We start from the raw sequence: 142058 nt of genomic DNA, 5'->3' as shown, positions 1-142058 counted from the left end.
CACATGAGAGAGGGAGGCTGAGGTAATCTTATTATCACCAAAACATTGTAAAAACAGCAGAACATTGGAGAACTTTAATCCTTTTCTAAATTATGGACTGAGAACATTACAATCGTGCTGGGCACAAAGGCAGAGCTGTAACTTGACAGGCTTGTATAATTTACAGCCTCCATAGTAAAAGAGGTGTTTTTATTAAATGACTGCCTGAATTTCTACAGCCACTTCAGACTGATGATACTGGGGAGGCTTGCATTCTGCTGCCATCGTTCAAATCCCTCCCTTTCACCACAAGAATATGGCTGGGATTCCAGTTCAAACCCCATATCCAGTTATTTATCTATTACTGCTCGTCAATTCAGAGCTGAGGCTATTTGTGCTGGTACCTCACTTCACACACCTTAAATAGCTTTCGTTTCTCATTTTTAAAGCTTTCCTTTATCAAATAAGCATAAAACATTAACTAAACAATAGCCAAAATCCATTTATCACCAGGAAAATGCCCTTTGCATAGAAGGCCTGTGTTTTATGGTCATGTATTCAAATTTCTGTTTAAACTAAACTAAAATCTGACAAAGAACTGATGCTTTTTTGCTGACTGCAGTAAAGTACCTAACATTATTTTTCCCTTCTGTACTGTACAGAAAAGAAGGGCACTTGTACAGTGAAATACTTTTATCAGACTCCACTAAAGAATATTTTTGCACTGATAAAATAAGAGAAAGCAAATGGGGAAAGCTACTTCAATCTCAACATTGCAGTGCAGACTCTAGAAGGATGTTTACACTGCTGGAATGAAAACAATTCATAACCAAGCTTTTAACTTAAAATAAGTAATATAAATATTTATCAGAGTAGTGTTTTAAGGCCTGTATTACTAAACTATTTCTGTATTATATTGGGAATGACAGCTATTGTTAAAATTGAAATGCTTTCATAGCAGAAAATTAACTGAAATCCATTTAGCCAGCATGGAATTTTGCATTAGTATCCATTTACTGGGCTTAGAAAACTCAGGTCAGAATTTCAGACAGATAGACCTTATCCTGGGAATGTGTTTTGTCTTAGCTTGACCTCTTTTGTGGATCCCACTGATATTTAGTAGAGTGTCTACATCCTTCCCTCTTTTAAGGCAGGTCCTTGAGAATGAATTCTGGATATCATTCCACAGTACATAAGCAGCTGCTGAGCCTGGGAATGCCACCACTGACTCCAGTGCAAGCAGATACACAATTAAATTTCCCTAAATGCTCTTTCCTGGGGGAGAGGCACAGCCTTCAAACCCTTGCAATGCCAAGGCTTCATGGTCACCCTTGGATATCCACCCTCACTCTCAGGAAGCAGCACATGGCTTTCCTTAAGCACCTCTGACTGACATCCCTCAACATTCTTTAAAGTTAATTTTTTAATCTGCCTGCCTAGCACTCTGTTGAGGCAATATGAGCTGGACCAGAACAGGTCCAGCCCAAACTCACAAGTGAAAATGCATCTTTCAGGCCAGCAATTCACACAGACACTCTCTCCTCCCCTCCTACAGCTACCAACTTGACACACCTCCAACACACTGCTGAGCCCTGCTCAGAAAGCCAGTGGTGCTCCATGACTTGTTTGGAAGCATCAATTAATTCCCTTCCCACCTTCCCAGCTCTCTGAAGACAACCCCACGTGCCTTGCCTACAGTCACTGCTGCCATCTCCACATCCATGGCTGCTCCCACTGTGTCAACACCGTGGTCCAAAGAACCAATAAAGTTAGAAAAAAATTATAAAGGTCATCAAGTCCAAACAATAACCTGGAACCCACCATGTTCACTACTAAACCATGTCCCCGAGTGCCACATCCACACATTTTTGAACACTTCCAGGGACAGTGATCCCACCACTTCCCCAGGCAGCCTGTTCCAGTGCTTAACAACCCTTTCAGTAAAGAATTTTTTCCTAGTATTCAATCTAAACCTCCCCTGGTGCAACTTGGGGTCATTTATTCTTGTCCTGTCAGTGGTTGCCTGGGAGCAGAGCCTGACCCCCACCTGGCTGCACCCTCATGTCAGGGAGATGTGGAGAGCGACAAGGTCCCTGCTGAGCCCCCCAATCCAGCTCCCTCTCACAAGATTTGTGCTCCAGACCCTTCACCAGCTCTTTGCCCAGCTGAGAAACATTTAAGCCATGTCAGCCTTAATTCTGCTCCATTTGATTTGCAAACCTTTATTAAGTTGGTTTTCTTCCTCCAGTTCCACTACGTCTGCTGCAGGAGTAAATTGTACTCAGAAATGTTGTTTTGGAAACAGGTGATTGAGGAAGACACATGTAAGAGAAAAAAAGGGAGGCTTTGCCAGAAAAGGCACAGATCAGAATGAAGAACACACCTCCAAAGAGTTCCAGATCAATGCTTCTGCATCTACAGCACCAGCACACCAGCAAGAAATCACTGCTGTGAAACTCAAGATTTACCAGTTAAAAATGGGTACAGTTATGCCTATCCCAGTCAGAAATAGCTGTGTGCACTCACACAGTGTGTGTGATATACTCAGTAACTCAATAACATGAGGTTGGTGTTGCTCAGTTACACCATGGATAATGGCTAGAATTGGAAGGAAATCAAATTTCAGTTTTAAATCAGCTGTTAAACCATAAAAACTCACCATCCAGGATGATTGGATTATTACCTTTTACAATTGACTATGTATTTCTATATAGATGTGGTCCACACACACACACACACACACACACACAAAAAAAAAAAAAAAAAAAAAAAAAAAAAAAAAAAAAAAAAAAAATCCATGCGTTGATGCATGTATGAACTTCAACCCAGAAGGGGTGGAATTTCACACAGCATCTGATTTCAAAGATTTTCTGTAAGAGCCTTAAGAGAAGAAAGAAAAAAACCCCAAAAAATCCAAACTGCAAAACAAATGTCAAAGGGCATTAAAACTAAGCTTACATGAAATCTCATACCAATTGACCACCAAGATTAACCAAGGAATTTATGTCCCATTTTCATGACATCATTATAGCTTCAGAGTAATTTCAAGATGCTGCTTTCATGTACTTGAACAGAGGGAGCTGGATTTGCCCATAGAAAGGCACATTCCTGATTGCTTTCCCAGGTGGCAACTCAGATATTGTGTCCGGCATTTAACTGTGTTTCAACTTTCAGCAGACTTTTAAGACCCTTTCTGTATTTGAGAGCTCTGATGTTTAATAAAAGTTGATAATTTGGGTTCATTTACTGTTATTGTCACACCTGAGCATTTCATGATGGTTAATGAAGTACAAAAAAGAAGTAGAGAACTAGAAAAGTCAGGTTGGAAATTCTTTAAAATACATTTTTCAGAAAAAGGACTAAGAGCCCAAGGGAAGTCTGGACTTTGCCAACCTTTCAGAAGTCTGGCTAGGCATCCAGAGCTATTAATAAAAAAAAATCCACTATCTGTATGATTTTGGGAAGGGAAGAAGTCAACTGATTTTGTTGCTTTGTGTCTCGCCCATGAAAAATAAGAATTACAATCTTTGTCAATCAAATTTCATATTTTTAGTCCTCTTAATGTGTATGTTGCTCAGAATGAGGGTTTTTCTCTCTATCTCTAATAGTTATGAGTCTAGTAATAATTATTAATAATGAGAAGATTGTTCTGTAATCACCATGCCCTCAGTAGGAAGAATGAGTGAAAAATTAATCCAAGCTAGAAAGAAGACTGTTATCAGTGCAAGGAAAGATGGCAAAGCTGCAGTGAATGCTGTGGAGCCATTTCCTGCTCTTTGATATCCCAAAAGCTGGGGTTTATGTGGAGATAAGTAATTTTTGAGTCAACCACAACAAACTCTGCTGCACACCTTAGTTCTTTCTGGGTGAAATGTCTGTTAGACTCAAAGTGGACTCAACTGCACAGAATATCCTGAGCTGGAAGGGGCCCATGAGGATCATCAAGTCCAACTCCTGACTTCACACAGGGCAGCTTAAAAATTAACCTGTATATCAAAGAATGTCGTCCAAGTGCTCCTTCCACACCATCAGGCTTGGTGCCACTTCCCTGGGCACCTTGCACTGCCAGATCACCTTCCCAGGGAAGAATATTTCCCTGACAACCAGCCTGAACCTCCCTTGATGAAGCTTTAAGCCATTCCCTTGCACCAGAGAGAAAAGATCAGCACAGTCCTCTCCTCCCCTTGTCATGAAGAGGGGAAAGGATCAGGCTCATCTGAATTTGCAGCTCTTCAAAGACAGTTTAGATCTGTTATATGGAGGAAGATGTACACTGCTTAGTTTACATCTTAATACTGGATTTTACCAATTTTTCTGATTCAGACTTGTAGCTGCTGTCACAGTGCTTTTTACCATGTTTCTTGAGTCAGCCTATACAGAAACTGAGCAGGTTTGGGATTGCTTGTCATGCAGGTAACCTGACAGTGGGAAAAGTCATGTTTTAAAGAAAAAAATTAAGATATACTAGCTGGCCTACCCTCCCCTGTAAGATCTTTGTACTTTTACCATTCTTTCACTTCCCCCATCTCCACTATTAAGGTGGTAAAAGTAGAGATTGGGATAAAGCATTCATAGAAAGTATTTTCCAGTCAGATTTGATGTCTTAGGCTGGCACAGACATTGATGTAACACATTTCATGACCAATATCTCTAACCAGAGGAAGGAAATCCACATGTTCCTCCAAATCTTTCTGTTCCTTTCTGGAGCAGAAAGAAAAATTAAGCCCATCACACCAGGCCACTCCTGATCCCACTGCACCTGGGAGCTGTGGCCACCAAGTGCTCTAGCCAAGGCAGAGTGTCAAACGTTGAGTTTTTAATGACACCTACTGCACACAAAGAGCCATGGAAAATGTCCTGGGCTATCCAACACACACATAGACTGTGCACAAGTGCCTATTACCCCTGGGTGCTTGGAAAGGGCAGCAGGACACATCTCTCCTCACAGCTGTGGTGCAGTTTCAGTGCCACTCTCTCTGGCCCCATAGGCATTTTGCTGGGTGTAAAACACCAGCAGGGATGCATAGATTTATTTTTATTTTTAATGCTAGCAGTATGTTGCCTTCAGGAACCAAAGTGCAATAGAAAATTAATCCAGGTTTAAGCAGCAAAAAGGAATACAATGAAGATCAGACTGTGAATAATAGCCCTAAAAGGCAGAGGCAGTGCAGGATCTGCCCGAGCTTACCTGGGAGGTGTGGGCCACAATCTGTCCTTCCTCTCCTTTCAGATACAAGCTCAAGGCAAGCACCCATCAGCCAAATGCTTTGGGGTTTTCCACAGGCCACCAGGGCTGTTCAAAGGTTAACTGGGCTTATTAAAGGCTATAATTTCACAGCTCACATGCAGACGTGCTTTATTAACCTGTCTCAGGAAAGCCCCCAGGGCCAGCAGAGCTTGGAGGCAAGAAAAGGCCTCAGCCTACCTGCCCAGTTCTGTGTGCCTCAAGCTCTGGAGCTCAGCTGACCTCCCAAGCAAATAATCTGGAGGAGAGAGGACACACATAACCTAAACTGCTGCCAAAGTAGTGCATCTGCCACAACTGAACAGCTTCCTGCCACATCAGGCCTTAGTGCTGGCTCCCTTCCTGACACAGGAATTTCACCACTGGCACAAGAGAAGGGCATCTCATCAATACATACAAGTATCTCAAATATGGGTTATGAGATGGTGCCAGAATCTTTTCAGTGGTGCCCAGGGACAGGATGAGGAGCAATGGACATAAACTAAGCACAAGAAGTTCCACCTCAGTGTGAGGAAGAATTTCTGTACAGTGTGAGGGGCAGAGCCCTGGAACAGCTGCCCTGGGAGGGCCTGGAGTCTCCCTCTCTGGGGCCATTCCAAACCTGCTCCAGGTGTCTGTAGATAGAGCATAATGTCAGGCAGAATCATAAAGTTTCAGATCAATTGTTGTCTTGCTTTCTCTGAAATTCTTGCAGGTGCTGGTTGATCACTGTGAAGGAAAAAGAAAACCAACAAAGGTTAAAATACATTTACCTTAGTGATGGAAAGAACAGGGGAAAGTCATGCTGGAAATCCAGTGACTTATCCCTGGGGACTCTGCTTTGCTAATGCCCCAAACTGGAGATGAAGAAGAAAGCAGTTTAGACAACAGAGCTTTGGATCTTCAGCAGCAAACAAAGCTCTTCCTTGGGCAGAGAGCAAATGTTACCGATAGGTAAAGCTTTATAAAGGGAAGGCCTTGTCACATGGCTCTGGCCTGTTTCTTAGGCTATGTAGAAGGGAACTACGGGAGAGTGACACAGCTGGAAATGTGAGAGATGTGCTGCATGACTGCCACACATCCACATCATGTCCACGTCGTGGGGGATGGTGGTTGGTTGACTTGGGCTTGTTGTGCCTTGAAACTATGTAAACTGATAACCAGCTAACTGCTGAAAAAGGCCATGTTTTTGGCAATAAAGAGCTCCTTTGCACCTGCCTGGGGTCCCTGTGTCACCCATTACTGCAACAAGCAAACACAAAGCCTAAGCCCAGTCTATTCCCATTCTCTCCCGGAGAAACAACCAGGCAGCCTCTGGAAGACAAAAAAGCCCAAGACTCTTCAAAAGAGTGAAATGGATTTAGTCAGGTGGAACTGGGTCATGGAGGGATTGTTTTAGGTCTGTATCTAAATCTGATTGCACTGCACAAACATCTCAATTCCGTAAAAGTGTAGAAGAAGTGCAGTAAAAAATTTACAAATGTATCTTCTATAGAAACATATGAGTGTCCATGAGTTCTTAAGATTATAAAGTATATATCCCCAAAATGAGACCGAGACCTATAGCTCTATTTATAGCCCTGCAACAATGACTTTTCCCAGAAAACATCTATTGGTCTAGCAGCGTAATCCCCCAGGAAAGGCAAACTTAGGCTACAAGGTGTTGATTGTGTATCAGCTTTAACCTAGTAGCCAACAATGTATCTGTCCAAGTGCCGGTCTTTAGGGGCTGGTAACCAAAAAAAAAACATGGCATGTTTCATTTTCAGCTGGGTCAGTACCCATCAGCCCTTTTTAGAGCGGTGCCTGAATGCTGCTTTGTGGGAAGTGACAGTGAACGAGCTCACAAGCGTCTTTATCACTACAGGCCACACATCCCTGGTCTCCTGCCACCTTGCCTAAAGAGAAAACTCCACCACATGGCTGCGACTCCCAGTCTGAGAGAAATCCCAGCCTCAAGACTGTAACTCTGCTTCCCAGGAGGCAAATATGCTCCACAGTTTCACGTGAAGTTTCTGCCAGCCAAAGAATCTGGGGCCATCTCAAAATCACACTCACCTGAAACACATCACTGCTGGAAAGCCTGCTGCAAAGATTCAGAGAGTTTTGAAAATCTCAACAAGATTTATTCCCCCCACCCCACCCCAGAATAAAAGAAATATTTTGTGGTCATTGAATTGCTCTCAAGTATGCAATGCAAGTAGCTCTGTTGGAGTACCCACACACATGGAGAAAACTCATGGTACAAAATGCCAGATGTATGATCACACAGTTTTGGTTTTCATTGTTTTCTCTCTCAGATGGTTTTATATCACACCCCTGACCCCAATTTGAAAGGCAACAAAAATTTAGCTATTAAAAAAATAAATGTATTATTTTCAAACTCTCATTTTACTGCGTTTTTGTTGTGGTAACTCCTTCTTAAAGTTCATTCTCTCCCTTCATAAAATCTTTTCTGTTCCTCAGCACCTGCAGTACTACACAGTCACCCTTTTGATTCAAACACATGTATCTCCATTATGGGCTCACAAGGATGTCCTTCCTCCCACTGCAGTGACTCTTTTCCTAAAATGCTCTTTTAAGTGAGGGATAACTCAGAGCCTGGTCACTCCAACACATTTACTTCCAAAGAATTATGGAATAACTTGGGTTGGAAGAGACCTTAAAGATCATCCAGTGCCAACTACTTGCCACGGACAGGGACACCTGCCACTATCCCAGGTTGCTCAGAGCCCCATCCAACCTGGCCTTGGATGCTTTCAGGGATGGAGCAGCCACAGCTTCCCTGGGTAACTTGTGCCAGGGCCTCACCACCCTCACGGGGAACAATTTCTTCCTCATATCTTATCCAAATCTACTCTCCATGAGTGTGAAAATTCCTGTCACTGATATTCCTGATGAAGAGGTCCTTTCAGACAGCAGAAGGTTTCTATGAGGTCTCCACACAACCTTCTCTTCTCCAGGCTGAACTTTCTCAGCCTGTTTCTATAGGAGAAATGTTCCAGTCCCCTTATCAACTTTGTGGCCTCCTCTGGCCTGGCTCCAGCAGCTCCCTGTCCTTCCTGTGCTGGGCCCAGGGCTGGATGCAGCCCTGCAGGGGGGTCTCAGCGGAGCAGGGCAGAGGGGCAGAATCCCCCCTCCCCTGCTGCCCTGGGGCCTTGGATGAGATATCCAGGGTTTTCCAAGGTATTTTTAGGTGTAAGATTTTAAACAGCAGACTATCAGTCCATCCAACACTGATGGCTGAGTAATTTCAGACCATTAGTGAGACACACAAATGTCCAAGAAATCCGTGATTTTGTTTGCTTACCTCTGACTGCTGAAGAGTTGGTGCCTACTCCTTTCAAAGCCCCCTTTGGACCACGGACTAAGGATGACACCATGTGAAAGCACTCCCAGTCACAGCTCATTTGGCAGGGAACTGTTTCATCTGGTTATGCATCATGCAACACACCCTTCCCAGCATTCCTTCTTCCCAGGACAGCTCAGCATAACACGGGATGGCCCCCTCATGCCATAAGCCCAGCTTCTATCCAAAATACAGCATGGAAGCAAAAATGGTGCAGCATGATGGGGATGGTACATCTTTAGATACCTCCAGGGTAAGTGAATCATGAGGAACAGGCAGCAAGAGGCTCAGAAAACTGAGTTTTGCCAGATAAATTTGATTAATTTGCGGATGGATTACACAATCGGGGGTGAAGGGAATACAAGAGGCTACAATGTGCTTGAATTTTACCAAAATATTTGATTTTGTGTCCAGCAGAGAAATTAGTCCAAATTGGCTTGAGAAAAAAACAAACCAAAACAACTAACATGTGCACAGTAAACAGGCTGGAAGAGCAGAAACAAAGGGAATTGACAAAAAACAATGAATCATATTGGAAAGGCTTTGTTTGTTTCATTCCCAAGGTGTGAAAATCATCAGTGTTAGTTCCGGCGTTATTAAATTGCATTCAGGAATGGATGAATGATCTGTGCATGAATGAAAGTTACAGCTGATAATAAATTGGGAATTATTGCAAAGATAAGTAGTGGGAAAAAAAAAAAAAAAAAAAAAAAAAAAAAAAAAAAAAAGCAGAGGTATTTGGCTGTTTCCAGCAGGACCTGGAAAATAAAGGATGGAAGAAGAATCAGGTGGGGATCTGGGCTAGAGCAGCGAAAACTGAGGAGGACAACAGCCCAGAAGTGGTGAGTTAAAAGCAGAGCTCATCCCAGGGGTGCAATTCAGAAAAATCCCTGAGTAGGTGCTTAACTTCAGGCATATAAATTGCTGTTGAGTCACTGAGAATGAAACTAAGCCCGTTAAAAGTTGTGCTGAACTCAGACCAGATTGTTCAGCACCTTGGCTGAGCCCATCTATTCCCCACATCTCTCCACAAATTTCCCCCATGATGCATCCTGGATCTACTTTGGACTCATGGATGCTCCAAGGGCTCTTGAGGAAACATATCCAGCAGCTGTGTGTAGATTCCACTCACACAAAAGTATTTTGGAAACACAAATTCAGCTCAGCTTCAAACAGAAAGGACACAGAAAATTCCACACTTTTCCACAGATGAAAATTACATCAGTAATGGTAAAGCTTTTCAGAACAGTCCTGAGCATTTAGTTTCTGCTCAGATTTTCTTTGACAGATGGATCACCCAAACTGAATATATAGTCTCATTGTAAAAGTTTATTCAAAGAGAAAAATGGCACTATTTTATTTAAGAATGAAACTGTGCCTTTTCCTGAGTTTTCCTATACAGGATTTCAGAGAAACTGAAACCAGTTTACAAAAGAACTCAACATTTTAAAAGATTGCTATTTTCTAATGAAAACCGTCTGATCTGTCCTTCTCTCCTTGTATTCAACCTTTTATCTTTGTGATAACAAATACTGATATGATATTACTGATATGATTGTCTGCATGCCTGGTACAAGAAAGTCTCATTTTTATTCTTGCCAGCAATTCCCGTGCTACCTTGTGTGGGACTTTGATGATATTTGTGGGTCCTTTCTAGCTCAGAATATTCTGATACTCAGTGCATACTGCTCCTACTGCTCTCCAAGACACTTGCAAATAGCCTTTCCCTTTCCACCTCATCAGAAACTTCTCCTCCAGCTCTGCTTGGCAGTGAAAACTCTTTATTTGTCACCTTTTTCTGAATATTTCTGCTGGGTCAATCCTTTGTGGGAAAAAATAAACCAACAAAACACCACAAAACAACAAACATAACAAAACAAACAAACAAACAAAACCAACAAACCAGAAAGTTGGGAAGTTGTTGATGAAGAACCACTTTTAAGGAACAACTTTTTACAAAAGTAGAACTCCCTGTTAGTGCAGGAGCTGACCATCTCGGCAAAGTCCTTGATCTATCCACTTTCCCATGACACAGTTCTCTCATGCCTTACTAGGGGGATTTTCATGAAGGATTTTCTTATGGAGTGCTGAAAAATCTTCTGAGCTCTGATGGATTGTTGGAAATAAATGGTGGATGAAGCTATTTGAGCTCAGTACCTTTGCTTGGTCTGAGATTTGCAGAGGTCTTGCTTCGGGGACAAGGGTGATTCCTTCTAATCCCATGCTAGTTTTTAGAGCAAAAATTTTGGCTTCATTGTTTTGTTTTTATTGTTTACAAAGTTCTGTCCCCATTAATAAGTTTTTATAGATAGTAATAATTCCTCAATGCAAAATATTAAGCCACTGTGTGAGCAGTCCCTCCAAGACACATTGTTTTCTTTAAGTCTTTAGCGAAAAGCCTTTATTGCAGTTGGGTCTGATACTGTGTTCCTTCGCCTCAGCTCCTGGGTTTGCTCATATTACTGCCAGATTTCTTAATTCCCCCTTGTGCCAGCTGAGATGGTGCAGTATCTCTGGGCCAGTACCACGCTGCATCCTGTCAAAATGTGATGGGAGATGGCCCTGAAGTCTCCCTGACTTAAACTGCAGCTGTCATTTTCCATCAGTTCCCACTGCTGGAGCTTAGCTCCTGCTGGCACAGCACCCTAGGCACAGTTTAAGCCCTGCTTTTGCCTGCAGGTCTCCACTTTTCACACAACTGACACATTTTACTCTCTCCCCCCAAAAAAGCTTCCTGTTGTTCCTCTGACTTTTCTTCTCTGGCCCTGTTCCTTCTGTGCCTGAGGTCCCGTATGCTTCCTTCCCCTCACTCACACCCACCCCATCCATGCTTTCACTATAGTATTAAGCCATAATTAATAGAAAACAAAAATCTTCTAAGGAACTCCTTCCTCCATTCTCAGTGTCAGATGAAACATATTTCAATAAGGTAGGGTAAGCAATATGTTCCCAGCATGAGACCCCACTCTTGGGATGACATTTCATCCACACTGCCTGGAGAGCTCTGTCCCTATGGGGCTGGAAACCATAGCCCAGGCTCCCATTGTGTGCCTGGCCACACAGGCAGCAGGACAATGAGGGGCATCAGGTGGGGCTGCAGTGGAGGGCAGGGAGCCCAAGGAAGAGATGAGCTGGGACAATCCAGCATGCTGAGCAGCAATCACAGGACACCAGGAGCATTGCCACTGCCAAGTCTCTGGAGGGGCCAAGGGAGACAAGAGCAGCATGGAAAAGTTTGCAGGATGGTAAAGAGACTCAGCACCTTCCTGTGCAAAGATTAGTACAGGGAAATGTGCACATTTGTTGGAAAGTGCCAAAAGTGGACCAGTTGTATCCCAAATACCACTTATCCCTTCTCATTTCTTTTCCTCAACGCACTCAGTTACAGGTGCTGAGCTGACTGATGGGATTAAGACTGAATAATTTTTCCAGAGCAGAAACTGGCACTATGGCTTTGTTTCAGTTCATACGAGAACTAACTCACCCAGACTATTGCATTTCTACCATCTAACCACAGGATAAACCTTCCACAAATCTGACTCTTCTCCACAAGGCCATAGAGCCCACAGGCCTGCCCCAACAGAGCAGTGTGTCTGGGCAGGCTGACATTTACCCAGGGCAGGCCATGCTGTCTAAAGCTGTTAAAAATCATGTCATGCTTTCACTCTGCCCTTCTACCAGCTGTAAGAGGGAGAATGCCATGGAAGCCTTCACATATTTCACCACAGGTGTGTAACACAGTCTGCCCTCAGAGAAGTGGAGATGAGCCTGGGTCTCCTTGCTGGCACATGGACAGTTTACTCAGGTGTCTGACTGTGCCCAAACACAAATCAATGGCCCTAACTTTTAACCTTGCAGTGCTTCACCTAAGACAGATGAAGCAAAGTGGGAAAACAAATAGACATATCTGAGCCAGTTCAGCCTAAGGATGCACCTAACCCTGTATTTTGTCTCCAGCTATTCTCAGATTTCTTTTATTGCTTTATTTTTGTGTTCCAGTGTCAGGCCTGGGTTTGGTGCTTCCCCTGCCTCTCCCTGTGTTCACCCCAGAGCCCACCCCTGGCAGTGTCCCAAGCAGCTGTGACACAGGGAGGCTGAGCAGAGCTGGCCATAACCCTTCTATCCTTCCTTGTCCATCTGTCTATATTTGCCTCCCCCATCCTAAGCCCACACTCCACACACAAATGTCCATGCTGGCAGAGCCCCTTGGCAGAAGGGGCAAAGGGTGGCCAGCTCTGTGCCAAAGCCATTGTTGAACACCCTGCACTCTCCTTTCCCTCCTGAGAAAACCCTCTTGTACTTTGCTTGGGGTGAGCTGGCCAGAAAATTCCCTGTGATGCCCCTTCTCATTGCACCAGGATTTGTCTCTGTCCTTGTCCCACTATGTGCAAGAATGGACACTGGATGGTGGCAGCCAAATGGGTCAGTCACAGCTGATTTGCAAATGGGTTTTTTTTCATGTAAGTGGAACAATTCCTTGAAGAATGGAAAATGAAGCTAAGGACACAGGAAAAACAAATAAAGCTGCTGTCCCCAGGGTCCTCAGGCAGAACCCAAAGGAAATGTGAGAGAGCTGCAGGAATGGGACAAATGTACATTCAACTTCCCCACACATGCTCCCGTTCCCATCCCCTCGGGACACAATGGCAGCCACTGTGCCTGGCTGAGCCCAGCAGCTGAACAGCTGGCAAAAGGCAGAGTCCAGCCTCAGAGCAGGGCTGAGATGGTCATTCATCCAGAGAAGTCTATCTGCTTCCCTCGGAGGCACAGAGAAGATCTGGGATTTGCACGTGCCCCATCTAGAACTCCCGGGAAAGGCCAGATCCTCCCTGAAGCTCTGAAAACAGGGGCTCCCCTCAGAGGGCCATGTCCAAGTCAAATGGTAAATATAAAGGAAAGCATTAGGCTGGTAGATAGCACTTCCCTTTCTGTCACATGAAAGATGAGTCCATTAGGGAAAATCCTCTCTGGAGCCTGTAGGGGAAAGCTTGGAGGCTCACAGATAAAACAGCTTGAGTTATGTCTTCCTTGGCTTTCAGTGAGGACAAGTACAAGGATTTCCATTGTCCGCACCGTTAGCAACATTGCATCGTCCAAAAGACCTTGTTCATTTATCAGCTTCCTTTAAAATCTTTTGTTCACAAGCCTGCTTGTGTGTGAACACAGAAAAAAAAATACAGCTCTATCTAGTATCAGCCTGCAGCTGTTCACTGACAGAAGGATTCAAAAGCTACAGATATGAACATGGGAAAATCCACCCAAAGCAGAAGGAAGACACAGTAAGCAACAGCTGCATGACAAGAATATGCTGTTTCTGTAGTGTGAGGGGGGAAAAAATGCTACAGTTAATTACAGCAAGCATCAGAAAGTTGTCTGTAAACATTATAATTAGTATTCAGCTTGGAAGATAAACCAAATTACCTCTACTTCTAACTTTTGCTGGGCATCTGATGCTCTTCTAGACATATGCCCTGATTCCCAGCAGGGTTTGGAAATTCCAAGCCGACTTTGAAACATCCTATAAGTGCTGGAGTCAGCAGATTTCAATCTGTCCCTGACATTCACAGGAAAAAGGACAAGATGAAAAAAAACCCCCAAACCTCTGTCCCCCAAACTTGCTGAGTCCTCTCGAAACCCTACATATAATATTTTGATGATTCATAACAGGGTTGTGTGTGGGATATAGCAGATGGTTTTTATGCTGCTTTAAACCAAACAGATCCTAGGAACAGGAGTTTTTTAAGTGTGTTCTCAGGACATAGCTCCTCCCTTGAGTGCCTCCTTCCTGAGACCCCACAGCCAGAAACAGAGATTAGTAGCAGCTTTCACAGCTCTCCAGGAGTTCCAACTTATATTTCTGTTTGCATCCCACCCTTGCAGGCACTCTACTTTATAATTTGCCACCTCAGGGATAAATAACTATTAAAATACATAGCAAAGCGATTGTGTAATATTTGTAAAAATAATCACGCTTTACTTGAGATGTGCAAGAAAATCTATAGAGCCAAATAATGCAACAGCACAGCCTCTCTGCACTTCCCTCCTTCTGGTTCTTCATTGTCCTTTGTCAGCCCTTTCCTCCTCTTAGGAGGACCTTTTTTCACTCCCGGACAGGGTGTTGCCACATCAAATTGAAGCCCTTCTTCTTTAGCTCCCCTTCACAGGTACCCAACTCATTAAAAAGAGGTGTGTTCCCTTCTTGATTTTTTTACCTTTCCAGGCTTTCTTTGCAAATTACTTCTTAGTCCTGCTTCTAAGTAAGTGCTTGTCCCTCAATTCCCAGAGAATCTGCATAACCTGACCTTCTCCAGGATGGATCAATTCCTTTGTTATCTGAAGATAACAAGCCCATTCAGGTGCCAACAGTCTCTAATAGTCCATCTATTCATAGACAGAAAAACCACTTCCCCTCCCTTCTTTCCAGTGCAACATTTTCGATATAGGGCACAAGAGAAGGTGGTGCTAGGACACAAGTGTGGATACCATCTGTTAAACGAACCTCACTCTCTGATGAGGGAGGTGTTTCTGTCCAGGAACTGCTGGGACAGTGGAAAAGGACTGCCACTGCACGATGTGCCATGGTGCTTATGTAAGATGTTGCTCTACAGCACAGACCCTCAGATATTTGTAAAACAGAAATGGTGCTTTCCTGACCTGTGGGAAGCTTCTCTTCTGGGGATGGTGATTGGTATCAATGAGCATCATAAATAAAAAATTGAAACCCAAAAAAGGAACAGTTAATGTCTGGGCCTGAGAATCCACTCAGGCAAAAGGGCTCACAGCCCAGCCAGCAGACAGTACCTTGGGGAGAGCTGAAGAACAGGATGAGGAGCTAGTGACATCACTCCAGGAACCTGGTCCAGGTTATTGTAATATCAGGATGAGATGAAAGCCCAGCTGAGAGTTTCGACACAGAGATAAATGAGATAACAGCACAACAGAGTTTTGCTTGGGGTACAGATTTGCACCACGAGGGATGAAGAAGGACCAAGAATGGAGCCAAGGGAGGAGACAGTGGAGGAGATCTGGAGGTTTCAATGAAGGAGAGCAGTGTGGGACATGTATTAGTGATTTTTTTAGGTACTAAAGCAGTTTAGTTCCATTCGCCAATAAAAGCCACGCTACAGATCCTGCATGCTACACCCTGAACTATGTATATGGAGTTATGCCAGTGGCCAGCAAGCACTCACCACTGCTTCTTTCTGCTTTTCAGATACTCAGCAGACTTCAAGAGGATGGACAAGAATTACAGCCAGGCAAACTCTGACCAGGCACAAGGATTCTTAACAAAGAAAAGTAAGTAAAGTTCTTAATCCTTCTTAACAAATGTGTTTTACGAGGTTCTTCCACCTGATGCTGGTGCACCACTGGGGCATTACTGAGAAAGAGACTGTGGGATCTTCAGCCTTGGACATTTTGGCTGTACAAGGCCCTGAGCGACCCAATCCAGCTTGGGAGGTGGCCCTGCTGTGAGCAGTGAACTGGACTAGATGACTTCCAAACTAACTCTTTATAAGAGCAATGTTTCCCTCAGACCTGGTATATTTAGTTGCAGTAAAACATCTGGAAGGCAGCATAAGGTCGTGCATAGGAAGTTGTGTCTGCCTGTTAACTCCAGATTCAGAGAAAACAGCAGTGGAGCAAGAGAGTTTCTTAGCTGACAGTAAAAAGCCAAATGCTGCCAGGGTGAGGTAGCAGAGCTGCAGAGAGAGGACATTTCCTCGGACACTAGGAGGAGGTGCATTCTTTGAGAAATCGCTCACCATTGCCCAACTGCTGCTAAAGTGTTCTGCCCCTGAGGAGTGATGGAAGAGCTTTGGGAGCTCTCCAGGGACAGCAGCAGTGGATTTCACAGAGACCTGTGAGAATTTCTTTCTCTTTCATCAGGAAGGCAGCTATCACTTCAGCCTTCCTGTCTCTGCCCAAACGACCTTGTCACCCACATCAGGAGCTTTGCCCAGACCAAACAAGGACCTCCTCAGACTTTGGATGGAACTCAGACAAAGCAGACATGACTTTGACCATGCCTAGCAAGACACCTCAGCCAAAACCTGACTGTGTGTAAATGCTGGGAGCTGAGATCTGAAAAATCTGAGGGTTGAGCTTGGAACAAAGATGTCTATCACCCCCCTGCACAGAGGGACAGTCCCTGAGACCTGTTTGCCCATCACTCACCCAAATGCCAAGTAAAGCCTCACCACAGGCAGCAGTGCTGAGCAGAAGGATTTGGGGAAACCAGGGATGGTGAGGAGCTCATGGGTGATGGGGTTTTCTCACTGCCCACACTGTCTGCATTCTCAAAAAAGCCATTTATTCAAAAGCCATGTGGCATCTGGCCAGTGACTGAAGGCTCTGGCTGTTAAGTGCCACTGTGAAAAGGGGCAACACCTTTCAAAATGCTTCAATTTGACCACTATAAAATGCATAGTTTTGAAGCATACTGGTGCTGGAACACTCCATTATAGGACTAAAGTGCTGCATTCCCAAAAGAGAAGGAGAGAAAAAAGAAGCAAATGATAGCACTGTATTCAGGTGGTCATTAATATTATATGCAATGTAGTATTTTAGGCTATTAATATTTTAAAAGCAAGTAATTTTCCCAGGTGTAGGTGTAATCGACACAGAGCCAAGTAGTAAAATATCCTGACTGTTTATCCATGGGAATAGCTTTTAATTCAGCAGCTTTAGTGGAGGAAATTACAAGTAAAATAGTTTACCTCAGTAGAGAGAATTTATTTAGAGTTTTATTTTATGATACTATTGTTTTGGGGGTTTTATATGTTTGTTTCTTTGTCAGGCAATAAAAGTTTATTCTGTTTGTTTGTCTGATCATGTTAAGAAGATAAAAATCAACACATCTAGAGCTCCATTGTCCCTGGAATGCAAAGGGGACATCGAAAATACTGGTTGAGAGCCTTATATTTCTTTATGGACAATTTTTGATGGTTTCACAGGGGTAACAAGACAAGCTGTTCTTCCCTTTAAAAATCCACCTGTTTACAGAATATGCACACAATGAGAGATCCAGCTTATCCCCATCCCACAGTCATTCACGTGGCTTCCAACCCAAAATCCCACCCTGATGAAGCTCCGTATAAAATATCTCACTCTTGGCAGGCAATACATGCCTCATGTTTCAGCAAAATGTTCAGTGTGGGACCCTGTGTCAGGACAATTCTCTCACTGTGAATTAACAGAATCATTGCACATACCTTTCAAATACAGCTGCTCTCCTGGGAGTAAATACCGTGATTATTTAGCAGTTCACAGCACTGTTAAGACAACTAAGATATGCTCTTCCCAAATCACCATAAAAGGAGCAATTTCCTCTTAACATCTTCCTTTCCTATTCCTTGTTTTTATAAACTTGGGCATGCTACACATGTGTATGAAATGTAAAACATTTGTCTCAGTATAGACAGAAAGCAAATAAAATGGAATTGAAGCTCCACATTTGCTTTAGTAAGAGCAGAACCACCTGGCAGACCAAAGAGAAAAGACTGAGCATTGCTTTTGAAGGAAGGAAGGAAGCGATGTCACAGCAAGGTGCTCTGAAAATTGGAGATCAGCTGCAGGTTTGGGGACAGAAAGCATTTTATTGATAACTCTCAACAGTCTGAAAAGAAAAAAAAAACAAACTAGTGCAGTTAATGTTGAAGCCATTATTGAACTAAGGACTGATACAAACATGCCAGCAGGTAGGGAATGCAAGAGGTTAACAGCAAAGCCATTTTAAGCAGGAAAGGAAGCTGATTCATGGGCAGTGAGAAGAGAAAAAACAAGGGGGGAGGGGGATTGCCACCTCCAGATTCTATCATATCATTAATGATGAAGTAGATATCAGTGGTTCATACCTGTAATTCATCAGAATTGTGCTTGCTCTTTCAAATATCTGCACCAAAAGAGAAAAAAAAGCAACCAAAAACCCAAACCCAAGAAAAGAATGACGGCATTTCTGTATCGTTCTGCATGCCAGGGTAAAAAAAGTCACTTTCCATTGACTTCCTGGCGCGTGGGAGGCACCTGTTCCCTGTTCCTTGTCCGAGTAAACGAATGCAGCCTTATCACCCTGCTCCCCCAGGAGAGGAGCGCGGCGGCTGCAAAGGACACAGCACCCCTGCTAGATAAGGCAGTAATGTCAGCCTGGGAATTCTTTGGGCTAAATGTGATGAATTTATCAAGTCTTCCAGCATAAAACATCAATCCCAGATACATGACCATCCTTGTACCTTTTTTTTCACTCCTTTCCCATCTCACCTAATAAAGAAATCTGAGTGGAGTTGTGCACTCTTTGCACAAACACAGTTTCTAATTACTGCTCTGAAAAAGTCTGAACTAGGGAATGAGAAAGGTTAAAGAAGAAACTTTACACAAAACAGAAAGGAGCAATTAATTAAGAATATATTAACCAATCACACAGAATCCATTAGCTAATGCTGTTAACTACTGAGCCTGCATAAAGTCACCCTTTAAAGGTGAGAAGTTTTATTACAGTTTTACCTGCTCAGTACTTATGTTGTCTGATATGGTTTAATCATAAAGTTGCCACCATACAGTTATTTAGAGTTGAAAACTACCTGTATAATTAAAATACTCCTTGAAAATACATGGATGATACAAAGGAGACCTTGTGCTATTTGCATCCTTTCCCAGTCTTTCATCAAAAACCAGAGGAAATAAAAGATAATTTTTATCATGTTTTTCCTGTTGAATGCACAGCATGGAATTATGTAATTTACCTTTGAACAGTGAAAAAACCCAGATAAATAATAAAAAAACCAAACCAAAACAAAACCAACCCCAAAAACCCAAACCACCAAACTAGACTGCTTCCAGTGACTGAAGCTGGAATAATTTTATTTCAAATCTATTGCACTTTTTTTTTTTTTATTCATGATGTTTGTTTGCTTTTGGGGCTTTCCTCAGCTTGGACAGTGAAAACACATTCATCTGTTTCTTTTTTGGCTTCCAGTCGGTTTCACTTTCAGATTCTCATGTTTCACACTCCAGCCTTCAGGTTTCAAGCACTGCAAAGGAATACTTATTCCATTTAAACAAACAAAAACCCGCGGCCGCCGGGCACACTCACACCGTGTCTATTGCTCTGCAAAACTTAAGCCCATCCTGTCCCCTGAAGCATCTTCTTGATGGTTCCCTGAGATTTGCTGGGAAAAGAAATTAAATAAATAGGAATGATGACGAATTTAGGATTTATTTTAAAAAACTCAAGAGCTTTGCAGCGCTCTCCAACAGAGTCCAATAACATATCATTACATACTATCGATTACACGATAATCGCGCGTCGGGTTCGCGAAGAGGAGCCGTGACACTGGACTTGGTGCCTGCAGAAGTGTCCCAAAACCTAAATAATGCTGGCGGTGTTGCCACCCGGCGGCTGCGATGGGGTTGGGAGCAGCACAGCCCCCTTCCCTCGGGGCCGCAGGGCTGGCAAGAAGGAGCGGCTGTCCCGGGAGCTCCGCGGGAGCGCCCGCCCGGGGCTGCGCGCACATCCCCGCGATGTTTGATTTAATCATTTATGCTTTTAAATGGGTGAGGCAGCTCAGCAAAAGAAGGGGAGCGAGTGCGAAAAGGGTGGGTTTTGCTGTTGTACTCTTACACTATTTTTTTTGTTATTATTTTTTGCCCTTTTTGGGGGGGTAGGTTGTTTTTTGGTGTTTTTATTTTTGTTTTATTTTTGGTTGGGTTTTTTTTCCTTCTTTTTTTTTTCCGGAGGAAGGGTGGTATTTAACATATGGCACTCGGTAATCTCTACACGGAGGCTGTTAAAACATCTGCTGCCTCCAAACGCATGCGGCAGTGCCCGTGGGCACGGGGACAAGGCGAAGGGGCAGCTCGGGCGCGTCGCCTTCCGCGGCCGCGGGTCCCTGGCTCCCTGCCCGCCCGCCGCGCTTCTTCCCAGGGACGGTGTTTCCCCGCTGGAAACGGGCGCCGAGCAATTAAAGCCGTCGCACCGCGAGAAAGTGTTTTGGTTGGGATTTTGTTGTTGTTTGGGTTTGTTGTTTTGTTGGGGGGAGTTTGGTGGGGTTGTTTTTTTAAATTATTTTTATTTATTTATATATTTATTTATTTATTGTGATTTTTTTCGCGAAGTTGCTGCAGATCAGCGGCACCTCCGCGTGCAGAGCTGGCACGCTTCCATTTATTATTGATTTAGGGAGGGTTTTTTTCCCCGAACGGGACATCCCCACCACACGCCCGGCGCCGTGGCCCGCCCGCAGTGCCCTCGGCTGCTCTCCCGGCTGCCGCCCCATCGCGGGGCGCGGGGGGCCCCGCATCCCTTCCCCGCCGTGCCCCAGACATCACCCCACTTCGGAAAGTCGCTGCCGGACAATCGGGACACCCGTTGTCCTCCCCTCCGAAACCCGCATAAATCACAATTGCTGCATTGTAGGGCTACAAAGCCAGACGGGAGCGCTTATGAATTTAAGTTTGGAGAAGGAAAACGTGCGCTGACACAACACGCTCCCTGTTCGCAGGAGCAGCCAGGAAGGGGAAATGAACGGTGGAAGTTAAAGAGCCTTTCATTGCGGAGCGCGCCGCAGCGGGTCCCGCTCGCCGCCCTCGCCGTGCGCGGGGGCTGCCCCCTCCTCGCCGCCCCTCGAAGGCGAGCCTGGCCGGGCACAGCTCTGCCCGGGCCCCGGTAATCCGCGGCTCGGCGGCCGGGGCCACACACGATGCCCGGCAGCTCCCCACGCCCCGGCTGCGCCCGGAGGCTGCGCGCTCCGCGGACAGGACAGGACGAGGGGTGCGCGGGGATGAGTCTGTGGGGAAATGCCGTTCTCAGCCGTCCCCCGCTACCGGGGGATGGGGGCAGGCGACCCTCCCGCTGCCTTTTGCGGCCCAAGTAGCCCTTTGCTCCGACGGGCGGGTTCGCTGCGGGGCAGTATCCCAGCCAGCTTTTCCTGGGGTAGCCCGGCGGCTGGAGAGAGTCGGCAAGGCTGTTCCCACCCCTCCCATCCGCTCTGCTGCAGAAGGGCGAGCGCTGGCGTGGGAGGGGCCGCCGGTGCCCACTCGCGGGTAACGCCAGCCGCTGGCCCGCTTTGCCCCCGGTGCCGGCTGAGCCCGTGCGGCTGCCGGGACCGGCGGCGCGCTCAGGGGAGGGGGGCTCCCTCTCGCTCCATCCCTCCGCGGTGACTCTCAATGCCCGGGCATCATGCGCCCTTAAAATATAATCTGCCCGGTAACAATCAGCGCGCAGCGGCGAGAGCCCCAGAGCTATTGGCTATGCAAATAGCGGGAGGGGAAGCGGCGCCCCAAAGTCCCCGCTCGCACTTTTAAGGCGGTATTTCCGTGCCCGCCGCCCCCGGCCCACCCTCCGCGCCGGCCGCGGCCGGGGGCCTGAGGGGCGGCCGCTGCGGGGACCCCGCGCCCGCCCCGGTAGCGCCTTCCCCTTCGGGAGCCTCCGCTCTGCCGCAGCCTGCCGAGACTCCGCAAAGTTGTCACATTTCGCAGGCGGGGAGCGAGTGCCGGCGAAATGCGAGCGGGGTGGAAGTCACCCTGTGTGGGACATAACTCCTCTCACCTCCCCCCTCCTCCCCAGCCAACCTTTCTCTCCCTCCTCCCTCCCTCCCTCCCTCCTCCGCTGCATTTCCTAGAAAGTTGTATCATTGTGGCCATGCAGCGCTAAGACGGTTCGCCTGTTCGAAACACGAATGTGTGCCGGAGGAAGTAGCGTGGTGGTTGTGAGATTTCACCCCGAAGACGGCGCGGAACCCCCACCCCTCATGGTTTTTTGGGGGGGTTTGCTGTTAGCGGGGAGCTCTGTCCCCCTCCGGCTGCAGGTTTAAGGGGGGAGAACGAGACATGGATCTGGCACCCTGCTATGCCAGGGCATTTCATACTTCGCCCCCATCGTCTAGGTGGGTACCGAGGGGAGCCCACAGCTCCTTGCAGTAAGAAAAGGAGAGGGAAATTGATCGGGACGGGCTCCCTCAGAAGGCAAGTGTGGAGCGGTTTTAATTTGGTTGCTGGAAGGAAGCAAAAGAGAAGCTGTCATTTGTATCTGTGTGTCCCTATACGAGGGCCTCCTGGTTCCTTGTTAGCTTATAGAGAGGGGAAAAAAAAAAAAGCGTTTGATGTTACGTCTGACCAGCTGCTGTTCTCCATAATAACAAGAGAGAGAACTGCCTGCCCTGGCGAGTTGCGTCACTTCGCTTCAACTTTAGGCTAGAAATCAAGAGAGGGAGAGACAAGTTTCAAGAGAGACAGGAGCGAACTGGAAAGCCCTGCCGTCTTCCTCCCACCCACCTACCCCTCCTCCTTTACCCCTCTCCTTTCCCCACCCCCTTCCCCCCCTCAAAAAAAAAAAAAAAAAAAAAAAAAAAAAAAAAAAGGAAAAACCTTTCCCATCAGAGAAAGAGGGAGACCTCTTTGGAAACATGGAGCTGCTGTGCTGCGAGGTGGATCCCATGAGGAGAGCTCTGCCTGACCCGAACTTGCTCTACGATGACCGCGTTTTGCACAACTTACTAACCATAGAGGAAAGGTATCTGCCCCAATGCTCCTACTTCAAGTGCGTCCAGAAGGACATCCAGCCCTTCATGAGGAGGATGGTGGCCACTTGGATGCTGGAGGTTCGTACACCCCGGCCCCTCGGAGCGGGGGGAGGCAGAGCGGCCGCAGGCAGCACCCCGGCCCCTCTCCCCCTGCACCCCTCGCTCTTCTGATCACCGAGTGGCTTTTCTTGTCGGTCCCCTCTCCTCCTTGTCCCCCTCCGGAACTCAGCCGGTGCGGGAAGGGGCGCGGGGGACACCGACAGCCCGCGGGGGAAGTCGCCCCTTCCGGGGGGCTCCGGAGCGGGGTGCAGGAGAGGAAGCGCGGCGTGCTGGGGTGGGGGGGAGACTTGGAAAAGTCATTTGCAATTAAAAGCAAAGAAAATCCGCCTCCGGGAGCGCTTGTGATTGAGGCGTTCCTGGGAAAAGGAAGCGGCGCCTGGAGCAGGGCGAGGGTCGGGGGGTGCCCTGTGTGCCTCGCGTTCTGCCCGGCGAGGGTTCCGTGCCCACGTATGCAGTGGGGAGGACGTGCCTTTTTCTCGCCATGTTGCGCTGCATGCGGACTCTGCTCGCAGGCGCCGAGCCCGGCTGTCCCCGCTCCTTTCCGGGGGCTCGGGAGTGCCCCCCGCCCCCGCGGAACGGGACCCCCGGTGTGTCGGGGCCGTGGGGCGGGCGCTGAACCCCCCGTTCGCCCCGAGGCTTCAGGCGCAGCGGTAGCGGGCCCGGAGCCCCGCAGGCTCGCCTGCCTTGCGCTGGCCCCAGCAGCCATCCTTCGCCCCTTCGGATCTCCTTTGGGGGGGACATTTCCCGAGCCAAAGCCCGTGGGTTGGAAAGCCCAGACTCCGCGCTTGGTTTTCATGTGCGAATTGTGCTTTTTCTCCGCGGCTCCGATTTTTTGTAAATTTTTAAAAGAATTTTGCTGCTCGCTGCCTGCTAAAAAGATCCAGGCGGCTCGGGCTCTCTCTCCACCCCACCTCGCCCTCGCTATGTCTCCCGTCCTTCCCCCCCAACGCGGGATTGGGGGCGCAGGGCTGGGGGACATCCGGCGGGGGAATTTTTACAATTGTCGGAAACGATAGGGGATCGTCCCGGGATGCCACCAGCCCCAAAACCGGGACCGCCGGGGAAGTTTTGATATTTTTTATCGATTTTTTGAAAATATGACGAAATAAAAAAGAAAAATTGGGTCGCAAAAAAAAAAAAAAAAAAAAAAAAAAAAAAAAAAAAAAAAAAAGAAAAAGGTCTGAGGCTGCTCGCTTGCTGCTGGATGGGGCTTTTCGGCTCTCCCACACAGTGTCTTGAATTCATTTCTTACTGAATGAACTAAAGGAATGTGAAAGCCGATTGACAGCCTTCCCAGTCTCTCCACAGATCTCCCCCTCCCCCAAAATTTAGCTCCCCGGGAAACAAAAATAGCAGGAGCAAAAGCAAGGGAAGTAGTGGTCTGTTTGGTGAGTTCACTCATTTATTAATTTTTTCCTTCTTGTCTCTTTCTCGCTTCCCACCCCCGCTTGTCCCCCGACTCCCCCATCATTCCCTCCTCACTTGCAGGTCTGTGAAGAGCAGAAGTGCGAAGAAGAAGTTTTCCCTCTGGCCATGAATTACTTGGACAGATTCTTAGCTGTGGTGCCCACTCGGAAGTGCCATCTGCAGCTACTGGGGGCGGTGTGCATGTTCCTGGCCTCCAAGCTGAAAGAGACAATCCCCCTCACAGCCGAGAAGCTGTGCATATACACGGACAATTCCATCAAACCCCAAGAGCTGCTGGTAAGCAGCCCCATTCCTCCCTCCTCTCCGGCACAGCACCTTTCTCTCGCTGGCAGAGCACCAAGCACTTCGCCACCCAACCCTTTCCTTTTAGAAAAAACCCACGCTTTTCCCGCGTTTCTGAACGGCCCCAAAGCCTCGGGGTTCAACGCTGAGGGCGGGGGACACCCGCGGGAACATCCCTGTCCTCCGAAGCCGCCCGGCAGTGCCATGCGGCGCTCCCGCCGCTACACGCCTCGTGCGGGGGCACGGCGCTGCCGGGGGTTCCGGGGTTGGCGGTGCCGGGGGTGGGTCCGTCCCCGCCGTGTCCCCGCCGTGTCCCCACTGTTCCCACGGGGGACCTCGCCGGGCGCACGTGCGCGGGCGGGCGGCGCGGCGGCGGCGCCACCTGGCGGCAGACACGCGGCGGTGCGAGGCCGGGGCCGGGGCCGGGGGGCCCGGAATGCTCGAGGGAGGCCCGGGATGCTCGGCCCTGCCCGAGAGGCAGCGGCACTACTTGGTGCCCTGACAGTTCCACCTGAACACGAGGAAGAACTTCTTCGTTGCAATGACTGAGCACTGAACAGATTGTCCAAAGAGAGTGTGGAGTCTCCTCAGTGGGGATATTCCAGAATTTTCTGGACCCAGTCTTGTGCCCTGTGCTCTGAGATGCTCCATGCTGGAGCAGGGAGGTGGCATCACGTGCCCCACTGTGGTCCCTTCCAGCCTCACTCATCCTGTGTGATATGGCTCAGTTGAACCACCCCGTGTCTGCTGCTTCTCTCAGTTCAGACGTAGTGGAAGCAGAAGCAAATTGATAATTACTGAAGGAAATAAGTGACGTATACATCACAATGTGGAACACTGAACCTGCACTAGGGCCCCTTGGTGACATGGATGCTAGGTCAGAGACATGGCTGTAGCCATCTGAGTTGCAAGGAGAAATTTTCTTATGAATCACTGGGAATTCCCCCTGGGGAGAGGTTGGGGTTGGTAGCTCCTGCTTCCACAGAGTTAAAGAGCCATGCCCTCAAAGCCTGCCTGGCTGTCAGGCCCATGAGGTGTCCCGTTGGTGGCACAGATGGGCAGGGGAAGTGCCATGGTCCTTATGTGCAAATATGCAGAGTGATGTCCCTACCTTCTTGTGCCACATGGATTTAAGCATGTGTTTAAAGTGCTTCCTTGTATTTGGTCCTCTGGCTTGACTGTTCTCTCTCAAAACCTGTCACATCAGTAATGCTGGGAAAGAGTGGGCTGTAGTTCACATAATCACCATTATGTTCCAACATTTTACAGGTTTTCTTGAGAAATTAAAAAAACCCATCTGGTTTCTGTGGCCTTTTGCATATATATGAGACTTTTCAGGCCATGGAGGGCTCTGTCATAATCCAGCAGGAATGTCCGTAGGAAAGTAACTTGCTGTTAAAGTGGGCATCTATTCAGGGAAACGACTGCAGAAATGGCATTGTGGGGTCCATGTTTATGGTTTCTCAGCAACGCTGGTTGACGTCTCCGTGGCTGCAAAATTAAAGGACTTTTTTTTTTTTTTTTTTCTGACTTGCCAGCTCTGTGAGCTCAGCTGGGGCTCCCCACCATGCTGGGCTCCATCAGGCATCATCAGGACTCAGGAATCAGCACGTGGAATTTAGTTAATAGCTAATAGTTGATGGATGAGACAAATGCGAGTCGGAGGCCTGAGCTTTGCTCACTCTGTGGGGCACTGCAACGTGTTCAGAACTTGGTTTAAATGTTGAAACATGCAGGTCATGCACCCCATGGCTGGATCTAGCAGTTGGGTGCTGTTTGCACATGGAATCCCATTCTAGGGAATGGCCGGTAGTTACGTACACGCCCAAGTTTTCCTTTGATTGCAGTGGGAGTTTTGGGCGTGCAAAGAATCTGGGAATGGCTCCTACATGATTTACTGGCAGATAATTTACACAGGCTACTTCTTGGCTGTGTTGTGTGCATTTCCTTTCTGCAGAGCCTGTCTTGGAGTAGTTTAAGCACCATCAGATTTATCTGCAGGACCTTTGGAGTACAGTTTTGGGAGGGAATGCCATCAAGCCAACTTCCCCAGTTTTGAAAACAAGGAATGTATATCTAGGCTATTTTTGTGCATGGCTGTCCCTAGGGCTTTAAATGGCTATAAAGTAAGGACTAGTAATTTAAAATAAGTTATTAGGAAAGGACTACAGTGACCTTGGCAATATCTAATTGCAGGCTAAACGTTCTGGGTGGGCATTCAGCACTGGATAAAAAAAAAAAAATAAATTAAAACCTTGGCAGGAGCCGCCAGGTCTCATTATTTTCAGTAGAGCCTGACATTTCTGGTGTTAAAAAAAAAAAAAAAATAAAGTCAACAACTTCAAAGCATTAGAGGCGTATGGAAAAAAGGGTTTAGGCAAAACAAATTTAGCAGTGATAAAGTTATAATAAGAAATGAGCAGAGGTTTTTCACAGGCTTGCTTATGGCTTTTCTTCTGTTTTGCTCTCCCTGTCCCCCCTCTGCAGGAATGGGAGCTGGTGGTGCTGGGGAAGTTGAAGTGGAACCTTGCAGCTGTCACCCCATATGATTTCATTGAACACATCCTAAGGAAGGTGCCTCTCCCTAAAGACAAGTTGCTTTTGATCCGGAAGCATGCACAAACCTTCATCGCCCTTTGTGCCACAGGTAGGCTCAGCTGCTCTGCCTGTTGCTGCTCATAGTGTGGTCGGAAGGGCAGATTTGTTCCTGGTGGTGCTTCAGCCCCTCCATCCTTGCATGATGTGGGAAGAAGAGCTAAATCCCATGGGACTGTTTGCAAAGGGTGTTATGAATCAGGCCCCAAAGCTGTGCATTGGACAGAATTGCAGTAGTGACCCACAGTGCAGCTGATGTGTATGGTGCTTTTGCAGTGAAGCCTTGTAAGGCTGGATTAGACCATCCTGGGTTTTATTTTGTCCATTCACTGCTTCTTTTAGTGGCCATGGATCATTTGTAAGGATAGCTTAAAATGCAGAAGCTGTTATGGCAATTAGCCTAAAATGTATGGAGCTGCTGCATTGCATGAATATGTTTGTAAACTTTTCATTAACTGGACTCTGTCCAGATAAAAGGTAAATTGTGTGTTTTAGCATTTATGTGATACTACCACATTCCTTCCAGATAAAAGGTAAATTGTGTGTTTTAGCATTTATGTGATACTACCACATTCCTGAAGCACAGGGAATGCCAGTTTAAAAGATAATTTTTTTTTTTTCTAAAAACATTTGGATTCTTTCCTAGCTTCACCCCAAGAAAGCAGTGGAACTACTGTGTTTCATAGGGAACCATTGCACACTCATTTTGTCATATGGCTGAGCACAGCTTCTGAAGATTTAAATAAGAGTAATTGCCTTTGTGGAAGAGAGGTTTTTTAATTTTAACCTGTCTGCAAAACACTTTTTGGTTGTTTGTTATTTTGTTGTTTGGGTCTTTCTTTCCTCAGTTACTTTTACAAAATTAGCATACTCTGAATTTTCATCCAAAGAGTTAATGGTAAGACTACTTTTTAGAAGCTAGACCTGGACTAGATAAAGAGCATGCAGTGTTTTCCAGAGTCATTATCAAGAAATGGATGGCTTAGTGTTTGAATTCACCCGTTTGACATACCTGGTCCTTTGTGATAGGAACTGCTTTGCCTGTGTGTTTACAGAGTGGAAGGGAACACTGGGTGCAGCTTTTGGGTTTGAACGCCTGCTTCTTGGTATTTAAGACATAGTGACTGCTTTTACAATGTTGGCCAATTCTTCCTATCTCAATTGATCTGTTTTAGAAATTTGTATATGGGCTATGTTAGGGTAACTGACTTTTTTGTTGCCATGATGTTCAGACTTTCTCTTTTTTTCCCACTGCTGCATGAGCCTTTTTAGACCAAAGACCACAGGACTCAATAGAAATATTGCTCAAATACTGCAGGATCAATCTTGTGATTTCTTTGCCTTCTCCCCTTACTCAGGATGCATTCGCTGTTCTGCCTTGTGTGGTATGAGAAAGATGGTCTTTCCCATGGACATTTCCCTGGATCTTCACACCATCAGCAATCAAACTCCAAAAAGCTCCATGTTGCCTTCCAAACAAGACAATCTTCTCACTCTTTTGATGCTTTCACTTCCTACAGTAGTGTTTTGATTTGTTTTCTTTTTTGTCCAGTACAACATTTTCTTGAGAACCCTAGAATTTCATTATGATTTAACATCTCAGATTCTGATCTGAAACCCTTTGTCCTTAAAGTTTTCCATATAACCAAACCATTACAAGACTGTGGGCCATGAAAGAGTCTCCAAAGTCCATGGTTTCTTTCCACTCCATGAATTCTTTGTAGGTTAGCTCCATGCTATAGAAGTCTTTCTACTGAGATCCAGAGCAGTGTCCCCTTTCCAGCCCTCAGCCCCGTCATGCAGTTCCCTCATGTGTGTCCCCTATGTGATCTGCCTCTCATGTTATATGTCTCCACTGTACGAAATGAAGACCTTTGTGCAGAGTTCAAAGAGGCAGCAAGTCAAGAGTTTCTTCTCTTAAAAGTGAAAGACATAATTGCTGAGTACACACTTCTCAAAAGTGAGGGCACGGTGATGCTGGCTGGAGATATTTTTTTCTTCTCATCCCGTTGTCCACAGACCACTGTGTAGTTTTGAGGAGGGCCCACAACACTTGTTAATTGCAAAAGCAGAGATCTTACCCAGGCACTCAATACCACATTCCCACTTCACCTGTGAACTGCTACCTCAGTTTCCATTGTGGAAATATTGTTGTTACTACAGAATTTCCCTTTCACTGCCACTCTTGAAAGAAAAGCCCCTTCTCATCAGACTTCCTTCCAGATCCAGTTGTCATTTCCTTTTCTTGTCCTGTTTGTTGCAGAGCTCTCATCAGCTGCTCTGTTTCTTCTTTCTCTTTTTCCCTCAGAGCTGCTGCTCTCTGCCAGCCTGGGTTAAGCCTGGTGTTTCGTTTCCCCATTTGCCTCCTTTCAGCAACAGGACCTCCTCTGACATGTGGCTCTCTCTTTCCTTGCTCCCCATGTGTGTTTTTAGCCTGGGTTTGACTCTTTGCTATTCCTAGACCTGACCTGGCTGCCTGGCTAATAGCTCTGGTCTGGAGCACAGCAGTGAATCTCTTTCTGTTTCCTGATTCATCTCAGCACAGCTTTTTCTGCTTTCAAATACTTCTCTTCTTTAAAGTATCATGCAAATTTTTTGCATATTTTGAACTTTTCTCCTCTAGCCTTAGTTCTTCTTCAACTGCTCCATTTTAATTTCCCATAAAAAATGTTTTACCAGAAATTTCCAGGTGTTCCCTGCCTGTGTAGAGCTGGCTTTGATTTTAGTCCTGCAGCACTTAGTGTCAGCAAATGAGGAGGGAAGCAGCCATGAACAGTTACTGCGTGTTGTGCTGGATGTGTAGGATCACTGTGATACTAATCCCTGTTCTCCTTTCCATCTGAAGGTTCTCCAAAAGGAGGTGATGCTTTGTTCTTCTGCATATTCCTTTTAGTCATATGTGGTCACTTTGGCACTCTCTCTGTTTCTCTGCCTTTATTTTGAGCCCAGTTCCTGAATCAAGCTGTGTGGATATAAACCCATGGCCTCTCCCCAGTCCTTGCAGTGATTAATGATTCACATGAGCATGACTGGAACTGGAATGTCTCCCTCTTTGCCCTCAGTCCCATCGGAACATACGGCTGCTGAGCAGGACAGAAGGTTGTGTGTCCTCCTGAATAAAGAGTTTTCTCTTTCATTCTTTGCAATCACAAAGATTTTGGGAGTCGTCTTCTCCTTTAGGAGGGCATGGAAGGGTCATTTTCTTCCAGCTGCCTTGCTCACAGTACAGTAAGAGTGCATAGATGGATACTATGCACTGGCATAGCCTGGTCTGTCACCATGTCATTGTTTTCTCATCCCACTGGTGGCTCTCCGTGAGGGCCAAAATCTCCTTCAGCAGGCTTCTGAATTTTCAAGGCACCAAGAGGACGCATTTGGGGCCTTTAAGTGGCGCTTACAGCTTCTGTCTTATGAGGAGAGACTGAGGGAGCTGGGCTTGATTAGTCTGGAGAAGAGAAGACTGAGAGAGGATCTCATTAATGTGGATAAATATCTCAAAGAGGGTGTCAGAGGATGGTGCAAGGCTCTTTTCAGTGATGCCCAGCGACAGGATGAGGAGCAGTGGCCCTAAACTGAAATACAAGGTCTCACTTAAACATGAAGAAGAATTTCTCTACACTGAGGGTGGCAGAGCCCTGGAGCAGCTGCCTAGGAAGGGCCTGGAGCCTCTGTCTCTGGAGAGATTCCAAACCCACCTGGCCCCTTTCCTGTGTCACCTGCTCCGAGGGACCCTGCTTTGGCAGGAGTGTGGATTGGGTGAACTCCAGAGGTCCCTTCCAGCCCTAATGATTCTGGAATTCTTCAGCATGGGAGGTTCCTGTTTAGCTGTGAGCCTAATGGAGATCATCCTTATTTTACTGGCTGGAATTGTGTTGCTTTTCAACTCTGCCCATACCTCCCTCTCTTTACTGCTCTGCACCCTTTGTTCCTCTGTCTCTTTGCACAGCACTGCACAACTTGGAAATGTTCTCTCAGGGACTTGCCATTCGCCTGTGCTGAGCCAGGGAATCACTGCTAGAATGAGTGGGAGAGGGCAGTGGTTACAGAGGTGTGTGCAGAGCCTGCCACGCTGCTGCTGGAAAGAGAACTGTGCATTATTTCTTTACACTTCGGCATGCTCGTCATTTCTTCTTGCAGCCTGTTCAGAGTCAGAGATGTACAACTGCCTCCTTGTGTTACACTCTTCTCTCAGAGGCTGTACATGCCACAGTTTTGGTGCAGGATACCCTTTTAAATGTGAGAGTCTGTAAGGGAATGGTTTTTGAGGGAAGGCAGCCTGTGCATGACAGGCTTTCAGAAAGAGGAGCTATAATGGAGGCACTAATCTCTGTGAGGAGCTTCACAGGATTTTAGTTGAGTGGCAATCAAAACTTGGAAGCAAAAATCTTTGCAGATTTGCAGAGATAGAAGGCAACTTGCATAAAACCCTGGATTCAGTTCTTTGCATGGTCTTTTCTGTGCCTCAGCTGAGTCCTGTGGCAGGTGGGATGTGCCCATGGTAGATCCAGCATCTCAGGCCTCGGGGCGTATCAGCACAGAGGCCAAGAAGGAGTGGGAAAATGTCAGCTTTAAGTCAGTTTCATACTGTGTGCCAAACCTCTGCCCACTGTTTCTGGGACATTAATCATCTACACTTGAAAGCTGAGAAGGCTTTTTTGAACTTCTGGGCCAAATCCTGCATCCTTCTTCATACAGAAGTTCTGTGGAAGTCAATGGGAGTGTTGTCTGAGCAAAGACTGCAAGATGAGGTCTACAACCCTGGTAGTGATCTACAGGGTGACCACACAGAATAAGGCCTGTTTGCTCCTCAGCATTCCTGCTGGGCAATTCTACTCTGGATCCCCCTTTTCATCCAGTGTAAGTTACTGGAGCCTGGAAGTGTGATACAAGTTTTATTTGGGACCTGTTCTTTGCTGAGGGGAGAAATGAAGTCTGCAGAGGCTTCATTATGTAAATGTCTTAGGAAATAAAATGCATATTGCAAAGTGGAAGTGTTTGCAGGAACTTCTTGCATAGCAGAAGAAAGAATAATTTGCAGTAATTTATTGCTACACAAAAGGAGGCTCTTGCTTATTCCAGGGAGAGGCAGCTCTTATCAGTATATTGAGCTTTCCAGCCAGTGGAGCCACAAGAACCAACAAAGTGCCATCAGTAAGTAGTCAGAGCCTCGGGAATGTTTCATGACCAGTCAGGTCTGGCAAGAGGAGGTGGAAAGAAAAAAGAATAGAGAAATAGAAATAGAGAAAGAGAGAATGTGTTGATACAAGCTGGCATCACTCCGGAGCTGCCAGAGGAGTTGCCCTCCTTTCTACCCGCTGCAGGTCTGACATTTTGGTGGTTCAGGCACTATCATCCTAATCCTTGGTTAAGAAGGTGTAAAAATAAGTGCAAATAATAAGCAGTACAAAAAGTTGTTCAGAAATGTTATTTACCATTAGCTTATGAGCATATTGTTGTGAGTGCTCCTCTACCTTGCATAGGTTGTTCAGCATGTTTCCCTGTCTTTACCTCTCTTGGATGGTTGTGATGAAGCATTAAAATTTAGGATACTTCAGACCCACGTGTGTAAAGGCCCAATGCTGTTTGCTTTACTGTAACCCAGGAGCAGAATTAAATGTCTGCCCTCCCACCTACTCAAAGGATGGAAGCATGTTGCATCCTGGTTTACTTGAAAGTTTTGCGTTTGCTTTGAAGGGCTGAAGAGTCATCTCGTTTTGCCTTTAGAAGTAGAAATAGCTAATGTGAGGAAAATTTGAAGTGTCTTGGAGAAATACAAGAGCAAGAGAAAAAAAATGGCCAGATGCTACAACCAACTGTATTAGGAAAAAAAAGTGTACCACACTGACCCTGGAATTGCATTTGGATCAAAGCAGACAAGAATTAAATTCACTACTTCTACTGTTTATCTTAGACTTTTCTTTCATACTTGGATTGTTAAATATAGATCTATGCTTGTTTTCATAGTACAGGCATTGGCTGGGTGAAGTCTGAGGCTGGCTGCGACCATTATCTATATAATTTTAATGTATTAATACCTGTTTTCCTGATGGAGGTAACATACCTTTTTTTTCCTCCCTTTTTTCCCCCCACCATGGGAAAAATTTCCTCCCTTACAACAGCAGTTTCCAACTCTGTAAAGACAGCAGTTTCCAACTCTGTAAATAAATGTCTATCAAATTACAGAGATGAAAACTGGCTGCTGAAAAAAAGCCCAACCAGCAGCCAGATCAGTAATATTGGTTGTTTTAAGTAGGTAGAGTTCCCCCACCTGACTTTGACACACCGAGCACATTCAACCTGGGTATTTTTCAGTGCTCTTCTCCTTCTGATGGTTTTATTTCTTGGCTGCAAGTTAAGGCTTCCCCTTGCAGGACCTCTCTGGGTTCCTTCCTCCAGTTCCCTTCTGCTTTGGACTGACTGTCAGCCTTGCATTTTCCTGGCTTGAAGGTAGTGAAGACCACTGGATTGGGAGACAGCCAGCAAAACATCTCAGCCGCGGTGCTCGCAGCCCTGGAACTTCGGTGTGGATTATGTGTGCTCCACTGGCAGGAAAACCTCCTCGTGCCCTGCCTGTGTCAGCTCCAGGCTGAAAGTGGGGGACAGGTTCAGGGTACCCTGAATTTACTTGATGACTTGGGCTGGCTGGTCCACAGGTGGCTGTGTTTCAAAGGGCGCTGTTTCTTACATTGCCGTTTTTTATTTTCAGCACAGAAGTCAGTGGGTTTGTGCAGGGCTGGCCACTTATTTTTGAGGTCGTTTGGGAAATAGGTGATACTAAAATGGGGATGGGATGGTTTCTAGTGTTTATTGTCTGGGAATAGAAAGCAAAACAAATTTTGCTTTCTAACAACCCAGTGTCTTCTCTTAAAATGTTCAGGTGCTCAGATTCTCATACAGCATGTGCTGTGGCACTGCTTCTCTAACTTATAATGAGACTCTTTTGTACTTTTCCCATGGAATGGCATAATCACAGAATCAATTAGGTTGGAAAAGACCTCTGAGATCATTGAGGCCAACTATAAACCTATAAATCACAACAAAGTTAGAGTCAGAGCCATACTTTAGATGCAGGCTCTGGGTGCATGTTAACCAAGTTTGCACACAGAAGGATTTAGCCCACAACCTTGCTTCAGGTGTCCAGGGAGAGGTGCTTTTAATAAAATTCCAAGTGTCCAGTAAGAAGTGCTTTCTATAAAATTTCCTCTGTAGCTCAGGTTTAATTATCTCCTACAAAAATTTGCAGTAATTGCACATGTTTCAGCTCACATTTTTAGGTTGTCTCTCTGTGCCCCTCACCTTTCCTTTTTTTATTTTTTTTTTTCCTTTTAATCTCATGGCAAATTTTTCACCTAATTTGGAGAGGAGACAGTTTTACCTGGGTGAAAACTGAGTGAAGATGGCAAGGTTTGTCTTGTTGTCATGGTAGAAGCACAGATAGAGGTTTATAATTGAAAATAGCATGTAAAAAGCTTGTTCTGAATTTCTCAATGGAATCTAAGAGACCAGGGGGGGCGGTTTTGCATCCCCTCAGATACGGTACTTAATATTTATGCTTTCACTGCACCTTGAAAAACATTTCACGTAGTTATTGCTTTGCTTGAATATGGAAATATGTTAATTATGGCCTTTATTGCGCTGCCTGCTCTTTTCCTCAGCCTTTTCTATTCAACCCTCTAGGTGGCCCAGCACAATGTGGCTTCTTTTCTTTCAATGAGCGCTTTCCACACTAATAGGGTCCAGGGTGATGTGGAGAACCATGTGCACAAAATTGGTGCACCACCCCCTATTCCTTTGTGGGCATGTCAGGTTAAATTCATATCAGCAGGAGGGTCACTGCCATGATTTTCAATAGCTCGAGATGAGGTGATGACTTCAGACAATGGTGCCACACTCTCCAGTTGGAGACACTTGCCTCACCAGTTGCAGTAGTTAATTAATATGCTAAAAATAGAAGCCAGTGATACAAATCGCTGCCTGTTGTACAACAAAGACTAGGCATGTGTAGCTTTGATAGCCAAGTTTATGGTGCTTGTTATGGAGGGAAGTTAGTTTAGAGCTAGAGGCAATGTAAGACTTTCTGGATGCTGAGCTTTAGTCACTCTGGGCCTCTGGCCATTCGCTCGCTGTCTCATTTGCATTATGAATGACATTAAGGGAGCTAACAAGGTTATTGGGCATAGAAATGTTCGCATGTGACCCCACGTGGAAGCAGACCTACAGCAGTGCTAGCTGGCAGGGACACTGTGCCTCTTTATTCAGCTTCCTAGGAAGACAGTTTCTGGGAGTGGATCTAAAATCAGCCACGAGAACACCGGTGTTGGGATAACGTGGAGGTCGTGGTGCGAGGCAAGGAATTTCAGAGGGCAGGTGGAGCTCTGTCCTTCGCTCAGCCCCTTCTGCCTGGGCATGGGCCCTCCCTGCACCAGCTTTTTACTACATCCTGCCTGAAACTCAGAACAAGGAGGGGAAAATTATGGAAAGTCAATTGCTACCTGTAGTTGCCATGCATAAGTGAGAGACAGTTTGGTACACAAAGATAAACATGGGATAAGCTTCCCAACTTAGGGATGTGGTTATCCCTTAGGTGTGTTCGTATAAATCCACATGAAGTAAACATGAAAATGATTTCGATCATAGAATCATTAAGCCTGGAAAAGACCTCTAAGACTCCAACCCTAACCCGAGACTGCCATGTTCACCACTAAACCATAACTCCCAAACTGCATGTTTTTTGAACACTTCCAGGGAGGGTGACTCTGCCACTTCCTTGGGCAGCTGGTCCAATGCCTGATCATCCTGAAGAAATTCTTCCTAATATCCAATCTAGACCTCTCCCGATGCAACTTGAGGCTGTTTCATCTTGTCCTGTCCCTTGTTCTCTGGGAGCAGAGCCTGACCCACCCCTGGCTGCACCGTCCTGTCAGGAAGTTGTAGAGAGCAATAGGGCTCCACTGAGCATCTTTTCCTCCCTCAGCTCCTCCTCATCAGACTTGTGCTTCAGCTCATTGCCCAGCTCTGTTCCCTTCTCTGGACATGCTCCAGCCAGCCCCTCAATGTCCATCCTGCTATGCCAGGCCCAGAACTGGACACAGCACTTGGGGTGAGGCCTCAGCAGTGCCCACGACAGGGGGACAGTCGCTGCCCTGGACCTGCTGGCCACTCCCTTGCCGACCCAGGCCAGGAGCCATTGGCCTTCTTGCCCACCTGGACATGCACTATGGTGGGCATGCACTATGGACCTGCAGCCCCAGGCCCTTTCCTGCTGGGCTTTTCCCAGTCACCTTTCCCCAGCCTGGAACTGCTGGGTGTTGTTGTGACCCAAGGGCAGGACCTGGCACTTGGCCTTGTCATCTCTCTGGCCTGGGCCCATCAATCCAGCCTATCCAGATCCCTCTGCAGAGCCTTCCTGTCCTCAAGCAGATCAATACTCCCACCCAACTTGGTGTCGCCTGAAAACTGACTGAGGGTGCACTTGATGCCCTCATCCAGGTCATTTATCAGAGAGAACTGGCCCAACACTGAGGTTGGGGGACAGCACTGATGGCTGGCACAAAGTGCAATCCTGGAAGTGTAATTCCCATTCCCTTGCCATGTGCTGAGATCAGTATACTCAGGGCTGTGTCCTGCACTGAGAATTTGGGAGTGAAGGTTCTTCTTGTTGTCTCACTCGTTGGTGGAGGGCAATATGATTTCATTCCCAAGAATCAGCTTTCCTATGTACAGTGGGTTCTTCCTATTACAATAGTGCATAAATTATTATTTTTATAATAATGACAGTCCATATTCCTTACTTTAGCCAGTGGGAATCTGCCCTTCAGAAGTATCTTTCAGGGTGTGATGTCTGGTAGGAAGCAGCGTGCAGTGTTGGGTTTGCAGGTGGGAACCTCTGGGTGGCTTTGTGAGATGGAGAAATCTATGTCAGGGTTTCAACTCCTCCTTTTGTCTCCTCACTTCTAACACCCCCATTCTGGTCCATCTGGGTGAATGTTATGTCCCAAGTGCCATTCTTACTGGACTGCTTCAATCCCAGGGATATATTCCAGCCTGGAGAAGAACATGCTGTCTCCACAGCTATTGAAGTATGTGCCAGCTCTGAGTTTGGGAGGCTGAGAACAACTCATGTGTCTAAAACCAGAGTGGTTATGCAGGCAGCAGCAGAGTTACAGAATTTGTGAGCAGAGGGCACTTGGGATCTGCAGCTGGGCAGTTTTCTGTAATCTATTTCTATTGATGAAATGTATTGCTTGTAATTTATTTCTTATTATGTATGACTTTGGTTTACTCTTCCTTCTACTTGAGTTCCCTCAGCTGAAAACTGGTAGAGAAAGGTTTGCTAATACTGAAAATTGGTAGAGAAAGGTTTGTTAATGAGTTATTGTTGAATCAAAGAACTTGCAAATCAAGTTTCATTTTAGGAATATATCAAGATGTGGGAGATCTGGTATTTAGCAAGATAAACTAGTGCTGATAAACCAGTGTCTGTGGCAGCATCATAAACCATAAAATTGCCTTATAAAGATCACAGAACTTTATTGTAATTTCTCTTCTTATTTGACAGATGTGTGAGGGGAAGTTCTGAATTGTATTTTTAACTTATTTATTAAGAAGTAGTAGCAATAACAAATGTGATCTTTGTTCTTTGATTTCATAGCTATGGGCTGTAAGTGTTCTCACTTCCTAATTGCTAAGGTAGTAAAGATGAACCGTTAATTAAAATCTCTTTCCCGGACAGTTCTTTAAATGCTCAAATTAATTAACTCTTTAAAAATTGACGTGACTAAAAATCTCATTTTGGTCCTTTGTGATACCTTATTCCAGTTAGTTTTCTGGTTATACAGAGAGGTCTAATGTGACCAAGACCCAAATTTCTGACATAAATTACAGAAAGCCTCCTTCTCCTCTTTCCTTTTCTTTAAAACTAAGGAAAGACTATTAAAAATTGTCCAGGTTTACTTTATGCATCAGTGAGAATAAAAGACTGAACTGCATTTCCATTTTAATTTGCAGGTCTGTTCCCCTTCCTTTGACTGCTTGTGATGAGCAGTGTGACTAATGAGCTCCATGGGACCGAAAAGAGTGGCACTTTTCCCTTTCTTCTACTTTCCCGGGTTTTATTCTTGGGTGTGGTTTTTTTAATGTTGCTTGCCTCTGATGTTTTGCAGCTTTTCTGGTCTGGGCTTGGACTAAATCCCAGATCTGTTCTTGCAGATTTTAACTTTGCCATGTACCCACCATCAATGATAGCAACTGGAAGTGTGGGAGCAGCCATCTGTGGCCTTCAGCTCGATGATGGGGACAGCCTCACGGATCTCCTGGCCAAGATCACAAACACAGATGTGGTGAGTGTCCCACAGTCCTCTTCTCCTTTCCCAGGGCGTAGTGGAGAACTGGGGCTGATCCTGAAGCCTGAGTGGGGTGAAGAAGGGGGTGCTTCTGCAGGGAGTGAGTTGCAGGTGTGGACCCAGCACTTTAGTGTGAGTCTCCAAAGTGGTGGGGAGAGCCTGCTTTGCTTGCCCAAAATGGTGGTCCACTGGACTGAGCCTCCTCAGGAGCCTTGGGTGATGGGGTGAGCAGGCAGCATTCCCTGGGGCATAAAGGAAACCAGGAGGTATTGTGCTGCTGTTGGTCCTGTGCTTGAAACCTTTGAAACTGCTCTTCTGGTCCTCCTTCAGGTATTACCTAAAAATTCTTGGCTTGGAGGAAGTGAATAATGAGCTAATTTTGAGGCAGGATGTGAGACAGGCACAACTCAAGCTGTCCTTAGTGTGTGATAATTTATTGTTTTTAATTCACAGTACATATGTGGCATTATTACATCTGTGATAGCATTGTTAAATGAAGATTTGGGTTTGTGATTTGGTTAAAAAGGAGTAATTAGTCCAGTTTACTTGAAAGGGAAGAATTTTGATGTTTCTCATTTTTTCTTACAATCAAATTGATCCTAATTTTCAAATGCAATTCTGGGGTTTCCCATATATTTTAGTTCAAATTGGATTTGCACAGAAAAGGGAATATTTCCAATTGAGAGTGCATGAAGTCTAAACAATAGACTCACAGAATGGTCTGGGTTGGAAGGGACCTTAAAGATCATCACATTCCAACCCCTCTGCCACAGGCAGAGACATCTTCCACTACTCCAGGTTGCTCAGAGCCACATTCAGACTGGCTTTGGACACTACAAGGGACGGGGCAGCCAGAGCTTCTCTGGAAAACCTGTGCCAGGGGCTAACCACCCTCACAGGGAACAATTTCTTCCTCATATCCCATCTAAACCTCCTCTCTGTCAGTGTGAAGTCATTGCCCTTGTCCTGTCACTCCAGGCCCTTGTCCAGAGTCTCTCTCCATCTTTCCTGTGGGTTCACTTCAGGCACTGCAAGGCCACAATGTGGTCACCCCAAAGGCTTCTCTTCTCCAGGCTGAACAATTCCAATTCCCACAGCCTTTCCTCCCAGCAGAGCTGCTCCATCCCTCTGATGCCCTTGGTCCCTCTGAGAGGAGAGACACTTTGTGTGCCTGAGAGAATTGAGTGTAAGGCCTATAAGGTCTTTTTGGTGCATCTTGCAGTTTGGAAAACTTTAATCTACTGTGCTGATCTTTTCTATCCAGATGGTTTAAGTCTGAAAGCAAATACCTACAAAAACATCTCAGTAGTTCTTAAGTGGTCAGAAGATGGGGTTTTCATTTTGCAATGAAAATGCCTTCCCACCTTTTCTTTTAAATTTATCAGGGATTTTGTTGCCAAACAAAAAAGTGTGCTTTTTGCCATCCTGGTGAAAATCTTCCCAGATCTGACTGAGCCTACATTCCTTCAGAAGAAAAAAATAATGCTCTTCCCAAATAACAAAGAACTCCTAACATTTCATTGTTCGCATCTCGTCTCCAAGAGTCTTTCAGTATTGGATAGAGACCAGCTTCCTTCTCTTTGCTCCTGGTCTCAGCTAACAGCAGCACAGACTACAGAGGAGAGTCTCACTCATCCCCCAAATCAGAACAAATTTGAGATAAAAGGAGCTTCTGGATAATTTAATTGCTAAAAAATACAAGCTTTTGCAGAAATTAGAGGTGCTGTTACTTTTTTCAAGGTGTTTTCATTGTTGAGGCAGAGGTAACCTCAACTCCCTGCAAGCTTTGAAACCTCAGCCTAACCACAGGTTGCCAAAATTTTTGAGCTTGGGCAATATAGTGTATTTTTAATTAGCCTGCTGTTTCAATTTGGGAGAGATATTTTGCTAGGTATTTTCTCTGTGAGTTTTGCATTGGAAAAATACAAAAGGGCCCAGGACTGGAGGCTTTCATCCTGTATGATAAAGCTTGAGAGAAGAGCAACTGAAAATGAGGTCTCAGAGAAGCATGGGGCAGGCTTAGCAATAGGTAGTAATACCAGCCTCATGTGTAAAATGTATTGTTGTAAAAAATGTACTGTCTGGATTGTGTAAGAGTTGGCACAAGGCTGTTTTAATAAAGAGTAAAGACTATTGTAATACATTTTTCACTGGGACTTAATTAAAGTTGAATGAAGAGCTTCAGTTCTCTCACTTCCGAATTTCTGATGCCTGAGAGCTGTTCCTGCAGTGGCACAATTAATTTCTTGTCACTGTGTGAATGATTTTGTTTTCCAGTGGGGGCTTCCAGGGAGAGGAGAGAAAGGAGAATTCCTGGGCTTTAGGATCATCATGCAGGAGAAAAATGAGGAAGTCACAGAAATTAATAGCTCTGCAGAGCAAAACCTTCTGGCCCCCTGTGCCTCATGGTAGCCCCCAGGAACCATCAGGCAGCTGAGGAAGAGTCCTTCCCAGCCAGACGGTGCCAGGGCTTCTGCTTAATTTTTGTTTTGGAGTGTGTGATTGCTTAGCATGGAAACAGATGATAGGACTTTCCCACTGGCTTTTCAAAAAATGTCACTGTCTGAGGTGAAGCATGAAAAATCTCAGCTTCAAAGGTGCAAGTAGATGAAAAAAAAGAATAGTAATGAAACCCTGATGCAACTTAAGTACAGTGAGCTTTTCTGAACTTTCACTGTTTTATAATGATAATTTAAAGGTGCAGTCTATTTGCTGGGAAATAGCAGCATTAACCAGGAGGCTGAAGTCAATGGTGTTATTTTAGATTTACATTAGTGTAACTGAGATTGGAATTTGGCATTTACAACTCAATGTTGTTCCAATTCCAATTCCCTCAGCCTTTCCTCCCAGCAGAGCTGCTCCATCCCTCTGATGCCCTTGGTATTAATTAATTAATTAAGAATTAGGCCAAAAATATTTTATTAATAAACAACATGTAATTTAGAGCCCAGCTGTTGGTTAAGCAGACAACCGACACGAGTTTCTTTCAAAAACACATTGATGTTGGATATCCTTGTATGAATCTAGAGCAATGCCCCAGACTTGAGGTGGAGTTGTCCAAGGCATCCTGCCACTGTCATTTTAGGGATAACCAGTTATTTCTGGCAAATAGCTGCCCTGGGCTGTTTGGTGAGGGTCGAATCACAGGCTGGAGAAAGTGTGACAACAGGGCCAGGAAAACCCTGGGTTCATTACTCCTTCCACTGACCAAAATAAACAGCAGGGAGCTGCTCTTGGAGAAGCTCAGCAGCCTGAAGAGCAGTGAAAGTAGCTCTGCACGGTGCATCTGAACTGTCTTCTCTGATTGTTACTGTCCCTAAGAGCCACTAAGAGCTAATCCCACACAACTGAGGGAGACTATTCTTCCCCTCTACTCTGCTGTTTTGAGGCTCCACCTGGAATACTGCTTACATGTTCCTGGTGTCCCCAACATAAGGAACTGTTGGAGCAAGTTCAGAGCAGGCCACAGAATTGATAGAGGGAACTGGAGCAGCTCCCCTATGGAGACAGGATGGAAGAGTGGTGTGGGGGTGCTGGAATCGTTTTTAGGTTTTTAGTTGTAAGTTTGGTGTGGATTGGACTTTAACCCTAGCTAGGTAAAACTCCTGTCCTAGAATGGTTCTTATCAGAAGTTGATAAGAGTTTCCAAGACAACCTAATCCTCTGCCTGGAGTTTGGTCATCCCATTGTCTTTTCCCCCATCCCAATGTATATTCTTCCCCCTCCTGTCCATCAATCTACCAGGCCCGAGACCTTCTGAGAGGTGTCGGACAGTGGTTGGTGAATCCCCCAGAGACCCCACCCCAATTTACCTGATTTGTTGAAGTTTGTGTATTGCATTTGGCATTAGCCACCTTGCTTTGTTCTATTGGTTTGTAACTTGTGCCCACCCCTGAGACTTCTGGTGAACAAAAACTCCCTGCAGACCAGGCCCTGGGTCACTCTCCTGAGGCACAGGCCTGGGACCAGGGACTGCCCCTGTGATCCCCGAATAAAACCTTTCTTCCTGAGCCTTAAGAGTGTCCCCTCTTTCGAACCACGGCCGTGACAGCGAAGGTAAAGGTGCTGCGGAGCCAAGACCCACGCAAAGGTATTGTTGAGGCGTATCAGAGCTAGCAGGGTGGTCCAGCCGAACGCTGGGCTGGCCTGAGAGACAGATACGCGAAGCAACAGAGTTGGGGCTGTTCATCTTGGAAAAAAAAAGGTTGTGTGGATACCTCAGAGCATCTTCCAGCATATCCAAATGGGCTACAGGAAAGCTGGAGAGGGACTTCTCATTACAAACTAGTAGTAACGGGACAAGGGGGAATGGCTTCAAACTGAAAGGGAGTAGGTTTAGATTAGATATTAGGAAGAAATTAGGAATTAGAATTAGAATTAGAATTAGAATTAGAATTAGAATTAGAATTAGAATTAGAGAGGGTGGTGAGGCCCTGACACAGGTTTCCCAGAGAAACTAACTGTCCCATCGTTGGAAGTGCTCAAAGCCAGGTTGGATGAGATTCTGAGCAAGCTGATCTAGAGCAAGGTGTCCCTGCTCATGGCAGGAAGGTGGAACAAGATTACCTTTAAGGTCTGTTTGAACCCAAACTGTTCTGTGCCTCTGATTCTAAATTCACACAGCTCTTGCAGAATGGGGATTGCATTTTCCAGTCTGTCCTCCTGCCTGGGGATGGGAACATTTCCTTTGTGGTTGCTTGAAGAGGAGAGGCTGGTGAGCAAAGAGTTAACAGACCTACTGGCAGGAAGCTGCAGAGTTCCCTGTGCATCTCTTGGTGGGTCATTGCAAAGGAAAAATAAATAACTCAGGAAGTCAGGAATTCCCATAGCATCCCAGACCAGCACTCCAGTGTGAGCAGTATCCTGTCCCTGGTGGAGCCAGATGCTTTAGAGGAGGATACAAGCATCCCTGCTGTGCACAATTACGGGATGTGAGGAAGGATAGCTGAATGGGTGGGGCACATTTTAAGACCTTGCAATCAATATTCTGCTTTGCTTGAGACCTTCCTTGGGTAAATCTATTCCCTCACCTCCTGGAAGAGCAGTGATCTAGGTTGCATCTGGATGACACACAGAGTTGGTCTCCCCAGCATCAGCAACCAAGAAGAGGTTTTCAGGTAGAGCCAATGCCTGTATGTGGGCAGAAGTAATCTCTAAAAGTCTGTTCCAGGATGGTAACTGGTGTATATTGAGTGGTTTGGAAAATCTAAAGCATATTTAAGGGTCTGAAGTAGAAAAAAAGGAACCAAGCATTTTTTAAAAGCTTGTCGAAACAGCTGGCTGTGAGCCCTTAAAAATGTGGAGTGGGGCTGTTTTGAAGACTGGATCCATAATAAATGGCATTTAAAATATCTCCACTTATATGTGCCACATATGTCAGTGCTGGGATTTTTTTTTTTTTTTATTCCCAAGATCAGAGACATCCCTTCATAAAGATCTGCAGATTTCTGCACAGAAACGGAAGTGAAGGACCACTCATGCTCAAGAATTCAGAGCTGAAGTAAAAAAATCGTATCTTGAAATCTATCTTGAATGGATTGCATTTGAACATTGTCCTTACAGCACATACACCATTTATCCCCTCCTTTGTAGTGTCTAGGGCCTGTGGTTTTGGAAGCAAGAAACAGGACTTGCTGTATCTTATCCTGCCTTATTTGTTGCAGACCGCATTTTGTATGCAAGGAAACAACAGGCGAAATAGCCTCCCAGAGAAAGGAAGAATGAGATAGTTTCCTAAGTTGTCTTTGCCTGAGTTGGCAGCTGCTCCGTTTCATTCAGCTTTTTGTTCCCCAGTGAGTGCTGTGCGTGTGTAGCAACAATGGGGTGATGCAGTGACACCGCGGGCTCATGGCGGAGTTCCGTCGGGTCCATTGACAGGCGCGGCCGTGGCCGGCGCGCCCAGGGAGCCAGGCCCCCGAGGAACGGCTCCCATGGATCAGCCACTCCAGCAGGGAATCCCTGCTCAGCTCCTGCAGCTCTGTGGAATGCAGGGCAGGTCCTCCTAGCTTTTTGAAAATCCCCTTTTCCGCTAAACGCTCAGAGTGTTACAGCAGCATGAATACCACATCTTTTCACCTTTCCACCTTTTCACATCTTCAAAGCATCACCCGGTAGAGATTACCAGAAATCCCAAGTCACACCGAGCAAGGAGTGTCATGGCATCTGCCCCTGCATTGCCCTGCTGGTGTGTTGGTTTTACACTCTCTTTTCCCAGTTCTGAAAACATTGTTCTCTCCTGTTTGCAATGAGAAATACCCACAGCAGCAACAGGAAACCAGAAGACTGAGTGGTGAAGCAAACAGTGGAACTGAATCTAGAAAGGACACTGTTGAAACTGCTGAAAAGACAAAAAAAATGGCAGAGAAAAATGCCCTGTATTTCAGATTCTTAATGTTCATCTCCTTACTTATTGCATTATTGCAATAATGTGGCAACAGTAAGTGGAGAATCTCTGAACTTGAATTAGTTTTCTGCGGTTTTTTTGTTTTGTTTTGTGAATCAGATGTCCTTGTTAGTCCATGTGAAGTGTCCTTTGGAACAGCAGATCAGTATTTTTTATACTTCCAGATGGAAAAAGAGACATAGACACTTATCTGTGATTTATGCTCCTTGTTACAGTAGGAAAAACATACATTCAGGAGGGAGAATATTTCTGGTTTTTAACTGCATCTATTAGATGTGAGATCACTGTAAATACAGTAAATGGATAAGATATTCCCACAGCAGCTTTCCAGGCTCTTGCTTTGGAGGTCAGTGAGGTAAAGGCCAGCGCTCAGCACACAAAGGCCCCACTTTGGGAAGGAGTCCCTGTTTATGTCAACAATGAAGCATGTGCTTTGGAGAGGTCTGAATTGGGGCTTAAATGTGAACCAGTGGAGGAATCCAGCCGGCTTTTGTGTGTAGGAGTACAGATGACATGTTCCACACTGGAATTTATGTCAATCCCAACTCTTTAATGCATGTCTGATTGCTGCTTTCTTAGATTATCCAAGCAATGCATACATGACCAGTGAACAGTACTGTCATTTTGGGTATTTCCAGTATCCTTTGCATTTATTAAACCAGATCCTGCACCTAAAAAAAGCCGTTTTCTGATTTCCCTTTTGCAATTAGTTTTAAGAAAGAAGATGAGGCTGGGGGCCTTAACACTTATTTGTGAAGTAATTAATATGTATGTGGAAAACCAACCACCCTCTAATACAGAAAATACAGGAGGCTTTTTTAACATTCCCAGCTTTGGGATTTTGGGCAGTGCAAAGCAAGAGCCTGTTGGTTGAGTTGAGTTGGGTTGAGTGGGAGGCCTTCCCTCATAGCTTGCCAATGAACCATAAAAGCCAGCTTAAAAATGGAAGCTGGGGGGGCCAGTATAGGACATGCGTATACCACAGAAGTGTTGAAAAGTTCAAGAAAGTGAATTATGTGTAATATTCTGCAGGATCTTCCCTAGGGCTAGAGGATCTTCCCTAGTGCTTTCTTTCAAGATTGTCATGAATGGAAATTGAAATCTTCAATGATTATTGACTTGAATAAGTAGCTCATGACACAGAGCTGCTAATTCCTCCTTCCAGTTATTTTCACTGCCAGCATTTCCACCGTGGCCAGGAGGCTGCCCCTCATCAGACACAGGAAAGCTTTTCTTTTCCTTCAAATGCATTTCAAGTGTGCTAGTAAAATCATCTAGGGATGAAAGAGAATGAAAAAAAAAAAAAAAAAAAAAAAAGAAACCCCAAAGTTAATTGCCTTTTTAGTTCTGTACATTCTGAAGTAAAAATAAAACTATGGAATGGAAAGTACCGGAACTATTTTAATCATTAAAACTACTAGACCATATAAAAGAATGGGGAAGTTGATCCATGTGATACACACTTAAAAAAGTTTTTTTATAAAAACAACAAAGGCAAACCCTGCAGTATTCTGAAGGAATGGCCTAGTCCTTGTATTGCAAAGTCTGGGGTCATACTGCAGTGCTTTATAGTGTTCTTTCAAGGAAGATTTGTTGAAAATAATACAATTCATGGGTATTTTTCTTTGATACGTTCTTAAAACTTAATTCTCTGTTGTCAGAGCCATCTAGAGCTTGCAAAATGAAAGACCACCAGTAAAATATGTATACTTGCAGCAAATCCCCATGAAACTTTGAGGGGTTAAAAATACTGTGTCATGGGAAGGCCAAGCTGTTTGTCCTGATAGGTTTTTAGTAGTTTTTTGTGTGTCCCTTAACTTGGATTGACAGAAAGTTCAGTGATGTCCTCATCTATACAATAAAGCCACTTACCTTATCATACTGTGACAGCTGAGCTGATAAGATACTCTAAACTAGGGTTGTTTTTTTTTTCTTTCACCTGAGAGATTTAACATCCAAGGGGCTTTAGTGTGCAAATAGCAACACTTTTTTTGAAAACTTTCATGATGAATGCAGTGTGCTGGTCATTTTTACTGTAGGTTTCTTTGTTTTAAAGAATTCACTGGTTTTAAGTTCAAAACCTAAGTGTAGACAAGAGAAATAATACATGGTGGCCTGTGGATTCCCATGTGACAATTCCAGTTGACGCCACTTTATAGATTTTATGTACAAAATGAAGACGCCAGAAATTACCCATTTCTCTATAGAGTTACCTGGAAATTTCAGCCTCTTCATACCTGAAATGAAACATCATGCTGCCCATCAGAAGTTTGTATAGTGATGGTGTAAATGATCATAACGTGAGGGTGTTTAGGAGCAGACAAAGCTGACTCCAAATGCTCGAGCCTCATGTTCTACATATCACCACCCTTCCTTCCCCAAGCCTGCCTGCAAGGAAATTGCCTCATTAAGCTTTTCAGACTGAAGCTGCTTTAAAAAAATCTGGCTTGTTTTCAGAAGAACACCGTACTTTGAAACTGTGCTTTAGAAGAAGAGGTTCTTACACCCAAAAACCCCACATTACAAGTGTCATTTGTTACAAGAGTCTCCAAACTGGTGCCCCCACACTTAAAAATGCCTTGACCCACACAGTGATTTGTTGTCATTGCCCTCTTACACACAGGTGAATGCTTACAATGCACCTAAAGCCCTCCCTAGCTGATAATGGGGGCTTTTCTTTATCTGAGGACAGGATTTTGCAGCCAGGAGCTGCTGGCTGGTAGCCAAGAAAAATGGGTGTTCATTACCCACTGGAGCTAATTGTGCCGATCACAAATGTCAGTGTTGCCAGCATACAGATCCTCTTCACTGGATGTGTTTTTCGCAGTCAGGCTGAGATGGCAAATCAATCCTCCATGCATGAATATTTCACTCTCTCCCCAATAACCAGGTACTGTGTAGAAAAAGGAGTGTATTGGTCAGGACCCAGCTCCTCAGTGTTGCAGTCACATCCCATAGTGGGTTCACAGGTGCCTGTGGAATCCTATGGAGGTCAGTGTTCTGCTCTGTTTCTTCAGCTCCCCTGCCTGGCAGTGGAAATGGTGATGCTCGGTCTCACCCTGCCAGATGCTGTGGGGGCTCTGGTTAAAGCATTGTGCTGTTAAAAATCCTCCTACCAAACCCTGTGTTGCTCTATTCCCTGAGGGCTCCTGGAGAGAGAGACCCAGCTCTTAGACAGGCTGAGGCCACAGGAAGTTTACAGTATGAGTGCTTTTCCAAAGTGCCTTTTCCAGAAGGACTCCTCAGGGCTGCCTTTAGAAAATGCCATTTCTTGTTCCCCAGCACAGTGCCAGATTGATACTCCCAGTGCCAGCATACTGAACATGCTTAGCATTGTGTTCATAGAGTCATAAGCTTGGATTTTAAGTTTCTCCTGTAACTCAGGGTTTTGTCTCACTTTTTTTTCTGCTTAATTAAGCACATTATTTGGTCTTCCATTATATTATCAAGCGTGTGGAACATCCTGTAAATATTTTAGTAGTCATCTTCTTCATTGCTGTGTCTGGTTTAAATATGGTGAATCCTTCACATTTATTTCTGTATTTATACTTCATGTTTATTGTGGGATTCCTGATGGACAAGCTCCCATATTTATGTTGCTGTATTGTACCCTGCTGTTTCTCTGAAAATTCTGTAGTTTGTAATGCAGTAGTGTCTGGAAACTGGTTGTATGTTCAGAATATGGTTGGACATGGCACTCAGTGCTCTGGTTGTCAAGGTGGTGTTCGCTCAGAGGTTGGACTTGATGATCTCAGAGGCCTTTCAGTAATGCAGCTGCGTGTTTGGGTCTTGTGTGAATTTTCTCGTGTGTGAATTTCCACAGATAAACTGACCTTTTTGCCTCTGCCTGGGGGGCGCAAATGTGTGACAGATAAAACTCAGCCCCAGAGCACCATGCTTGTTCAGACACCTCAAAACTTCTCCAATTACCTATCAGTTTTCTTTATATAAAGTGCATCTGTCTGTGTGATCTTAGTACAGCACATGGGGGTTATTTCAGGATAAAATTGCAACTTTTTTTTTGTAGAGAAAACCAACTTAGTTGGCTTAACCCTGCATAGGAGAATGAAAAATTATTTCTCTGTAATACTTAGGTTCCTGCTCAAGAAGACCACATAAATCACATAATCATAAAGTCATGGAATGGCCTGGGTTGGAAGGGACATCAAAGTCTGTCCAGTGCCACCCCCTGCCATGAGCAGGGACACCTTCCACTATCCCAGCTTGCTCAGAGCCCCACCCAGCCTGGCCTTGGACACTGCCAGGGATGGGGCAGTCACAGATTCTCTGGGCAACCTGTTGATCAAAGACCAGTAAAATATTAAGATTTAGAGCCGAATCAATATAGCGTGAACAGTGTTTAACCCAGGGAGTTTGTGATTACCTCTCAGAATTCAAGGTTGATTCATGTCAGATGAGATACTTCTTGGAAATACCTCACTGATGCTCTTCCAACTTCTGCTAGCTCAGTAGGGAAAAAATAACCACCTTTATCTTTACTAATAGGTCAATCGGCTTTCTTTTCTCTAGGACTGCCTTAAAGCTTGTCAGGAACAGATCGAGGCGGTGCTTGTGAACAGCCTGCAGCAAGTCCGGCAGCAGCAGCAGCAGAGCAACCCCTCCAAGACAGTGGATGAACTGGACCAGGCCAGCACTCCCACAGATGTGAGAGACATCAACCTGTGAGGACATCGGCACACAAAGTCACGCTTGCTCTCCCAGACCCTTTATTTTTTGTTATTATTTTTAGAGTGAATTTTTTTAATCTGCTCCCACATAGAACATATTTAAAGCTCTTTTAGCTATAAAGAAAAACAAAAAAAAAAGTACAAAAAATGAATAATAAAAAAAAAAAGCATTTGGTGCCTGTGATAGTCTACAGAAGGGAATCCCACGATATATTTGGTAATTGCTATTTGATTATGTATCAGTGATATTAAATGCTTATAAAAGCATACAAAGTAGCTAGATCAATGTAAGCCTGCATTTGTGGGAACAAAGTAGAGTATACTTGTCTGTGTATTATGAACTAGTGCATACACCCCTTTTTTAGATTTAAGAAAGGAATTGTGTGTGCGATTTTATGGCTTGACTAGATTGCAAAGCAATAGAATAAGGGGTTTAGGGCAAAGTGGGAAAAGATCCCTGAAGCAATTGAACCATTTTAAATGCAGAAGAGATTTGCTGATCTGTCACCTCTGTTATTAGTCAGAAGTGTTTGTTGGATCTCTGTATGTTAGTTTTGTTTACTCTTGCTGTCTGTGGTAGCTGCTGCCTAAGAAAGAAGATGCTTTATTTTACCAGCCAGAAGAGCAGGTGTCTTTTGGGCTTTTTTTTAAAGTTGATTTAGGTTTTTTTTGTTGTTTTTTTTTTTCAACTTCCCCTCTGCCCCTCTCGACTTTTTATCTACTTTTCCTTGTGAAATGGTTCATTCTAAACACAGCAGCATCTTTGGCATCAGAGCGATTCAGTTTACCCAGCCGTGGGCCAAGCCAAAGTTCCCAAGTGTTCATGGTCAGTGGGGGGAATGCATGCATTAATCCCGACCTGTTGGCTGGGCAGACCACCTCCAACCTTTGGATTGCAAGATGTGGTGGATCATCTAGGAAAAGCATTATATTCCTTTACAGTCAAGCAAATGCTTCACGTCCATGTTAACTTCTGGCAGCTTCTTATCTTGGCCACAAAGACATTTAAATGATGCTCTGTCCATCTTCCCTTGTAATAGTCCCCTCACTGTGTTAAAGAAGATGACGTTTGGTTTGCTCCCTCGTCTCATTTTCCTCCCACTCACCCCTGCACACTTTTTCAGCATTTCATTAACTTTATTGATCCACAGTGAGCGTTTTTGTAAACCATTTCATTCGAAAAGCACTTTGAAAATTCTTCCTAAGGGATTAAATGAGATGGTTTATGACAGTTTTGCCGAGGGAAGAAAAACAAACAAACAAACAAAAGACAAACAAACAAAAAAAAAAAAAAGAGAAAAATAAAGAAAAGTAAAAAAATTAAGAAGTCACAAAAGCAAGGCTTTGTATAGCTTTTTATAGTCAATATTTTCCAGTATCTGGTGTACTCGCTTAGCTGCAGTGTTGCTGGAAATACCAACACCCGCTTCAGATGACATTCCTGTCATGACATTCCGGATAATAGCCTGACCATCTGTATTGTTCAGTGTCACAGAAGGACCTTAATACCACCCATGTGTTTATCTATGGACAAGGAAAGAAAACTGCTAGTGCAACAGCCATGGTGGTAAACATCGAGGTGCGTGACTTGGAGTTTTATTACAAAGGTGTATTCAGTGTACTTGAATTTATTTTCCTGCTCCACCTGTAATGAAGAGGCATTTAGATGGCAAAGGAGTTGGAGCAACTTTTGGGGTTTTTGTTTTGTTTGAGGTTTTTGTTTTGTTTTTGGTTTTGTTTTTTGGTGGGGTTTTTTGGGGGGTTTTTTGGTTTGTTTTTTTGGGGTTGGTTTGGGTTTTTTTTGTTTTGGGTTTTTTTTCTTTTTTTTGGTTGGGTTTGTTGTTTTGGTTTTTTGGGGGTTTTTTTGCACAATTGTATTAACAGTTTGCAGATATCCAGTATGAAGCTGTTGGTTGAAATGTTAATGTTTGCGTTTTTAACATGAAAATCCAGAAAGAACATGCTACTTCGAAGAATATTATATGTATGGACTCAGCCTATTTGGCTCAATGAGGGTAGAAAATGGAGTAAGATTCTAAGTTTTTGTTATTTTTTTGATTTTGGGGGGTTTTTTGGTTTCGGGGGTTTTTTTTGCGCTGCTAAGAAGCTATGATTTGTTTCATTCTTATTCACATTAACAGTACTTAGCTGTATTGTTTCACTGAGTGTGCTGCTATTTTATAAACATTTTTATAATATATTATTTTACTGCTTAAATTTCAAATCCTGAAGTAGATGGTTAAGTGGAGATATGACAAGTTCTTTGATTTACTGGAAATGCCCTGTACAGGTTTTTTCCCCCTAATAGTGTGTTCATGATTTTTTTAATTTTATTTTATTTTTTCCTTCTTACTTCTTTCTTTCTTTTTTTTTTATAATCTCCTTCCTTCCTGATCACATCCTGCAAAGATGGTATACTTACCTCAGGTTTGCTGGACAGGAAATGGTTCCCATTTTCACAATACCTCACACAGTGACAGTTTGGTTGCCCCAGGGCCTGCCGGGGAGAGGTTGCAAGCAACTGAGGCGGGGCACTGGCTCCTTTTTGGTCTCTGGTATTCTCTTCATAGTGGAAAAAATACATTGGCTCTCCACTGGTGAGCAGGTCTGTCCTCCCCAAAGCTGCTGCTGGGCACAGCCTTGGCCTCGCTTCCCGCTTCAATGTTCTTCATTGGGAGCACTCGGAATTCCGTGGCAGTGTCTCTGTCCTGGAGGAAAAAAGTAACTGATGTTGTTGAAGCCAGACTGCAGAGCCACATGCAGATCAGATCAGATCAGATCAGGCCAGATCATTCCTTGGCAGCCCTGCCCCATGGCTTCCTGGAGAGCTGTGCCTGAGGGTCCTGGTGGTGGGGTGACCTCTCTGAGTGCTGGCACTGTGTCCATCATGTTGGTGTGGTTTGCTCCGTGCCATAGGCCAGGTGTAGGCAGGATGTGTTTAGGGTGCCTGCCCCTGCTCTTCATCCAGCCTCCTGCACATCCCAGTCTCACAGTGGCCGTGGGATCACAGGGATGATCCCATAGTGTCACCCCTCTGCAGAACTGAAGGGGCAGGGGCTGAGGGCCACCTCTGTGGTCAGCTCCTCTAAAGCAGGGTGAGGGCGAGCTGTGCTGGAAGGGGCAGCACCATTCAGCATTCCCAGTCCTCCATGAGATCCTGGTGGGTCTGTGTGTGTCCTCTGCTGCAGTGACATGCTCAGCAAGTGCCAACCCTCTGGTTACAGTGTACTGTATGTTTGAAGGCTGCAAACCCTACAACTTGAGCGCTTTCACAGTAGCTTTCAGAATAAAATGACTGCCTAGTACTCTCTTTCAACAGATGTTAAAGTGTGTCGTTACTGCAAATGAAGTGTGAGATTTCCCCCCCTCAAACTGCAGAAATTGTAAACCTCCCAATTGGTTAGTTAAAAAAGAATAGAAAATGTTTTGCTGATTCTGCCTTCCCAAATGCCAAAGGATTGGTACAGTCGCAAAAAGCGTTTCTCTCTCAGCTTCCTATTGATGGTACTTTGATAATTGTCTCCTCCTTCTTGTTACTGTAGTGTAGGAGCATCTCATAATGTATTTATTTGTCTTTCCAACATGCTTGTGAAAGAGAAAAAGAATGATTAATCCCATGTCCATGTTGATGATTTATGCTTGAGTAATCAGACAGCTCCTAATCACTCAGCAAACCACCTGGCCACTGGATTTTTTCCACTATGTTTATTACCATGTTCTCATGTACCTCAGAAATCACTCTCGGTTGCACAGTTTCTGTTCTCAAACTTTTTTTGGGTTTTGTTTTGGTTTTTTTCAGGTTTTTTTTTTTGTTTGTTTGTTTGTTTGGTTTTTGTTTTTTTGCTTTATTGAGTGTGATGCCATATCAAGTCAATGTTATTCTCTCACAAATGTGCTCTTTAAGAGGTGTGGATGTTTATGTGGTCAGGGGATGCTAGAAAGTGTGGTAGTAGACATCAGTGTAAACAAAAGTATTTAGCAAGTACATGAGGTTATTTTTGATGGATAAGACTCTGATACGGTGTAGTCTTGATTGCCTTTTAAAAGGTCTTTGTTCAGTGTTGTCATTTTTATTAATAACCTATTGTTTTGACTAGTTTAAAGATGGTTCTAAGAAAAGTGTTTTGGCGGGATTAGGTATGCTGTATGGACAATAAACTCACCTTGACCTAAATTTAATTGCCTCGCTTTTATTCCTTTAGTGAATTTGGTTGTATCACTCACTCCATGGTGGTGTTTCCACGGTGGGATGTGATTGTAAAGTCTCTGATCTGAATAGGTGGCGTTAGCAGGTATATAAAATGAAGGCTGCAGTCACAGAATGAGCCTGCCTCTAAAATGTAGCTGCCTTCCCACTGGACAGGCAAATTCTGGCACATAATCCCATGAGATTCAAGGAGGACAAAGTCTTAAAAAGTGGTAAATTGCAGGATCAAAATATTTTGTGGCAATCAAATTGAGCTGGTGAAAAGCCACATGGAGTGCACATTTTTGCAATGAATTGATATACTGTTTAAATCTCCACTCATTTGTTGCACTGGAATGCTACTGCAAAAATCTGCAAGATTGTTTTTCTTTCTATAAACCTGGGGAAACCATGAGTGGGATTTGTGGTGAGGCCAGTGGGAAGAAATGTGTCCGTTGTCCAGACTTGGCTTCCTCAGCCTGTGGCCAGGAGGGCAGGATGCTCAACCTCCCCCTTTCCCACATCTGCTTGTAGATGCCTGCTGTGAAGTGACCAAGCTCCTGTGTGATGTGTTTGGCCTGACCTCTCCTTCACTGCCACCCAATAGTAGTTTTTTTCTTAAATTTCCAGCCCTTTTTCACTCCTGGGGAGAGGAAAGAGACCCTGAAGAATGGGGCATTTGGGCAGACATGCTGAGGAAACATCATCATAAAGTGAATAATACTGCAAAACCCAAAGAAAAATGAAAGGAAAAAAACGCCAAATGACAAACTTCAAGATTAAATGAACAGGGAAATGAAAAAATTCAAAAGGGAAAAAAAATGTTGTTAAAATGAAGAAACATATGAGGAAAAATAAACAGAAGCAAATAGAAAAAATCATGGATGGAAATATGAATTATGGAATGAATATGAATGAATGAAAAATTAATAGGAAATAGGGATTAAATCGGGAGGCTGGGGATCAGGAGATACAGAACTTTCTAGCCATAATCACACAATCTAGGGACTTGTGGTTTTAGGGAAAGTCTCTGAAGACTTCCCTGACAAATGTCTTGTGAGCCTCACCAGAGGTAGAGAGTCTAAAACATCACAAGTCCAGAGTTTTCTCTGACCACCACTGAACAACATGACCAGCAGTTTCTGTCATTTAAGAGGCTCAGCTTGGACTCAGTTAGGGACTCAGCTCAGTTAGGGACTGGAACTGTGCAATGACCAAGCCCTGAACAGATGGGAGAGAGTGTGGAGTCTCTCCCACTGGGGATATTCCAGAGCTGTCTGGACACAATCCTGTGCCCTGTGCTTTGGGATGCCCTGCTGGAGCAGGGAGACTGTACCAAATGTCCCACTGCAGTCCTTTCCAACCTGACCCATCCTGTGCTTCTGTGATTGTGATTCTATGATTTGCATTCCACCTGGGCAGCTGATGTTCCTGCTGATGCAGCCAGGAGACAACACTGAAACTTGTGGGAGTCTCTGTGAGGACACTTGGTCAGGGAGAATATCAGGTCAGTGCTCTGCTGAGGCATCCCTCAGCAGCAGTGGCATTCAATCAAGACCTATTAGAATTACAAATTAAGGTGGGTAAAGCTGAGGTATCTACACTGAGGTAAGAAAAAACACTGAATTTTGCTGCTAGAGAGAAAGAAAGGAGCTGATGGAAAGAAGAAAACAATAAAAGGGAAAAAGTCTGTCTCCTTAAATGCCTTGTCCTTCTGTGAAAGTGATGTGGTGCTAGCTTGATCTTGCTATTGAGTTTCCTCTAAAAATAAACTGGGTTGTTAGTTTGAGCTCTTCCAAAATGCAACATGCAGAAACTGCAAGAAGAATTAGGCCAGAGCAGTGAAGGAGAGAGGGAAAGGTCAGCAGACTGGCTGTGTTTGGCTCCTCAGATTACTCAGGAACCCTTCTTAGAGCAAAAGCTCTGGTTCATCTGACAGGACTTGCAAGCATTCCTGAAGAGCAATAGATCTACCTTTCTGATTAGGGTTTTCAGAACTTGAACAAAGCTGTGAGTGGGACATAACCAGCTGGAGGATGAGGGATGAAATCAACATTGTCATCCAGAACAATCAAACAAAAAATTATCGCCATTTTCCCAGCTTCCTCATATGGTCTCTGAGGAGAGAACTCATCACAGTCTGCAGTTTCCTCACAAGGGGAAGAGGAGGGGCAGGCCCTGAGCTCTGCTCTGGGTGACCAGAGACAGGACCTGAGGGAACAGCTGGAGCTGTCAGGGGAGGGTTGGGGTGAATATCAGAAAAGGTTCTTCCCCCAGAGGGTTGTGAGCACTGAACAGGCTCCCAGGGAATGGTCACAGCCCCAAGGCTGCCAGAGCTCCAGGAGTGTTTGCCAATGTTCTCAGGGATGCACAGGGTGGGATTGTTGGGGTGTCTGTGCAGGGCCAGCGGTTCGACTGAATGATCCTTGTGGATCCCTTCCAAGTCAGGACATTCTATGATTCCATGATTGTAAATTCAACTTGTTTGCTTCTCTGAGAAGCTTTTTATTCCTGTTTCCTTGAATCTGCTTCTTAGACACAACAAAGTACTGATCTTTATGGTGTGTGCTGATGGTGATGTTTAATCAACCAGGTTTCGTTATTAGGCCTCGGCCTAACGCTGGAGAGCTTTGCAGCAGGAGTGCCCAAAGCTGAGGTGTGTGTCCTCTGCGTGCAGCAGCGCCAGGGCGGAGGATCCGGGATCCCGGGAAAGGCGGGGGCTGTGGACTGGGACGGGGCCGCGAGGGGGCGCCCGCGCACCGCGCACGGCCCTCGGAGCCCCGGGACAGCCCCGGGAATGCCGCGCTGGGAAAGGAAGAGCTCCGGGGCTCCACGGCTCACCTGGGCCCCCCGCACGGCCCGCAGCCACAGCTCCACTAGAGGGAAAGCTGTTCGGCCTAGGGGCTGCCTCTGCCCCCTGCTCGTAGCCCCTATACCGCACTGAGAACCAGCTTAAAAACAATTAAAAACATTCCCGAAGTCCCTTTGCCAGAAATGAAATTCTAAGAACTGCGTTCTCCAGCGGACACAATTTGAGGCCTTATCTGCAGTACAATCGCTGTGTAGAATTTGCCAGGGTTATGCCTCTCTTCAGGCCCGCACATCCTTCAGAGGAGCATTATGCAGGCAGAGAAGTGCAATGGCACAAAACTTTGCTGAAGAAATTCAGCAAAGGTTTCTGTTGGGTGTATTTGTAAGTGCAAGGAGCAAGATCAGATCCCAAATGACAATTGAAAAGGGAAACCTAATTTAGTAGATAAGCCACAAGGCTCTAAGCCAGAAGGCACAGGCTTTTCAAGCTGTTTTCACAGAAAGCCAAACTGGGTGACTTCAGACAAAGTCTCCCTCTCAAACTTTGCCTGAAGGGCTGTCACATTTGCAAAACGACCTGTATGAAAACATCCACTTATAAGAGAAGAAACATTAGCAGTGTTGGCTCACGTTTGAGCCTTGATCCTCAAAACCACTTTTGAGACCAACTGGAGCTTTATCACCACAGCAAAACACGGCCCTTTTTAATGGTGATAAAACAGAGATAGGTCAGAGCTGATTCAGTTGCCATGGGCTCGTTTACAGGTGGGACTGTCTCTGGTGTCACCCCTTGAAAACATCAGTTCCAAAATCTGTGGAGGAGACGCACTGCAGAAATTTGAGGTTCACACCATACCGCTAAAGGAAGATAAAAAGGAAACAAAAGAGACACAACTGTTGCATTAAATATTTAATTTTGCATCTGCTTTAAACAGCTATCAAATGAAACAAATGTTTCAGTCTTCATTTAGAATGTGTTTGGTGTTAAAGAACAAACCAGCTTCAAACTGAGGTCAAACCTCTGGGCAACCCAGAAGAATTTGTCAGATAGCATTTATTCGATCTGGTTGGGAAATCCTGAACGGAATACACTCAGCTGACCAATATTTTGGTTAATCACATTAAGCCATAAAAGTAAGCTATAAATTTTTAGCTTTCTGAGGTGAAAAGGATGTGTTTCAGTCACTTCTTGTGTTAGTTTGTCCATTTTACCAGCAGAAATTTCTAGGTTGCCCAGAAAAGCTGTGGCTGGCCCTTGATCCCTGGAAGTGTCCAAGGCCGGGTTGGATGGGGCTTGGAGCAACCTGGGACAGTGCTGATATTCCCTGCCCATGGCAGGGGGTTGGAACTGGATAATCTTTAAGGTCCCTTCCAAGCCAGGACATCCTGTGAGTTCTGCAGGACAAGACCAGTGTGGTCCCAGCTGGATGTAGATGCTGACATCTCACACTGCTCTGCCTTGGATACTGCTGCTTTAAACTATTCCTTGGAACCAGCTTGCCTTTGCTGATGCTTACTCCGGGGTGTGATTTGGCTGCCCAGACTTCTAACTGACCTGTGAGTAATCTCCTTTATCCATCTATATATAAATGTCAGTGTACTGATGTTACTCTGAGCAAAGTGCTGCTGCCCCCAGTCAGTGTTAAGTGAGCTGATGTAACCAGACAGAACATCATCAAGTATTCTGTGTTCTCCCAAGGGGCAAACTTGGTCCGTCTCCTGGTCCCAGTGTGGAGGAACACACTCAGTGCAGGGAGCTCGGGGTGCAGCTGCAGTGGAGCTGCAGGCTGAGCTCTGGAGCAGCCCAGCTGAGACAAGAGCTGGGAATTGCCAGCCCTTCACCCAGTACAGCGCCCTATGGCACCAGGCAGGAGATGGACACTCAGAGACACGGCAGGAGCTGAAAACCCACACTTTCCTACCCTTCATCTGTGAGGGTGTAAAAGCCCAGGGGCTCCCTTGTGCTGCGCCCCTCCTGGGAGGCAACCAGCTAGGGCTGCTGTTTCGTTATTTAGTAACTGCACCCTGATCGAAGTGTTTTAAATACCTGGACATCTGAGACTCTGGTAAGGGAAACCTGGAATTGAGCCAGGAAGGAAACCTGGTCCGACTGTGAATGTGGGGGATGCAGCTGGGAAGCGGCTTCAGTGCCGGCTCAGGCGCTGCCAGTGTCTCTCGAAGTGGCTCCGGGATGCTTGGACCAGTAAGTTTCCATAACACCAGCGCCATGAGATGCTGCGAAACACAGAGTTTTAAGGTGAAAGTCTCCTGATTACTATTGCACAGTGAGAATGCGGAACCATTCCGTGCGCAGAAGTCCAGGTGTATACCTCACGCTGCCACGCCCACCACTGAACGCTGTCCCCAGGCACCACATCCCCGGGGCCGGTGACTCCCGCGCTGTCCTGCCCGAACGCCGCATAACCCTTTGGGACAGGAACTGATGTCCCACCGAGCCTCCCGTGAGGCCGCTCCCTTACACCGTCTCGCCTGTGGCACGGGAGCAAGGCCAGCTATCCCCTACCATCGGGAAGGGAGCTGCGGGGAGCCATAAACCCTTCCCGGATCCTCCTTTTCTGCCGGGAGCCGCCTCCGCTGACGTCAGGGCGGCACGCGGGGCGGGGACATGACGTCACGGCGAGGCGCGCGGCGCCGCAGTGCGGGCGGTGGGAGCTGCGCTCACCTGGGCACACCTGGGCACGTCTGCGCTGAGCCGAGCCGAGCCGAGCCGGCCTGTGCCATGGTTCGGTTCGGGCTGACGGTGGTGCGGCAGTGAGTACCCCCCGCGCATCCCGGCGGGGCCGCGTCCCCTCCTCGGGCACGGGCAGCGGGAAGGCGAGGCTGAGCAAAAGCTCTCAGGCTGGGCAAGGGTAGGAATGGTGGGGTGAACATTTCTCCCGTGAAGCGTTAAAGAACTGGTGGTTTGTGACTTGGGTGAAATTCCTAAGGTGACTTTATCTCACTGTTTTGAGCTGGCTGAACCAAATAGCTCCAGCTTCCTGCGGCTATCAGGAGAAAACTCTTTAATTTGTAGGAAAGCTGAAGTTTTTTTTCTCCTTTACTATAAGACCCGTGGGCAGCAGGGGAGGGGGGATTCTGCCCCTCTGCCCCGCTCTGCTGAGACCCCCCTGCAGGGCTGCATCCAGCCCTGGGCCCAGCACAGGAAGGACAGGGAGCTGCTGGAGCCAGGCCAGAGCAGGGACACCAAGGGCATCAGAGGGATGGAGCAGCTCTGCTGGGAGGAAAGGCTGAGGGAATTGGGATTGTTCAGCCTGGAGAGGAGAAGCCTTTGGGGTGACCTCAAAGATGGAGAGAGACTGTTGACAAGGGCCTGGAGTGACAGGACAAGGAGAAATAGTTTCACACTGACAGAGACAAGGTTTAGATTGGCTATGAGGTAAAAAATGTTACCTGTGATAGTGCTGAGGCCCTGGGACAGGTTGCTCAGTGAAGCTGTGGCTGTCTCATCATTGGAAGTGTCCAAGGCCAGGTTGGACAGGGCTTTGAGCAGCCTGGGATAGTGGAAGATGTTGGCACTCAATCTTTAAGGCCTTTTCCAACCCAGATCATTCCATGAGTCTATGATTTCTTCTGTTCTGACTTTCTAGGCTCTGTTTTTATCAGGTGTGCAGCTCTGCTGCTACCCTTAATAATCTCTGGAATTGGTTCCCTGTAAAGTTCAGAGAACCAGCTGCCAACATGTGGTTGTCAAAAGAGGGCTCCAGAGTCTTCCTACAGCTTTGTTCTCTCCAGCACAGAGGTGTAGGTGTTACAGATAAATTGTGCTGCATTTATGATAAATTGAAGAAATCACTTGTCTTACTTTCATTCCAGATGGCTTTGTCTCAATAAAAACTGCCAGCATGGTTGGAATTGATTTGGAAATTGGTTTTTGTTGTTATAAAATCTTTGTGTGCATTGTTTTGAAAAGAGTTTGTGCAGCACTGTGTCTCATTTTTTTTTAAATTCAAGTGTTGCTGTCTCTTGTTGGTATTCAATACAACAATGTTTTTGAAAATCCATTAAAATTATGACAAGTTAATTTTTTTGTTGTTTACAATTTTTTTCAGTGGAGAAACAAGATACAACAAGGAGAAGATACTGCAAGGTTAGTAAGAATTATTGTCAGCTGGTTAGGATGGAAATCCTAGAGTTGGGATTTCATGGTGAAATCCTGTCACCAACTGCTCAGATGTTATTAAGCAATAATACTGTAAACCTTTAGAGAATTTATGTGTAAGCTAGGGAATGGCTTTCATAATGTTACAGAAGATTTTAAGTCACCCTCCACAGAATATCAACAGATGCTGATGGATTTTGTGTTTTACCAGGAGTATTAGAAGAGTTCCTTTTTCTACACTGAGAAAAAATATGTTGCATGTGATCAAATAAAATGGTAGCAGCACTTTTTACTAAGGACTCCATAGCACTGTGTTAAATCCCAGTAATATGAAGTTTGGGAAAAGGGCTTCTGGAAAAGGAGCTGCAGAAGGATGGATAAAGATCTTGATGTGAAGGAGGATTCCCTTTGTGAGCCAAGAAAGGAATCTGTTAATTGCACTAAAAACCTGCAGTAAGGCAAGGGAGAATGAAAAGTAAAGTTGTTTAAATGCTTGAATTGTTCAGTCCCAGCTCTTTAGGAAGGCAATCTTGATTAGACACATTTAAAACTAGACTTCACATTAGTGGCTGCTGGCTTGTACACCCAGAACTGAACATACTGAGCTGCCTGGATATCTGCTGTAGGAAAATCAAGGCTGGGGTTGTACTTTGAATAAATGAGCTTTCTACAATACTTCATGTTGTGAAGGAGAATTGTGCTTCCAGATTTTCCACCATCTGTGACATTGACATTATTTATAGGTCTTGCAACATGGATTTCTGCTCATAATAAAATGAGTAAAGAATATTCCCCTGGTTTATGTGCTTAAAAATATTGATGATGTCTTTTGAATTCCTAGCTCCTTGGGTCAGATGCCATGTAGTGCCTTCCTCTCCTGTGTAGAGAGAGCACAGCTTCTGTTTTTGAGCAAGCCTCTTCTGTTTTGAGAGGTGTAAGGCCTTTACCAGCACACTGGGGTCAGATGTCTCAGATGAATTACAGATGAGTTGCTCAGAATTTGGGTTCTGGACTTTTGGTGTCCTGTCTTTTGCTGTCAGATTGTGCATTTTCTGGGCAAAAATAGTTTATTTTCTTTGTTCTGAATCTGATGGGAATTTCACTGTCTCTGCTCTGGCTTTCTGCAGAACTAGAATGGGTAAAAGGTGTGGATGTAGCAATCTGTTACATTTGTCCTTCCGCCACAGCTCTGGGTTCTCCTGCAGACTCTGAGCTGTGGCAGGAGCAGACCTGTTCAACTCGGGTTGGGTTTCCAAAGTGCTGCTTCTCTCAACACTGTCCTAGGGCTCTGTGACCAATTATTCTCACAGACTTTTTGGCTGGAAACAATTTTTGGGAGGTTTGCTGCTTTCCAACTGGATTTGCTCCAGCTTGCATGAGCATTACTGTCAGTGTGTGAGGTGGACAGGAAGATACCACAACAGATTGTGTTTGTATCTCATTCTCTCAGCAGTATTGTCCTCTTTCTAATTAACATTTAACAAATCTGTTTGTAAAGGTTCAGCTGTGAGATACCTCTTTCAGGAACCCAACCAGTGACCCTTCTAAAAATTGTCGCATTTATTAAATGCGGGTCTCTGTTTTATGTTTAAATTTGTCAAAGGTATAGATTAATGTAATTATCATTGATAATGATCCTTCTGTCTTCCTAGACTTTACTCCTTTTTATCATTAAATTTGTGTGACTGAGTTTAGGGCAGACTAGAAGAGCAGTGACTTTTCCTAATGATTGACTTTACTAAAGGAGAAAGATTTTCTTATGACTGGACAGTTTCTTTATTGTTGACATGCCTGGTCAGCTGCTAAATGGTCTAAAATTTCCATGTCTTAATATTGTGGGGTTTTTATTTTGTAGGTCAAGGAGTGGATGAGCCACTTTCTGCAACTGGTTTCAGGCAAGCAGATGCTGCTGGTTCATTTCTCAGTAATGTGAAGTTTACCCATGTCTTTTCAAGTGACCTCCTTCGAGCAAAGCAGGTAAGTGCTTCTCGAGGCAACAACTGCTTCCAAATTTGGCATTTATTTGCTGTTGGTGGTGCAAAAATAATGCAGTGACAGAGCCAAAAGCTGCCCCTGGATCTCTGGAAGTGTCCAAAGCCAGGTTGGTTGGGGCTCTGAGCAACCTGGGGTAGTGGAAGGTGTTCCTGTCTTTGGCAGGGTATGGAACTGGATGATCTCTAAAAACCCTTCCAACCCAACCCAAACCATGTCCATGATTCCATGATTTGCCATTATTTTATATGGGCATTGTTCTTGCTGAAGGAGTAGTGAGGACTTCGAGGTATCACAGACAGAAATTAGTTTTTCTCTGAAGAAGCAAACCAGATTGGCTGTGACACTGTGGTGCTGTCCCAGACACTGTGGCTGCCTGCTGTGTTCTTTTGAGGAATGCAGACCAATGCAGACAAGGTCAAGTGTTGCTGTGAAATCAATACAAGGATCATTAAATGCAGAGATATTGGACTTTTTCACGCGTGTCACACCTCTTGCCTTGATGCAGTAAATATACAATATAGATTAAATAAAGAGAAAAATTACTACAGGGGATTACATGTGATCTTGTGTGCAGGATTATGAAATACTCAAAATTAGGAAGCAAAACTTTTAAAGTTAGAGATCAGCTGTTCTAGGAGGGTCGTGTCTCCTGTGGAGGCCCTGTCTTTAATTCTTTCTTCTGTTACTGATTCTGTGGTTTCAAGAGACGTGTAGGGGGTTGAAACTCCTAAGCCATTCTTCTTTGCTTGCTTTTTGCTGTGTCGTCCTGCTAAAAGTCTGTGAAGCTGTGCTGTAAATCAGATCAACCAAATGTGATATAAATCTCTGTTTTTTTTTCCTTGAAACATACACCACCGACATTGCTCATCAGTTTTGCAGCACAATTCCAGAAACTGCTGTAGCAGCACGACTTAAGCAGAAAGCAAAAGAGACAAGGGGGGAAGAGTGCAACAGTTGGATATCTTAAAAATGCAGAATAGCTGCCTGAGTAATTTCCTTTGCATGTGTGAATGGCAGTGATGATATTTTAAAACACTAAGAGTGCTTTCTGACTTCCATAAAACTGTCTGTAGTGTGTGTCTGCCTAATGGGAATTGGTTTGGGATTTCTTTTCTTGTATTAGAGACAGCCTTTTCCATGAGCAGCACTTTCAGAATTGCACTCTCCTAGTGTGAAAGACTTGATTTTTTTTTTCTTTACATACAGGAGATGTGTTTTGCCATTTGTTTGACAAGCTGTCCAAATGTTGGGAAAGCTTTCCCAAAGATGTGTAAAGCTGAAGTTTCCATGTGGTCAGAACTCCCTTTCTTGGCAGCTGCAGTTCTATGAAGGCCTGTTACTACACTGTCACTTCACAGCTCAACTATGGGAGGAATGTACAAGTTCTGATGCAAAAGAGGAAATTCCTGCATATGTTCATACAAATAACAGTGCTGTGCATATACATGAGGAAGTGGATTCAACCCTATCTTTATTTCTGCGTTATTCTTTGACAGAAGGTTAAAGTTCTAAGACCAAATTTGTCCTAAGCAATATATTAAATGTGCCAGTAGTACAACAAGGCTGCTTGTTTGTGCCAGCATCCAAGGAGCGTTTTTCAAATGAGTTCCTTAAATGTCAGATTGATTGGGTGTGGATGTTTTCACAGCCCAAACTGTCTGTGAAGCCAGTGCAGCCTTCACTCTTGGGTGCATGTAAGAACAAGGAGCAGGTCAGCCATCCTGTGGTTCCCAAGAAAGACAAGGAGCTACCAGAGAGGACCCAGTGGAGGCCACAGAGATGATGAGGGGTCTGGAGCATCTCTCTTATGAGGAGAGACTGAGGGAGCTGGGCCTGGTTAGTCTGGAGAAGACTGAGGGGATCTCATCAATACATATATATATCTCCAAGGAGTGTCAGAGGATGGTGCCAGGCTCTTTTCAGTGGTGCCCAGGGACAGGATGAGGAGCCATGGACACAAACCAAAACACAAAAAGTCCTACCTCAACCTGAGGAGGAATTTCTGTACATGGAGGGTGGAGAGCCCTGGAACAGCTGCCCAGGGAGGGCCTGAAGTCTCTATCTCTGGAGACATTCCAAACCCACCTGGACATGCTCCTGTGCCACCTGCTCCAGGTGACGCTGCCTTGGCAGGGTAGTCTCCAGAGGTCCCTTCCAGCCGTAAGGGTTGACTGTGGCAGCCAGACAAGTGTCAGATGTTTTTTCAGTTGGATTAACTGAGCAGTTTCAGCAAACACAGCTGTGAGTCTGGCCCATGTACTACATGCAAAGAATGTATAGATATGATTGCTCTGTGTTCTATTCAAGAGAAGACGTGGCTCTTATCCCAGTAAACCGTGCTGCCCACATCTCATGAGTGTCTTCAGCTGTTCTGCACTTCAAATTGGGAAAGAACTGCCAGGAGATTGCAACTTTTCTATTTTTGTGGCCTAGCCTGGGCCATCTATCCAATTCTGCCAGACTGGTAGCTGAAAAACTTTCTACTTCGTAGGTTCAGGTTGTTGGATGCTGCTGCTGGGATTCACCTTGGCTCTGGTGGTGTAAGGTGGTGTGTCTATGTTCTGTCCAGTTGATGTGACTGTATATTCTCTTTTTAGACTGCTGCTGCTATTCTAGGGAAAAACAGGTTTTGCAAAGATATGGAAATCAAGTATGATGCCAGACTGCGAGAGAGAGTAAGTGCCAAAAGAATTTATCAAATATTGAACAATTTCAAAATGTAACTTCCTGCTGATGACTATCTTGGTTTATTGAATGGTAGATTTAGCAGTGGGAGCAGTATTTGATGTGTTTTTAATCACTGGAAACTGAACTATTCACAGCAGAGACAATAAATTGCAAAATGGTAAAGCAGAGCCAAAATTAAGTGATGAGTGTTGTAACTGCGATGCTTTAATTATTTAAATAAGGTAAGATTTAGTGTTTAAGGAGCAGCATGTGACTAGCATTTCCTATTTGAATTGTTTTTCTCTCAGCAATTCCAGTTCTTCCTTTGAAATCAGCCAGGGAAATTATGATTTACTTTTAATTGTGAGGGTACTTGTGTGGTTTTGTTTCCTTTTTTTAATGTCTTTTTCAAAAACTCTGAATTGAAGATGGATCCATCCTCTGTTGCAAAGATTGCACAGGTCTTTAGAGAAAATACTGGTTTCTTCTTTGTGAAAAAATAATTCCCTGTAGCCTTTCTGCAAGCAAAAAGAAAATGGAGTTTATCCTCATGTGAAGGGCTACGTACAGAAGCACTTGCACTGTGACCTCAGTCACAAAGACACTTGAATTTTGTATGGTGGGAATGAGTGTCAGTGGAAGAAAAAGATCTCCTCACAAGGATCAGGCTGAGAGTTGTGTTTTGAATGTCCATGCTTTAAATGAGATGCTGCTCTTAGTGTATTTGTCTGCTGAGTGCATATATATATATGTGTGTGTATATATACTGTTTAAAAGGATATGGATAAAGATATTTCCTCACCCAAAACTGGGATAAAATGTAAAAGGTAGCTAAACCTTGTGAATCCAAGAAAATAAAGCTGTGAAGAGCTATTTGCAGCCTCTAGAAGGGGCACAGGAGAGCTGACACATCCTGCCAAACACCCTTTTTACCTTACAGAAATATGGTGTTGCAGAAGGGAGGCCTTTGGCTGACCTCAAGGCTATGGCAAAGGATGCTGGAGAGCAATGTCCTTCATTCACACCTTCTGGAGGAGAAACACTGGATGAAGTATGGTATTTATTCCTTTATTTATGCCCTGCTTTCTAGGCTTTTTTTTTATCAGTGCAACTGCAGCTATTGGGAGCTTCCCAATGAGAGCTCAACCCAACCAGAGATACTCTCTCTCTAAGCTAAAAAAATACTGCTTGGTCTGATAACAGTGGCTGCCAAGTGGGGAATCTCTTTATAACTGAAGTATTGATTTTGAGATTGACTTCTCATGTAACTGTGTCACGGGAGAATGATAGCAATTGCACTCTGGAGGGCAGAGGAGTTTGCACAGCATTCAGTAACTTACGTTGGCCTTGTCTGTGAGAAATCTTTGTCTTTTAACTGAAGTAGTTACCTGTCAGATTTCTGGAAGGCCAGATCTGTGTTTGCTTCGCAACATCTCTTCGTTCTTCACAATGTTCCCTTCCGGCCTTTCCCTGCAGGTGAGGGGGCGTGCGAGGGATTTTTTTGAGTTCCTGTGCCAGCTGGCTGTTGAGTTGGAGCAGAAGGAGCACGGCAAGCCTGGTGCACCAGGCAGGAGCTCAGGAACATCTGGAGAACAGTTTGTTTTCCCTTGGACAAACCACTACAGTGAGGCAGAGACAAGCTCTGAGGGCAGCGGATCTTCCACGGTATTAGATGCCAATATTTTGGTGGTGAGTCATGGAGCCTACATGAGGAACTGGATTGGCTATTTTGTTTCAGATCTCAACTGTACCTTACCAGAAAATTTAACCAAGTCCCAGCTGTCTTCTGTCAGTCCCAATACTGGAGTCAGTCATTTCATTATAAAACTTGAAAATGAGAATTTGTTAAAACCCAAAATCACATGTGTCTGTCTTAACCAAGACTCTCACTTAGTGGATGTGGGAGCTGAATGTGTAGCTTCGAAAGTGTTTTAAGAGTCTCTCTGGGGGGAAAGTGGAATTAGATCACAATTTTGCTAAGCTTGGGAAAAGTATCTGTAGTAATGACTGGGATTGACTGGAATTGCTGGCACTAAACTGCAAGAAGGAAGACAGGCAACTGCTTGCCATCTTAAAAAACACAATTTGCATGATCCTAGTGCCCAGTATAAGTTGGCAGTAGCAAAATAAAACAAATATTCTCTGTTCTCAGAAACATAATACTTGCAGTCACTTGCATATCTGCTCCTACAGCACACATTTCAAACAACTTTGCATTTCTCCATAATTATTTTGGTTACCTCCAAGTGAAGGGGTTGGGGAGGGGATAGGAGTGGTACCTCAAAGGTGAGCTGTACTGTATTCTTGTTTTATTACAAAATGCTATATTGTAATATGAAATATACGTGTTGTCTTAAAATAAATTTTTGAATGCAATAGTAGAACCTAGGAAGGAGCATTGCCCAGTGGGGAAGGTTTGGTGCAGAGCCAGGGGATGTGACTCTGACACTGAATATCTGTGTGACTCTGGGCAAGTCTCCTTTCCATTTGTAAAGTGGAAATGATGATAAACCTACCTCACCAGGAGTATTTCCTAAGAAATTGTTCAGGTTGTCAAGATCTCTGTTGAAGAGCACTGTACACAAACACAGAGTGTTTATTTTTAACTATGAGCAGGATGAGGAACCTCGTGTGCACATAGTAATGGGGTTTTTTTCTGGAAAAGGAACTTTCTCTCTGGGGTGAGTTGTACTTGACTGGAATCCTTCTGTCAGCTGCAGTCATGCACTTATTCTATAAATTTTTTTGCCTAGAATGGGACAAGTTTGATTGTTTGGTGATTGTTGGTGTTAATACTGCATTCTTTCCCCACTGGGGTGTTTGTGGTGTTGCAGTGTAAGCTTACCTGGTTTATGTTATTTATAAGATTCACGTATTTTTTCATTTGCATATTTTAAAGCTGTTAAAACAAAAATTAAAGGCTTCTGAATAGAACTCTCATTTCATCTGTATTTCTTTTGAGGTAAAAATCTTTCTTAATATTGCCCAGAATGAAGCTTTGCTCAGATCACATAACTTCCTTTTTTTACCTTCCTGGCCTTTTACTGTGAAAAAGACTCTTAGGGCTGATGTTGTTTAAATGTGTTCATAGCTCTTTTTCAGTAATAAAATAATTCCTTCTCAATAAACTGAAGGAAACTAAAATGAGAATATGACTTTTGCATGGACTCCTCAAGCTCTTTATGAAATGCATTGTCCTAGAAGGCTCAATACTGAACTGATGGTCACAGCCAAGGAGGATAGAAAAGCTTTAATTATGACTTCTAACAGAGTTAATGGTAGGAGAGTGGGGCAGGAGTTCATTCTGAGTTTGCCTATCCCTGGTAGTGCCAGTTTATTTCAGGCAGGCCACTTACATAGCAGGGAATTCTCCTGGCAGTGCTTTAAACCACTGAAACTCCCCTGGAGCTGCCACATCCTGAATTTTGCTAGTCATTATATCCATTCTTCTTGGAGCCAGACTATTGGAGTTGAAAATGTGAGAGGATGAGTGGAGATGTGACAAATTTTTCTCCCTAAGTCTGTCATTTCATCCACTATTTCAAAACACATTAGTGATTGGGGTGCTTCTCATTTTAAAAGGTTTCTTTTTCTTTCTTGCCTGCTCTCAAGCAGGTAACTAATGTTTTGTTCTTGTTGATGATGCCATAACTTAGGAGAACATCTAATTCTTTGTTAAGTGGTTTGCCACTGCTTGGGTCACACTATTCCCAGATGGATTTTTGACTCTTCCTCTATCATATGCTTTACCTTCATTTTTTGTATTTATAGGTTGTTAAAATTTAAATCCAGCCTAAGAAACCTGTCTGTGTGATTGTTTTCTTTAACTTACTGTTACCAAATTCCTCTTGTACCTCTCACATGGCAAGTAGATGGTACATGGTCCCTAATAAGGAAAAATACCAAAGGGTGAAACCATTCAGGTTTTCTAAACAACTCCTATCTTAATGAAGTCACATTTTTCAGTGAAAGTGCATCAGAATCTCCCAGTTCAGACTTTGTAAAACACACTAAAATGCTGCAAACACATCTGCCAGTGGCCAAGGGAATACAGGCAGTCAAGAGTGTCCTGCAGTTGCCCAGATGTACTTTTTCCCTCAGTATCTGCTCTTGACATTGCTGGAGACAGCGCCCCAGCCTAGGTGGGCTTACAGCCTGCCCTAAAATAGTTGCACTTGTTATTTCTCCTTTGTTATGTCAGATGTCAAGTTCACTCTGTGTTAAAAAGTCACTGGTTTTGGAAGCTTCTGAAGCTATTTCTAAAAGCTGTTTTCTTTAGGTCTGTGTATAGTACTCATATTTTTAAGTTTTTGCATCCACATTGAGACTAAATCTTTTTTTGGTCAAGTGACTTTCGTGCATGTGTACAGTAAATCTGTACAGTTTATTGGGATCATGGGAAAGGAGAGCTGCAGCAATAGATGGGTCTATTAGGAATAGAAACAACATAAATATTTATTATTTACTGAGGGATTACTCAGTTATTGCAATGGACACTGGCTCCATCTCCTCATAGGTCTGCCTGTCCTCCAGCAACCATCAGGCAAAGAGCTCTGGTTGTACCACAGTTTCCTTCCTCTAGAGCAAAGCCATTTTCTCTGCATCCACAGATCTCTGTTGAACAATGTTTTCCAGACATAGCCTTGCCTTTGCCATAGGAGGAGGGTTTCCCCCTTTTTTTTTTCTTCTTTGTTTTGTTTTTTCATTTAAATCAGATGCATTCTCTATCCAAGCTGTTGGCTGCCTCACTGTGCCTCATCCACAGCCCACATGCCTGGACTTAAAATATGTCAGATTTCCTCCAGATGTGTCCTGCTTTTGAGGGCTTTGGCTGTGAGCCTGAGGTTTTTGGATCTTTGTAATCCCAGGCAAATGGCAGCTGCATGGGCACAAATGAACTGCCACAGTGATTTATGAGCTGCTTCTCTGGTATCCATGGATATGGCAGAGCCTCTGTGGAGGTGTGTGTGGTGACTCCATTACCATCCAGGAGGGCCTCCTGTGTGACAGCTCTGCTGTCACCTGCAAACAGCTCTGGACTTCCTGGGGTGCAGGGACCCCATGTGGCAGTGAATTACTTACCTGAGTGCCAGAGGCTGGCAGCATGGCTCCTGAGGGCACAGAGGGTAACGCACAGGAGGATACTGGGATAAAACCAGGAATCTTGAGCAGGCTGTTACTGGTCACCAAAGGAATGCACCTGAGGTCCAGGCAGAACTCCTTTGAGTGTAATATTCTTTCCTTCTGATGCCCATTTGGGTCATCCAGCCATAGCTGAATGGGAGCAGGGTGGTGCACCAGACTTGGCTGTAATAAGTCCTGAATGTATTTTGGAAGAGCTAGCCATTGAAAAGTGAATTTACTGAATTTAAAAGCTGAGGTGAAAAAAGGAGGTCTGATTTCAGAAGGGTGGGAATCACAAAAGTAGTTTTAGGATTGTGGAATATCCTGAGTTGGAAGGGACCCACAAGAATCATTGAGTCCAGCTCCTGGCCCTGCATGGGACAGTCCCAAGAATCACACACTTTATTTTTACAAAGAAATTTAAATAATGGTTAATGCAAGAAATTCTGAAGGAGAAAGTAATTACAGATAAGAGAGGTAAATGAAACCTGTAATCTAATTAAATGAGTTTTTACTGTAAGTACTTCACACTAGATTAAATGGGTAGTTCTTTGATGAAATAACTAATGTATAGGGAAGGGAAAAATGAATTATGATCTAGGTGAATCTTAACTAACTGAATGCTTAATGCCACAATGGAAACCATCAGCTCAGCTGGAAAAGATAAATGTTGCTTAGGAGAAAAAACATGGTGCAGAAGGTCTGCAAGAAATTAGTGGGCACAGAAGTACTAATGTCCAAGATCATGCCCTGAGCTGTAGTAAAGCTGCTATTTAAGTCTCTTGGGGAGCAATTTTTTTGTAATGACTTCATTAAAAACACAGGAATGTGGAAATACTAGTGAGAAGGCATCATCAATAACTAAGTGGGCCAGAATAGCATGCAGAGGAGGAAATTATGAGCTTACAATCTTATAACTGCTTTAGTTATATGTACCCACAGAATGGGTCAGGCTGGACCCTGATAGTGGCTCATGTGGTCCCATCTCCCTGCTCCAGCAGGCCCATCCCGGGGCACGGGGCACAGGATTGTGTCCAGATGACTCTGGAATATCCTCAGTGAAGAGACTCCACACCCTCTCTGGACAATCTATTCCAGGCTCGGTCACTGCCCAGGACAGAAGTTCTGCCTCATGTCAGTGGAGCTTCCTGGGATCAGTCCCTTCCCGTTCCTCTGGTCCCATTGCTGGGCCCCCAGAGCAGAGCCTGGGCCCTGCTGGGAGCCCTCCCTGCAGAGGCTTTTAATTTACAAAATATCTTTTATCCTGAGATATTTGAGACAGGATCACAAATAACTCCCATCAGGACTGAGCTGACAGACCTGTGGTTTCCCATTGCTTGTAAAAGACAGTTCCCAATAGAGGTTAAAATCCCTTCATAGTCAGTCTAGACATACTAAGACACTGTTTTTCTCATCATCTTTCACAGAACTTTTATATTTGGGGTGCATGAAACACCTAAGAAGCTGAAACCTGTGAGGCTGGAAGTCACAGGGGACAACAGCACACAAACATTTTCAGACACTGCTGCTACCATTTATTTGTTCACTCAAGTACTTCTGGAAGGGGGAGCTTGAACAGACAATGAAGAATCCACCATTTGGAGAGAATGGAAAAGTTTATTGGTACTTTTATAAAAGGAATTATAGTCTTTATAGTACATTATTATAAATACTTATAAATATTCTGTGGGATTTAAGACCCACTCAAATAAATAAATAAATACTGTGACATAAATAAGTAATGTTTTCCTAATAGCTGGTGATTTCCAGCATCTCCACTAAAGAATAAATTCTTTTAAGTTTTGATACAGTTGCTATAGTTAAAAATACAGGGGTTTTTTGATGGAAAACCAACTGTGTATTCAGTCTTAGCTTACTTATTCCCTGACTACTGATAGAGTGAGCAACACTTCTTACTCTGTTCTAGTGTAGGAATATAGAGATGGTCTATAGATGTAACTCCACCAATATTTCCCTCAAAGTTTAATGTAGACAGAGCTTTTAATTGTTCCAATTGTTGCAGGGCAGTTGCCTCAGAGTCCTAGGTAGGAGTCTGTGGAGCTTCTGAAAATTAATGCAAAATGTAAACTTTGCTGGTGTACTTGAAGTCCAGAGTTCTCAAGGAGCAAAAGCCAAGAATAATGGTATAGGAATCAAAGATATCAAACTAGAACATAAATAAAATCACACCTCTCCACTGTATAGACAGCAAGTTAAAAAAAGTCTTGCTGTATTTTGAATAAGCAAGAAAAAGCTCAACTGTCTGCCTGCCTGCAATTCTCTTAATTCCTTAGAATCACTCTTTCCCTTCAGAAATTAATCAAAACCCACAATAACTTTATAAAAACAATTTCCAAGAGATATCTGGAACTATGGAAATGGTGGACTAATCCTGATCATTTGGCTTGTCCTGTGCTCCTATGTATTTATACTAATTAGGAATCTCTCCATCTAGGAAAGCTATTCTAAGAGCAGAATCAGGACCTATGACTTTTCCAACATAATGAGTTGGATGTGGTTGATAAAGAGATATCGTGTATATATGCAAATATGGGGGGAAAAGAAGAGATTATTTTCAAAACTGTCAGCGGTCCTGCTGCTGCGCTAAATCCAGAAAAACTTAAATGAAAGCAAGAAGCACAGCAGGGTTCTTATTTTGATTTTGTTGCACTGATGTAACTCCATTGGCTTCAGTGAACTACTTCATGAGAAAGAATAAAAGAACAGCATCCAAACGAATGTTTTTTGTATGTTGCTATGAGCACACTGAGGAGCAGTGTACCACTTCAAATTGTTGTCAGGCTGATAAATACTCTAAATAAACAGAGCAGAAAATCTGTATTTTGACATGCAAAAAAAAAAAAAAACCAAAAACAAAAACAAAAAACAACCTCAAAATAAAAACCTCAAATCTCTGCAACACTGGATTTTGTGCTGCTCATCAGTGCCTTGTACCTGCTTTGTGCAGAGTTCATCAATAATAACTTTTTCAAAGTGAACTTACCCAAAGCATAAACCAATCTAGGGAAAAAGTTTTGTCACCATTAGAGATCTCCTGATTTCGTTCTCCTCCTTCATTATAGTCTAAATATTAAACTTTTGATCCTTATAAAACATAATTTTTTATTATTATTCTTCCCTGTAGAGTTCAGTATTACGCAAAACAAGCCATCCTGTTTAACGCACTATTGATTATTATTAATTCTGGTACTTCTTTTTGAGTTGGAAATGTGCAAAACTAATGATGTTTATTTCCATATTGGGATACTAGAATTTAGTAAATGTAGAACTGTGATAGAGAACCACTTGAGAGAGAATGAGATTCTCTTCTTTTTTTCAAAACCTCAGCTTGGACTCAGAGACAGAATTTGCTTTTTTCCCATAGGACCCTTTAATCCTGTCCTGTTGTCCTGTCAGTTCCTCCATTTTTCCATGTCTATTGCTGCTATGACAGCAGAGTGGCCTTTTTTTTTTACTCATATGGGTGAAGAGAGGAGGAAGCTCCAACTTAAAAGCTAAAAACAAAGAGTCACAGAACAGGTTGGAAGGGACATTAAGGCTCATCCACTCCAACCCCCTTGCCATGGGCAGGGACACCTTCCACTGTTCCAAGTTGCTCAGAGCCCCATCCAACTTGGCCTTGGACACTTCCAGGGATGGGAAATTCACAGCTTCTTTGGGCAACCTGTGCCAGGGCCTCCCCACTCTCACAGGGAGCAATTTCTTTCTAATATCAAATCTAAACTTACTCCTGTCAGTGTGAAGCCATTCCCCCTTGTCCTGTCTGTGCAGTTCCTGGATGTAGAGCCCCTCTCCAGCTTCCTTGTTGCCCCTTTAGATATTGGATACATGACATATATGGTAATTTTTACATAATAAAATAACACACCACCTGGCAGTTTGTCTGCTGTGCTTGGATGGGATGGTGCTAGTAAGAGGATTCCCTGTCTCTGCTGGAATCTTGGATGCTCATCAGTAACATAACAACAGTTTCCATTTCATACAAAGGATTTCTTTTTGTTTGTTTGTTTTTCTCATTGATGCAAACTTAAGGTGATTCAGACCCCAAAAGGTTTGGTTTGTGTTATTTTTTTCATAAATGGATCTTCTTTCCTGTAGAGCCCAAGCTGGAAAAATCCAACTTGTGCTTACAGATGGTAGTTTACTGTCAAAACAATATTTGAAGCTAAGGAACTTTTCCCAGTGTCTCCCAGGTTTCTAAGAGCCATTTTGGCATTCAGGCTGAGTGTGACAGGCAGTTCCTTTTGCCTCTGTCTTTACCCAGTGACCATGGTGGCTGCAGTTATCTCGTGATGTAGAAGCGGGGGCTTGGGTACCTCCTGGCCTCCATCATAGCATGGGGATCATCGGGGTTCACCACGTCGTTCTGGTTGATCCTCATGGGTTCCCTGGGCATGTGAGGAAGGTCTGCTGCCTGCTGCTGCAGGGACCCAAATACCAGGGTCTTCCTCTGCGGGACCAGGATCTGGTGAGGATCTACTGGATCAACATCTGCACTCCTGGTGTGTCTGTGGGGCTCAGGGGTGTTGAATCGGAACAAAGGGATCTCATTCCTCCTGGACAAAAACTGGGAATATGGTGGTGGGTTCATTCCGGGGGAGAAGGCTTGTTTAACTCTGCCTAAGCTCACCAGGAAGTGGTGTTTGGGGGATTGGTACACATCATACCCGTTTTCTAGTGTCCTGTGGTTGAATACACAGTCCTCCTGGCTGAAGTAATGCTGAGGGGAAAAAACAGGACACTTGTGAGCAGAGGAGTCTGGTGAATTACAAACACTGGTTAAAGAGGGAAAGAGGGATGACATCTTGCAGCAGGTGTTTTTCTAATCTCCCAGGTCTGTATCTGACCCAAATGTAGATCAGATTTGCATGTCCATGCTTTCAGCAAAGGAATTTTAATGATAAACCCTGTTTTCTCCCAGAAGGTCCCCACCCATGGCTCTGTGCTACAGGTTGGTCCCTCACTGGATCTCATTCCATCCTCGTTTACCCAGGCAGGACCTCAGATGATTTTTGTCAGCTCTACAACTTAATACAATTGAAGGAGAGAGCTAAGTCTGACCTAAGCATCAGATCTTGTATAACACTTCCCCATCCACCTGCAGCTACCCAGGCTTGCCCTGGCTGGGGGGATGGGCACCACAGCAACAGAATGCACTAGCCATTTAGCCTCAAGGCTTAGGAAAGGTCACTCACGGAGCCAAATATGTTTCCTTTTGTGTCCATACACAGGTAGCGTCCACTCTTCACACCTGTGATTATTACTGAGCCAGCACCCTCAGACTTGATCATTAGGGCACCTGTTCAGAACAAGAAAAACATCAAATCCAAGATCCATTTCAACACTGCATTTACAGATCCACAGATGGTCTGGCTGGAAGTGACCTCTGAGAGTCCAAACCAACCTCCCTCATGACCTGGGACTGATGCCCATCCTAAATAGGGTTTGCTGTGGCTTTGGAAGACTCCCAGGATGGAGGACACCTCTCTGGGTGCCCTTTTCCAATATGGCACTAACCTCCCAAAGACATTTTTTTTTTTCCCTCTGAAGTCCCAGATCTGAGATCTGAAGACATTGCCCTCAGTTCTGCCATTACCCACATCAAGGGGGAGTTTGTCCTCCTCATCTTTGTGACTGCTCTGTGGTATTTTTTCAGTGGTGCCCAGCAGTGACACCAGAGTAATGGGCAGGAACTGATATCCAGGAAGTTCCACCTGGACATGAGGCAGAACTTCTGTCCTGTGCAGGGACCAAGGACTGAACGGTTTGTCCAGAGAGGGTGTGGAGTCTCTTCACTGGGGATATTCCAGAGTCATCTGGACACAATCCTGTGCCCCGTGCCCCGGGATGGCCCTGCTGGAGCAGGGAGGTGGGAGCAGATGACGCTCTGTGGTGCATGCCAGCCTCAACCAGTCTGCGATTCTGTTATTATATTTGCCTTAACATCCTTTTTGCTGGACTAAAACCACAACAGATCATGATCAAAGCCCTCTGAAAACCCTGTGCCAGACTAGCAACATGTTCTACTCATCCAACTTGAACTGGGGTTGCTGCAGTGCTCCAAGAGCAATGTCACTGGTGCCAGGTAAAGTGGGAGTTACAACTTTCTTTGACCTGTTCCTTGCACTTGACTCAGTGCCTGTTGCCTTGTCCCACGCAGGAGATCTGTGCATACCCAGGCCATGCCACCCTGGTGCAGAACTTGGCATGTCCCATAGTCTAGTGGCTCAATAGCAGCAAATCAGTCACCCTCCATTTCAACCGCCCTTTTATTGTCTATTTCTATCTTTCTATCTTTCTATCTTTTCTATCTTTCTAAGATTTCTATCTTTCCTGCTCCACCATTCCAAATCCTGCTATGCTTGTTTCATAGCAGATATGGGAAAATGTGATATTTTGCTGTCTGTTGTTCTCTAAAATCCCACACTGGTTCTTGACCAGCATACCTAAAATGAGTTTTATAAAATCTTTAAATATCTAGGAAGATTAACAAGACAGTGCCAGCATTTCTGTGAGTGTTTCATTATCAATTCCTTAAAAACATAGCAGAAAGTGATTATTTTTCCTCATTAATTAAATTATAACTTTAAAAAAATCCTTATTTATTTATGTAAAAGTTTTACTACCTGGGCCTAGATTTTTAAGCGAGTATATAAAATAGATGTAATAATAATGGTAATAATAATAGTAATAACAACAACAACAACCTGTTTTTATGATACATAGCTACTTGTAATTTGAATGCTACTTAGAGAGAAGTATTTTTGAAATGCTATAAAAGAACCCTAAGTCTTAAACCTCCCCCACATCTGTCTACTAACTAAAGAGTTTGGGCCACGTATTTAGCAAAGGAAGAAGAATAAACTATTCTCTGTTGAAATATAATAATGAAATATATAATAAAATAAACTGTGGAGACACAAATTGAGAACCTTTTAGTGATACTAGGGCATAGTTTCTTCTCATGAGCCTCAAAGGCTCAACACTTCTTTTAGGTCAGTCTGGTCTTTCATAGTTTCCTCCTTTTTAACTGACCTTTGCATGCCCATGTTCTGTGCACATTGGAACTTAATTTTTAGTATTTTTCATCCCTCCGCCCCAAAATACAGATTTTGTGGATGACATAAATTTTCTCTGATGCTCTGGCGAGGTCCCTCAGTGCAGTTCCTTTGGTATCACCATCAGTGGGAAGTAGCTATTTGGAGGATATCATTACCAACCTCTAATAGGAACTTCCACCAGAAACTTGGGGTAAAATCATGACGTGGAGGATAATTCAGGTGGTTTTTCCTTGCAGAGTATTACAGGAACCATAGGACTTCAGTTGTCCTAGGCAAGGAATGAAATTCCCTATTCACTAGATTCCTTTGGAATGATTTTATTTGTTAAATAAAAGGAGAATTATAATGATGTGTATTTTCTATCCCATGTCTTTGCTTCTCTGTCTGCCTGCCTAATGAGAAGAGGGGATTTTCTATAGGTGGTGAGGAAGTAAAAAATCTTCTTGTCCCTCCCCTGCTCCCATGGAGGTCTGTAGGAAGCCACTTACTGTAGATGGTTTGGTGAGGAGCGCCATCGATGTAGCCATCGGCATTGATTTGGAGGTGGAAGCTGCTCCTCTCCGTGTCGGTGTAGAGATGCATCAGGTGGTCTCCATTGCCCCAGCTGGGACTCAGCAGCGGAGAGGAGTTGGGAAAGGCGAGGGAAGCCTTCAGGCTGCAGAGCAGCAGGAGCAGGGAGCTGCAGGGAATGATGGCTCGCCGTTCCATGGTGGGTCAGCGTCTGCTCCTCGCCTCTCCTTGTTCGTGGAGTGTGAATCCTCAGACAGGATCCCTTCTTCTCTGCAGAGGCTTATAAAGGGCAGCAACATGACATCACACAGGAAAACCTTCTCCACATCCTTGATTTTTGGCAAAGCAACATTTTAAGTGTCCCGAAACCTCAAGGGAAGGATCTCTGGCTAAGGTGTGTGGGGGAAAAATGTAAGGTTTCTAAAGACAGCTCACGAAAGCTAATCATATGTTCAAATGTTATCTACAACTCTGTGACATCTGAAAGCTTCCCACGCCCCTACTGCTGGATCCAGGAAGGGCAATCCACTGCACTTGAACTGAAGGGAATGACCCTTCGGACCTGAATTATCTTTCTTTTTTGCCAGATGTGTTTATTCAGACTCCCACCTTCCCTCACCGTTTCCAAGCTGCATTCTGATTTACAGGAAACATCAAATACAGCTAAAATTTTGTTGCAAATGTACCAAAAGTTAATATTTAGTTGTCCTGAGCCTGATTCCCCCTTTACTATGGTCTAAGTTCCATAAGCCTATTGGGCTGATGTTTGTGTCACTCCATTTAACTGAAGGGAACTTGATATGAGAAGAACCTACTTCAAATAAACTATCCCTTTTATTTTTCCTATTTCCTTCTGAGTCAAATAATCTAAAGTTGGCCAAAACCAGCTGAAAATAATGTGTAAAACACTTAAGGGCTGGATGTTTGCTCCTGCCTTGCACATCTGGCTGGGAATTTGTAAAAAAATGTTCCAAGACACAAGACCTGCTTCTCAGGTGTCCTGCCAATGTTGTGGGGTTTTACAAACAAATTTTCTGATTAAAAAAAAAAGATGGTTCCATTTATTATATGAAAATGCTGTACTAATGGCACACTGTATATGTATGAATCAATGATAGGAGTGACAAGTTCCAAAACTAGACTGTGTTAAGGTTTCTTTCAAAATTTAATATAAACTTGACAAAAGTACCAAAAAATAAATGAGTATTTCTTTAATGAAACTTGAGGATTTTAACTGTAGCAATGTTAGGTTCAGTTTCAGTCTCTAGCTGGATGCAGCATAAATAATTCTTAGTTTTATTAACAAGCTGTGGAGCTGTGCCATCACCAAATAATGGATTGATGACATTATTGGATTGCTAGAACTGTAACCTACTGCAAAAGTAGATCTGATTTTGATTTTTTTACTGTTTAAAATTAGTAAAATCCTGCCAAATTCTTCTGCCACACCTGTGTAAATCCAGAGACTTGCGTCAGAGTATATTCACCTGTGTAAATGACAGCACTTTTTAGCCAAAGTGTATAAAGGTCAGATCTTAAACTCATCAGGCTGACAAAGCTGGCTGCACTGAAAGACAATCCAGGTCTCAGATGTTTTACTGGTTATAACATCTGAAATGCTTTAAATTAAAAGGTAGCTTAGAAGAAAAGCAGAGGTTTTTTTGTTTTTTGGGGTTTTTTTGGGTTTTTGGGGGTTTTTTTGTTTGTTTTTTGTTTTTTATTGTTGTTGTTGTTGTTGTTGTTGTTTTTAAAAGAAATATCTCTATTTGCTGTTGAAATTATCCACACTTATTTTTCACTCTGGTCTTCGAACAAATATCTGGGTTGGTTGGTTGGTTGGTTGGTTGGTTGGTTGGTTGTTCTGGTTTTTCTATTTTGCCCCCTTGATTAGACTCCTATGGAAATGTGGACATTGATACCTCAGTTGCAGAAGTGTCTCACAGAGGCACTGTACCCTTTTGGAATATTCTGTCCTTCTTTTGTGACTGTAGCTTTTCAGGTTTGATGTTTCATATTCACCATGACATTCTGCTGTGCTTGCCAGTATGCACTGATCTGATCTTTCTCCAGTGTCTTGGTGGCACAGAAAACATTTTCAGATGTTTGAAAAATTTATTCAACCTTATTTAAGCACATGCCAGTTGTGAGCATCTGTTTCTTTTTTTTATAATAGTCAGACAAGCAAAGATTACTTTTACAAGCTTAAATTGTTTGGTATTTTCTAAAGTTTCCCACAGCGTCAGAAAAACTCTAGAATTAACTGAATTCTGTTTAATCTGCTAGGCTAAAGTGAATTTATTAAGTCCCTGCTTGTGAGAATGATAATACAAATTCTGCCTTTTCACAGACTTTCTTGCTATAAACTTATAAATGTGGGGGTTTGCAGGTTTTGAGGTATTCTTACAGTCTATGTCTTTTTTATTTTGGGCTGATCCATTTATCCCTTCTGTGGGTATTTCACTTATCCTCTACCCATTCAGCTGTTGATGGGGTAGCCAGGTGTATAAAAGCTGCTTTACTCCTTCATCCAAGTCTTACAACAGAAGTGATGTCAACCTTTCTTGTCTTGCATGTTATGTTGATGCATCGGCAATAATAACATTTCTGCAACTTTTACCACAGGAGTTGGTATTGATTTTTCAGGTTTCTATATTGCTCTGTGGTGTTTGATGAATTGAGTTGGCTTTTCTCAGTTCTCAGCTAAGAAATTGCTGATAATTTTACAGGAATTGCTTGTTTTAGGGAGAAATAAAAGGAAAAAATGGGACTGAATTTAAGGATCACAACCATTTCACATTACCACGTTTTCCACTTCCCACTGCAGGAGTGCTGCACAGCCAGTGTCAGGTGCTGCACAGCCAGTGCCAGGTGCCACGGTGGTGCTGGGCACTCCTTAGACATTCCATGGGAAGGGACATGCCATGGAAAGGGAGCTGGGAGACAGGCTGGAGGAGCTACCACATATTGTGAATGTCAGGAACCAAGGCAAAGTGAGGAAATCCTCACTCCAGAGCAAAAGATGAAAGGAAAAGATGGATAAGACAGACCCCAGCTTCCATGATGAAATTTAATCGAGATAATCATTGAGCAACCTGGTCTAGGGGGAAAGTGTCCCTGCCCATGGCAGGGGTTTGTGGTCCCTTTCAACCCAAATCGTTCTGTGATTTTGTGGTTGATCTCCAGCCCTTAGTGAGTCTCACTCCCCTCCCTCCCTGCCATGCCTTTGTCCTAGGACTGCTCCTGCTGCCTCCTGCTCCTTGCTCCAGAGGGAGCTCAGCTCAGCTTTAGCTAGGTATTCTGGGCACTCACCTGGGCCAGGTGCCTCAGCTGGAACACAGATGACATTCAGGCCTCCCTGGTATCATCATTTAACTGCAAAAGTGTACATAGAAGGAACTGAGGGTCACAGGAGCAGATTGAGGTCTGACTTTCCCCCATTTTGACTGCTTTGAGTTTCAGCTTTAGGTCATTTTCCAATCCAAACTAACCATCCTAACTCTGTAAAACTCTCAGCAGCTAAATGTCATCCCTTGTGCTGCTTTCTTTTACTGCGTATCCCCTCAGTTCTGGAGAGGACTCACAAGGCAAAGGCAAGCTTTCTTTTACAACAGACTTAAGTTACTACAAGTGACTTGCAGTTATCTTTTGAAAGGGCTTTGTGGACCATCAGAAATTTGCAGGTTAAAAAAAAAGTTTTCTACTCAGTCTAATGGGTTTGCCTTCCAGGATTCTCCTACGAGTAAAACTACACGTCTCCTCACAGTGCTGGAGTTCTTTTCATCACGTAGGAGCACCTGTAGCACTCTTGCCTAATAAAGCATATTGACTTATATTTAAACAGGTGGGTGGCTTGCCCTTTTGCAGCATTCTGTGCCATCTGAGTGCCTGTGCTGGCCTCAGGAAGCCTCTTGCTCTCTGCTGCTCAGCTCACACGGGAGTTTGGGTTGACAGATTCGAAACAACCTCTGCTCTTAATAATTTCCTTTGCACTGCATCTCTTCAGAAGAGGTCACGGAAATCAAGGGCCTGTCCCTCTGCCTCCCTTTCCTTAAAATCACTGTTCCAAGTGGCTCTGGGGTGATCACACCCCCAGCATTGGAAGCACAAGGGTGGAGTGCCTCTCCAGCAGTTATTCCAGGAATACTGACGCACTGAGTCCCGGGAATGTACCATGGATGCTCTGTGTGTGTGTATGTGTGCAGATGCCTTTGCCACAGACTTCACCCGGTGTTGTTAAACACATCCTGAGTGGCCTTATTTGGAGGCCCCATTCTTGTCACACTGCCCACGACTAAAGAAAACATCCTGGCTCAGCTCACCTACGTGAAAAAGATGAGGTAAGCACAGCCCACTGGCTTCAGGACCGCAGCATGTACCAGCAGTTTCTGCAGTGTGCCTGCTCTAATGAACTGAAATGAAGGGCCTCATTCCTCCTCCAGCTGAAATCCTTGGCACAGCTCCCAGGCAAGCAGAACCAGTCCCTAAAAGGTTTTGTTTTCTGAACAGAGAGTGTTTCTGTCATTTTAAGGGGGTCTGAGTTTTCTTAAGTGGTGTGGGAGAGAGGATGGGTGCAACTTGTGGTGACAGTTGCTGATACCCTCAATTAAAAAAAAATAAATTATAAAATCACAGAGTGGCCTGATTGGAACAGATCTTAAAGATGATTTCATTCCAACCCCTCTGCCACAGGCAGGGACACCTGCCACTATCCCAGGTTGCTCAGAGCCCCATCCAGCCTGGCCTAGGACACTGCCAGGGATAGGGCAGCCACAGCTTCTCTGGAAAACCTATGCCAGGGCTTCAGCACCCTCACAGGGAACAATTTCTTCCTAATATCCCATTTAACCCTGCACTTCTGTCAGTGTGAAGCCATTCCCCCTTGTCCTGTCACTCCACAACCTTGTAAAGAGTCTCTCTCCAATAGGCTCCCCTCAGGTCCGGAAGAAAAATGTTCTGGTTTGGTGTTGAAGCTTGAAAGGCCCAAAGTTTGTCTGGGTTCTGAAATCTGCCCTGTGCACACCCAGTCCTGCTGACCTGCCTGCCCAGGTCACTGTCTGCCCTGCCACTGTCTTGTTAAGAAAGTGTCTTCTTTCTCCTGGGGTGCTTGTTTCCAGGTGCTAAGGAATCCTAGGGACACATACACAGCCTCAACAAGAAAGTCACTTCAATCATGCATCTCTTATTGTAATACACTGCAAGGTGCTTAAAAGCAGGCCGATGGTTCTATTTTGGGAAAACTCTTTGGTTTGTGTAAAGTTTCCTATTTCCTGACACTGTTACCTGATCTTGGACTAGAAACATCCAGGAGCCACTTCTGATCTAAGTATTTCTAGGATTCAATGACATCTGCCACTACATTCACTGACAGTTTTCAATAAACTAAATGTTTTTTTCCCCTTGTTAGGCAGAAGACAAAGGTCAATAATAAACTTTGTTGTAACCTAATTTTAAACTTATTCCAATGTCATCCCTGCATTTCTTACTTTCAAGTGTTTGAAGCTTTGCAGCAGCTTTCTCACGCTGCTTCATGTAAACAATATTGTGTTCTTAGAATTTATCTGTATGATTTGCATACTTGTTCTCTGAGAGAGAATTTGACTGATGGTCATATTGACCAATGGAGTCGGGAGGTTGTAACCTCCTTGGGCCAATCTTGGTCTTCTGTACAAAATGTACATAAGCTATTGGAGTCAGATAATAAAGAGCCTTCCATGTTTCACCCTGCTGCTGCCTGCCATCCTCTGTGAGGGTCTGCACCCATGTTGCAACGTGTTGCCCCTCTAAGGGCAGGGGTAACAAGTGGTGACCCCGGACGTGTGAGAACAGGGTCCCCTGTAACAAATGGTGACCCCAAGTGTCTGAACGGACCCCTGACGTGGGAGAACAGGTCACACCGGTGACCTCTGACTGCGTGAGAGACTGCATGTCAGTGGACCTCTGTGCCCAGTGAGAGACTGCAGCTTCTCTGCCTGAGGTAATCGTGGTAAGAGATAATTCTCAGGGTTTTAATCTGGTTGTTTCTCACCCGAGATTCCAAAGCTGGCTGGTGGTTCGTGTGGGCACGAACGGAGTGATTTTCCTTCTCAACCTCTGAAGGATTTAGGGTCTGCTATCTGACTCTGTGTCTCTGTGTTCTGTGCTGAGCTTGGTGCTCGGTGTTCGGCACAAGAATGATGAGGAGTCTCAAGGTCTTGGTTTTCTGGTTTCTCGCGTTGTTTATTAGTTCTTATCTTACAATTCTCTCTGTCCGGCTAAGATGTTCACAGCAGCCTGGACACAATGTGATTCTCCTGTGTCCAGGCAAGATGTTCACAGCAGCCTGGACACGAGGGGACTCCCCCTGTGATGGGAGGTCGCTACCTCTTATACAGATAACTATGTATCATTGTTTACAATTCCATGCCAATGTCTATCACCTGTACTAACAGGGTCATTTCTACTTTGATCCAATCCACTGAAACTACTTTGTGCCCACGTCACTACAGAAGATGGATGCCAAGGGAGAAGAAGAAGAACCCAGGGCACCGCCCTAAAATCACCATCTTGTCCCTTTGCATCTACATTCTAAAAACCCAAAACTACAAAATCTTCTGCACAGTGATAACTACACTACTCTCTGTAACACCTTTGTGACTTGCAATTCTTCTCTCTGTTAGATGTTTTTCTCATGGACCAAAATCAAAGACTGTGTCTTCCTGGGCTCTGTGCCAGGCAAACCCCCCTGCACAGACCCCAGACCCTCTTTTTCGGGTCCCAGGCCTCTCTACCGAGGTCTGTGATTTCCCAGGGCGCCCAGAGGGATGCCCTGGACTCCAACAGATAATGATCTCTAAACCCTCCTCAGATGAGGAAACCCTCATGGTGGACCTTTGCCTTGAGGTGCTCCAGAAAGAAGAAGTCTCCTTTCCTGGAGATGCTCTCCAGAAATTGTTCTATTATGCTAGAACTCATGGGGTTTTTTTGCAGCCTTCAAAAAGTTCTTTCTACAGCAGAGTGGAAGTCTTTGGGCGACTATCTGCTCCCGGTTTTCTTTGCAGATCGCAGTGTGAAGCTTTTGGAATTGATAGCAACCTGGAACAGGCTGGAGAAGACTTTGCCTAAATTGCAGCCTTCCAGCTCTGAGGACGGCTCCAGCCTCATCGGCTGGGTGCCAGGGAAGACGGTGGAGTCATTCCTCCTGTGTCTGCCCCTCAGAGACGGGCGGGACAGCCAACCCCCCTTCCTCGGAAACGCAGCAGCTTGGGAGAAGGCCTGCCTGCACTCAGCGCACCAGCTGAGGTGGGCACGGGGTCTTCTGCCAAGCAGACCCCTTCCCCACCCATGCCTCATCGGCAATGGAGTGTGGGAAAATGTGGGGCCAGCCAGAGCCCTGCGGGACCAGAGGGACACCCCCTGTCCCTGAGTCCCGAGCCACAGCAGAAGCAACGGTGGAGGTGAAAGATCGCCTCCCCCACTTCCCCCCCTGTGCTTTCCTGGCCTTGGAAGCACCGAGACCGCTCTTGGATCGGGGGGGTGAGGTGGTTTTCGCAGACTGTCCGCACTGTGGAATGTCGACAAGGTATTCCATGAGGGGCGGGGCGGCCCCAAGGAGTGATGGGGCCAGCCCAGGGCCACCTTGCATGGCCCTGGAGCGAGAGAAAACGCCCCCCACAGTGGCCGGTGCTGCCCGCGAGAAGGGGCGGGGCGGCCCCGTGCCAGGCAGCGCGGGAGCTGCAGCCGTGGCTCCGCTTGGGAATGCAGGGCTGGGACACCCTCCCAGTCCCCTTCCACCCTGTGCCAATCGTGGCACTCCCCCCAAATCGCCTGCGCCTGTGGGGGCAGCGCTTGGCAAGTGGGACATGCTTCCTGCAGCGCTGCAATCCCCCCCCCCCATGTGGGGTCGGGGCCGCACGCAGCGGGCAGCGGCCGCCGGTCCGAAAGCGGTGCTGAGGGACATGCCCCCTCAGTGCTGTGATCCCCCCCCCCCGCCTCGAGCAGGAGCAGCGCGGTGAGGGCAGCTGCCGCCGAGCTGAAGGTGGCTGCGGGCTCTCTGCTGTTCATTTTAAAGGGACAGCACGGCGCAGCCAGCCACAAGCAGGTGTTCCCCTGCTGCAGAGGATCCCGGGATGCAGGATTCCCCTCAGTCTCGGATGATGTCCCAACCGAGGCTGATGCTGTGGGCAGCCGTGGGTCAGCACGGCACCCCCTGCAGGGCAGGGATGGATTCCCCAGCTCTGCAGGTGCGGTGAGAAAAGCTCTCACCCCTGTCTCTGTGAAGCACACGGGACAGGATTCAGAGGTCGATGATGCCTCATCTAATGCTCAGGCCAGCAAGAAACAAAGAACGAGAGTGCAAAAAAGAGGAATCACTCCTTTGTTTCTTTGTGGAAGATGTGGACGGCCGAATTACATGGCAAATGTTTGCAAGGTAATCCATCTGAAAGGCCAACCTCTGTCAAATGAGCAGTTGGGTGCAAAGAGGAAGTGTGCTCGGACAGAAGAGTCTTCCCAATATCCACATCTGATGGAGGTCTGTTGGGAAAGTTCAGTCCCACACCTACCTCTCCCTGTCAGAGTCTCTGGAGGGACCAGAATTGTTTAATTTGTGTTTGAGTTTCTGTTCACAGGAGAAAGAGTCAGTGATGAGAAGGCAGTTGCTCTGAAGTTACTGAGCTGTCTGGATTTCACTGGACTGTTGCTCTGATCAGAGACTGTCCTGGAACGATTTGGAACGGACATTGCGAGTTTTTCCTTTGCTGTTCAGCAGCTGGAATGGACTGTCTTTCAAGATCCATTCGTCGCCCTTCATGGCTTGGTTTGGGAGCTGTTGGACCAGGATCATCTGGAAATTTCAACCAGTCCTGGGACGTTCCTGTGTTCTGCATTGAAACAGAACTCTGGGGAATGGAAGTTTATAACACCTCCAAAAAGCCAATCCTCAATTGTGAATCTGAATGATTGTTTTCTGTGATTCATTTGTATCTTGCAGGTATCACTGGCTGATGAATGTCCAATTCCTTGCACGTTCTGGAATGGGTCATTTTTGCCCCATCTGCCATAAGGCGGCAAAATATTGTTTGAAAAAATAAACAAACAATTTTTTTGTTTTGTTTTGTTTGAGCTAATTATTGCTCGATTTCAGCCACAAAAATGGCAATCAATCATTTTTGTTTGAGCTCATTGCTCGATTGATAATGCAGGCAACAATGCTTGCGAATTTGATGGGTGCAGATTTTTGTAAAATTCATACTCTCAATATTATGGGAGAAATTTGATTGGAGCTTTGCAAGCAGTGTTTTTCTGCCAAATGCTCTGGAGCCATGAGCTGTTGCAAGTGACGAGAATTCTTTGGATTTTTTTTTGCGGCCCAAAAAATAGTCCAAAATTAGTGCAAGGACCCATTGTCTTTACAGACGGTTTGGGGAGGACGAGGTAGGCCAGTGTTGCTTGGAAGGATGGTTTTGAGGGGCAAGTTTTGGAAGCCCCTGAGGATGGGCAGCCCATTTGGTTGTATTGGGGCTGCTGTCATGGCATTTCCACAGTTTTCCCAGAAATCTTTTCATTTAGTCATGGATTTAATTTCTGTGGCCAACATGGCACACAGATGGGTTGTTCAGATTTAAAGGGAGTCAGCAATGTTGTTTGTTCCATTTGCTGAAGAACCTGCGTTGAGCCACAGAGGCCTGGTTTTCAAAAAAAAACCAGGGAACGCAGGGTGAAACCCCGCAAATTGAATTGGCAAAGGCTTTGCATGCCATGGAGCACCTTACAGGTGCCACAGAATTTCACTAACCCTCCAATGTGAAAAGCAAGAAACCGTGACCAAATGAAGGTCAACAGTGGAGGAACCGATGGTCCTCCCATGGGAACAGAAATTGAATTATATTAATTTTCTTTTTCCTTTTTTCTTTTTTTTAAAGGTAAAAGGGTAAGATGTTGCCCTGCATTTCTTGCTTTCAAGTGTTTGAACCTTTGCAGCAGCTTTCTCACGCTGCTTCATGTAAATAATATTGTATTCTTAGAATTTATCTGTATGATTTACATACTTGTTCTCTGAGAGAATTTGAGTGATGGTCATATTGACCAATGGAGTCAGGAGGTTGTAACCTCCTTGGGCCAATCTTGGCCTTCTGTACAAAATGTATATAAGCCTATTGGAATCAGATAACAAAGAGCCTTCCATGTTTCACCTTGCTGCTGCCTGCTGTCCTCTGTGAGGGTCTGCACCCACGTCGCAATGTGTTGCCCCTCTAAGGGCAGGGGTAACACTCCAGTCTCTTGGTTTCACATGTTTCACTCAGATCTGTCTCCTTGAAGATGAGATAAAAAAGGCTTAGAGTAAAGAAATTAGGAATGGAAAATGAAAAGAAGGAGAGGGGGATGCAGTGAAACAAGAAGACAAAATATGCAGACATCATCATCAGCCAAGGGCACTTTTGCTGCAGGACAGTAATAACGGAGCGTGTGACTGGTACGGTTCAAGCTGTCTCAGTGCAATTGCAGGTGTTGCTCTTTAACTCTGAGACATTTTTTTGTGAGATGTCTTTGAAACTAAAACTTCATTGGAGAAATCTTTGCTCTCTATAAGTTTTAAGAGTAATTTTTTTTAACACAAAAGCTTAAATAATAAATGAAGGAAGTAATGACTGAAAGTTGTCCTTATACTCAGTGTTTCTAATGCAAGGAAAAAGGAAAGATTCCCTAAGCCACTGCAAGACCAGTCTATGCTTCTGGAATCCTTTAAAGAAACGTGGAGATCAAAGTCTGTTAGGACCAGGGCAAGACAAGTAACAGTGGCTTCATTTTTTTCAGCTAAAGTTTGTTAGCTCATCTTTGCTCAGAAGCTGGGTTCTGTTTTCTGAGGTATTTCTGTGACAGGGAGCACATTAAGGAGGATTTATGAGACTGAACAGAAATCTGACAAAAGTATGTCTTGAACTCTGTCCCTGATTCAGGTTTTCAGGTTTTCCTTCACAAAATGACTTTTCAGGTAGATGTGCAGCTACTTTATTTTTTTTCAGTGTAGACGCAATAGTTCTTCATGTTGTTTTCTTTACCTGCCACGTTGCTGGTGAGGAGGAACTTGAGAGTCACATTGTGAAAAGGTTCATCAGCTGCTGGGACACTGATCCTGCACCTGGGCCCTAATGATCTTTGGCCATTTTCACAGCTGTCACAAACTGGTGTCATGCCAGGGGCTGGTTGGGAAATACGTCCTCTTTCAAATAAGTCAATCAGGCTGGTTCTTTTTATCTTTATTGAAGTTCTGGACTCTCATCAACCTGCTCAGTTCTCCAAAAACAAAGATTTCTTTGCTGACAATTTTTTCAAAATTTAGAAATACTACCTCTTTTTTTTGTTTTTAAATTTAAAAACATCTTCTTTATTATTCTTTCCATTATGCCAAATGAACTTTCTTACATGCCAGAGGCTGGTTAGCCCATCTGCCTACCCTCAACATGACTATGTCTCCCTGACACTGGTGTCACTTCTTGACGCTTGGCTCCATGGTTGATTCCTCCTGCAGTCTCCGCTTCTGGTGGAAAATGGAAATGAATTCAAGGTACCAGCTTCATGACCAGATGATGACCATCTCAGCATGAACTGAGGTTGTGCAGAATGCAAACATGCATAAGATATGTCATACATAAGAAAATTCCAGTCACCCAGGTGGCCTGTGGACCTGCATGTTGATTGTTATAGGGGTGTAGGAAAAAAATCCCCTTAGCTTTTTTTATTTTGAAATCTGAAAGTTTCTCTTTAAAATGTGAAAACACATCTGAAGATTTGCTCAAGAGTTACAGAAAGTGACACCCAGACATATCCTATACATATCCACTTTCCCACAGCTTCTATTTCTGTAGTCATTTGCCTTTGCAAAATCATTGTCATCATGGAGTGGTTTGGGTTGGAAAGGACCTCACAGCCCATCTCATTCCAACTCCACTGCCATGGGCAGGGACACCTTCCACTCTCAGGTTTGGTTTCTCACCCGAGATTCAGGTGGTTGAGAGTCTTTTGCCTTCTGAAACCCGAGGCCATGTTGCAAGAATAAAACTGAGTCTTCCAGGTCTTTTTTTTCAAGGTTTCTCACATGTTTATTGTTTCTTATCTTACAAGTTTCTCTGTGCCTGGCTGAGATCTGTTCTGCTGCTCAGACACAGGATGACTCCCCCCATGATGGGAAGTCGCTACCTTCTTATACAGAAAATGACGTATTTATTATTTACAATTATATGCCAATACCTATCACCTATACTAAAGGGGTCATCTCTACTCTGACCCAATCTTCTTGAACTACTTTGTGCCCCCGTCACTGCAGAAGATGGATGCCAAGGGAGAACAAGAAGATAGCAGGGTACCGCCCTAAATCCTCCATCTTCTTCCCCATTGATCTCCATTCTAAGAACCCCAAAACTATAAAATTTTCCACCCACTGATAAACTACACTACTGTCTATCACACCTTTGTGACTTGTAATTCTTCTCTCAATGTTAGAAGCTTTTTCCACGGACTGAAGTCAGACTGTGTCTTCCTGGGCTCTGTGCCAGGGTCTGCAACCCCTCCATATAGATCTGAAACCCTCTTTTTTTGGGTCCCAGACCTCTCTGCCAAGGTCTAAATAATAAATTATTTATTCCAGGGCGACCAAAGGAATGCCCTGGACTCTGACATTTCACTAGCCCAGGCTGCTCAGAGCCCCATCCAACCTGACCTTGGACACTTCCGGGGATGGGGCAGCCATGGCTTCTCTGGGCAACCTGTGCCAGGGCCTCACCACCCTCACAGGGAACAATTTCTTCCTCATATCCAATCTAAACCTACTCTCTATGACTTTGAAGCCATTCCACCTGTGTTTTGACCCTGGGTTAAATGTAAACTGGCTTGTCCCTCACTGGATAACTGAGGTAGTTAAAGTGCTCTTGATCTCACTGAGTGACACCTATGCTGATTAGCATTAATTCACTTCTTTGGGTATTTTACATAATTTTGGGTTTTGACTCTTCAATAAGCTGGAAGATTTGTGTCAGACCAGTGAGTCCTGGGCTCAGGTCAAAGGCAAAGTAACCTATGAAAAAAAGTGAGGCTTCAGCCACCTAGAATGAATCAGGATGGATCATTTCTCATTAAAAAAAAAATAAAAAAGGAAAGGAAGCTCTTCTCCAGAGTGCCCTGAAACAAATACAATTAGAAGCTGTGTTGTTTTACATATCATCCCTAATGATTTCTTGTTTGACATAAGTTGGTGTTGTCTCATTGTCCTTGGAGAAGCTATTCCAGAGCAGTCAGCTATGGTTCATGAAAGCATACAATGAAATTGTGAGTTGTAAACAGTTAATTGGGGGGGGGGGGGAGGGGGGGGGGGGGAAATTAGTCCTAATCAAGGCATTTTGGTCCACACCCTGTGACAAAAAATAACCAAGAATTATATGTGCTCATGAGATCCAGGATTGAATAATATGTTCAAATCTCATGATCCAAGGACACAGCTTGTTCAGCTCATCTGGACTTATTGGCCCCTTGGATTTTGGCCAAACGCTTTTCAGCAGCCCATGGCTTCCAAAACAAACATGCTTTTGGACTGAGCTGGATGCAGAGCTTGGCTGCAGAGAAAAAAGAAATCTCTGCTTGTGGCTACATACTTGGTTGTTTGTTTTTATAATTTTTTTTCTCCAATGACAGCTATTTCCTTAGTCAGGATTGCTCACTGCAGTTCACTGCAATTCCAGTTTGCATTACCTATATTAAACTTGGAGATTCCCAGTTTTAAGAGTTTTATCTTAGCCTGAGTCTCCTTGGTTGTCCAGCAGCTGGAAGAAATTCTTACTTCCTCCTTTAATCTTGGGCTCTGACAAGTAAACCAAATGTCCTCTTGGCTTCTGCAAGTTGTTTTGATTCCAACATGGAGCACAAGAGTTTGCAGTTGGGCCATTTTTTGAAGGAACAAAGTTACCTGTAGTTAAATATCTGGGACCTAATTTTCTCCTCCGTTGCTCAAATTGATGCAGATCAGGGTGGCTTCAGCAAATGCCAAAAGTAAAACAAACAAACAAACAAAAAACCCAAAAAACCACTGCAAAAGAGATGTGAGGCTGTTTATTTCCTTTTATAAGTGTATCTTTAATTAGATGGCCAATACTTACCCCAGGATTCTCAGAGCCCTATCTAACCTGGCCTTGGACACTGCCAGGGATGGGGAAGCTACAGCTTCTCTGGGCAACTTGTGCCAGGGCCTCACCACCTTCACTCCCTCACAATTTCTTCCTAATAGCCTATCTAAACCTCCTCTCTGTCAGTGTGAAGCCATTCCTCATTGTCCTGTCACTCCAGGCCCTTGTCAAGAGTCTCTCTCCATCTTTCCTGTGGGTTCCCTTCAGGCTCTGCAAGGCCACAATGAGGTCACCCCAAAGCCTTCTCTTCTTCAGGCTGAACAATCCCAATTCCCTCAGCCTTTCCTCCCAGCAGAGCTGCTCCATTCCTCTGATGCCCTTGGTGTCCCTGCTCTGGCCTGGCTCCAGCAGCTCCCTGTCCTTCCTGTGCTGGGCCCAGGGCTGGATGCAGCCCTGCAGGGGGGTCTCAGCAGAGCAGGGCAGAGGGGCAGAATCTCCTGCTGCCCACACTGGGGGCTCAGCCCAGCACACAGGGGGGTTCTGCATCCCAGCACTGGCACTGGTGCTGCCCCTTGCTCTGAACGTGGTCTCAGGCTGCACTGAAGCCACACAGTTCATGGACCTGTGTCTTCCACCGAGCTTTGTGTACCTGCACCTGAGCTTATCCAGTACATGTGAGCTATTAGAAAGCCTTCTAAATTCCTTTTTTATTTCCTTTGCCTTCATGGTACTGAATCCTTCAGATGATTTCTACAGCCATTTTGTTGATAAGAGTTATCTCCAGCAGGAGAGATGCTTTCTGTGTATGCACAGGACTAATGTGTCTTGTGTCAAAATAGAAGATGTCAGCCCCTCTTAGACTCTTTCAGCAAAGCATGGGCTGCTCTAGTGACCCTTTTGAGACATCTCTGTGTGTTTCATCCCCTTTGAGTTGCTACCCAGAGTTTCAGCCAGAGCTTAATGAATCATGAAGCTGTTGCAGGGGCTGTTGCAGGAGATGGGTAGATGGGATTCTTCCTGATACATCTTCCCCTAGCTTTGAAGTTGGTCCTGCATTTATCTAAGAGGTTGGATTCAAGACCTCCGACAGTCCTTTCCCATATAAATATCTCCATAGAAAGAGAGACATTATTAAGTTTCAAATTACTTGTGAGGAAGCAGAAAATGAGGTAAACTCAGCAAAATGTTTCCTATTCTTCATAGAAGTGTGAGGTTATCCACCATCTCCTGTCCCCAAAATTTCTGGGAGATTTTTCATGCCCCAAACTGAGAGCACAGAGTGGGAAGGGAGCATGGAAAGTGCCCATGCCTCCCAGGACACCTGGACACTTCCCAAGCAAGAAATCTGAATTACACTAAAGGCTAGAAAAATTTGAAGTGTACCAATACATACTCTGGTTCTAGAGGTGAATAAAAACTAGGTTTGGAGGAGGAGTTAATACAGCATTTCTGAAACAAGAAAAAAACCAAATGTTAAGAGGTATTTAGAGTCAAAACACTACCAAAAATGTATAAAATTTTATTTTATGAATACATTAAACAATTGTGCGCAGCACATACATATAAAAATAGAAGCAATTTCACAAACAATTGAACAGTTTTGTGTTTCTTGCAAATTTACAGTCTCAATTGTGAGTCCATATCAAGTCAGAACATGAGGTATATTTTAGTGAAAAAAAGGTAATCTGAGAACTTTGGCACCATTTTACTGTGCAAAATAAAATCTTGGATTGAAACAGTTAGTGAGGTATACAAATATTACTCTGCTTTTCCACTGTGTGTGTGTCTGTGTCTGTATGCCTGGGAAAAATACATTTATTTAAGAACATGATTCAGTTGCAGCCAAATCTGCTTTCTAACAGGGGTGGATTAAGTCTTAGAATGTTGCGGGGTTTGCCTGAGGAAGGAGAAACTGTAAAAATAGGCATCAACTCCACAGGAGAATCCCATATGCAAAATGTGGGCATGACAGGCTGGAGTGGAGCATTCACAGCAATGCTTTCAAAGCTCATAGCCTATGGCATAACCCTTGTTAATCTGCACACTTGAGACGAGATATGTTTTGAAGTTCCTAATTTGGCCCTGATTTGGGAAATCCCTTTAGTTTCATGAGCTTTTTTTTTAGGTAGTCACATGCCCTTCTTTCATTTCAGCTGTGATTTCCAGGTTGATCTGGCTGGCATTGAGGTGTAATGAGGAAAAAAGCAGTGATGTAAAGAGTAACTCATCAGAGTGACTGATGGGGCTTTCCAAATGCCCACCAAAACTGCATCCAAAAGACTCTGCAGTTCCTAAGAACAGTCTCAGCCTAGCAGGCTGTGACTAAACAGATTTATAGAATCACAGAATGACTGAGGTTGGAAAACACCTCCAAGATCATCAAATAAAACCTTTGACAAATCCCCACCTTGTCAACCAGAGCAAAGCCAGTCATTTCCTGAGCACTTCCAGGGATGGTAAGTCCACCACCTCTCTGAGCAGTTCCAATGCCTGACCACCCCTTCAGTGAAGAAATTCTTCCTGATGTCCAACCTGAACCTCCCTTGGCACAGCTTGAGGCCATTTCCTCTTGTCCTGACTTCTTGTGACCTGGTCTACAGTTGGTCTTGCTTGACCTGTGTGTGCAAAATGGAGCCAGTGAGTCTGATTCCCACCTTCTATGCCAGCTGTTCCAAAGCTTACCAGTCCTGGCAACAATCACTTTCTCTAGGCTGCCCTGGTTTAAGAGGGAACAGACTTTATCCTGTCATAAGGATGCTGGATTAACCTGTGATCAGAAACGAGCTTGTGTGCCATCATTTGAACTCTGTTTCCTTCTACATCCTTGGACACTTCCATACTCCTTCAAACGTCATTTCAAAGACAATTAGGAATATAACACCAGGATAACACCAGGATACAGGTGTTATTTCCAGGTAATATCTTTCAGCACAACTCTCTGTACCTCTAGGGATTCTAGGTCAGTGTACTGCCTGATACTCTCCAAACTTTTCTTTCACCCACTCTTTCCCTACTCAAAACATCCTGATTTTTCATTTCAAAAGCACATTTTTCTAAAGCAAACTGCTGCACACATTGTGGGTGAACAAAGTGTGTCATCTTGGCTTCTCTCTGAAATCCTGCAAGACCAGAAAATGAAGAGCAATTCCTTTCAACTCCTTTCCTTCCAAAGTATCCCATTCCTGTGCTGTGAGCAGCATTCCACTCTTTTTTGATCTTCATGCACACTGTGATCATCACTTATATTTGGACCAGATAAATTCAAGTATAAGTCACACTAGAAATGCTGGAAAACTCTACCTTGTTCACAAAACAATTTCCTTGACAGCTTCTCGGGAATGGTGGTGGTGGGTACATCCTTGTTGGTATGTTCTTTGGGCCAAATCTTCTGCAGCTATAAACTGGTAGTTTTCCTGGGCTGATTTACTCCAGCTGAGGATCTGGCCCTGACAGTGTCTCTCATGCATGTCAGAAGGCTCAAATTTATCACGAATAGACAGCCCCTGCAAATAGAATGGCATGTCAAGGCTGGACATAGACATTTTGGCTGGACGTGGGAGATAATCTTGCACTCAGATATTCACTTCTGCAGCAGCATGGTCCATCTATGCCGAAAATGCTCATGCTCTGGCATTGCATTGAATCTAGTTTCAAATTTAGGAGCACGCCACCAATGCAGGAATCCCAAGGCTTCTGGTAAATGACATTTATAGTGACTATTGACTTAGGGCCTCTTAAAATACTCTTTCAAAGGCACGGAGAATGCACCTTCATTGATCTCAAAAAGGGTTGTCAAAATAGCAAGGTAAGGTTATGTGTCATTTGTACAGCTTCTAGGAGAGCTTTGAAGAGTGTTCATACAGCTTGCTGTGTTGTCTTTGAAACTGATGCTTTGCAAGTGACAGAAATTGGAATTATGGCACGAATTCCTCTCTCCCAACATGGGAAGGTATGCTTGTGTAGCCTCCTCCTTTCTCTGTCCTTCATATCTCAGGGAGGTATGATAGAGAAGAACCAAATATACTTAAGACAGTGAAAATTAAACACAGAGTTTTCTAAAATAACCCTTTTCTGGAAGCTTCTGTAAATTTCTTATATTTTATAAAATGCATCCCACAGACCAATTCTAGTTCTTAGAGATTAACAACATTCAGGCTAAATGAAATAGAGTGTCTTTAAATATTTCTTTTCTTTTATATAAAGGCACCTGGGCATCAGGACACTGGGATGATTGATTCATTAAAAGTATGTAACTACATAGATGCACACCCACTATCCCATGTCTATATATATATACAAATATTAATATTAAAGATGTACACATCTATATTGGAGGTAAGTCTAAACTAATCTCACAAAATGCCATTCAAAATCCTCAGCTGCAAATCAGTTTTGCATTTGGGACCATCTGTGGTTTGTCCTGTGGCCCTTCCCATGGGAAATTGATTGTAGTTCTTAATTTTGCCAACCAGTCCACATGAAGAGACCCTGGAGAATTCCCTCAGAGACAGAGGCTCCGGGAACAGACAGTTTGCTTGTTTAGAAACAGTTGTGGAATTTGCACCTTAATGATCAAAACAGGTTGAGGATTTTACAGGATAGGACACAGTCTGTAGAGGGGGGTGCAGGCAGATATTCAGATGGAGTGAACTGCCTGAAGCTCTGATGAAGCAAAATCATTGGGTGATTTGGCCCATGATATGTAAACAGCGCACTACAAGAGGTTATTATCCGAGGTAAATAATATTTAGTAAATCACCTATGATTGATTAGATGGTTGCCCACAGCCATTCTGCGTCTTCCAAAAACTTTCTTTGTACTCCAGCTTGCATTTTTTTTCTGTACAGCACCAAAGGAGGCACAAAGCCATGTAAAATTTGTAATGAGTAGAAGAGCAGCAACATTGTATTACATATGCTATGTGACAAATCTAGTACAAATACTTTTATCCAAATATACACATACATGTAGAGATTTCTTTTTGGTTTTTTTCAATGACCAGTATACATACTTTACCTGGGAGGTTATTCCCCATGTGCAAAATGAAACAGTTTGTCCTGGGATTTAATCTTCTGTTTTTCTGGTGCTCATATTCTTGGTAAGAAGTGGGTCACTGTCATGGCAGGAGAAACCTTGTTTCCTCTCTTCACCCGGCCGTGTTTGCTCAGAGCTATGTAAGCGCCACGGTGAACGTTGGATTCATATGCATTGTAGTTATTGGGCAGCAAAGTTTCCTTGAATTTGCACTCATCTTGGAAAACAGCCTAGGGAAGAGCAAGGGAAGAGGGTGAGGATACAAATCAGGTACAATCAATATTCCACCAAGGCCTGGGTCATTTTTCTTCCTTGCGTTTTTACACGAGGGCTCATTGCAGTGTGCGACAGGTGGTGCTGCAGCCACTGCGGCCAACAATAAATCTCCCTCCTCAGTGCTAATTTGATGTCAGATGAACTCAGATGCCACCTGTCCAGATAATGGGCTGTGTATTTCCTGTGGCAGATCGAGTTAATTCATTATAAATCATCGATTTCTTCATTTTATTTGCAAGTAATGATTTCTGTCAGCATCTCACCCTCTCACCCAAACGACAGCTTTATTTAAGACCTCCCCTCTGCCAGAAGTTCCGTCATTTATAAAAAAAGTGATAAGCTGGCTGTTGAAACCTTCAGAGCTTTTCCAAACAGCAGTGTCCAGGGACAACTGCTTGCTTGAATAAGAGATTTGGTTAGCCATAAATCTTTTGTTTCTTAAACCGTTAGTAATATTTAACTATGCAGCCAATTCTAAGCTGGGAAAATAGTTTTATTTTTCTCCATGTCAAAACATGAAAATCCAAGGAGAGGGAGTTATCTGGGAGAAGAGGTGCAAGGACAAGCAGGAGACAAACGCAGAGGAAATTTAAAAAGAAAGTAGAATAATTTTCTGGCTTCAAATATCTGGCACATGAGATGCCACCAGTGCAGTTCTATTTGGGCATCTGGGGGTGGGCATCTGGGCATCTATTTGGGTGGTGATAGCACCACCAAAGCCTATAAGAATTTAACTTAAGGCATTGTGCTGTGCAAGGGAAAATGCACATCTCTTACAGCTATTGAAAGTGTCTTTGAAGATAAACAAAACTGTATTGAAAGTGGGAGGAAAAAAATCAAAGGTATTTCTGAAGCCAGACCCTGTACTTCTTTAGGAAGACCCAGCTAAGTAAAGCAGTTAGACTTGTGGCACTTTTTAGGTGCTTATGATCACTTGTGATTGAAAGAATATTCCTGAAGTAGGACCTTAAAGTGTCCTACCGTCATTATGAGTGTGAGAAGGAATCAGTCAGGTTAGTAATGGTCATAGGTCCCTCACAACATTTACCATTCTTTTAAACAATTGCAATCCTTTCTTGAAATTACAGCTGTTCCAAGGAAAGGACTCCGCCGTTCCTTGACAAAAGAGATTGTACAAGCAGTGCCATTCATTACTTTGAGATGGGTGATTTTGCCTATTGCCCAGAGCCAGCCTCTTTCAAATGCACCTCCTAACACTCACCTTTTCTGCTGGATGTTGAGACTGGAGATGTGTTGCTCACATCTCAGAGGTTAAACTGCATTTAGATAGGAAATCATCTAGATGAGGATGATGGTGTTTCAGTATGATTTGCATACTATTGTTAATAGTTATTATTATTTTTTCACCCTTTGTAACTGATCTCACAAAACTGATCATTAAAATAACCCCAGCCACACATGTTGACCTTGTAGGGTAGACTTCCTATTTATTCTTGATGGTGCGGTTGTTTTTGGTAGGAGGGAGCATGTGGTCATTATTTTACTAAGGGTAGCTGTTGGAAATAGCTATAATTGTGCCTCTCCTACACACTATGCAATGCAGGATGGAATCAACCGGGCTCAGCTTTGCTACAATGTGTTTGCAGCCCTGTGACCTTAGAAGAAGCCATCTAATTAATCGGTACTACCTGCAGAATATGTTAATTTTCCTAAGGTATCCCCTGTACAGTCTAAGAGGAAAGCTTTAAAATCCCAGCCCTGAAACAGCCATGCTGCTCGTTGCATTAAATAGCATTGATGACAGCAGGCTGGGCAGGCTCCCTGTAACACCAGGGCTATTTTCTCTGCTTGTAATCAGAGATTTCCATAAGGAAAAGACTGAAACAAACAAAACCAAAACAAACTAAACCCAAACAAACAAATCAAAACACTAAACCAAAACAAACCACTTCAAAACCTTATTGTTTAAACTGAAAAACTACTTGCACTTGTACTTACCGTCCCATACAACCTGCCCTTGCTGTTCATTGCAATGAAGAGAGCACTTTTCACACCAAGCAGACTTACAACACCTCTTTCTACAGTGGATATTTCAAAGAGACCTGAAAAACATTAAGTTTAATAGGAGTGTTATCACCAAATCTAGAGCTAGTGAAAGGCAATTCAGATATCTTTTTTTTAAAATCCTAACAAACTTGTCATATATTCTTTATAATAATTATATCCCTAATGCAGCAAAATAAACATACACAGCTAAGATCTTGGGTTTTTCCTACATGTCACAGGATTTGCAGATAATTGTTCTAGAACTGTAATCACATTCTGTATAAGGCTTTTGCTCTATCAAACTCTTTTGATCTGTCAAATTCTGGACCTTTTCAATAAGAAAACTATTTTTATGTAACATGCTATACTTACAAAAGGTCTTTTACTGAGCCTTAGAGAAGTACGGCTTGCATTTTGAAGTCCCTCATGACATCTGCTGCAAAAGATTTTAGCAACTGCCCTCTACAGGAAATTCAAATCCACATGACTAATGCTTTCCTTAATTCTTAGGGTAACAGAACAGCACCCACAAGCATGAGCAAACCAGGACCAGCAAACCCCTTCCATGGGACACGCTGAGTGTCCCAAAAATACTGATTAGCTGGGTTTCAAGAATGATGCTTTGGCCCTTTGGACTCGGCAAAAATCTCCCGCATTCAAAAGGCAAATGAGAAGGTGAGAGCAAGAAAATGCAACAGAGAGTCAGTTTTCAACCTGGTTTGTCTTTTCTCATCTGTGCAGCAAAGAAGGTAAGAATAAATTCTATATAAATTTTTCTAAGCATTTTGTGCCACATTTCAGCCTGAAGGGTTATCATGTCTATTGATCCCAGAGACTTTTAAAAGGCAACAGATGCAGCACAGATTAATAATAGCAATTCATAACATTTGCACTCTGTGAAGGGGAATTACTAGAGTTCACGGCAATTAAGTGACATCTATTCTATTTCATTTCTGGATGCAACTCACTGTATTGGTTTTCATTGTGAACTCCGCTTATCCTTCCGTCTGGGAGGATTTGAAGGTGAAACCCGATGCCCACGTTGCAGTAAAGCCTCCGCTGCCTCTTGATTCCTAGCAAATAGTCACTCTCCCAGTTCACATCTGCCTTCTCCCCTGACATCCCAGCCATGGACCTGGACAGCAGAGATTGCCATCCTCTCTCCAGCAATGTGCCATTAGTTCTGCTTACAGCTGGGTGCGTGGCAGCAATCCCGGCTAGCAAACCCAGGAGAAGGAACGCAGGCAACGTCCGGTGAGCGCTGGCATTGCAGGACATAGTGATGAGAAGTCTTTGTGCTGTGGCCATCCGGTTCACCTCCTGGGCACGTGGTCAGAATTAATGGCCCTAAAAATACCGCCCTTCTTGTTTTTCTCCCTTCAGCATGGTGGCAGAGGCTTATTTTTGGAAAGCAAATAGAGCTTGCTGACCTGCAACTAAAGCCCGATAGCAGTTGGGTTGGGAGCAGAGACAGGCCAGCAGGACTCCAACTGGTGGGGACCATGGTTTGTAGATCCTGCTTCCCGCTGGGCAGCCTCCGTTATATTTGATTGAGCCATCTTTATAGTGCAGGGGCTGTCCCTGCCCACATCATCACTGACATCAACAGCCTGCCCAAGGTGAGGCTGCCAGGGCTGTAACACAAACCTGCCATCCTCCCTGCCTGCTGGGGTTGGAGTGCTGTCACCCAAGGCTGGAGGCAGGAGTGGGATTTCATTGGCTGTGGAAAGCAAAGGAGTCAAATTGGTCGGCCAGTCAGAGGCCTCACAGGCAGCTTCCTTATTTAGAGAAGAAGGTGTAAAAACAGTTCTGGAGCTCATCAGTGAGCAATGAGAGGTTTGCAGCCACTTCCTTGGTGGCACGATCGGCGGGTGCTTGTCGGGGCACTGCGATACTGGGGGACGATCGGCTTGAGGTGCCTCAGCTCTTTTTGTGCACACCCTGCAAAGCCAAGGCAGCTCTTACTGAGCAACCCACGTGCTAACCTCTGTCATTACCTCTGCAGGGAGTACTCCTGGCTGGCTGAAGGAGAGGTAGGCCATGCTGCAGGGACAGAAGCCCCAGCTCCCGCTGGTTTTATCCCAGCGGGAATTCTGCTGAGGAGGACACACAGACTGGAGCATTGATCTTGCAGTGAGGCATAGCTGGGAACATTAGGCCTTCCTGTTTTTCACTGAGGTGACTTCCAAATGATCACATTTACCTGGGAAGGGTGTGTGCCTCCTGCAGGGGGACAATTGTATTTGTAGGAGCAAGACAAGGACTTGGTTGATGTGTTAAAAGTGAGATGGCCACAGCTTCTCAGTGTTTCAATGTCTCTTTTCCTCAAGCCCAAATACTCACTGTTTTTATAACTTATAAAATTTAATCTTAATTTGCCTCCCCTTCCATTTGCTTAGACTGTCTTAATTGTTTCCTCTCATTTTCTACTTATGCTTTTTCATCTCCTTTGGAGTTGGACAGCTTAGACTTTTATCTCAATTAGTTGCACAGAACTATCAAGGCGTAACTCAGAGGAAAACGACTGAGCTTTATACAAATACTTTTGTCAATAGATCTGTCAGCTTCTCATAGCATAGGCCTTGAATCTTCTGTATCATTTGAGGAGCCTGCTAATGAGGAGAGTACCTGGAAGCATAATTAAACTGAGCACACACAGTGTGACAGAGTTTCCCATTAGCACAGGTGTAATACCAGGCCCAGACACTGCAGACTCCCCAGCACAAGCTCTATGAGGTGAAGGGGAGCCCCTGGCAGCCCTGAAGCAGGTGAACAGTCAGAGTCAGTGATGTATGTGAATATTGATTGCTCTCAGGAGACAGGCTCAGCTAAAAAATGATTTGGAACCACAGGGCCCTGACTTGTGCCAGGTGACATTTCAAGGTCTCTGTGCCTTGGCTGAACTTCAACTATCACAGAATCACAGAATAACCTGAGCTAGAATGGATTTACTAGGATCATACAAGTTCACCACCTGGCTCTGCACAGGACACCCCAACAATCCCACCCTATGCCTGAGAGCCCTGTCCAAACACTCCCTGAACTCTGGCAGGCTTGGGGTGGTGGCCAAAGGAAGGATATATTTTGCTGACAAAGAAAATTCTCAGATCCCTTTCTCTCCTGCTGTCTACTTTATCTGATGATTTTTCATCTGTGCAAAACACATATATCATTTTTAGGAAGGAATAATTCTAATATTTTACACCCTCTTATCACAGCTGCAGTCTTCATGAGAGGCCAGCATCACTGGGAAACAAAGCCCAGGATCCCTGTTACAAGCATGGAGCACTGATCTCCCAGTTTTCCTTATGCTGCAGTTTGAAACCTGCCCATTCCCAATGCATGTGAGTCCTGGCAACACTGCCTGATCTCAGGGTCATCACTGTCTGTAAAAACATGCATTGTAGTATTTTCTTTCCTGTTTATTTTTCTCCCTAGAGAACTTTTCAAGTGTAATGGGTGCAGAGCTGGATTTCTATCCTCATCTTTAATCACCTTTGCATCTTTATGTTTCATTCATCAGGTTTCTCAGAGCAAAGACAAACCATGAGCTAAGTGAGCTCCTCTAACTTTTCCTGGCACATCTGTCAGTGCAGATTCCCCACAAGGTGTCCTGGTGGCACACATTAAAGAAGCACTTTGTGGGATGCACCGTGTCTCATCTCAGCACCCTTGACCCTTAGAAGTAAAATCAAATGGTCAAACACAAAACAGGCAAACAAAAAAGATATTTTCTGACTCGTCTATGGGATGCATTGCTTTGTTGTTTAGTCAGTCCAGCTGAAAAGCGATGGCTGAGGGCTGTGGTGACCCAGGGGACAGCTTTGCTCCAGCAGTTTTCTGCTGAGCAAGTCCATGTGACAACATTCTGTATGGAAAGTGTGCATAGATTACTTGCTTGCAAAAATTCAGGACTTTTCTTGCCTGATCTGAAAACTAATCCAAATAGCTAAAATTTGTGATTTCACTGGGACACCTGGTCTCTGGCCCCAGACTAAGTGTGTGCAGCTGGGAGATGAAGTGCATTCTGCAGTCTTGTACTGCTCAGCAATTCTGCATCAGAGTTGAAATGAGTCTTGAACCATTCTCCAGCTGGATCTGTGGCCAGCAGGTAGCTGAGTTTCTGTGTATTAGCGTCTGAACTGCCATGTAAATTCTTGAGCTTCTGATTCAATTAGGCAAGCCTTGTTTGCTCTAAAAGATGTTTCATTCTGCTTAAACTTGTCCTCTTGGCCCATGAAGTGACTGTTTCCAGAAAACACACCGTAACCTTCTGATGTAGGTAGCATGTTGTCCTGGCTTCACGTGGCAGTGAAATTTGGAAGGGAGACACCAATAGCATTTGCAGTAAAATAAACCTTGCGAACTCCAAAATGGTAAAAATTTACTTCAGCAATCAAACTCTGCTTACTTGAACTCTTAAGACCCAGGGTGACAATGCTCGTGCCTAACTAAAGCAACAAGTTTTGATTGTCAATATTTCAGCACAATATTAAAATAACCCCTCTTTGGAGCACAGCAGTTCAGATCCACTTTCAGATTGTCTAAGAAAAGTCCTGCAGCTGAGCAGTAACATGATATGGATGCAGAGCACGTCTTTCAAAAAATGTGTGATGACTTAGGGTCCCAAGGTCCATTTTCAAATCTGTTAAAAGTCTCTCCCTATTTTAAGGCCTGGAAAGAGCAATCCCTCATTCAAACACAAAAGGATGGACTAAAATTTTTCACCTTGCCTGCAAAGACCTAAGCTGGTGGTGGACAGTGAAGAAGGGAGATTTCCAGGTGATAAATCTGCCTGTTATGACAGAGCAGGTGTTTCAGACTCTGGACTGAAAGTCCAGAAGTTGCATAAAAATCTGTAAGCTTAAGTATGACCATGAAGCCCCATCTGATCATCTTTAGGTTAATGGGGTTTGCTGGCCAGCACGGAGAGATTTGTAACACAGATACCAGGTCTTTTATGAAATCACAACCTGAAAGCATCAGAAAAAAATAACAGAGCAAGGGTTGCAGAGCTGTATTAACACCCAAGTACCCCACCAAACTGTAGAACTGGTAACACTGGAGAGGGTGTTGTTGGCATCGAGGCTGATTTGGATAGGACCACAGAATAGATGATTAATCAGCAGAAAACCTGAGCAGGAGGATGACAAAAAGAGTTTTAGCACACTGTATTTGTTATTTCTCTTCCCATTACCCAACAGAGAGGCAGATTTGTTGTCACACTGATCCCCAAAATGAATAAACAGGACAACATACAGCAATCTTGGCTAAGAGCCTTGGCAGCTGATGAGCTCTTGGAGGCTGAAGCAAACAAACTTCTGACCCAAAACTATCCCTTCATTGCAGCTGCTGACTCCTAAAGCATGTACAAGACCAGCTTAAACATGGTTGGTCATCACAAGTCATGAGGAAGCCAAAATATTAACAGGGAACTTCCATTTTGTCACATACCAGGAGGTCCAGGTTAAGCTACTCAGATACACCTGGGCAGGAGAGTGTGTACATTTAACAACTTACAGTCATTATCTTCCTATTTCTCTACAGGGAACTCTCTCACTGAGATTTCACAGGCCAATTTCTTACAGACAAGCACAAATCACAGAACAGCTTCCTGCAATTTTCTTTTTGGAGGGAAGTGGGAAAAAGGATCTACTCCCACAGGAAATCCACAGGAGGATTTAGGACTAGGTGGATCCTAGATTGTTTAGAAAAAGATCTTGGTTTACTGCTTACTCATGTTGAGCTAATTCTCTGGAGAGGGTATGACAAGCACAGAGACAGTCAGATATGCCCATCTTTGTCTCCTGAGCTGGCCAGGTCTCCCTCTCCATGTCCCACAGACATGGGAATGACTGTCGAGTGACTCCACGGCGAACCTGTGACTTCCCACCTGGTAATGTGCCCACCAGCCCACACTGCTTCTCTCATCACCTCCTCAGCTGTTCCCACTCCACAAGGACAGGCAGTCCAAGGATAAAAGGCTGAGCTGAAGAAAACAGAAGTGACAGCGACCACCCCTGCAGTGATCTGCCTGGTGTTATTTATTAGAAGAGATGAATGACAAGGGACATGTTTTACATGGTTGGTTTGTTTTGTGTACAGTTTTCTCATTACTGGAGGAACAGGGATGCTAAATGTCACATTTAAGTAACATTTTGAGCAGGAAAGCAAAAAGCCCATGTTTTTACTGTTGTTGGTGATGAGATTCTGTCCTGTGGCCCAGCTGATCTCTGTGTGATTTCCTGACCATAGAAATTATGCAATGCCAATAGAAGGTAAAGGCAATTTCTGTCATTTGCTAGGTAATTGTGTCTTCCTTATGTTGTGCACCATTACCTCAATTGAGGACTCTCTCTTGCGTGTCAGTTCTTCATCCATTGGTCTGGATCCTCTCTCATATTTCAAAGGAGAATTTGAAGCCTTTTGTACAGTCATCTGAACTTTTTCCTGAGTTTTTCAAGTGTTTTTTGTTTTGTTTTGATTTTTTTCCCCTGCCTGGCAGGCAACATTTGAAGGTCTAAAGCCTGTAATTCATCATTCAAGTAGTTGAGATTTGTAGTTTAATTTCCATAGAAGGGATTGTGTTTTTGGCATCTCCTCCTTTCCTCTTCTTCCACCCTCTTCCCATTCCTGCTGCACTCTGTTCATTCTATGAGAACTGCACTGTTCCTGCACGGAGCTGTTAGGGTTGCACCCTGTTGGCATCATCTGTGCTTGAAGAAGGGATGCATTTATGATACAATGTTCTGAATTCTCCACAGAAGGATGACAGAATTATTTCCCTGATGAAAGGCAGCACCTTATTCATAAGGCATCTTTACAAAGCAAACAGAAGCATTTTCCCCCTTCGGTCAAAAATGCTCCAAACAGCTTAGCAGCCTCTTGATCCTTCAGAAGCTGCTGAGAACACCTTCAGCCTCTCCTTGAACACCTTCAACATCCTCCTTGTGCATCCTTGGGCCTCTCTACTGGACTTACTCTAATGTGTTGACTTCTGTCCTGTGCTAGGATGTCCTAAACTGACGATAGCATACCAGATGTGCCAGTGATGAGAAATAATCCCTTCCCTCACCCCTTGACCTCCTCGCCACCTTTGGGCTAACACAGCCCAGTCTGTGGCAGTCCTGCCTTACCACAACTACAAATCTGAGTTCAGCTCTCTGCACCATGATTCCCAGCCTCTTCTCAAAGCAAAGCTGCTCCCCAGTCAGTCAATGCCCAGCCTGGACTATTGCCAGGAATAATGTATTCCCAGAGTCAAGGCTCTGTATTTCTCAATGCCAGGCTGCACAAGAATCCTGTCAATACATTATTCCAGCTTCTCAGGGCCAGCTGGATGCCAGCCCTACCCTCATTGTATCAACTTTTCCTACAATTTATTTTTGTCAACTGCAGACCTCCAGGTTAGGGAAAATAAACTAATGTGGGGGTAGTGATGGATTCTTCCTCAAATGCCTGCCACATTCATGTGGGATGTTGTTTCCACTCTCCAAATTATTGTTCATTGTGATCTGGTTCTATGTGGTCATCACACATGGTAAAATACAATAGTAAAATACAATATTAAAAAAACGGATTTTGTTTCAGCCAGCAAAGACCTCTTTCTTTAGTCTCATCTTTTTACACTCATGCTTTTCTGTGTGTGATTTTAGATGTTTTCCTCATAATACATGACTATACAATACACTTAAATGAACTTGAATCTTGCCCCCCAAGGCACAGCCCAAAGACAATGTGAGATGAGTAAATGCAGTTCTAATCTGGTTGATTACAATGGTCATTCCATATTATTTTTAAAGACTGCCAGTCCCGTTTTCAGAAAGGAGCCTGTCTCTCTGTGTCAAAATATCCTCTGCTTTCAATGCATCAAAGAGATCTCAATATTGGTGCCATTTTTCCCACCGGAGTCTGGGATCTGTTGAAGAGCCAGCTGCCAGTAACTAGAACATCAGTACCCTCTCTACAAAAATCATGCAGGTTTGTGAGCTTCTATGGTTCAAGGTTGTCTCCTTCTTTGCCTTGAAGTAATAATTTCCAGCAGTCACTCCAAACAGTAGCAAATCTGAGTCCAAAGCACACTTTTTGTGTTTAAGGCTGCAGCCACCTTGTTATTTCTTCATCAGGAGCTGCAGTGTAAGGTATTTGTTGTGATGGTTTTTAACATATGCAAGATCAAGATCAGATTCCTAAAATATTCTGAAAACCAGTTATAGCTTTAACAGTGACCGTGGTTAAATATAAAGCCTAAGTAATTTGTTCTATTAAAAAGCCTAAGTCTTATTTTTATCAAGTGATGTTATGAGGGCATGTTCTAAATCAGCCAAAAGCTCTTCTAGCTCTTCTAGCTACAAGACCTTCACTTCTGTGATTTTTAACAGCCCAGTTAAGTTGGTGCATCTCCTTGTGCATGTTGTTAGTACAGATCTCCTCCTCTGACACTGACCAGATCAGGCAGACTCCAGAAGATGAAACATTTGAAGAAGACAGGCAAAGAAAATGCAAGAGCTGAATGACAATGTGGAGTTTATTTTTCCCCGGTGAAGATGAGTCTCATTTGGACAGGATCAGGTTGTGATGGGTTCACAGGACTAGGAAATAAACCTATACATTTCATGCATTCATGCATTCATGTAACACTTCTCCTGACATCTCTCTCCATGCTGTCCCGCACCTCTCCCTGTGCACGGGCCCAGTTTAGGATTACACTGCTGCTGCTGCTCTGCAGCTATTCCAAGCATCATTTCAGCAGAATGCGTATTCCACACAGGATTAGAGAATGGTTTGTCTGATGCCCACTGGACAGGCGGTGTGGAGCAGGGTCAAGGCAAGCATGCAGCAGAGCTCTGAAATTCCCTTTTTGATCAAGCAAGGAGTGAGCATATGTTGGCAGATGGAATGTGTGCTCAGCTTACTTTAGCGGAGTTTCAACACTGACCTTTTGCTGCATTCCCCCAGCAGCAGTAAAATTGTTCTGCTTAAGTAAACTGACATAGACCACGTGCAAACCCAGCTGTCTTCTCCAGCCCACTATTTCTCCTACTGTTACAAGAAGCCTGGATGCATGGGAATGTTGTAATTTAATGTGTAATAACCTCTCATGGAAATAATGTTGTGAAAATTAATGGTGCTCATGACACAATAATCTCTACCTTGAGGAGCTAGTTTAAGGACTGGCTGCAGGAGGGCATGTTAATAGGTCCTGGGTTGCTGTAATTTATATTAAAATCTTCCTGACACAAACAGGAAGTTGAAGGGTCTTACAACACTCCAGCTTGGCCCATATTTACCTGTCTTTGTCTGCTTTATGTTTTCCACCCTTTGTTTCTGTAAGTGTCTGTCAGATCTGGCTCCACTATAAAATTCAGATGGATTAGGCAGAAGTAGATGATCCAGCAGGCCAGTTATTAATGGGCACATGCTTCTCTAAAGGGCTACTCGTGACAGCATCATGAGTAAAAAGAAGAAAATACAAAGAAGACATGGCTCCACCATGTATTGTACAGAGCCTGCCCTTCCAAATTCTTGATGCCTTTTTCATGGAATCATAAAATCATTTGGGCTGGAAGTGACCTTTAAAGGCCACGTAGCCCAACCCCCCTGCAATGAGCAGGGAGAACTTCAACAGATCAGGTTGCTCAGAGCCCTGCCCAGCCTGACCTTGAATGCTTGCAGAGATGGGGTATCCTCAACCTCTCTGGGCAACCTGTGATCACCTTGGTGTCCCTCCTCTGCACTGGCTCCAGCAGCTCCATGTCCTTCATGTCCTGGGCTTCAGAGCTGGGCCACTTCTTGAGCTTGTCCAGGTCCCTCTGGATGGCATCCTGTCCTTCAAGTGTGTCACTGCACTCTCAGCTTGGTGTCATCATCAAACTTGATGAGTGTGCAATTGTTCCCACTGTCCACGTTGTTGATGGAGACATCAAAAATTACTGGGTCCCATCAGACCCCTGGGTGACACCACTTCTCAGCCATCAGGACGTGCTGACTCATCTGCTGGGTCTCACACCCAGGCAAAGGGGCTGATTGTCCCCATCCATAAATACCTGCCTGCTGTGAAATAATCATGGGGAGAAAAAAATCTAGAAAATGTTGTTGTCCTCTTGCAGCAAAAGATTTCCAACTGCAAGCAAAAGTAAGATATAAATGTGGTGTGTGCCATTTTGCATGTAGCAACATCAGTTCGCTCATAATTTATGGACTGCTTGAAAGAAAGAACCACTTCCAATGGGCAGAGAGAAGTGCCCAAAATGGCTAAAAACACATCCAAGATAACAACTGGTGGTCAGGCAGTGGTTTCCAAAGAAGCACTCACATCCTCTTATGTAGCTGCTCAAGCCTGGGGCCAAGATCTTGCCAATGACCCTCTGCAATTTCCATCTTTGATTGGTGAGGGGAGGAGAGAGATTAATTTCTCAAAAAGGAAGGCTTGGCTGGCCTATGCTGGTAGGATTTCCGCTGTGGGAATAGGCACGGAGCGCTCTGATACCTTGGGTGCTGCACACATAAGGAGTGGCGGAAGGAAGCAGCCCCTGTTTGTGGGGTCAGGCTATTTCTGCTGGGATTTAAACTGCTCTTTGGAACAGAGTTGAAACAGTCACTATAAATGACTTGCATGAGAGAGGAGCATTTTGGAGGATTATAATTTATGCCAGGCAGGAGCTGTTATGGTTCAGTTTAAGGAGCTTAAAATAAGACTTTTGGGAGACAACCAAACCAGCTTCAACTCTGGTAACTCCCCAGTTCAAGATACTCTTAAATTGGTACGTACAGGGTCTGTTCCTGCCTGGAGTCAAGGGCCTTGAACTTCTGTTGAAACCACTGGATCTCAAAGATGCTCTGATGATATTTGGCACTGTTAAGAATGAGCTGATGCCCATTAGGAAAGAGCTGATAGTGCCTTGATATGATATGATTCTCTTTACCCTTCATCTCAAACTGAATTAATTTAACTTAAGGATTTCTTCCCCCAAGGCTTTGTCTTTCATGGAAGGTAGGAACCTCTTGAAGGAATGTAGAGTTTTTCTCCATGGGATCTTCCTTTCTGCAGATTTAAAATCAATCAATTTATTAAGCCAAATGGAGATGAAACACATCTGTCTGGACCCAGATGGTCATCCATGTGCTTCCCAAAGATGAAACAGAGGGAGGAAGAAATCAACCCATTTCTGCTGACCAAACATGAAGCCCTGTCTTGCCACCTCCCAGGCAGCTTAAGAGTACTTCATACCACAAAGGCATAGCTGTATCCTCCTGTTGCGTCGGAAATGACACAGCGGCTATCACTTCATTCTCAGAGAAATATTTGTACACTGTAAGACTGATTTCTAAGTTTTCAGAAATACTGCTTCTCTAAATCTTCCCTATTTTCCATTGTTAGTTTTATCCCTGTTAGTTAAGTTGAAACTCTTACTGGAACGTGCAGGCCAAAGCCTCCTCCCCTTTAGTCTGCATCCTTTAAATATTTACAGATGGTTTTCATATTCCCCTTCAGTTGCCATTTAGCCAGTGTTGCTCTGTGTGTATCTCTTCAAACTTAGCACCCTTGGAAGGGCACACAAGGCCAAATTCTGCTCTCGGTTACATCTCTGTAATTTTGGAGTAACTCAGCAAACTTGATTTTGACATGAGACATGGAATTGACACAAGCAACACACAGAGCACAAAGTGAATGCCAAAATAAAAAACAGACGACAATCAAAACTAACATCACATCCTGCAGGCCACAGACTGCACAAGGTTGGTGCCTTTTCTATCATGGTATTTTTTGCTGCACTTTCAGTGACTGGAGTGAAGATTTAGAAGAAATTGTGAACTGCAACAGCCATCAGGAAGATGCCAGTACCAACCATGGCTCCTCTGAGAAGTGAGATAGATATACTACATCATTGTGTGCTGGTTCATGCAGAGTGCTTGCATGATTTAACACTGATCTTAAGAGGTTTTTCTAAGTTACCTAGTATATTTGATACTAAATACTTCATATTTCTGTGTATGTTACAAATATGACACAATAACCTTATTTTGTTCAATGACTTTTTTCTCCTATGGGTATTGATAATTACTCCAGCAGAGAACATTTCTCCATCTTTTCTCAGCCCTTCACAGGGCTGGTTGAAAATACTGCTCTACATGTGTTCTGAAAGCAGAGAAACTCACCAATGAGACCAGAACTGAGCATCACAAACTGAAGTCCACAAATTAAAAACATATGTCGTGTGGAAAGTGTGTGCCCAGAGGAAGTTTTGCTTGCTCAAGCTGTCTCATCTTCTCCAAGCTGCACTTGGCAGAGCTTGCAACACTGACTTCACATCCTAAGTTGATTAATTTCCATGGCTTTTCTCTTTTGGAGCCTTTATTATAAAGGGTGAACATTGTTTTATTCTCTTTGCAGGTCATTCTGACAGAAGTGGGAAAGGAAATAAAGAACTATGAATCACCTACAAATCATCTTTAACCAGAATCTGGCCTAACCTTGAAGGAATAATCTTCAAAAGAATTTGCTTCTAAATATTGGGGTAAGATTACACCTTGGCGTTTAATTGCTATGATATTGTAAAATCAAGCCCTTCAACTTATACAACCAGAAATAAAACTGTTTGTCCTTATACATAATAATAACATATTGTTTTAATTCTGTGGTCCATAGGACAACAGTCCAGTGGTTGCTACTGACTTCTACCCCATCCAGTATATAGTATGAAGTAATAAATTTATTTTTATGCAGCATTCATGGTCAGTCCTGAGAGCTCCATGAGGCAAGGATACAAGAAGAGGACAGGCATCTCTTTACACAGCTGACCTGGTGTGAATACCAGGGAATAGCTCTGTATTTTTGGTATAGCACTGGCAAAAAATAACAGTAAGTGAGGCATGGAAGACTAATGCTCAAAATACTACACAAGCATAAATTAAATTTTCCTCTAATGAGAGGAAAATGAGGTACAGATGCAATAAACTGATCAACTTTTAAGCTCACAGAAATACCAGAAATGGGTTAGAATGTGCAATCTTAATCTTCTCAGATGGAACTGGATGTTCTTTGAAGCCTCTTTCAACCCAAACCATTCCATGATAATTTCCTCCCTTACATTATATCCCCTCTCCAAAATCACCTTCTGTGGCTTCATTCACCTCTCATACAACAGGACAAGTTATTTTATAACTCTTTCATCATTAAGAATTTGCTGTCCAGAGTGAACTACTGCAGAAGAAAGGACCTCAGGTACAACTCCCATCAGTCTGGGCAGTGCCACCTTCTAACAGTGACATTTCTGGCATTGCAGCAGGGTAGAGGCACCTGGCCAGGACAAGGTCTGTAAATGTGTTTAATTGCCTGCATTCTCCTCCTGTTTGTCACCAGTTCCAGAAGCAAACAGACACAGGTTGCAGAGCCAGTGACAAGAGGTGAAGGGCACTAAGTTTTATCCTTGATAAATTCAGACTCTTGGCTTTTTTTTTTTTTCCTTGCAATAACCTCAGTTCAGATTCTGTAAAGGGCACATGCAGTTTACAGTGGTCACCATGAGCAAGTTAAAAAGCTAAACAATGGCATTTGATCCTCACCTCTCCCAGTGGCAAGAATTTTTTATTTGATTCAAGTCATGCGTATAATTTTACGCGACATTTTCAAGGCATTAAATACTGTCCCCCTTCCAAGGAATCTGCACTGCATATACAAATAGAAAACCTCATGGCTATTAAGTCATTTTCCTCTTAAACTTGAATAGCTTTTCATGACTGAAACAGAATTTCTAAGGTGGCTTTACAGCCATAAACTGCAGTCTGTATTCTACAGCTGCCAGGCACAGACCAAACAGAAAGTACATCTTAGGTCAGCCCATTTCTATATTTTGCTTTTCTCCAAAGACAGCTAAAAATCTGCTGTTAGCACCACTTCCTTGAGAACGGGTATGAAAAATGGGAATATTAAATGCTCTGTCATGGCTCCTCCAGACAAAGATTCCCTTTGGCAGGCTTATTCAGCATTTACAAGTGTCACACTCCAGCAAGCAGAATTATAGTTTTCCCATACCATTCCTTCAACTTTTCAAAACCTCATCACTAGAGCTTGTTTACTCATTTCAGTATCAAAGATCAACCGGTTCTTCTAATGACAGGTTTAGATGATATCTGCTGAGGACTAAGAACAAACATTTCAAAAATAAAAGGCAAAAAGCTGAGTTATTTTCCTAGAACTTAGTGGCAGTTTCACCCAAGTGCTTCTAAGTTAAATGGAGTCTTCTTGCTTTGGTGAAAATACCAGACATAATTTTTATTACCAAAGAGTCTAGAAGTATATGCAAGATATTTGCTCAAGAATTGTTGGCATTCCTTGTTGATAGATTTACTGACTGAAGGAAAATATAAACTAATGTAAGTAGGTAACAAAGACCTTTTTCACACACAGATAAACTTTATGACTTCTAAAAAGGAATAGTTCTACCGCCACACCTTTCCCGACAGAATAGTGTTAGAGCACTTGCTTTTCTGGGACCAGAGTTTGATTTCAGTTTAAGGCCAGCAATATAAAATGAGCTGTAACAGGATTAATCCAGCTCCTTCTAGAGGAATTTACATCCTTCTTTTCTAGAACACCAAATTAGGTCACATTACTTGCATGATTCTTCTTTAGAAGCTGCTGGCACAGGAAAATAAAGTATTTGACAGTTCAGCAAGAGATGTTTGCTGGGTCACTTACATGGCTTCCTGCAGCATGCAAGAGTTGATATAAATACTAAGCTGAGTCTGTTAATTACACAGTGACTTTATAATCATAATGAAGTGGTGAATATTCCTTTGGTTCTCTGTGAGAATTTTAAGTTATGCAGCTTCCCCAAAACAGAACTTTCCAATCTTTGCATTTATTAAGCTAAATAACATTTAAAAAAATCATTATGAGGACAGAAAATAATTTGGATTTTAATTGGCTTCCAGGTTCTCCAGTTTCCAGTGCAGAATTTCAGCAGTACATAGGAAGAGGATTCTGATTCAAAGCCAGGTCTGCCAGGATCCCCATGATTCCCACATAGCAGAACTGTGGATTTGGAAATCCCATCACCTGGAATCCTCATCCCCACAGCCCCTTTGTTGTGACCTCAGTGGTTCTAGCAATCCCAAGAATCCCAGTTCCAGACAGGGCTTTTCCTGTGGCCACAGAAGGGCTGCTTGCAGCTTCTGGGTCTACAGCTGAGTTCCAAGATTGTCCATGATGGGGGAAAAGTAGTTCCTAGTGTTCCCCTTATCCCCCATCACTGGGATACAGGGATGGTTTGGTTGGGGTTTTTTTGACTGGATTCGAGTTTGTCCCAAGAAATTTCATAGCTGCATCTTGAGCTGTCTCCCTGGCATTTCTGATTAGTCATAAAACGTTAATAATTAATAAGCAGCAAATTTTATCTGGATAACAGGGTCCAGAACACTTCAGTGTTTCTATGAAGTTGTTCATATGATAAACTTGCCAAGGTCAAGTTTGGAAATGAAGCAAAAAGCAAACATTGTTTAAAAAAAAAAAAAAAAAGGAAGAAATAATATTTTAAAATTTCTCATTATTATCACAAGTGTGTATTAGTTAGATTTTTTTTTTTTAACACTTCCACAACCTACAAAATGTAACAGGGTAAATGTTTGATTCAAGTCTTTTATTTTGTAGTAGTAAAATCACCATAGTCACTATGACAAATTCCACTGGTTATTCTAAGGAAACACCTGATGTGCTCTATATTATTTTAAAAGTCACTGAGAAAATTCAGAAAATGTTTGTAGAAGCCAGAAGACCTCATTCCTAGCATGTTTTTATTTCTACTACCTATGTATTAGAATTACCTATATATTTCTGTAGATATCATATAAGTTACATTGAATGTCTTTCAGATAAAGGTGAGGAATTTATCATCAATCCTGAAACAAAGCAAGAGGCAAAAATCAGCTGCTACCAGCCAAGACAGACAACATTTATCTTTTATTACAACACGATTCTTGAAAGTTGCAACAAATGCGACTTTGGGGTCATCTGTCCACACGAAAGAGATATCCCGGTCCAGAATCTCCTTAATCTCATCCTCTGCCAACAGAACACAGGTTAGTGCCCCACAGAAATCAGTGCTTGGAGGTGAGAGTCAGTGTGGAGGATACTCTGAAGATCTGTGGCAGCATGTTACTCAGCTGGTAAAACATTTCCTCAGAAATTGTCTGGAAAAAAAACCAAAACAACACACAGGTAAGCTTTGGCTTTTTGTAGCTTGGAAGAATTGTCTCTCTCAACTTTGTTTCTTGGAATTTAAGAGAATTTCTGCTGTTCAGAAGACAACTAAAATAATTTTCAAACTCTGTCTTATAATTCTACTGAATTCAGTTAAAAGACTGACCTAAAAATACTGGCTGTATATTTATTTGACATATCCACATATCCATTTCCAGTAGATTTCTTGTTCCGGGGATTCATTATTTCTGTCAAACATAAGCAGGACAGTGCTGCTTGTTATCTACGGGACTCCTGCTCTCTGCATTTCAGGACTAGATTCAACTTTGGAATTTATGTGTGGCTTCCTCCTTGCTCAGCAGCTTTCTACTTTGTCAAAAAATACATGTTACTCCTCTCCTAACATAACTCTACTTTTACTGCTTTTTAGAACAAGCCTTGTGCTGGCTTTCTTTAGATATCTTCTTGTTTCTGAAGATCAGCTAGAACTCCAAATTAAATAATTTCAGAATCTAAATTAGAACTAACTTCAAATACCTGGAGTAATAAATGTTTTTGTGGAAGCATGACAAGCTTTCTGCACTGCAGCTCTCCATGTTTTCAGATAATATGACTAATAAACAACTCAAGTTATGTAACACAAGGTTAGCACATCAGAGTAATTAACAGCAAAAAAGTCTCTTTTTCAAAGGTGATGCATTTGCCATTTGTAAAGGTGAACGTCCCAGTTTGAAATTCTAGCATACTCTCAGAAAATACTATTGGGTATTCAAAAATATAAACCCACCCTTACTCCTCTTTTATAGGCAAGGAAACAAAACCAGATTGATTAATTTAAACTCACTCAAAAGAGGCAGGCAATAGCAAAAAAATCACAACCAGATCTGCTGAAGTGATTTTTTACCAGCAGTCTGCTAGGTTGGATATGACTTTGGTTTCACCTACCTGTGGTACCAGGAATTGTACAGTCCGAGAAATTCCTCCATCCCATGAGGCCATTTCCATCATGAAACCTAAAAACCCAGCATTGACACTGTCTGGATGACCTGTGCAATACACCCCAGCAATTACAGCATGAGCAGGCAGTGAGGGAGTTGTCACACAAAAGCAGGGTTGGAACTGCCTTAATTAGGGATGGTCTCAACTACTTTTAAATCAGACTTGGGCAATCTGAATGAAATGTAGAAAAACCTAATGAGGAGTTCTGCAGAATACCTACACTGAGGACAGAATAATCAGTCCTACTGTGCAGCACAGTCATACACAGCAGAAGGGAGGGTTTGTCCAGTGTGTCAGGAGTTCCTTCCATGACTTCCATTCACTGAGAAACAGGGGTGACCTCACTGTGGCCTCCCAGTGCCTGAAGGGAACCCACACGGAAAGATGGAGAGAGACTCTTGACAAGGGCCTGGAGTGACAGGACAAGAGGCAATGGCTTCACAGGGACAGAGAGGTTTAGATTGGCTGTGAGGAAGAAATTGTTCCCTGTGAGGGTGGTGAGGCCCTGGCACAGGGTCTCCAGAGAAGCTGTGGCTGTCCCATCCCTGGAAAGGTCCGAGGCCAGGTTGGATGGGGCTCTGAATAGCCTGGGATAGTGGAAGGTGTCCTGGCGCATGGCAGGGGATTGGAATCTTTAAGGTGCCTTCCAACCCAAACCATTCTAGGATTCTATGATGATTCTATAGGAAAAAAGCTCAGCACTCATTCAATGCTCGATGATGAACTACCGAAATCCACAGGAATCCTCTTGTGGCAAATAAGGACACTCAGAAAAATACTTGTTTAATAGAAGTGGATTATATAGATGACATATCCATTGTGAACTACTAAAGGTCAATTATAATATGAAGAGGCTCCTCAAGCAGGTGGTTGAAAGAAAGTGACTGGTTCAACTATTTAAGTGCAGCACACAAAAATGCAGAAAGTAAAAACATCACTTAGAAAGACAGAAAACCATGCTGAGTCATGAAGATCTTTTCCTAATATCCAACCTAAACCCACTGTCAGTGTGAAGCCATTCCCCCTTGTCTTGTCACTCCAGGCCCTTGTCAAGAGTCTCCATCTTTCCTGTGGGTTCCTTTCAGGCACTGCAAGCCCACAATGAGATCACCCCAAAGCCTTCTCTTCTCCAGGCTGAACAATCCCAGTTCCCTGAGCCTTTCCTCACAGCAGAGCTGCTCCAGCCCTTTAATGAGTTCACATCCTTGCTCTGGCCTGGCTCCCCAGATCCCACTGGAGCTCCACTCCCGTACCTTTGACGCACTTGAACACGAGCTCTGCCCTCTTCAGGCACCATGGAATGGTCATCTCCTAAAATAAAGAAATAAAAAGCCTCAATGTCCCACAGATCTAACTAGCAAGAATAGCAGTAAAATGATTAAAAGCAATTTTTTTTTCCCCAGAACATAATTTTCAAGCAGCATTTGGGACCTAGTTTTCAGAACATTCTAGGCAGGTGCACACACCTTACAGGTGACCGTAAAAGCACCACCACTCCTTATTGCTTGCCAGGAGAGCCAGTAGTACAATAGTACACATTTTTAAGCTGAGATGTTGAATAAAAATGCTGTCGAACCCACTGGAAACTGGGCTGTTCAACTCCCCTGTGGAGCTCCAGGAAAAGTCTACTATTCAACTAGTAATTGTCAGGTTCATGCTTCAGCAAATCAAAGGCAGGCTCCAGACCACATCTTAATAACACAATGATGACTCCTATCTGTTCTTGATTTTGTTTAAGGTTTCCTGGCATACCCACAACCTTCAGTAAAAACTTCTCTCCAACACTGGAACTGGAAGAAGCCTTTCTTCCTTAAGATGCATTTATGATAAGAGTGAGAACAAACAAAATTCATTTTCATCTAATGAAGGAGTTTCAGATATCAACAGCAAATCCTTATCTGAAGTTAAATAGCAAAACATGGCATGGAAACCACAGTGGTTTAAGATATGGCTACAAGAACTGGGCTAAATAATTTAAGTTTAAAGTTCATGAAATGTTTTTTTGGCTGTATGCTACAAAGCAAATTTCACTGTGATGATGTAATTCAGAGACAGAATGACTCACTGCAAACACTTCTCAGAAAGAAGAAAACAGTATCTGTTTCTTTCTGCTGTACTCTTCAACACGAAGATGAGCACTCTCTACTCTGAATACAGGAATATAGACGTGGAAACCAATTTATCATTCTAAGTACCTTTTCAAACTTTAGCTTTACATAGCTTTCTATTCACTAAAGCCAGTCTCTGTTTTGCAATGTCAAACACACAGCGCAATCTGTTCTTATCAGAAAGCTTAATTTCAGGATTGAAGAAAGTTATGTGAGAAGCAAGGTGATGTAAGAATGCCCAGTGATAACACAACTGATAAACTGAATTTATGGCTTCATTAAACTGCTGAAAGCCAAAGTTCTTCCTTAGGTGGGAGGGTCTCCTGCCATCCCCCTGAAGTACACTGTATATTAAAAACAGGGTAAGTTGGAAATATCTTTTCATAAAGCTGTCATTATGTAAATCCCTGCAACTCTATGTGCTGCTTTTATGGTATACATCACATTAATCAGACAGAACAGTGCTGGACGAACTTGGGTTTGTACTTTTTTGGTGGTGGTTGCTTTTTGACTTTCTAAATTTTTAAGCATTCTGGAAGCAATACTTGGGGTTTATTATAACTCATGTGGCCATGTGTACTTTCTGTTACAAGTAAGGTTTATTGTTGGTTTTGATCACTGCTTTGGCTTAGTAAAAAGCAAGTGACTGAGAAGAAAAGTTCTCTGTCAGGAGCACCTTGAGCAATCAGTGATGGGAACTGAGTCTAACAATGACTGATCAACACAGCAGGATATGACACCATTCCTTGGACTATTTTAGAGGAACAGAGAGGTTAAATTTTGTGGGCACTCAGGGAAATAACAGAATGTCGCTCCATGCAAGCCACAAGAACTGAAAATGACATAGTAGTGATTCAATTCTAATCCATCTTCACTAACTCATGAATTCACTATGTTACCAGGAATTTTCTCTGGTGTGGAAATGGAGGATCAGCTAAGCACCATATCAAAACACAGAGAAGGACACAAGAAAGCAGAAAAGCAAACAGCCAACCTCTTAGAGGTAGTTTTGGATAATAGCATTCAAGAAAGTTAAAAAAAAAAAACACCTGGAACTTTGGGTGTTTTTCACTAGCAGAGATGCTTCAACACTTTTTAGGATGCAATCGTTTTGTCAAATTAAGATTTCCTCTATTCATTTAGAAAAAGAAAGGGATGTGGGGAGGCCAGTTTCACTGACTAGAAAGATACGCTGCAACCCTTTTGATTTTATTTTCATTTAATTTGTGACAGGCTCACTACATGCGGCTGCTTAGGCCTTTACAAAACCATGTCATAATCAGGTAATTAAAACAGTAAAGTCCACATACATCATGTGGGAAAAATATTTCAAACCAAATTTCAATGGGTAATTTCAGTAAGAATTAGCAAGGCCACAGTGGATCTGTGCAAATCCTAAACATTGGAAGAGCAGATATCAATTTAAAGGCAGGAAACTCAGATGAGAAACATTTGAGGTCAATACACCCATCAGTAACCTATCTATGGACATAAACTGTGTTCATAAATATTTGTTATGCAGCTTACACTCCCTACATTTCTACTTTTTAAATTTTTTTTCTTAAATTATGGTAATAGAGACAACTGGACTGAGATCACTGAAGAGTCACATTTTTGTCACTGTTGCTGTGTGGATAAGAGCAATATTGAAACTACCAAGGGAGGGTGCCAGCTCTGGCATTTTAGCAATGCCTTGCTGTTAGAGCCACTTCATTCCCCAGTTTATAGAAGATTCCAGTGATCAGACAGTAACAGCTCACCTGTCCTGAAATCAAACTTGTCTGCTTTTGCCTTTCTCAGGTATCAAATCCAGTTTCTTTCCTTCATTCAACTTAATGATCAGACCAGAGAGATCGGTTTTGGTTGTTCTTGCCATAAGAAAAACAAAATTCTTGATTTTTTTCATAGAAATAATAATGAAATCTAATGGCTTCATTGAGATCAATACAGTCAAATATATGAGGAAGAAATTGTTCCCTGTGAGGGTGGTGAGGCCCTGGCACAAGTTGCCCAGAGAAGCTGTGGTTGCTCCATCCTTGGAAATATTCCAGGAAAGGTTGGATGGGGCTTGGAGCAACTTGGGATAGTAGAAGGTGTCCCTGCCCAAGGCTGCTGATGGAACAGGATGAGTTTTAAGGTCCCTTCCAACCCAAAGCAGTCTGTGATACTGTCATTACTTTTGTGAGGTTATAAACACCACTCTTCCATCTGCATTAGAAGAAAACCTTTGGGAAAAGCACAGAGAACACTGCTAATGAATGCCTGTCCCAGGGAAGCATGGAAACATCTCTGCAGCTGGGCTCCTGGTTAACCACCTCACAAAAATGTTCTTCTGTAGGTGGTAAATGCAGAGTCAGAAAACTGCGGATGCCAAAGGCACCGAGTTCAAGGTAACTTTCAGAAATCTGTCATTACTCACTCTTCCCTCAACAAGGAGCTACAGATTTGTGTGTTTCAAATCAGGTCAGCCAGCTGCCAAGCACTGTCATAAGCGAGCTGCTAATGCAAGTCATAAAAAGCAGTTGTGTCTAAACACACACTTACCATCCAGCTCACCTTCTGCAAAGACTTATAGCTTAATAGAAAAGGTAAATTTTTTTACCAGGACCTTTTAGAAACCCAGCACTAGACAAGAAGATCATTCTTCAGTTTCACACATCTCAAGGGCAAGTTGAACGCTTGGTCATGCATTTTATTTGTAGTTTAAAATACAGATATGCAAACAGAAGCTAAAACTAACCAGGTTTAAAGGAAACAAAAACCAGAATAATATAATCAGGTGGCACCCTGATTAAGACAAAGGTCAATATATTTAATATATTTCTGAAACACAGCAACTGGGTCCCATGAGTGACCCAGGCTGCTGTCCTGCATGTTGATTACTTGCATTTGTGCCCCAAAAAAAGGTCCCAGTACAAGAGATGAAAAATTTCAGAAATAATCTCATTTGTTCCTGAAAGTCTACTTTTATGTATGGAAATACATCCTTTAGAAGCTTCATTATTGGGTTTCTTTATATTTTTCATTGCTTGCTTTTCAAGAGAATAGACCCTGATCCTGCAAAAAAGGGTCACTTCTACTCTGTGTTCCAGTCAAATTCTGTCACAAAACCAGTCACTGTTGAAGGTAATCCACTGGTGACCGTTTATCTTGATGTGAGTCAGCTACTTTTCACAAAGGAAAGGCAATATTGAATTTACAAGTGAAATATCAAAGGGTTATTTAAAAAAAAAAAAAACAACCTCCAAGAGACTAATTGTTACTAACATCCTTGCATGGATGACAGAGTTATCTTCTTTTTCTCATTTCTTTAGGTTTAGAGTCTTTCCAGCTCTTCAGGATATGAGGCATATGGCTGTACTCCCTGACTTTCCACCCTTTTTCTTCTCTGTGAGCCAGCTATGACAAAGAAAAGAGGCTGCTAATAGTTTTAAAATACTGTGCACTGAGAAATGTTACAGCTGATTGAAAAACAAGCCCTACCTCAGAGTCCCACTACAAAAGAAAATACAAAACTCAGCACAGTAAGTAAGAACAGAGAGCATCAGCAATATGCTGCCTCTTGCCCAGCCAGTATTTGAGGGGACTTAGAGAGGAAACAGGGACAGAAATTAGGGAATGAAGAAGGAGACAGTTCAAAGTGAAGGTGAAATTTGGTTGCTCCTGTGTAGGGCTGAGGTGGTAGAACATTTACAGAAGGTAAAGGTGGTGTTTAGATTTACAGAATTCTAAGCCAAGCTTTGCCAGTGCTGCTGCTCCCAAAACTTAGTTTTAATGTTTTACAGCTACTGATAATTAAAAGTGGGGATCTGGTATCACTACTGCATCAGCAACTCTGAAGGTAGAGTTTCTAAGCAAGAGCTTCCAGTTGTGTAGTCCCATCTACATCTGCAGTGAGCTGGATCCAGGAAGTGAATTGTCCAAAAGGATGGGTGGGAATAAAAATTTCAAGTGATTCAGCTGGCTGAGGTGTTTTCAATTGGTCCAGCCCCTTAATTTGAGTCACCATGTAGATACAAGTGCCATGTGGTGTGGCAGAAGCCTGTGAGTGAGAAAAATTATCCCACTTGGCCTAAATCAGCATGAAACACCCCCTTTGCAAAAATCCAAGGACATAAAACCAGCCCAAATGTTTCCATTTACTTACTTCTGACATTTCATGCACCAGCAGGAGGGGAATGCTGATGGTGGTGATGTCATGTGTGCAGCAAACCTTGAGGATGTTCCTGAGCCCCATGATGGCTGGGTCCCGAGCGGTGACATTCACAGACCTGATGTTGTCATCCACGCACAGGTGGAAGGCAACGTGGATTTCTGAGAGGTTGGAGTGCCGTGTGATGTAGAACTCTCCTGCACAATAAGGCAAACCAGGAAGGCAAGAAATCATGGTAGTGATCTGTGCTGAAATCCAATTGTTTGGCAATGTAAGAAAGATAAGAGGTAAATACAAATGTACAGCAGAGATGAAGACATACACAGGAGATCTAAAATCTCTAGGACTGTCACTGTTATACATCCATCCCACACTCCCTCCACTGCTTTGATGGGTTCCACTGGCATCATGGCCACATGGTGTAATAATCCCCAACAGTGCCAGTACAGGATATGATCTCTATATAGCACAAAACAGAAAAACAAACCCAGAGGAGGTGCAATACTCAAAATACACAATGCAAGCATGGAATTGCAGACAGATGTGGGAGGCGGAAAGGCCAAAAAAGGATGGGTTCAAATAAAGGATGCATAGAGCCTGTGGAAAAAGATAGTGGGTTATGTAACAACTGAGATATGCAACTGGAACACAAAGGGATCAGTGACTATTAGAATTTAAAATAATTCAGAGTAGTGGGAAGGTGAGTTACAGAGTTTTTTTAAAAAAGTAACCAAGACATCTTGTTGGGGGTATTTTTAGACCTGGTATTAATTTATGAAAGGTGAGAGGCAGTGAAATCCAGGTCTCTCCATGGTTCCTTTGCACTGGAGATCTAAAGTCTACAGTACAGTCAAGGGAAAAGCAGGTGTGCAATGCCCCCACCGTTTCAGTCAACAAATAAATATCTTCCTTCAAACCTATTCCCACTGACCACTGAAGTTAAGATCCTTTCTTTGAACTGGAACAGCTGCAGAATGGGTCTGTACTCCTTCTGGATGACTGCTAAGGAGGCAGGAATCCCCAGCAGTGACCATCTACAAGCAGTAACAGACAGGCCACTGCTGCAAGACACACTGGATTTATCTGGTCCAAGTTGATTTATAATACACTCCCACTAACAATATTTAAGCAGTCATGAAATCAATTTTAATAAGCCCTCACTCAACTCATGCAACTCATGGGTTGTATGGCCTTAATTCCTCCCACCTCCAACTGCATATTCATCTTCAAATTCCACAGCAGCTTTCCTTATTAAACATCACAATATACACAGAAGATACTTTCCCTGAGAGAAGGATTTCTCAAAGATAAAAAATCCACTCAAAAATGCTTTTCTGTACCACAACAGTAATATACATATAGCCATTTTGAAAAATAAAATTAGCTACTAGTATTGAAGTTTCACCTTTTCCCCAGGATGCTCAGAGATCTTTTTTTTTTCCTCCCTCAAATTCCAAAAGGAAATTTTAGGCAAAGAGATGTGATCCAGTGGTGAAGCTGGGAATAGAAACCAGATGTCCTGACACCCAGTTCTCTGTCTCAGCCGCAGGAACATCCTTCTCCTCTGATTGAGGTCAGCTTGGGTTCAGTTTATAATTTGTGTTCTGACTTTAGAGCTAAAAATGTGGATGTATGAAACATGATTTGCTTCAGGAAGAGGGGGTCAGTGCTACACAACTCACCCGGCAAAATGTTCGACTGGTTTCGTTCAATATTCTTCAATTTATCTTCATTCCCACTGATTTTGTTTTCTGTGTATGAATGCATGGAAAAAATATTAATCATATCCTCTATTAATTAAACTTGGGCATGAAAAAGTTCATGTACTGATATCTGGCTTGAATTTTGACCATGAAGTTACCATAAAGTCCTCAAAATGCAAGGCAGATGGGTAAAAGTGTTTTTGCTGTCTTCAATACACCCCAAACTGAATCCTACCTCAAATCATTGCCCTTCTTACTTACCATCTTAGGATATTTCTTCATTTGGACAAAAGCAAACATGGTATTCTCAGACATAAAATGAAACTTTGGAAATTGCCCCCACAACCACATAGTATCTTGCTATTACTCTTTCAATAGTGTAATAAATTAAAACAAATTTGTTCCTAAGAGATTTACATAAATCACCAGCATTAAACCAGCTTTCACCATTTCCCCTGTGATGCAGCAATATGCAGGTTCTTGAGGGAACTTGTTTTTCTGTGTACTCATATTTGTGCATGTTCCTGATGCATTTAAATCACATAAGTAGCTCTTTGCAGGGAAAACAAAGTTTCATGATGTACAACTGCACTACCTAAACACTATGTGGTCAGAGTATTTCCCAGCCATTTGCAAACACAACTGCAAGGAAAACCAAAGCTTTGATCAGCACTAAAAAAGCTAAATACACATTTAGGCAATTTGTTATTTGGTTTTCAGCATTCACTTTAAAGGAAGGGGGGAAAGTTGTAAACTCCTTTTCTGCAACTTTTAAAGCTTTAAATGTAAATGACAATAAAAAGGTAAAGACAGATAAAGTTTCTGGTGCTGCAGGCAGTTTAGGAAAGCAGAATGGCCTGATGTACTTCCCATACTGTTAAAATGTGACTTTTATGTTGATTCATTTTAAAGGCACAGCAAAGACACCACTCAAACATCACATTCTCTCTGGGAATTTCACAGAGAGTCTCTTGATGAACCCAAACACTCTATTTTACAGATTAAATAACTGCAGAAGAGTGGCATCAACTCTGCCCTGCCCACAGACATCCAGCTGACCACTGTTCTATTTCAAGGAGGGTAATTTTGGTTGTCACTGACCATGGTGTCTTTTTGTCTTGCTGCTACGCTGTCCTCTGGCCTTAAGTACAACCTTCTGGACAATTTCAAGTTGTTCTTGGATTCCAGGAAAATGGAAATCCGTGCATTCTTGGCAAACAGTTGCGAAATCTAAAAAATAAGATTGAAATTCACATCCTGAGGTTGTGCTCAGTAACATTATGTAATTCTACTCTACTGATCAAGTAAATCCAGCTATAAAGGCAAACTCTCCAAAAGCAGATAAAGCCCTACTGGACTCCTCTTCCAAAATTTATTGGGGATTATATCTGACAAATTGTGACCTGGTCCCACACTTTCCCCTCTACTGTGGCTGCAGGATCTAGTTGGTGGCTAGAAGAAGCAATTTTGTGTTTAATGACATTATTTAAATATCTGCCTTCTCTCATTACCTAAAATTTATCATAAAACCAGTTTTTCTCCTTTCGTTCTTCATTTAAATATTTAAACAGTTAAAAAAGTACCTGCAAAATAAATACAGGTACAAAATAATCCTATTACAATTAAACAACTTGGAAACCATCAACACCACAAATGCAACTACAGCTTTTCCTGGTACACTTCCCTCTCCTTCTTGCTACAAGCCTGATTCCAACTGTTTCCAGGAAATATCAATCACCACAGTACATTTTTTTAATGGCAGGCAAGAATAATGACAAGTAATAGTCAAAAAAAACCATTTCAAGTGTGAGTATTTTGGTTTTAAACTTCAAGATGGAGGTGGGAAAGTCAAACAGGAATAAACGGAAGTTTCATTGGTTAACCTTGATAAAAAATACCATCATAGTACCCACTTACTCAAAAGACATGCACTTAAAATGGTTATTAATCAAACTTTCCAGGAGCAGGGAAGTCATATCCCTATTGTTCATTTTTAATGGAATTCACAGTATCAAAAGCACATGGTGTTTTTGTATATTTTCCTATCACTTTTAAATCTGGGTATATTTCTTTTTCATTTTTGCAAATAGTTTAAGTGTGATAATCTGATATTAAAGAGTTAGAAACTCCTATAATAAATTTGTCTAAATCAATATTGAAGGGTTCTCTTTGATATTGTTACTCAGACAGAAAATGTAGGGAAGAGATGAGAGGTAACAGCACAATACTATCCCCCATCCTCATCTGTATCTCTTTTTGCATTTGTTACCCTTTTGCAATACCATATCCAACACATGAGTGCCTCCATGGAATTTTAATTTTACAAAGAATATTTTTCTGTGAGAGAAGGCATAAGATTTTATTCTAATTTATTATTTCATTCATTTTCCCTGGCTTGACAGCTCCCATTAGAAGGCTCACCTCTTTTGATGCCACTGTATGAACTGATCCTGTTATCCACCAGTAGCACCAGGCCACAGAGGGAAGTTGAGTAGAGGGACATTGCAGTCTGAAGCCTGTGCAGCTTCACCCCACTGCGGTGATTGCGCTTGTGTTTGCAGAAATCCAAGATGTCAGCTCTCAGCAGCCTCAGGTTGTGCATGGTCTTCAGCTGAGCTCCTGCACAGAGGACACCTGCCTTAATCCCAGTGGAAGACTAAACTCAGGACTGGGATTGAAATGCAAGGGCACAAAGTGCTTCCTTAAAGATCCGTAAGGGAGCTGTTACCAGTAACACCCAGAGGAAGTTCTTAGCCACACATTCAGTTTTACAGACACATCAGCAAATTGCAAAGTAGCAATAAAAAAGCAATGTTTTCATGAAGTGAGGCTTGTCTGTGCCTGAAATGAGCCTTGTTCCCATTGCAGAATCACAGAACTATTGAAGTTGGAAAAGACTTCCAAAATCAAGTCCAACCTGTGCCCAATCCCCACCTTGTCACCAGTTCAGAGCACTGAGTGCCACATCCAAGCACTCAGTGGCATGGGGACTCCAAGCTTCCCTGGGCAGCCCAAAACTTTTCAACCTTTTTCACTGGAACATGTTTTTCTAACACACCAAGACTGCCCACAAAAGTACCACAAACCCAGTTTTTACAGAGATTTTTTTTTTTTAGAGAAAAGAAGAGAGCAAAGTGTGGTGGAGTAGCCACATGCTGCAAATCATGTTTGCAAATGCTATTAAACAGAACTTTCTTCTGATGCAAGTGTCCCTCAGCTCTATGTGTTGGTGTAGCCCAATTATCAAATGTTGTCTCTTCCTACTGACATCTTTTCTGCAAGAAACAGAGCAGCATAATCTATTTTATTTAATCAATCCTTTCTGTGAACAAATTCCTCCTGAGGAATATTGCAGAACTAGGGATGAAATACTGATGTGTGATGGTGTATCCTTCCCCACCCTCCCCAGAACCACTCCACAAGCCCAGGAACTCCTGCTAGGCCTTAGCATTTGTGCAATGAGCTGGGTGCTAAGGCATTCCTTGGCCATCCCAGGAACTTCTGCCTGGCTGAAGTGGGAGCTGCATGGAGGGGAAGGGATCATCAATTGGCCCCTGGAAACATCCCCTACCTGACCCACAGCCTGAGGGGAACAGCACCATTGCTGCTGGAGTTTTGGAAACTCCAGCAATCCAATCTGAGGAAGAACATTTTCCAAGTGACTCAAGGCAATCATCTTACGACTCCATGGAGAGCGGCCCTAAGGGATATCCTTGGAGCTTTCCTGCACCACAGCAGGCTGCACCAGCATCTCCCTCTGAGAGGGATGCCTCTCAGAGCCTGCAAACTCCTAAGTTTGTGATACGGGGAGGATTGTTGCTGCCCATTTCTGCCTAAATCATTTTAGATTTGGTTGTAATCCAATTTTCCTCTCTGTTTTATCTATATAGTAAGAGAGTGAACCTTTGACCTTTTTAGCTCTTTTGCAAATTTGTATCAAATCTGCTTTGGCTGGTGCCTTTGCTGGTTATTTTTAAAGTGACCTAAACCACTCCTGCACAACATAACATGGTCAAAACAGCACAAGAAGATTCTACTGCACAAACAAAAATACAAATTGCAAGTACCTATTCTGCTGTCAACTGATCGTGGGAAGTGAATTTTGTAAACACATTTTTCTACCAAATGTAAGAAAAGTCAAAGCATCATTTTCAGGCAATATGTTTTGCTGTTGCTGTGCTCTCTTACATGAGTCACCCAACAAAAATGGATAAAAATTTGCTTTTAGAATGTTTTCCATTAAGATTTCAGACATTGCTTGATACAGTTTATGCTGTTTTCTTTCACGTGTAAAGAACAAACACAAAACAATTCCGAACTATGGATTATACACATTGAGAGTTAAATACTGTAAATAATACATGCCCTGGATACATCATTTATTACCAGCTCTTATTTGCATTACTCCACTTACCTAAGTGAATAGTAAAGCTTTCTTCTAACAGCCTTTGTTCTTCATAGATTCTCCCATTTCCTTCCACAGATTCCCTCAGCTGGCTGGGCTGAACTTTAATTTCATCACTAAAATAATGAGAAAAGTACCAAAAAGTTAATCCTAATTTTTATTCAAGACCAACAACTTTGTGAAAGTTATCCCAAGTTTTCTCAGCTGGTCTATGGAAACCACACCAAACCTATGAGCATGAGCTCCACACGTGAGGTTCCACCTTTACCTTCCTGGCAGCAGGAAGAGGAGACTCCACTTTTAGATTTACATTACTTGGCCCATTTGTAAAGTATTCCAAGACTGAGAAATAAAAATAAGTCACAATTCCTAGTTATAACATAGTAAAAATGTAGAAATAAAAGGAAAACAAAAAGAATTCTCCTCAGCCTATTTACAACAAAACCTTATTTATGAAGTTATTATGTAAAGCATTTCATTTCTCCTTCCCACACAAAATGGGAGATTAAAAATCACCTTATCAAATGTTCCACAGTGTTCAAACTACTAGGAAACATTTCAGGTATCAGTTTTCTTTTTCAGCTGTCTGGCAGTGATAAAACAAATACTGTTCCTAATAAATGAAAGAACATCAGCATCTCTCCAATTTGTTTCTGCATTAGTGAGAAGCTTCTCTGTTTTCAAACTGCCTCATTTCTAAAAATCTTTTATAAACTTGCAGGCAGTTCTACTGACTTCAACTGCCAAGCAGCAAGGTACTAGATACAGAGTAAGGATCCCTCCCAATTTACAAACTCTAATTTCCCTGCCATTTCCTCAAACAGAGGAAAGCTTCTCATTCAACTCTCTCCACAAGTGTTCACACTAAAAAATGCCACTTTTCAGCTGTCCAGTAAGACACACATAGGAAAAGAAAGGAGGCTTGTTAATTCAAACCATTCTTATAATTTTTCAAAGTACCATTGTTCTCCAGAACATGCTTAGGTAGTAACAGAAAGCCTTGTGAAACAGTGTTAAAGACAGACATAGGAAAGAAAGGCAAAATAGGAGGAAATTCCACTCATGTCAAGCTGTACTTTAGTGCATTACAACACTTTCTGGTACAGAGAGGTCGTAACATCACACAATGAAGAAACTCCTAGAATTACACATATTTATTTATGATGGTCTCTTTGCCTTTGATATAGTTTGATTATCCTATGTAAATTACTTATGATCATATCAGAATATCCTAGTATCCTATGTATCATATAGGATGGATATAGCCTCATATATCCATAATATCATAGTATCCTATTTAAAAGATTATGTAAATGGAAATTCTTTGAACTATTTCAGCTGGAATTAAGCATCACAGAAGATTTAAATACCTGACTGAGCTGTTGTTGGGATTCTTTAGGTCCTGATGAAGCTTTATCACCCACTCCTGATATTCCTGCTTCTGGATAGCAGTAGTCTGTTTTAATTCATTGGTCCATTTGTTCTCCAAATCCTGACAGGAGAGCAGTGATAATTTGAGTGGTGTGGGTGTTCTTTTTAAGGTGATTCTGTGCATGACATATTCTAGTTACCTGCTGAGACTCAAAATGCTGAGCTGCTAAGGAATTCACATCCTGGTCAGTCAGTGATTTCCCAAGCTCCTGCATCACCTTATCCATTTCAGCTCCTTGCCTGAAAGAGAAGCAAACACAGATTTCAGAAGACTGGCAGCAGAACACCCTTTGCTGTGATACAACAACAAACTTGGTTGTTTGCCATTGACAGAATGAACAGCCACAGATTTAGCAATGAAAATCCACAAAATAAACTGGAGTTAACAGTCAGGGATTCAAGTCAGCTCCTGTAGTCACCTCCTGTGTAAACAGACACCACTTACCTTCATTTGGGACAGCCTCAGCTGCCACCAACATAGGGATGTGATAAATTCCAACAGAGAGATAAATTTCAGCAGAGGCAATACACAGCTACATCACACCTGAGCTCTACAACAATACTGCTCTTTCTTCTGTATCCGCACTTGAGAAGAGGCAATGAGCAGCAAAAAGATTTGCTAACACCTTACTGGCAACATTGACCCCCAAACTAGAAAAAGCTACAATTCAGTCCAGAAGAAACCACAGTGTGAACTGATTATGCACTGTCTAACCTGAGCTTAAATTTACACAGCTCAAGAGGAATATTACCACTCAGAATGCTAAACCAGACCTACTGAAACTACTATGGCACAAAAAGAAAAATCTACATTCAACATGTTCCCTCTTGTGGATAAAGAAGTTACCTGCAGCTAAGCAAGCTTATTCCAGAACTCAGGACTCAAACTCAACACTTTCTGGAAATCAAGACTTAGATTCTTCTCAGACACTGAAAATAATAGAAGGCCGTCAAAGTATAAGGTAGCTGACCCTAACGACATCATAGAATTATGGAATGGTTTGGGCTGGAAAGGACATGAATGTTAATTTCATTCCAACCCCCTGCCATGGGCAGGGACATCTTGCACCAGGTTGCTCAGAGCCCCATCCAGCCTGGCCTTGGACACTTCCAGGGATGAGGCAGCCACAGCTTCTCAGGGCAGCCTGTGCCAGGGCCTGACCACACCCTGAGTAAAAATTTTTTTCCTAATTTCCCATCTAAATTTCCACTCTTTCAGTTTGAAGCCATTCCCCCTTGCCCAATCTCTACATACTCTTGTGCCAACCAAGTGTTGTATGACTTTGGGTTTACACAGACAAATTCAAGCTACACACATTGTCCTATGGGATACCCAGTGGCAGGTATCCCTACTTAATAAGAGAGAGAAAAACCTAAATAATAAAAATGTAATACCTTTCACGTAGTTTTTTCAGTTCCACGTCCCTTTCACTTATTAATTCTGAGATGCTAACAAAATAATTGTGTTCTAGGTTTAATAGCATTTCAGAAGCTGGAGAATGGATCAGATCATGATAAACATCTGCAAAATCTTCATCCCAGCTGGTTTCTTCAGGTTTGGCATGTTCTAATGTTGTCTAAAGAAAAATGTAAGAGATTTTAAAGGACAAGATACCTCTTAGGACATATATAGGTCCCTTATAGTGGTGGGGTAAAACCATGGGGGTCTAACTTTACCATACATAAATTATTTTCCCTAATTCAACCTTTCTGCAGTCTACTTTAGCTCTCAGTTTTGTCCTCTCCCATTTTTTCTCTTTCAAAGCAACTAAAGTCAGAATCATTAAGGCTTTGACTACAGTGAGGAATTACCAATTTTCACACAATACCAGCTTGGAAAAAATAGCAATATCCATAATAATATTTGCACCTGATGCATTTTAGATAAGGCCCAAAACACTAGCTGTGCAAACAAAAATTCTTTGCTAGTAGGGATGACTAACCTCTGATGTCCCTAAGAATTTGATCAACAACACTGGTTTAAGAAAAGCTATTTTTATTGAACAAAGAATGGCCCAAGAATGCCAGTTTTGCAAGCTTTCTATGGAATTTTTCACATTTTTCTATATTTCATGAGAAGCAAATTCGATTCCTATAAACTTTTCCTCAAAGACAGCAGGTTTGTTACTCTTTTTTTCTCCTCACTAGGACTGCTCCAGTTCTTTTGAACCATTTTTAAGATCAAATGTGAAACTGGAGACACTATTCCAACTAAAGTCTCATCCTTCCTAAATAATCTGAAATAGTCATATGAAATCAAAAAATGAACTGAAAAGTCTCTCTCACTGTACATTTTCTCCTTCTAGCCTTAATTGCTGTTACTGAGATTTAGGATAGGAGTGTCACTTCACTACCTCTTGCTTTAATTCTAAACCACTATAAGCCTTATGCCTATTTTTCGTTTGAGTACCAACTGTTAAATGAACAGTTTGCCTCTCCATTTTCTGTCTTTTTACTCTATTGAATTAAAGAAAAATCTGACTAATAACTTTTAGGATGAAGACTTGATGCTCACGTTCAGTAAAAAGAGAAAACTGCAAGAATTGCAGTGAATTTTAGTGTAATATTTCATCCTCATAACTGTGATTGCACACACACATACATACTCGCACAAAGCAAGCCTTGAATATTAACTTCCCAGCCTTAATCTTACCTCTTTATAAGCTTTAGCCCAAGTATCTGCCAGCTGGTTGATGTCTAGTTTTCCTGATTTCACTGCTTCCAGAGCCACTTCAGCTTCTCTGTCATAATCTTTTATAGTTTCCTCTTCTACGAATTTACTAAGAGATTGCTTCAGGTCTATTACAACAAGAAAAAAATGTTCCATCAACAGAACACATCAGTAATCACTGAGGAAACATGTAAGTGAAGTTTTTCACCTGAAAACCTTTTCCTTGCTAGCACTTGTTTAAAACCATTTTTGTAAACACTGTTCCAGTAAAACACCCTTAGTTTGGTTTCCTAGAGCAAGCTATAAGACAAGGACACACGAAATTAATTTAAGAAATCGATTCATACCATTTTCTATAAAGCACGGCAGGTTGTGCAGAGCCATCAGACGTCCATGCAAATGACTGATATTCTCTTGCACAGGGAATTTGAGAGGCACAATAAGCACCAAATGTTCATTTCCAGCACTGAATTTGTACATATAGTCTCTCTCTCTAGTTAAAGTTTTTCCTTTATTAGGCTTCATCCTCTTGAGTTTGTTTTCTGCAATAGAAATAAAAGTAACAAGAAAGTAAAAAGAATTATTTTTGTACACTCAGAAGTAAAAAATGGTAATGAAAAGCCATGGCTTTGCTAATAATTAAGAGTCAAAAATACTTAACCCCCCCAAATTTTCAGAGATACTCAGTTTTAAATTCCAAATACATGCATCTGGAACTGAAGCATAAATACCAGTTTCCAAAATATCAAGTGCTTCTAAAATGTATTTGACTGTGTCAATATATAAATTTAAAATTTATACACGCTCTTAAAAATTACAGCATAAATCTCCTGACTTAAAAGCAGAACCAGGGCAGAGGGGAATCCTGATAAACAGAAAATTAACTGAAACACCCTGACTTCTGTCACGGATGCCTCAAAAGCTGAAATCTTGAAGAGTGCATAGAGATTTTATTTCCTCCTTTCTGCAGGTGCAAGGCCTGGGCAGTGGGGGAAGCAGATGTTTGCAACGATTTTTAGAAAGAGCTGATTTTGTCTTTCTGTAACCTGTATTAAAAATAAGCCAAAAAAGATGCAAGTGGGCTGTGTACAGAATAAAAATATATACTGGGATAACTGTGCTTGTATTTTTACCCTCCATAGGGCTCCTCTGCTCATTCACATCCCTCTGTTTTGAACATCACCTGCAAAGCTGGACACATTGCTGCAGCCGAACCCTCTCCAGTGCTAAAAACCACACCCCGAGGAGAAGAAAAAAACAATTAAAAAAAAAATTCTACAGCAGAATACACGGGTTGAGGGGCGAGGGGGGTGTTTGGGTGGGATTTCTGTGAACAAACAGACGTGTTAGACACAGATGAAACAGTTTCAAAACAAACATGTGAGGACACCCAATATTGATGCGAGGCGGTGTCCCGGCCTCTCTGGGAGTGGGGTTCCACGGGAAATCCTGGGAAACACAAACCCGAGCACGCTCTTTCTGCCGCTCCCCGAGGCAGCGAGGAGGTGCGGAGGACGCTGATAGAGAAGGACCGGGGGACAAACCCCTGCTTCAAAGAGGACCTCCCGCTTCCGAAACAGCAGGCTCAAAGCCGGCAGGACACGGCCTGCGGGACCCCGTCCGCCCCCTCCCCGCCGCGGGGAGCTCCCGGTGTCCGCATTCCCTCCGCCGGAAGCGGCAGCGCCCGCGGGCACCGGGAGCCGGCTCGTCCAGTCCCGACTGACCTGTCTCCGGGCGGGCAGCCGCGGGTTAAGCGGGCCGGGGGAAGGGGGAGCCGGGATGTTCCGCCTACCCGGTCTCGTCATCGCAGCTGCGCGTCCGCAGCCGCACTTTCGGCGCTGCTCTGCGGCGGGGATGGCGCGGCCGGCCCGGAGGTGCGTGTGCCGGGGCTGAGGGGCGAGGGGCTCCCCCGATCCTCTCGGGCTCTCTGGGGGATTCCAGGGTGGCTCCTTTCCCTTCCAGCGGAGCGGTGGTGATCAGTGGCACAGGGCCGTGTTGGAGGCCTGGTATTGGTGATGTCCCCCCCGGTTTGTCGTAGAATGGGTTTGGGTTGGAAGAGACCTTAAAAACCATCCAGTTCCAACCCCCTGCCGTGGGCAGGGACACTCTTCAGTCTCCAGGTTGCTCAGAGCTCCATCCAGCCAGGCTTTGGACACTGCCAGGGATGGGGCAGCCACAGCTTCTCTGGGCAACCTGTGCCAGGGCCTCACCACCCTCACAGGGAACAATTTTTTCCTAATTGTTTTCTAAACCTGACAATCCCAATTCCCTCAGCCTTTCCTCCCAGCAAAGCTGCTCCATCCCTCTGATGCCCTTGGTGTCCCTGCGCTGGCCTGGCTCCAGCAGCTCCCTGTCCTTCCTGTGCTAGGCCCAGGGCTGCATGTAGCCCTGCAGGGGGGTAATACTGGGCCCAGTGTTGTTTAAGTTGCACATACATGACTTGGATGAAGGGGTCGATGTCTTATCGGCAGTTCACAGATGACACATTGGGAGGGGTGGCCGATACCCCGGGTGCCGTGCAGCCCTTCAGAGGAACCAGGTCAGGTTGCAGAGATGGGCAGAGAAGTGTCTAAAATTCAACAAAGGCAATGTGTGTTCTGCACATGGGAAGGAATAGCCCCATGCACCAGCACAGACTGGGGATGACCTGCTGGCCAGCAGCTCTGCTGAGAAGGACCTGGGGGTCCTGGTGGACAACAGGCTCTCCATGAGCCAGCAGTGCCCAGGGGGACAAGAAGGCCAATGGAATCCTGGGGTGCACTGGGGAGAGCAGTGCCAGCAGGTCAGGGAGTGATCCTTCCCCTCTGCCCAGCCCTGGGAGGCACATCTGAAGTGCTGTGTCCAGTCCTGGGCTCCTCAGCACAGGAGGGACAGGGAGCTCCTGGAGCAGGGCCAGTGGAGGATGCAGAGATGATTTAGGGCCTGGAGCATCTCTGACAGGGAAAGGCTGAGGGAGCTGCGACTGTCCAGCCTCGAGAGGAGCCCCAGCTGAGAGGGGCCCTCAGCCCTGGGTGTCCCTGTCTGCAGGGAGGGCTCCCAGCAGGGCTCAGGCTCTGCTCTGGGGGCCCCAGCAATGGCACCAGAGGAATGTGCAGGGACTGATCCCAGGAAGTTCCACCTGGACATGAGGCAGAACTTCTGTCCTGGGCAGTGACCGAGCCTGGAACAGATTGTCCAGAGAGGCTGTGGGGTATTTTAAAAAAAACCGCTACGACCTATTCCTAACAAGCCATTGTGTACAGTTGCACTGGTTTAGGTTTATCTCTGCTCTCTGTACCCAGAGACAGGTCCCAGGGAACGGCTGGAGCTTTGCCATGGGAGGGTTAGGTTAGATATCAGGAAAAGTTTTTTCCCCCAGAGTGTGCTGAAGCACTGGAACAGGGAATGGTCACAGCCCCAAGGCTGCCAGGGCTCCAGGAGTGTTTGGACAGCATTCACAGGGATGCACAGAGTGGGATTTTTAGGGTGTCCTGAGCAGGGCCAGGAGCTGGACTGGATGATCCTTGTGGGTCCCTTCCAACTCACAGATAATCCATGATTCCATGATTCTGTCCACCTGAACACATACTGCTTTTTTTCCTTGTAAAACATTATTTACCCAAAAGTGTTACCAAATCAAGATGCTCAGTCAGGAAGGATTAATAGTGTATATTTTATATTTTTTTGCCACAGGAACAAGAAGGTTGTTGATTATTCTCAGTTTGGGGATTTGGAAGATGATGGTAAGTTGGATGTTCTTGTACATCAAGAATTTGGAATCATTGCCTCTCACATAAAAGCACATGTAAAAGAGAGTCTTGAATTTTCCTTTTAAATACATTTAATGATAGTGTAGTTGTAGTTGTTGTGTTCTATTAAAATAGGATTAATTTCCAGGAAAGGTTATGTTGATATATTTTCAGTGTGCAATGAAAATTATGACATTTAAGAATATGGAAAAACTCATGAGAGCTTGTTGCTGTTTTCCAACAGATGAAGACTTTGCACCTTCAAGCAAAAAATCCAGAACACAGCTCAAGGAATCAAAGAAGGAGAAAAAAGAGAAGCTAAAAACGCCCAAAGAAGTGACTCCATCACAGACACAGACACTTAATAAGAGGTAGGAAATGTTGTGGTCAACTCTGTGTAAAACTGGGTTTCAATAAAAGTATTTGGGTTTGGTTTCTTTTCCTCTAGAATTTTAAGCAGCTGAGAACAAACAGCTAATATATGACTGTAGTAAAGATTTTGAGCCTTATTGATGCACCTTCAAATAACTCAAAGAATTCTGAGTTTCTTAGGGACTCCTAAACCAAAGAAAAATAAAGACAAGTCTGATTCCTCACAAAAGAACATATTTAAAGGATGATATAAAGTCAATGTCAATGAAAAAGAGAAATCTAATTTTTATTACTAGAGTTGTGTTTAAATATTATGTTTTGGTGTGGCATTTCAAGCAAAGGCAATCACTGTTTTTTTCCATGTAGTAATGCCAGTTAATAGCTCATATATAGATATATCTATATATCTATATACATGCACACATACACTGTTTGCAATCATAATGCTTTAAAGTATAGTGCTTTAAAAATTAGTGTGTGTTTTGTCTAAATAATTTCAAAATGTAGTATTTGTAACACAATATGATATAAATATGTATTGAAATATTAATCTCTTCACAAGTATCTGAATTTTAAAGATTTCACTAAGCCATAAATAGTTCTATAATGCTTATGTAATTGTTTTATTATTTAAAATGTTGGCATTTTTTCCCCAGGTTATCCTTGGATGACAAACTTTATAAAAGAGATTTGGAAGTTGCCTTAGCCTTATCTGTCAAAGAAAAATTTGCAAATCCTGAAGAAGTGCAAAATTCAGAAGAACAAGGTTACTTTACAGTTCCATGCAACATTTTATTTATATGCAGTGAATTTAAACATGGCAATTTATTTTACACTGAAATAGGTTGAAAATCATATTTTATTTCAAGATGTCATAACAAGAGAGAGTTTCTAGGTATTGCCTGTTTTCTTATGTTCTTGGAGGTTTTTTCTGTGAGAGAAGTAATTCTTCTGTAAGATCTTCCAAATATATACCTGGATTAGAGACAGATAAAAACTTCAGCTATTTTAATTTCTTAATATTTTTACTTTTTATAATGTGTTTTTGTATAGTAATATTTCATATTTTTAATTTTTTTCCCCTGGATCTTAAAACAGGTAAGAATATTGAATCAGAAAATACACAGAGGAGACCCCCTTTTTCCAACTGCAGCATAGACAGTGAACTTTTAGGTAAGTTGTTCTCACACTCTTTTGACAAAAAGCATTTAAGTAGCTTATCTCTTCTTTGTTTCCATTGGGGTGTTTTCTTTGTTTTGGTTTGGTTTTTTTTGTTGGTTTGTTTTTTGTTGATTTTTTTTTGTTTTGTTTGTTTGTTTGTTTGTTTGGGGGTTTTTTTTGGTTGATGTGGAAAAAAAGTCTTTATCTTAAATAAAGGTTGAAGAATGTGTCAATTCATTCATTAAAAATTTGTCCCAGTCTTAAAATGAGCAAACCTGTGGATTGGTGAATTTTTGGTCTTCTTTTTGTTAGCCTGATTACAGCTAAATGTTGATAAATTTGACAATGAGAAAATACAGTGAGAAGCACATGAAAACAAGTGTCAGTGATAAGTTTCTGAATAGGATAACTTCATATCACCAAAATGAACTCTGGGGACTCAAATACCAAATTGTTTTAGAGGAGGAGAATAGATTTCCTGTGAATTTGAGCTGATTGAAACACTTTCTCTTTTGTAGGTCTCAATCAGGTTACAGATGATGATGTACCTGAGGGTGATGGAAGGCAAAGAACAACAGCAACCAAAGTTCCAGCACATCACAAGTCATTGGTGGTTGACAGTGATGACAGGGCGCATGAAATTGATTCTGAGCCAGAGTCTGTACCCAGTAAGTTCTCTACTAAAACTCTCTCCTTAGATGTGCTTTGGATGTGGTGCCTTACATTTAGTTTGGATTTTTAGTGAAATTCGTACTGCTTTTACTTCATTTTCCCTTACTCCCCCCTTACTGAAGCATTATCCCCTCATATTCCTCATACTCATGACAGTTTGTTTGCACTTTCACACTAAATTTACACACTGGTGCTTTTTTTCTCCCAAACCAGCAAAATGTCACTGTTTATCTGCATTCGTAGGTCAGGAGAAATTCCTTCTGTCCTTGTTGTTCATCTCTCTAAAGATCCTCTGTTCATTTTTCCAGTTGTTTTCTGGGGTTGTGTTAAAACAGTGACTCTGGAGTAGTATCAGGTGTTGGAGCTTTCACTGTTGGCTTTGTTTAAGCTTGTTTTAAAAAGCAAGTAGCCTCTCTTCTTTGCTTCCTGTGACTGTCATCTTTTGGAAGAGCAAGCTGCATTCATGTCTGTCATTCCCTAACAGGCAACATGTCTGGGTAAATATTTACTGCTTCAAGATGGGACAGTCTAGTACCATCCTCATTATTTCTGCTATGCAGTGGTCTGTCATCTTAAGTGATGATTTCTCTGCTAAAGAGCATTTTTTCGAAAGTTTTTTTTTTTTCCCATTTCAGCATCACCTATAGTTTCTCCTTCCTGCACAACAGAACACAGCTCTGAGCTGAGACAGAAGGTGATGTCCAGTCCATCAGAAGCAGCTGGGAGGCGTCTGCATGCATCAAGTCCTGTCACAGACAGAAAGCCTAAATGGACACCACCAGGTATGGCTGAGGCTGCAGCTATAGACACATACATGAGTTAACTTAAGCTTTTAGCAATCTCTCCTAAAAGCAAACAAAAAAATAAACTATTCCAGGAACATGCATGCCTTTATATATATTTTATAAAGATTTTCTTTGGACAGGTTTAAAACAAAAAAGAGAGAAAAGAAGAAAAGTTATATCTATGCTGCTTTTACGGCATTATCCTTAATTCTTTGTCTGCATGGGGCTTATAAAATCTTTTCCAAACTGTGCATCAGACCTTAATCAAAAGATCCTTTCACACCTATTTCTCTCTTAATTAGAGCTTTGTCTCTGGTATGTGCTAAATTATTACCTGTTCTAAACAAAAAATACTAAAAAAAATCTGGAGTATTTTAGCTGCTCTAATAAAGCAAATACTTAAAAGCTTTATTTTCTCAAGGTGTTTGAGCATGCTGCTGCTGACTCCTGATTCTTTTGATTTTTCTTCATATGTACACTTTCTTTTCTGTACATGGCTCTTTCTGTTTGGCTCCTCTCTCTCAAGTCCTTGATTCCCCATTGGAGTCGTGTTCAGTGTTTCTCTGTGGAGTGCCTGAAAATGCCCAGGACACTGGAACAGTTGCCCAGTGTAGCTGCAGTGTGTGCCTGGGTAATTGACCTGTGCACCATTCCTGCTGCGCTGGCTCCCAGAGAGAGGAATCCCTGGGGTGTGATTTCCATGTGCCTCTGTGGTTTGGACCTTTTTGCGCTCTCTTCAGAATGCTTCTTTTGTCCTGCTAGAAAAATTACTAGAAGACAACAGTCATATGCTATTTTCCCCCTTTAAACTTCTAATGCCTTTTTTGTTTTGTTTTGTTTTAAAATCATCTCCAGCTCCATCAGGAAGCAGTAATGCCTCTGTGAAATGTGTTCCTGTTAAGTCACCTACTCACTGCCTTAGACTTGGCCTCTCCAGGCTGGCAAGAGTCAAACCTCTCCATCCCAGTGCTACCAGCAGTTGAATGGTCAATGGCAAAGTGCCACACAGAGGAAAAGACTGTGGAAAGAGTTTTCCTGATAATCAGAAGGTGGGCCTGGAATCATCCTGAAATCATCCATTTTGGAGGACTCTTGTTATGGACGTGTCTGATGTTAGGATGAGTTTTTATTCTGCTAATTGCTAGGCATCTTTAAGTGCTACTGAATAATAATGTTATTTAACCAAAGTGACATCTGGACCACCAGCTTTTTCATGTATTATATTCAGAGATGTTGGTTTGTGATAATTTTAATTTTTTAATACCTAAACTCCTGGCATTAACATAGTCTATACAGCACTCTGGCAGTATGGATAACAGGGAAATTTTTTTGAGAATGTTGTATTAAAAAATAAAAAAACACAAAAAAACCCTAAAATAAAACACTTTCTAATATCTAACTGTATTCCTTGAATTTATTAATTTTGAAGGTTGCAGTCTGGCAGATATTTTTGCCTGTGTACGCTCTTACTGGAAGTCAGCAGCATTAGTCAGGCTCAGACAATGAGGAATTTCCTTGGAGCTCCTGGGGCTTCACTGAGGATTATGATACCATGCTAAGGTAGGGAGTTTCATAAAGCAGTGAAGTGATTGTTACTGATTAATGAAACTGAGCTTTTACTAATCCACAGTATCAGTAATACTGATACTACCATCAGAGGATGGTAGCAGATCCATTTCTCCCTGTATTGCTTGTGACTCATGGAATTGCATTAACAAAGGAATATCATAGAGTCATGGAATGGCTGGGATTGGAAGGGATCTTAAAGATTATCCAGTTTCAACACCCCACCATGGGCAGGAACACCTTCCACTATCCCAGATTGCTCATGTAAAAAGTCACTCTCCCTCTTTTTTTATAAGTTCCCTTCAGGCACTGCAAGGCCACAATGAGGTCTCTCC

The 142058-nt window shown here is 43.5% G+C and overlaps 6 protein-coding genes and 1 long non-coding RNA gene across 12 annotated transcripts in view; 3 read left to right on the top strand and 4 right to left on the bottom strand.

The window, feature by feature from the left end:
* The window catches only part of LOC310908730, a 17469-nt gene extending 12206 nt beyond the window's left edge, over positions 1–5263 (bottom strand). Inside the window, exon 1 of the long non-coding RNA XR_014589947.1 lies at positions 5168–5263. This is a non-coding gene — a long non-coding RNA (uncharacterized lncRNA). The remainder of the gene's footprint in view (positions 1–5167) is intronic.
* Positions 5264–22170: 16907 nt separating this feature from the next.
* On the top strand, positions 22171–51410 carry CCND2 (cyclin D2). Of its 2 annotated transcripts, XM_083859608.1 has the most exons (6): positions 22171–22432; positions 22926–23146; positions 24617–24832; positions 27326–27485; positions 38642–38772; positions 49709–51410. In XM_083859608.1, the coding sequence occupies exons 1-6, from the start codon at positions 22396–22398 to the stop codon at positions 49862–49864; spliced, it is 921 nt and encodes a 306-aa protein (XP_083715734.1). In that variant the 5' UTR covers positions 22171–22395; the 3' UTR covers positions 49865–51410. The 2 variants fall into 2 exon arrangements, with proteins under 2 accessions (XP_083715734.1, XP_083715735.1); XM_083859609.1 differs by lacking the exon at positions 22171–22432 and having other exon boundaries at positions 22889–23146.
* An 8119-nt stretch (positions 51411–59529) lies between these two features.
* TIGAR (TP53 induced glycolysis regulatory phosphatase) lies at positions 59530–68710 on the top strand. Its single transcript, XM_083858839.1, has 6 exons — positions 59530–59635; positions 60934–60971; positions 62839–62960; positions 65576–65653; positions 66586–66696; positions 67122–68710. The coding sequence occupies exons 1-6, from the start codon at positions 59604–59606 to the stop codon at positions 67578–67580; spliced, it is 840 nt and encodes a 279-aa protein (XP_083714965.1). The 5' UTR covers positions 59530–59603; the 3' UTR covers positions 67581–68710.
* A 6362-nt stretch (positions 68711–75072) lies between these two features.
* On the bottom strand, positions 75073–78559 carry FGF23 (fibroblast growth factor 23; the record flags this gene model as incomplete). The annotated part of the gene is made up of 3 exons (XM_083860132.1): positions 75073–75510; positions 75986–76089; positions 78340–78559. 3 exons carry the CDS (start codon positions 78557–78559, stop codon positions 75073–75075), a joined length of 762 nt encoding a protein of 253 aa, XP_083716258.1.
* An 18979-nt stretch (positions 78560–97538) lies between these two features.
* FGF6 (fibroblast growth factor 6) lies at positions 97539–101091 on the bottom strand (the record flags this gene model as incomplete). Its single annotated transcript, XM_083860314.1, has 3 exons — positions 100737–101091; positions 99721–99824; positions 97539–97715 (listed from the first exon to the last, which is right to left on the bottom strand). The coding sequence occupies exons 1-3, from the start codon at positions 101074–101076 to the stop codon at positions 97539–97541; spliced, it is 621 nt and encodes a 206-aa protein (XP_083716440.1). The 5' UTR covers positions 101077–101091.
* A 14308-nt stretch (positions 101092–115399) lies between these two features.
* On the bottom strand, positions 115400–135245 carry FERRY3 (FERRY endosomal RAB5 effector complex subunit 3). Of its 4 annotated transcripts, none has more exons than XM_083860332.1 (14): positions 135164–135245; positions 133787–133981; positions 133422–133567; positions 132164–132345; positions 130909–131008; positions 130708–130829; positions 129347–129453; positions 127354–127551; positions 126034–126162; positions 124912–124980; positions 123224–123426; positions 118222–118279; positions 116915–117015; positions 115400–115959 (listed from the first exon to the last, which is right to left on the bottom strand). In XM_083860332.1, exons 2-14 carry the CDS (start codon positions 133962–133964, stop codon positions 115867–115869), a joined length of 1686 nt encoding a protein of 561 aa, XP_083716458.1. In that variant the 5' UTR covers positions 133965–133981; positions 135164–135245; the 3' UTR covers positions 115400–115866. The 4 variants fall into 4 exon arrangements, with proteins under 4 accessions (XP_083716458.1, XP_083716459.1, XP_083716457.1 ...); XM_083860333.1 differs by lacking the exon at positions 135164–135245 and adding an exon at positions 134904–135114; XM_083860331.1 differs by lacking the exon at positions 135164–135245 and adding an exon at positions 134573–134631.
* On the top strand, positions 135237–141717 carry RAD51AP1 (RAD51 associated protein 1). 2 transcript variants are annotated; one of them, XR_014589971.1, is made up of 9 exons: positions 135237–135313; positions 137112–137161; positions 137412–137538; positions 138196–138305; positions 138638–138712; positions 139219–139368; positions 140008–140154; positions 141013–141206; positions 141587–141717. XR_014589971.1 is itself a non-coding variant. In XM_083860336.1 (8 exons), the coding sequence occupies exons 1-8, from the start codon at positions 135294–135296 to the stop codon at positions 141138–141140; spliced, it is 807 nt and encodes a 268-aa protein (XP_083716462.1). In that variant the 5' UTR covers positions 135237–135293; the 3' UTR covers positions 141141–141529. The 2 variants fall into 2 exon arrangements, 1 of the variants encoding a protein (XP_083716462.1); XM_083860336.1 differs by lacking the exon at positions 141587–141717 and having other exon boundaries at positions 141013–141529.
* Positions 141718–142058: the final 341 nt, after the last annotated feature.

Source organism: Zosterops lateralis (assembly GCF_965231275.1).
Source record: "Zosterops lateralis genome assembly, chromosome: 4".
Taxonomy (NCBI): domain Eukaryota; kingdom Metazoa; phylum Chordata; class Aves; order Passeriformes; family Zosteropidae; genus Zosterops; species Zosterops lateralis.
The sequence above is the reverse complement of the archived record's forward strand: the minus strand, read 5'-3'. Positions and strand labels throughout refer to the sequence as shown.

Coding starts and splice junctions, on each gene's coding strand:
- FERRY3 (XM_083860331.1), bottom strand. Junction 127,552..129,346: donor AAGCTTTACTATTCACTTAG/GTAAGTGGAGTA, acceptor TCCTCTGTGCAG/GAGCTCAGCTGAAGACCATG. Junction 117,016..118,221: donor CGTGTTCAAGTGCGTCAAAG/GTACGGGAGTGG, acceptor TGTATTGCACAG/GTCATCCAGACAGTGTCAAT.
- TIGAR (XM_083858839.1), top strand. CDS start 59,604: ATGGTTCGGTTCGGGCTGACGGTGGTGCGGCA. Junction 59,636..60,933: donor GGGCTGACGGTGGTGCGGCA/GTGAGTACCCCC, acceptor AATTTTTTTCAG/TGGAGAAACAAGATACAACA. Junction 65,654..66,585: donor ATGCCAGACTGCGAGAGAGA/GTAAGTGCCAAA, acceptor TTTACCTTACAG/AAATATGGTGTTGCAGAAGG.
- CCND2 (XM_083859608.1), top strand. CDS start 22,396: ATGCCAGGGCATTTCATACTTCGCCCCCATCGTCTAG. Junction 22,433..22,925: donor ACTTCGCCCCCATCGTCTAG/GTGGGTACCGAG, acceptor CTTTCCCATCAG/AGAAAGAGGGAGACCTCTTT. Junction 38,773..49,708: donor AGATCACAAACACAGATGTG/GTGAGTGTCCCA, acceptor TCTTTTCTCTAG/GACTGCCTTAAAGCTTGTCA.
- RAD51AP1 (XM_083860336.1), top strand. CDS start 135,294: ATGGCGCGGCCGGCCCGGAG. Junction 137,162..137,411: donor TGGGGATTTGGAAGATGATG/GTAAGTTGGATG, acceptor GTTTTCCAACAG/ATGAAGACTTTGCACCTTCA. Junction 138,713..139,218: donor CATAGACAGTGAACTTTTAG/GTAAGTTGTTCT, acceptor TCTCTTTTGTAG/GTCTCAATCAGGTTACAGAT.